We start from the raw sequence: 129,887 nt of genomic DNA, 5'->3' as shown, positions 1-129,887 counted from the left end.
CTGCTGACAGCCCCCCCCCCCCCGCCCCAGAATAAATTATAAAAGTTTTGGCTAAAGACTCCTTTCAACTAACTCCGGGCTTACTCTGAGATTCCCCACGCCATTGTTAAGCTACAAGTGATTTCACAGCGAAGCCCCACCCACTTCTGGGTTCCATCTGCAAACTTGGCCTTTTCACTTTTTTCCTACTGCTGGAATTAAAAATGAATTTGGAGATGGGCGTGGTGATTTGTGCCTGTAGTCCCAGCTATGCAGCAAACGCAGGCAGGAGGATCGCCTGGGTCTATTAAAAAAAAAAGGAATCTAGAAGCCGGGTGCAGTGGCTCACGCCTGTAATCCCAACACTTTGGGAGGCCGAGGCGGGTGGATCACTTGAGGTCAGGAGTTCGAGAATAGCCTGGCCAACATGGTGAAACCCCATCTCTACTAAAAATACAAAAATTAGCCAGGCATAGTGGCACGCACCTGTAATTCTAGCTACTAGGGAGGCTGAGGCAGAAGAATCGCTTGAACCCGGGAGGCGAAGGTTGCAGTGAGCCAAGATCGTGCCATTGCACTCCAGCCTGTGCGGTGGAGCGAGACTCCGTCTCAAAAAAAAAAAAAAAAAAATCTGGAAGTCAGAAAACATGACATGTGGATCTGTATAATTTGAATTAGTAATATAAGGTTAAAAGTACGTCTATATGAAAAGATAATAGGGAAAGTTGAGGCTATCTGTTTTCTTACAAAGCCTTTCCCATGGTCTGTCCATTATTCTTTATTGCTTATCTGTCTCATCAGATAGATGTGAGCTCCAGGAAGGGGGTGGCCAAACCTTAAAGCAAACAGCTTCCTAGAGTAAGCCCCCAGTGGGGGTTTGTTGGACAAATAATGTCTAAGTGGTTGACAGTATTATTTAATAATCAACAATTTTACTGTTTTGTATGAAATGGTTCTCTTTAGGCCATTGTTTTGCTACATGCACACATGAGCACTATGGAATTTCATGTTAAAAAACCCCATCATTTGGGGAAAAATGCACCATACCACAACTCTAATGAGTTACAACAAAACTTTAAACAAGCTTTGTGGCTCAGTTCCACTTGTCCATTGGAAAACTCAGCTTGGTTTACTGAGCCTTCACATTAATCTGAGAAACAAAAGACAGAATTAACTTGGCAGTTGCTTACATGACAAATAAATCTGTCAATACGGTGAGTACTTCGATATTCCTTTGAGTCAGCTCATGTCAACTGGATATCTTCTATCATAAAAAGAGTTCAACTTGCCTGACAGCAACCCACTGCAGTTCTGTGCACATTAGATGCTTTCTTTTCTTTGAAGGTAATCTTTCATATAGCAGAAGATATTCTAAAATATTTCTAATACTACAGAAAACAAAGTATATATTAAAATGTCTTTATTCTTTCACCAGATAATACCTTTTGACTCCAAACCTTGATATATTTCCTTTTTCAGTAGCCAATTTCATTGTCATTTTCATCATTCCCACAATCAAAATTTGAGTCCATCTTTTTCTGCAATTTAAAGCAGGCTTGATGCCAAAAGGAAATCTGGGACATGATTTGTATCTGTTTCCAGTTTCTGGGACTGAGTGAGTCACTGCACTTCTATTACAACACAGTCTACTCCAGTATTTTCCAGAGTTAGTCATCTACATATTTTTGAACTTTTTGAAAGACCCCTAGAAGATGACAAGAGGGAGAGCAAGAAACAAAGATATTGTATTTTATTTTTTTGAGACAGGGTCTTACTTTGACACCCAGGCTGGAGTGCCATGGCAAGATAGATCATGGCTCACTGCAGCCTTGACCTCCTGGGCTGAAGCCATCTTCCTACCTCAGACTCCTGAGTAGCTGGGACTGTAGGCACGTGCCCCCATGCCCTGCTAATTTTTTTTTTTTTAAGTGGAGATGAGGGCTTGCTAGGTTGCCCAGGTTGGTCTTAAATTCCTGAGCTGAAGCAATCCTCCTGCCTTGGCCTTCCAAAATGTTGGGATTACAGGCATGAGCCACTGTGCCTGGCCTAAAATATTTTAAAACTGCTTTTGCTGTAACTTTCTTGTCCATATATTTATGAATGAATTTCATTAGCTCATAATGATGGGTGGTGCCTCTCATATGAAGAACAACTCATAGAAATATTATCATTGTAGCAGCCAGCATTTATTATGCTAATTGTGTTAAGTGCTTTATGTATATTATTTAAACCTCATAGCAGCCTAATGACATGATTACAATTTATTATCCCATTTTTATATACAAAACAGAAATTTATAGAAATTAAGTGTTTTTGTCTGAGTTACAGAACAGTAAATGATGAAGCTGTGGTTTTAAACTCTGGCATTCTAAGCCAACACAGTATAATGAAACAAAAGGCATTTAGTTAATTTATATACATTTATAGAGATGATTATAAATTATTCCACTCATTAGCTTTCTAAAAATGTGAGCTGGGTTGCACTTTGGGAGGCAGAGGCAGGCGGATCACCTGAGGTCGGGAGTTCGAGGCTAGCCGGGAGTTCAAGAAACCCCATCTCCATTAACAACACAAAAATTAGCTAGGCATGGTGGCGCATGCTTGTAATCCCAGGTACTTGGGAAGCTGGGGCGGGAGAATCGCTTGAACCCGGGAGGCAGAGGTTGCGATGAGCCGAGATCATGCCATTGCATTTCAGCCTGGGCAACAACAGTGAAACTCCGTCTTAAAAAAAAAACTATATATATATATATATGAGCTGGGTTGGGAGAAATGGAGAAACAGTAAAGTGTAAGAGGGCTATGCCTTCTCCACCATCACAGAAGCTAGAGGGGCTCCAGGGCCAAGATGCAGCCCCTGCTCTCTGCTCCCCCAGCTAACTAGTTTCAACAACCTGAAAATCTGCAGAGACGTTTGTACTCACGGATGCTAAAAGTCATACTATAATTTGATATTTGGTACCCTAATAAAAATCCTGAAGATAAAAGATTAAAGGGCTGGGCGCGGTGGTTCACCCTGTAATCCCAGAACTTTGGGAGGCTGAGGCAGACGGATCACGAGGTCAGGAGATCGAGATCATCCTGGCTAACACGGTGAAACCCCGTCTTTACTAAAAATACAAAAAATTAGCCAGGCGTGGTGGCAGTCACCGGTAGTCCCAGCTACTCGGGAGGCTGAGGCAGGAGAATGGAGTGAACCCGGGAGGCAGAGCTTGCAGTGAGCCGAGATCTAGCCACTGTACTCCAGCCTGGGCGACAGAGCGAGACTCTGCCTCAAAAAAAAAAAAAAAAAAAGATTAAAATAAGTATCCTAAGGCATAAGAGATCTTATCAGGTTTCAGGTTTTAAAAAATAGAACATCTGTAACAGATACTGCAAGAAGAGTTTGTTTAGAGATCATTTCATATTTAGTAACCCAGATAAGTAGGTTATATTTGTGGTAAGATGCCATTTTCATTTGTCTTTTTTTTTTTTGAGACGGAGTCTCGCTCTGTCGCCCAGGCTGGAGTGCAGTGGCGCAATCTCGGCTCACTGCAAGCTCCGCCTCCCGGGTTCACGCCATTCTCCTGCCTCAGCCTCCCGAGTAGCTGGGACTACAGGCACCCGCCACCACGCCCGGCTAATTTTTTGTATTTTTAGTAGAGATGGGGTTTCACCGTGTTAGCCAGGATGGTCTCGATCTCCTGACCTCGTGATCCACCCGCCTCGGCCTCCCAAAGTGCTGGGATTACAAGCGTGAGCCACCACACCCAGCCTAATTTTTGTATTTTTAATAGAGATGGAGTTTTGCCATGTTGGTCAGGCTGGTTTCCAACTTCTGACCTCAGATGATCTGCCTGCCTCAGCCTCCCAAAGTGCTGGGATTACAGGCATGAACCACAGCGCCCGGCCACTACCACATTTTCTTTTTTTTTTTTTTTTGAGACGGAGTCTCGCTCTTTCACCCAGGCTGGAGTGCAGTGGTGCGATCTCGGCTCACTGCAAGCTCCGCCTCCCGGGTTCTCCTGCCTCAGCCTCTCCGAGTAGCTGGGACTACAGGCGCCCGCCACCACGCCCGGCTAATTTTTTGTATTTTTAGTAGAGACGGGGTTTCACTGTGGTCTCGATCTCCTGACCTCATGATCCGCCCGCCTCAGCCTCCCAAAGTGCTGGGATTACAAGCATGAGCCATCGCGCCCGGCCATTACCACATTTTCTTTATCCACTCGTTGACTGATGGACATTTGGGCTGGTTCCATATTTTTACAATTGTGAATTGTGCTGCTATAAACGTGTGTGCAAGTGTCTTTTTCATGTAATGACTTCTTTTCGTCTGGGTGGAAACCCAAAAGTGGAACTGCTGCATCACAATGGTAGATCTACTTTTAGTTCTTTAAGGAATCTCCATAATGTTTTCCATAGTGGTTGTGCGAGTTAACATTCCCACCAGCAGTATAGAAGTGTTCCCTTTTCACCATATCCATGCCAATATCTATTTTTTTTAAAATTATGGCCATTCTTACAGGGGTAAAGTGGTATCCCATTGTGGTTTTGATTTGCATTTCCCTGATAATTAGTGATGTTGAGCATTTTTTCATGTTTGTTGACCATTCGTATATCTTCTCTTGAGAATTGTCTATTCATGTCCTTAGCCTAATTTTCAATGAGACTATTTTTCTTTTCTTGCTGATTTGTTTGAGTTCCTTGCAGATTCTGGATATTAGTCCTTTGTTGGATGCACAGTTTGTGAAAATTTTTGTCCACTCTGTGGGTTGTCTGTTTACTCTGCTGATTATTTCTTTTACTGTGCAGAAACTTTTTAGTTTAATTAAGTCCCATATATTTACCTTTTTTTGTTGTTGCATTTGCTTTTGGGTTCTTGATCACGAAGTCTTTGCCTAAGCCAATGTCTAGAAGAGTTTTTCTAATGTTATCTTTTAAAATTTTGATGGTTTCAGGTCTTAGATTGAAGCCTTTGATCCATCTTCAGTTGATTTTTAGATAAGGTAAGACATGAGGATTCAGTTTCACTCTTCTACATGTGGCTTGCCAATTATCCCTGGACTGTTTATACGGTATTCTTTCCCCAGTTTATGTTTTTGTTTGCTTTAAGATCAGTTGGCTCTTAGCTTTATTTCTGGGTTCTCTATTCTGTTCCATTGATCTATTTGCCTGTTTTTATACCAGTACCATGCTGTTTTGGTGACTATAGCCTTATAGTAGAGTTTGAAGTCAGGTAAAGAACAAAAAAGTCCAGGTACAGCCTCATGCCTTTAATCCCAGCACTTTGGAAGGCCGAGGCAGGAGGATCACCGTAGGTCGGGAGTTCAAGACCAGCCTGACCAACATGGAGAAACTGCATCTCTACTAAAAATCCAAAAAATTAGCCGGGCCTAGTGGCACATGCCTATAATCTCAGCTACTCAGGAGGCTGAGGCAGAATTGCTTGAACCTGGGAGGCAGAGATTGCGGTGAGCCGAGATTGAGCCATTGCACTCCAGCCTGGGCAACAAGAGTAATTCTGTCTAAAAAAAAAAAAAGAAAAAAAATTATTCTTTTTGCTTAGTCTTGCTTTGGCTATATGGGCTCTTTTTTGGTTCTATATGAATTTTAGGATTTTTTCTAGTTCTGTGAAGATGATGATGGTATTTTGATGAGAATTGCTTTGAATTTGTAGATTGCTTTTGGCAGTATAGTAATTTTCACAATACTGATTCTACCCATTCATGAGCATGGGATGTGTTTCCATTTGTTCGTGTCATCTGTGATTTCTTTCAGCAGTGTTTAGTAGTTTTCCTTGTAGAGGTCTTTCACCTCCTTGGTTAGGTATATTCCTAAGTATGTTATTATTTTTTTGCAAGCTGTTGTAAAAGTGATTGAGTTCTTGGTTTGATTCTCAGCTTGATTGCTGTTGGTGTATAACAGTGTTACTGATTTGTGTACATTGATTTTGTATCCTGAAACTTTACTGAATTCATGTATCAGATGTAGTAACTTTTTGGACGAGCCTTTAGGGTTTTCTAGGTATACGATCACATCATCAGCAAACAGCAACAATTTGACTTCTTCCTTACCGATTTGGATTCCCTTTATTCCTCTTGTCTGATTGCTCTGGCTAGGACTTCTAATACTATGTTGAATAGAAATGGTGAAAGTGGTCATCCTTGTCTTATTCCAGTTCTTAGGGGGAATGCTTTAAACTTTTCCCTGTTCAGTATAATGTTGGCTATGGGTTTATCATAGATGGTTGTTTTTTTCTGAGAGAGTTTATCATAGATTTGTTTTGTTTTGTTTTTTGAGATGGAGTCTCACTCTGCTGCCCAGACTGGAGCACAGTGGCAAGATGTGGGCTCACTGCAACCTCTGCCTCCTGGGTTCAAGCAATTCTCCTGCCTCAGCCTCCCAAGTAGCTGAGATTACAGGCATCCACTACCACATCTGGCAAATTTTTATATTTTTAGTACAGTGGGGGACTTCAGTACTCACCGAGGTTGAAGCAGCAGTGAGCCCTGATCATCCCACTGCACTCCAGCCTGAATAGGAGTAAGATCCTGTCTCAAAAAAAATTTTTTAAAGAAAGAAAAAGAAAACTGAAACATTAGTTCAACCTAATTGCCTGATACTGTGTATATAACTCACATAATCTTTCCCTAGTAGAATCCTAAATTACAAGACTAGAGATAGTATTAAAGAGTAGTGTTTGATAACATTCTGTGTATCCTTAAGAGAAATATTACAAATCCAAGGAAAAAAAGAGAGGGTTTGGAAAAATCAAGCAGTTTTTTTTTTTTTTTTTTTTTTAAGACAGAGTCTCACTCCATTACCCAGGCTAGAGTACAGTGGCATGATCTCGGCTCACTGCAACCTCCACCTCCCGGGTTCAAGCAATTCTTGTGCCTCAGCCTTCCAAGTAGCTGGAATTACAGGCATGCACCACCATGCCCAGCTAATTTTTGTATTTTTAGTAGAAACGGGGTTCTACCATGTTGGCCAGGCTGGTCTCAAACTCCCGAGCTCAAGTGATCTGCCTGCCTTGGCCTCCCAAAGTGTTGGGATTACAGGCGTGAGCCACTAATCAAGTAATTTTTAAAGAAGAATTTGGACTATTCAAAGAGAATTAGAAAGTGACATAATAAATATGAGAAATGATTTCACATCTGGAGTTATTCACTAATGACCATATAGGGTATTGCCAGATTGTTTTGAAGAATCAGACTCCGGTATGGGCATTTTTTTTTTAATTTTTAATTTTTCAATCATCTTCCAACTGTGATAATTAAGGTATGGACATCTTAAACTCTAGATAGAATACCTTCTTATTATTATTCAGTGTGTAATTTACACCATCTTTAAATTATGCTGTACTTAATTATATCCCTAAATATAAAATATTCTACCATCACAAGGAAAGTACCATTTCATTATATAGTTTATGCTTGTCATTATCTTATTGTCTCTAATGCTACAAATATTTAAATATGTTGAAGTGGTTTGTATAGTAGTTACATAGGTGAAAAGAAAGAGCTATATTATTTCCAATTCTACCAAATGTAAATAATAAAGTAGATTAAGTCTGGAGGAAAGATTAGTACATTTTTGTTGCTTTCCAAACATTAACATCAAGGAGAGTGTTCAAGATGCCTGACTAGATGCAGCTAGTATGCACCTCCTCTATGGAGAGGGACAAATATAGCAAGTAGATATTCACACTTCAAAGAGATTGTCTAAGAAAGAACACTGGGATTCAACAGAAAAGTGACAGGAAGCACTGAAAGCAGGGAAAGAGGCAGCTTGCTCAGCCAGGATTGGATGAGAAGTGGGAGAAGCTTCCCAATACAGGGAAAGGGTTAGAGAGAAACCCTTAGAGCTTCATATTTCTGCCATCGTCTTTTATAATGTAGCTGCAGAACCACTCAACCCATGCAGGCCTCAAGCCTAACAGGAAGGTGCTTAGAGATCGCAGAGAGACACAGTTTCAAAGAGGGAACTCATACAAAGTCCCAGAGGCATCCAAGGCCAGAGTAGCTTCAGCTTAGTGACATTTTCAGAGCCTAGCCTCTGGGGATTCGTATCTTGCCCCGGGGCCAGGCTGATGCTGACATTGCTGCCACTGGGCTGAGAAGTGAGAGGGGAGGCCGGGCACTCCCATGCAACCCTAGGACAAATCTCACCACTGCAGCTGCAGGCTGCTGTGGGACCAAGGCCCTGGCAAACTGCACTCCCTACAGCTGCCTGCCTGCACTACTCCAGCTGAGACAGGTCTCACCCTCCCTGAGGGCAGGCCCACAGCACAGCCGCCACTGCCCACACCTGAGCATTCTGCCTGTGGCCTGTGGACCATTCTGCCTCTACCTATCACAAAAAGCACATAAATGCACTACCAGAGGGCCAGAGGACAAGTTGGCCAGCCCAGTACCATTCGTCCAGTACTCAAGCATGCTATCCAGGGACCTGAAAATCACCCATCCCAATCTATGACCACTGACACCTGAATGGCCACTCCTGCTGGGGTCTAAGGTTGGGCTGACCCATCCTGCTGATACTATCACACCTGGCAGTGCTACCAGTGCAACTCAACCTGTCACAGCCCTCGCCAATACCAGCATAGACTGCTTGGGCCCCAGTGGGTTGCTCCACCACAGCTACTGCCATCAGTCACTTCCCAGCAGCTACCCAGGAGCCCAAAACCTACCCAAACACCTGGATTATCACTAGCACTACCAGCATTTGAGCTTGGGCCACCTGGAGGCCCAAGAATTTGACCCACTTAACACTGGTGCCAGTACAAACAGCAATGGGGCTGGCCTTGCTAGAAACCTAGACATCCAAATACAAGAAGCTCAAAGAACACCCGGGAAATTCATCACAAAAAGATCACGACCTAGGCACATAGTCATTAGGTTGTCTAAAGTCGAGAAGAGGGAAAGAATCTTAAGAGCTGTGAGGCAAAAGCATCAGGTAACCTATAAAGGAAAACCTATCAGATTAACAACAGTTTCTCAGCAGAGACCCTATAAGCTAGACAGGATTGGGGTCTTATCTTTAGCCTCCTTAAACAAAACAATTATCAGCCAAGAATTTTGTATCCAGTGAAACTAAGCTTCACAAACAAAGATACAGTCTATTTCAGACAAACAAATGCTGAGAGAATATGCCACTGCCAAGCCAGCAGAAACTCTACAAGCTAGAAGGGACTGGTGGCTCTGCTGGTCCCAGAAGCCTCCAAACTAACCCTGGGGAATGATTTAACTGTTTACACCCCGCACAATGTGGCAGGACTACTGTACTCTAGAGTAAGGCTTTGGCTAACAGAGAGCTGACTCCTTAAATATCAGGCTCTGCTGTTAGAGGGTTCCCACATCCAATTAAAGACTTGTTCTAACCTAAATCCAGCTACCTTCCTCCCTGAGGAAACTGGGGAACCTGAACATAACTGTGAACAAGTCATAGTACAAACCTATGCAGCCAGGGGGGAACTCAGGGAAACTCCCCTAGACAATCCAGACTGGACCCTCTTCACAGATGGGAGCTCTTTTATAGAACAAGGGATCCGCAAGGCAGGATGCACAGCAGTCATTGACTACTTGCTCCAAGGAAGGAGGCAGCCATAATCCCCCTGGGAACGTAAGTCCATTGGCTTAAATATCAGGCCCTGTTGTTAGAGGGTTCCCACATCCAATTAAAGACTTGGTCTAGCCTCAATCCAGCCACTATTTGATTCTATTGAATTTGATTCTATTGAAAGTGCGTCTCTTCCTCCAGGCACGAGCGCTCAATTAGCTGAGCTAATAGCTCTTACAAGAGCAATTGAATTAAGCAAAGTTAAGGTAGCTAATATTTACACTGACTCCAAGTGTGCTTTCCTAGTTTTCCATGCTCATGCGACCATTTGGAAGGAAAGGCATTTTCTTTTCTTTTTTTTGAGATGGACTTTTGCTCTTGTTGCCCAGGCTGGAGTGCAATGGCGCGATCTCAGCTCACTGCAACCTCTGCCTCCCAGGTTCAAGCAATTCTCCTGCTTCAGCCTCCCAAGTAGCTGGGATTACAGGTACCCGCCACCATGTCTAGCTAATTTTTGTATTTTTAGTAGAGACGGAATTTCACCATGTTGGCCAGGCTGGTCTCGAACTCCTGACCTCGTGGTCTGCCCGTCTCGGTCTCCCAAAGTGCTGGGATTATAGGCGTGAACCACCATGCTCGGCCTGGAAAGGCATTTTCTTACCACCAATGGATCTCCTATAAAATATCACCAGGAAATTAATACATTACTATCCTCAGCTTTCCTTCCATGAGAAATCGCAGTAATGCATTGTAGGGGACATCAAAAGGGAACAGATGAGGTAGCTGAAGGAAATAGATCAGCTGATCAGGCAGCTAAGTCAGCGGCAAGAAAGCCTCAAGACATCAACACTTCAAACCCCTCTAGTTTGGGAAGGCTCCATCAGAGGAATTAAACCTCAGTACTCCCCTACAGAAGCAGAATGGGCCACTTCTTGAGGGTATACATTTCGGCCCTCAGGATGGTGACAGTCGGAGGATGGCAAGCTCCACTTGCCATCCTCTAGCCAATGGAAAGTCCTTGAAGTCCTTCACCAAGCTTTTCACCTGGGAAAGGATAAGACATATCAATGAGCCCAGAGATTGTTTTCAGGAGATAACTTGCTAAAACAGTTAAGGAGGTTGTTAATGCTTGTGAAGTCTGTCTTAAAAATAATCCTTAACAGGCGACTCCTTCCTCCTCAACCCCAAAGAATAGGAGGTTATCCAGGAGAAGACTGACAAACAGACTTCACCCACATGCCGAAGACAAAGGGCATCCAATACCTGCTGGTATGGGCAGACACCTTCACTAACTAGGTAGAGGCATTCCCATGCCGTACAGAAAAAGCCTCTGAAGTAATAAAAGTGTTAGTTAATGAAATAACTCCCCGCTTTGGTCTACCTAGGTATCTTCAAAGTGACAATGGACCCTCATTTAAGGCAGCTGTCACACAAGGGGTCTCAAAAGCACTAGGCATAGAATACCATCTCCACTGTGCTTGGAGACCCCCATCCTCAGGAAAGGTAGAGAAAACTAATGATATGATCAAGAGACATATCAGAAAATTATCCCAAGAAACTCACCTTCCTTGGGTCACTCTTCTTATGGTCTTACTATGAATAAAAAATGCCCCTTCAAAACTTGGTCTTAGTCCTTTTAAGATGCTGTATGGATGACCTTTCTTTATCAATGATTTTCTATTAAATCAAGAAACCTCGGCCGGGCGCGGTGGCTCACGCCTGTAATCCCAGCACTTTGGGAGGCCGAGGCGGGCGGATCACAAGGTCAGGAGATTGAGACCATCCTGGCTAACACAGTGAAACCCCGTCTCTACTAAAAATACAAAAAATTAGTCGGGTGAGATGGCGGGCACCTGTAGTCCCAGCTACTTGGGAGGCTGAGGCAGGAGAATGGCGTGAACCCCGGGGGGCGGAGCCTGCAGTGAGCCGAGATCGCGCCACTGCACTCCAGCCTGGGCGACAGCGAGACTCTGCCTCAAAAAAAAAAAAAAAAAAAAAAAAGAAACCTCTGAGCTAGTCAAGCATGTAACTTCTCTGGCTCACTTGCAACACGAATTAGCACATGTAGCAAAGGCCCAACCCCAGGAAATTGGACCACCTCTATTTAACCCAGGAGATTTGGTACTGGTGAAGGCTCTCCCTTCTCTCTCTTCCTAAGCCCAAGCTGGGAAGGGCCTTACACCGTTCTTTCAACTCCCTCAGCAATAAAAGTTACAGGAATCGACTTTTGGATACATCACACTCGAATCAAAGCCTGGAAAGCTGAGGGAGTAACCCCTGACAGCCCAGAGAAATGACCTGAATATCAATGCGAAGAAGTAGGAGGCCGTAAGCTGAAAATCACAAAAGATAAGTAACGGAGTAAGAACTACTCACCTTAGTCTCGCCTCTACCTCACCAAATACTTTTTGCCGTTTCTACCTCTCCTTTTAAGCCAAGTGTTACTATATACTATAGCACCCTCAGGGTGTAATATCGAACAGAATCTCAATTGCTGTAGCATTTTGCTTAATTACTATCCTCACAGCAGGAATAACAGTTATTAACTGACAGTAAACATGAGCGTTTTACTATCACTAGGTCTGTTAGGATTTTTTATGGGACTTAGTAATACGTCACACCCTTTAGCTCCTACAGTATCCGCCATGGCCCATTTCTACAACAAGACTAATTGTTGGGTCTGTCCTAAATGGTTTGCTCAGTTCAACAGCACTGAGGAACCTTACAATGACCCAGAACTCAGTCTTAGGATTCCCTTTGTTGGCTTTACCTTTAACCCTTAAAGACATATCAGGCATAAATGGAACATGGTATGGGAGCACTTTCTTTCTTTTTTTTTTCCTTGAGACAGAGTCTTGCTCTGTCACCCAGGTTGGAGTGCAGTGGCGCGATCCTGGCTCATTGCAACCTCCACCTTCCCTGTTCAAGCAGTTCTCCTGCCTCAGCCTCCTGAGTAGCTGGGATTACAGGCATGCGCTACCACACCCAGCTAGTTTTTTTTTGTTTTTGTATTTTTTATTAGAGATGGGGTTTCACCATGATAGGCCCGGCTGGTCTCAAACTCCTGACCTCAGGTGATCTGCTCACCTTGGCCTCCCAAAGTGCTGGGATTACAGGCATGAGCCACCACGCCCAGCCTTGAATATTGTGGTGGCAGGCATGGTGGCGGGCACCTGTACCCCCAGCTACTGGGGAGGCTGAGGCAGGAGAATCGCTTGAACCCAGGAAGCGGAGGTTGTAGTGACCTGAAATCGCACCACTGCACTCAAGCCTGGGCAGCAGTGCGAGACTCCGTCTCAAAAAAAAAAAAAAAAACAAAAAAAAAAACCCCCAAAACCAAAAAACAATATTTATTCATTCAACAAACATTTATTTGCACATTGTGTACCAGGCTGTCATAGGCATTAGGGATATAGCTTTAAACAAAACAGACAAGATGGAATATCCTGGAACACACATTCTAGTAACAATAAACAAACATAAACAAATTTGTAAATAGCATGTTAGATTGTAAAATGTACTCTGGAGAAAAAGCTGTATGGAGAAAAAGAAAAGTGTATGTGGGGTTAATTTTATTTATTTATTTATTTTTTTTGAGACGGAGTCTCGCTCTGTCGCCCAGGCTGGAGTGCAGTGGCGCAATCTCGGCTCACTGCAAGCTCCGCCTCCCGGGTTCACGCCATTCTCCTGCCTCAGCCTCCCGAGTAGCTGGGACTACAGGCACCCGCCACCACGCCCGGCTAATTTTTTGTATTTTTAGTAGAGATGGGGTTTCACCGTGTTAGCCAGGATGGTCTCGATCTCCTGACCTCGTGATCCACCCACCTCGGCCTCCCAAAGTGCTGGGATTACAGGCGTGAGCCACCGCGCCCGGCCTTGGGGGGTTAATTTTAATTATGGCAGCCATGGAAGGCCTCACTGATAGGGTGACGCCAAAGCGCCTGAAGGAGGTGAAGGGGAGCCATACAAATAATTGGAGGAAGAGGTCCCTCAACCAAGGCAAGTGAAAAGGCCCTGGGGCAGGAGTATGTCAGCAGTGTTCAGGGCACAGCAAACTGTCTAGTATGGCTTCAGAGGAATAAAAAGATGGCGTAGGAAAATGGGGTAAAAGAGGATCTTGCAAGCCATTATAAAAGCTTTGGCTTTTCGGCCGGGTGCGGTGAATCCCAGCACTTTGGGAGGCCGAGGCGGGCGGATCCACGAGGTCAGGAGGTTGAGACCATCCTGGCTAACACGGTGAAACCCCGTCTGTACTAAAAACACGAAAAATTAGCCGGGAGTGATAGCGGACACCTGTAGCCCCAGCTACTGGGGAGGCGGAGGCAGGAGAATAGGGTGAACCCGGGAGGCGGAGCTTGCAGTAAGCCGAGATCGCGCCACTGCACTCCAGCCTGGGCGACAGAGCGAGACTCCGTCTCAAAAAAAAAAAAAGCTTTGGCTTTTCATCAGATGTTAAGTTATTGGAGATTATGTGTAAAATGTCATAAGAGAGACTGACAGGCTTGCCCAGAAGAGTGTCTGGGGAATAAACTTGCATGGCAGAATGTTAGTTTTGGCCAGGCGCAGTGGCTCACGCCAGTAATCCCAGCACTTCGGGAGGCCAAGGCGGGAAGAGTTCGAACTCCTTGAGCTCAGGAGTTCGAGACCAGCCTGAGCAACACAATGAGACCACCTCCCCCCACCGCCATCTCTACAAAAAATAAAAGAACAAAATTAGCCGGGCGTGGTGGCGCGCGCCTCTGGTCACTTGGGAGGCTGAGACAGGAAAATCGCTGGAGCCCGGGAGGTGGGGGTTGCAGTGAGCCGAGATCGCGCCACTGCACTCCAGCCTGGGCGACAGAACGAGACCCTGTCTCAAAACAGAAAACAAAACAAAATGTTAGTTCTTAGAATCGGAAACCCCTAGTAGAGGCCCAAAGTTTTGCGAAAAGGAGACTGACGAGGAAATCCGGAGGAGTCCGCCCAAATAGGTGGAGAAGATCCGGCCGCGGGCGCCCCCGGTGGATAAAAGGGCCGCTCTGCTCTTGAGACGGACACAAACGGGGCACAAAACACTATACTGACACCGTTCTGAGGGACAGGCTTCTGCCAAAATCGCCAAGGGCGGACCAGGATTTTCAAAACGGCCGCGCCGGGGGCGGGACCAACCCGAACTGTAAGTCAATTGGGCAGCCAGGCGCCCGCCCGCCGGCCGGAAGGAACTGTCCGGAAGCGGGGGCGGCGCCGGCGAGATGACGCAAGAGGGGTCGCGCCGAGGGTGACGCGTGGCGTAGACAACGCCGACGGTCTGCGCCTGTCACCCCCACTGGGGTTTGTAGCGGAGGAGGAGCGGGCGCCATGGCGGTTCTACTGGAGACCACTTTGGGCGACGTCGTCATCGACTTGTACACCGAGGAGCGGCCGCGTGGTGAGGCTTGAGCCCCACTCACCTGTCGCCGGGGTCCCCGAGCTTGTCTCCCTACTTTCCCTTCTCTGCGCATTCCAGGGCAGAGATTGGCTAGAGCTCGAGCTTCTGGGCTGCTGGTGCCCGCGACTGGGCTATTTTATTAACCGGCCTTGGCTAGAAAAGTTTTTGTGACGGGAATTCGTTTGAGCCTTGGCAGCCCTTCTCCCGTATTTTGTGTTGGCCAGTCCGGTGGAGGGTGCTTGCGGTCATTAATTGCCTTCGTGTGTGTGGGGCGTGTGTGCGTGTGTGATTCGAGCTGCACATACAATAACCCATAGCTTTTGTGCCTTTATTGTGTTTACTCGTGAGAGGAACACAGGAACGATTGCTTGGTATGTAATCGGTTAAATCTTGATGAAGGCAGTTAGGGTGTGCTTGGCGCAGCGAGTGTGGGCATACTCCTTAGGTGGAGGAGGAAGAGGTCTGGAGTGTGGACTGAGCCTTCGAGGCACTGGGCTAAGTCCTGGGCTTGGCTTCTTGCCCCTGAGGGTCTGATTTTCCATTGGGGGACGTAAACACAGGAACCCATTTTAGTTTTCTATGTGTTATGGTAGAAGAATGTGTAAGTTGCCATGGAAACCAGAGGAGGACGGCTTCTTTGGTGAGGATGGGAAGAAGCAAAGCTAGCAAAGACTATATAGAACACTTGAACTAGTTCTTTCAAAGATGAATGGGAATGAGGGTTTTCGTAGCTTGGACTTTGTTTGGAATTTTCTGGAAACGGCAAGTAGTTTGGTGTGGCTGGAAGGATTGGTGTGAGTCGTGGAATGGTAGACTCGAGTCTGGTGAGATACGCCTAGGTCAGTCGTGAATAGTCTTGTGTGCCCTACTGATGATCAGAGTCCTTGAAGACTTTAAAAGCAGGATTGAGGCATGGCATACTTGTTTTGAGAACGTAATAGGCAGCGGTGTGGAGAATGTATCAGAGTCAGGAAGAAACTGAGACCAGGAGAGATTACTTATAAACAGGGTCCTACCCACATGGAATGCAGAGCCTATCAAAGAAGGTGAAATAAGTTGCAATACTGTACAATAACTACCTCCTGCCGTGCTCCACTTTCCCCCGCACGCAGCTATTCCTCCGTCTTCTCCACCTGGCGAAAACACTACAAACTCTCCCATACCATTTTTACCATTCTTTTGCTGTTTCTTTTAACCAATATTCCTCTCCACTATTGTCCTTCTGGCAAACTTACTACTTATTATCTAAATCTCAGATCAAGCATTATCTCTTCTTTGATGCTCTCCCTCCTTTCTAAGCAGAGTTACCTGAGGTTTCCTCTGCTCTGTCTTAGGTATTTTATAAACCACATGACACATTTTATTTTAACATTTACCTATTATCCTGGTGTTGTTTACAAGTCGTGTCCTCGCTCAAGAATGTAAACTCCAAAAAAAAAAAAAAAAAAAAAAAAAAAAAAAAAGAATGTAAACTCCAATGAGAGCAGGAACTATACCATAATTATCATCTCTATATCCTGAGTACCTAGTACAATGTCTGCTACTTTTAGGGCACACACTAGAGGTTCAGTATAATAACTAATGGATATAAATGTGTTGTATTAGTTAGGACCCTTTGTGCAAGTGATAGAAACCCAACTCAAACTGGCATAAACAAAGAAAATAATTGGTTGCCTCATAATCCTGGGATAAGCTTGGTTTTAAGGGTAGCTGGATCCATTGTTTCAAAGAATATTATAGGGAATTTTGTTTTTTATCTCTTGATTTTGCTTTTCTTTGAGTTCCTTTGACACTCTGTCCATGCAGAGTAGCACCTGGCAAAATAAATGGGCCTCTTTCCCCAGAGTTGTGAGGAAATAAAGGGGGGGTAGAACTACCCCACCCAATTAACAAGCAGTGGTTCTGCAAAGATAAGCCCATAACACCAAAACATAAGTCCACCCCCTGTACATATTTGTAAGCATATGACTGGAGATGTGCTTACTTGTTTACCTGCTATATTTATACCCACTTATCAATCTATGATCAACATATCCAGACTTACCTTCCATTCTTTCTTCCTTTTTTAACTTTTTATTATAGAAAATTTAAAACACAGATGTAGAGAGAATCATGTAAATGAACTCTCATGTCCACATGACCAGCTTTGTTTGACAGCTGTGAACACATAGCCAATCTTGCTTCATTTATAATACCCCCACCTCCAGTGCATCTATTTAATCTGTAATTACTTCAGTATGTATTTCTAAAATATAAGATCTCTTTAAAAAAACAAGAAAAAATGGAACTGTGAGCTTAAGTACACATAAGTGACAGGTTAAAAAAAAGAAAAAAAACTTGACAGGGAAAAGGGAAAAATACTAAAGAAAAGAGAACAAGTTGTAAAAAAGAATAAAAAACAGAACCACAAATCTTATCACACTTTGAAAAAACTAGCAATAATTTTTTAGTATCATTTAAACTTTCTTATTATCTCATAAACTTTTAAAAAATATGGTGATTTAAATTAGGACCCAAAGTCCATATATTGGTTAAAATGTCTCATATATGTTTTAATATATTGGTTCTCCCCCTTTTTCTCTTGAAAAAAATTTGAGAAAGAACCTGGGTGCTTTGTCTGGTAGAATTTCTCTTGTTTTGGATTTGATTGATTATTTACTGGGTGCGTTAACATATTGTTGTGTCCCCTGTTTCCTATAAATTGTTCTTTAGCTTCAGAGCCTTGATTAGGTTCCAGTTTAATGTTTTTGGCAAGAATATTTCATATAAGATAGTGTGTACTTTCAGCTGCATCACATTCAGGAGGCACTTGATGTCTGGTTGGCTGTTTCTGTGATGTTAAAATTGGTCAGTGGGTTAAGGCCTTATTGCGCTTATAAATTGTTCCCATCGGATTTTGATGAAAGACCTAAAGATTTTGGCAGCCGTTGATGATCATTGCCTAAATTCATTATTTTTGTTTACTAGTAAAAGGACCACTCCTATCTGTTAAACATGAAGCCCAGAAATATATTCAAGAAAAACAACTGCAAGACTGATATTCAGCACTCTTCAACAGCTCAGCCCCATCTCTCTCGTCTTTTCATCCTCTATTACTATGTAATACCAGACTATTACAGAACTTTGGTGTTTTGGACCTCCCCTAAAACATTTAAATTTCCACTTCCAGGCCTTTTCGTAGTCTTCCAGACCTAAAATGCTCACCCTTCACTCTAACCTTCCCTGAGGTTTTCTGATTTCCCTAGCCAGAAACAATCTTTTGAACTCTTGTGGAATTTTTAAAACCACTTTTTTACCATTTTAAATAAGTGGCACACGTGTTATTAATTAGATATGCCCAGTATGTAACTACTTGTGTTCAGATGTAAGGACCCTAATTTAATGTAAGCTTTTTGAGGGCAGGGATTGCCTCATATATCTTACTGTCTGTCTGGTTTCTAACTTAGTGCCTTAAGAACTTGTTAATGTGTCTTTCCACGACTAGACTGTGAACTTTTTGAGAGCAGGGACCACAGTTTAATAGCATTTGTCATGGCGGTGTCAGGCATCTAGAAGGTACTCAGTAAATGTTTATTGGATAAGCAGATTAATTTATATGAGAAAGGTTGTTCATAAGTGTATGGATTTTTATAAGGGGCTGTTTAACTATTATTAAAAAAATGACCCTGGATGTTTGACTTTTTCCTAATTGATATAATGTATCCATTTTTATATATTCTGCCAGATCCTTTTCTATTACAATATGCTCTTTAAGTGTTCTTTTTTCTCGTAATAAAATCAATCCATCAGTAAATGATTGCTTATAAGTGTCAGTTTTCTGTATTAGCCCAGATGCCCCAAAAGTCCTATGAAAGAAAAAAAAAGGTAATTAAAAATTTTTTTTTTCTAGACTTATTGCCCTTTTATTTTATTTTATTTTATTTTATTTTATTTTATTTTATTTTGAGATGGAGTCTCGCTCTGTTGCCCAGACTGGAATGCAGTGGTGCGATCTTGGTTCACTGCAACCTCCACCTCCTGGGTTCAAGTGATTCTCCTGCCTCAGCCTCCCTAGTAGCTGGGATTACAGGTGCCCGCCACCATGCCTAGCTAATTTTTTTGGTATTTTTAGTTGAGACAGGGTTTCACCATATTGGCCAGGCTGGTCTCAAACTCCTGACCTCAAGTGATCCGCTCACCTCGGCCTCCCAAAATGCTGGGATTACAGGTGTGAGCCACAGCGCCCGGCCTATTGCCCTTTTTTATAGCTTTGGACATTTGACTTTTTATTTCTTTTAATAGTAATTTAGAAATTACATTTCACTGTGGCTTGTTTAAAAATGTGTTTGTGGATTACTGTGATAAATTTGGTATTTACTTTCTTGCAGCCTGCTTGAATTTCTTGAAATTGTGCAAAATAAAATATTACAATTATTGCCTTATTCACAATGTACAGGTGAGTTGGTAGATATTAGTCATTTCCTTTGTTATTGGAACTATCTAACAAACTCTGTGAATTAACAAAGAATCCTACATATTACAGAGGGATTTTATCATACAAACTGGCGATCCTACAGGGACTGGCCGTGGAGGAGAGTCTATTTTTGGGTAAGTTGTTTTATTTATTTATTTTTAACGTCTGGAAGGGCAGAACTAATTCTTTTATTCTTAAATGAGGAAAAATATAATTGCTCATGTTTCAATCTGCATTTTAAAATACAGTTTAAATTTAGATTTTTCCCCCAAGTTCCCTAAATATCTAGAAAAAAAAAGTAATGTTTGGAATTCTGTTGGCATTTCTGTAAAGAAATAATTGATAACCCTGTATGTTACTAGTACTTCTGTATTTCATTTTGAAGTACTTACATTTATAACCTTATGTGTTTTTTTAGCCAACTGTATGGTGATCAAGCAAGCTTTTTTGAGGCAGAAAAAGTCCCAAGAATTAAGCACAAGAAGAAAGGCACAGTGTCCATGGTGAATAATGGCAGTGATCAACATGGATCTCAGGTTAGGAAATGAGTAAGAATATGAGATTTGCTTAGAAATGAAGGACTGGAAGGAGCCCACAGAGTTATTTTTTAAACTGTCCATTAAGGCTTAGAGGGTTTCAATCAGAAATATGTGTTGGGGAAAAAATGCACTTTTTCTGTATTAAAAAAAATTATTTTCTTCTTTTAAATGTAAAGCATTCCCATTGTGAAGAATTGAGAAAATACAGAAAAGTACAAAGAAAAACATTACCTGCCACTCCACCATCCATGATTATCACTGTTCACATTTGTGGCTCGTTTTTCAGTATTTGTTTTTATTTAATTAATTTATTTATTTTTATGAGATGTAGTCTCACTCTGTCGCCCAAATTGGAGTGCAATGGCACAATCTTGGCTCACTGCAAACTCTGCCTCCCGGGTTCAAGCAATTCTCCTGCCTCGGCCTTCCGAATAGCTAGGATTACATGTGCCCGCCACAACACCTGGCTAATTTTTATATTTTTAGTAGAGATGGGGTTTCACCATGTTGGTTGGCCACGATGGTCTCAATCACTTGACCTCATGATCCGCCTGCCTCAGCCTCCCAAAGTGCTGAGATTACAGGCGTGAGCCACCGCGCCTGGCCGTTTTTCAGTATTTCTTACTTTTTTAAAAACATTACGCAGAGTACCTTCTATTCATTGTCTTGTTTAATTCTCCCAATGACCCTGTTAATTCTCCCAATGACCTACCTGTTAGAGTAGGTACTTCTGTTTTCTACTATATACACATGAAGTTGAGTCATGGCTTGTCCAAGTATTTTGTTTTATTTTATTTTATTTTATTTACTTAGAGAAAGAGTCTTGCTCTGTCGGCCAGGCTGGAGTGCAGTGATGTGGTCTCAGCTCACTGCAACCTCCACCTCTCAGGTTCAAGCAATTCTCCTGCCTCAGCCTCCCGAGTAGCGGGATTACAGATGCCCGCCACCATGCCTGCCTACTTTTTGTATTTTTAGTAGAGACGGGGTTTTGCCATGTTGGCCAGGTTGGTCACAAACTCTTGACCCCAGGTGATCCACCTGCTTTGGCTTCCCAGAGTGCTGGGATTACAGGTGTGAGCCACCATGGCTGACCAAAAAATACTTTATTACTAAAAAATGCTTCTGATCATCTGAGCCTTCAGTAAATCATAATCTTTTTGCTGGTGAAGGGTCTTGCCTTGATGTTGTTGGCCGTTGACGAATCAGGGTGGTGATTGCTGAAGGTTGGGGTGACTGTGGCAGCTTCTTAAAATAAGACAACTGACTGGCGCGGTGGCATACATCTGTAATCCCAGTACTTTGTGGGGGCAAGGCAGGCAGATCGGTTGAGCTCAGGATTTCGAGACCAGCCCAGGAAACATGGTGAAAACCCCATCTCCACAAAAAAATACAAAAATTAGCTGAGCATGGTGGTACAGGGCTGTAGTTCCTGCTTCTTGGGAAGCTGAGGTGGGAGGATCACTTGAGCCTAGGAGGTCAAGGGTGCAGTGAGTGTGATTGCACCACTGCACTCTAGCTTGGGTGACAGTGAGACCTTGTCTTGCAAATAAATAAATAAATAAATAAGACAACAGAAGTTTGCCATGTTGATGGACTCTTCTTTCATGAAAGATTTCTGTGTATCATACGATGCTGTTGGATAGCATTTAGTAGAATTCAAGATTGAAGTCAATCCTCTCAAACCCTGCTACTACTGTATCAGCCAAGTTTATGTAATGTCCTGAATCTTTTGTTGTCATTTCAACAATTATCATACACCAGGAGTAGATTCCATCTCAGTAAATCACTTGGCTGGGTGCAGTGGCTCATGCCTGTAATCCCACCACTTTGGGAGGCTGAGGTGGGCGGATCACCTGAGGTCAGGAGTTTGTGACCAGCCTGACCAATATGGTGAAACCCCGTCTCTACTAAAAATAACAAAAATCAGCTCGGCGTGGTGGCGGGTGCCAGTAGTCCCAGCTACTTTGGAGGCTGAGACAGGAGAATTGCTTGAACGTGGGAGGCGGAGGTTGCAGTGAGCCGACATCGCACCACTGCACTCCAGCCTGGGTGATGCAGCAAGACTGTCTCAAACAAAAGAAAAAAAAAAGGAAGAAAACCACTTTGTTTGCTCATCCTTAAGAAGCAGCTCCGTATCTGGTCGAGTTTGATCATGAGATTGCAGCATTCAGTCCCATCTTCAGGCTCTACTTCTAATTCTCATTCTCTAGCAATTTCCACCACATTTGCAGTTACTGCCTTCACTGAAGTCTTGAGCCACTCAAAGTCATCCATGAGGGTTGGAATCTACTTCTTCCTAACTTCTGTTAATATTGATATTTTGACCTCCTCCCACAAATCACGAATGTTCTTAATGACATCTAGAATGGTGAATCTTTTTCAGAAGGTTTTCAATGTACTTGCCCATATCCATCAGAGGAATCACCATCTATGGCAGCTATAGCCTCACAAAATGTATTTTTTTTTTTTAATTTTTATTTTTAGAGATGGGGCCTCACTACATTGCTCAAGTGATCCTTCTACCTCAGCCTCCTGAGTAGCTGGGACTACAGGTGCATGCCACATGTCAGGCTGTATTTCTTAAATAATAATACTTGAAAGTTGAAATTACTCTTTGATCCATGGCTGCAGAATGGCTGTTACGTTAGCAGGCATGAAAACAGTATTTTTTTTTTTTTTTTTTGAGACAGAGTCTTACTCTGTCACCCAGGCTGGAGTACAGTGGTGCAGTCTCACCTCACTGCAACCTCTGCCTCCTGGGTTCAAACAGTTCTCTTGCCTCAGCCTTCTGAGTAGCTGGGATTATAGGTGTGCACCACTACGCCCGGCTGATTTTTTGTATTTATAGTAGAGATGGGTTTTCACCATGTTGACTATGTTGGCCAGGCTGGTCTTGAACTGGCCTCAAGTGATCCACCTGCCTCAGCCTCCCAAAGTGCTGGGTTTACAGGTGTGAGCCACATGCACAGCTGAAAACAATATTAATTTCCTTGTCAGAACTCCTAGGTGACCTGGAGTATTGTCAATGAGCAGTAACATTTTAAAAGGATTTCTTATTAAAAGAGCAGTAATATTTAAAAGGATTTTTGTTCTGAGCAGCAGGTCTCAACAGTGATCTTAAAGTATTTGATAAACCCTGCTGTAAACAGATGTGCTGTCATCCAGGCTTTGTTGTTCCATTTCTAGAGCACAGGCAGAATAGGTTTAGCATCATTCTTAAGGGCCCTGGGATTTTTGGTATAGTCAGTGAGCATTGGTTTCAACTTAAAAGTCAGCAGCTGGATTAGCCTGTAACAGAAGAGTCAGCTTGTCTTTGAAGCTTTGAAGCTAGGCATTGACTTTTCCTCTCTAGATATGAAAGTCCTAAGTGGCATCTTCCAATATAAGTCTGTTTCATCTACATGGAAAATTTGTTATTTCATGTAGTCATCTTCATCAGTGATCTTAGCTAGATCTTCCAGATAACTTGATGCATGCTGCAGTTTCTTTCTTTCTTTTTTTTTTTTTTTTTGAGACAGAGTCTCACTCTGTTGCCCAGGCTGGAGTGCAGTGGCGTGATCTCAGCTCACTGCAACCTTCGCCTCCCGGGTTCAAGCAATTCTCCTGCCTCAGCCTCCTGAGTAGCTGGGATTACAGGCACACGCCACCATGCCTGGCTAACTTTTGTGTTTTTAGTGGAGACAGGGTTTCACCATGTTGGTCAGGCTGGTCTTGAACTCCTGACCTTGTGATCTGCCTGCCTCGGCCTCCCAAAGTGCTGGGATTACATAGGCGTGAGCCACTGCACCTGGCCACTTGCTGTAGCTTCTATGTCAGCACTTGCTGCTTCACCTTGCACTTTTATTTATTTATTTATTTTTTTATTATTTTATTATTTTTTATTTTTTATTTTTTTTTTGAGACGGAGTCTCGCTCTGTCGCCCAGGCTGGAGTGCAGTGGCGCAATCTCGGCTCACTGCAAGCTCTGCCTCCCAGGTTCGAGTGATTCTCCTGCCTCAGCCTCCCGAGTAGCTGGGACTACAGGTGCCCACCACCACGCCCAGCTAATTTTTTGTATTTTTAGTAGAGACGGGGTTTCACCATGTTAGCCAGGATGGTCTCGATCTCCTGACCTCGTGATCCACCCGCCTCAGCCTCCCAAAGTGCTGGGATTACAGGTGTGAGCCACCGTGCCCGGCCCACCTTGCACTTTTAAATTATGGAGACAGCTTCTTTCCTTAAACTTTTATTTTATTTTATTTTTTTTTGAGATGGAGTAATCCACTGCACCTGGCCTCTTTGCTTAAACTTAATGAATTAACCTCTGCTAGCTTCAGACTTTCTTTTGCAGCTACCTCCCCTCTCTCAGCCTTTATAGAATTGAAGAAAGTTAGGGCTTGTTTGGAATTAGGCTTTGGCTTAAGGGATCGTTGTGGCTCGTGTGACTTGTGTAGATTACTAAAACCTTCTTCATATCAGCAGTAAGCCTGTTTCATTTTCTTATCATTCATGTGTTCACTGGAATAGCACTTCTAATTTTCTTCAAGAACTTTTCCTTTGCGTTTACAACTCAGCTATTGTTTGGTACAAGAGGCCTAGCTTTCGGCTTATCTTGGCTTTCAACATGCCTTTCTCACTATGCTTAATCATTTTTAGCTTTTGATTTAAAGTAAGAGATGTGTCATTCTTCCTTTTACTTGAACACTTAAGAGTCTCTTGTAGGGTTAATTGGCCTCATTTCAGTATTGTTGTGTCTCGGGGAATAGGGAGCACTGAGAGGGAGGAAGATGGGAATGGCTGGTTGGTGGAGTAGTCAGAACACATACAGCATTTATGGATTAAGTTCACCATCTTATATGGGCACAGTTTGTGGTGCCCCAAAACAATTGCAGTAGTAAGATCAAAGATTATAGATGGTAATAACAGATACAATAGTAATGAAAAAGTTTGAAATCTTGTGAGAATTACCAAAATGTGAGCCAGAAACATGAAGTGAGCATATGCTGTTGGGAAAATGGCACCAATAGACTTACTCAATACATGGTTGCCAGAAATCCTTAATTGTAAAAAATGCAGTATCTGCAAAGTGCAATAAAATGAGGTATGCCAATATAAGCTTTGTACTTTTTACTTAGTTTTGGTAACAAGTGTCTAAGAATTGGTGCAGTAAATGTGGACTCTTAACTTTCATGTATTTTTTTGTCAGTCTGTAACTGATTTCAGTTTGAGTTATGTATTATTTTTATGGTATTTATTATGTGTCCTTCTGTATAGTTTCTTATCACTACAGGAGAAAATCTGGATTACCTTGATGGTGTCCATACAGTGTTTGGTGAGGTGACAGAAGGCATGGACATAATTAAGAAAATTAATGAGACCTTTGTTGACAAGGACTTTGTACCATATCAGGATATCAGGTGTGGTTACAATTTACTATCTGAGTGTACTAGAATGTTTTAATATTGAGATGTTTAACATGTAGTGGTATGGATAGGAACGGTATGCGTAGGACTGGTTTCTGGATAATTCTAATCCCAAAAGGTGAATTAATATAAGACTGTAAGAATATTTATAATAAAAAGGACCTTTTGTATTTTTGTACTTGTACTAATTATTTATAATTACATTTGGAGGAATTATTTATTTATTTATTTATTTATTTATTTATTTATTTATTTTTTGAGACAGAGTCTCATGCTGTTGCCCAGGCTGGAGTGCAGTGGCACGATCTTGGCTCACTGCAAGCTCTGTCTCCCGGGTTCACACCATTCTCCTGCCTTAGCCTCCCGAGTAACTAGGACTACAGGCGCCCGCCACCACGCCTGGCTAATTTTTTGTATTTTTAGTAGAGACGGGGTTTCACCATGTTAGCCAGGATGGTCTCGATCTCCTGACCTCGTGATCCACCCACCTCGGCCTCCCGAAGTGCTGGGATTACAGGCGTGAGCCATTGCGCCCAGCTGGAGGAATTGTTAATGCTTTAATTTAGTTTTTTAATTGAGAAATAAGGCAAAAGTACTAAGATTTAGACAGTTATATTAGTTTACATTGTAAAGTAATGCAGGGTAATAAATACGGTATCACTCAATGCAAAACAGTAACACTCATTGTGAAAGTATATCTAGGTTAGTAATATCCATGTGCAGTACGGGTTTTTTTTTGGCCTTAGAGATAATCAAGTAATTTTTTGTAATCTATTAAAATAAAATAGGATTCTGAAATAACTTAAATGTATAACATTTGATTTGGATTTATTTTGTAAGGATAAATCATACAGTGATTTTAGATGATCCATTTGATGACCCTCCTGATTTATTAATCCCTGATCGATCACCAGAACCTACAAGGGAACAATTAGATGTAAGTAAAGCCCTCTTATGATTAAATGTACATTCATATTAATGATTTGTATGGATTTATCTTTTTCATCTATTAAAGTTAATTTTTTCCAAATTATTATCTTGCTTAATTATATTAGAACAAGTTTAGAGTTCTTTTTCTTTTCCACAGAGATGCTCATTTTTCTAGCTGTCTTCTCATTTCTCTAATTTCCTTTTTTCAGTTTCTTTTCTACTGAGATAACCTTAGCTCTAGAAGCTTACATGAACACCTTGGGAAAGTGTTTTTCTTATCATCAAATTAAACTATTATCTTGTGAGGTAACTTTTCAACTGGGGACACTCTGGAGCCAGGCTAGAACCCAGAAGTTTCTGTGAAACAGTGCAGACTGTTCCCCCACATATTTAAGGTTTATGTGGCTTCCTTAAAGCTGAATTTGTCTTTATGGTTGGGATTGGTGCTTAATTGTCAGATCATTTCTCTTCATTCAGCAGTTAGAATTGGATAATAAATAGTGTCCATATAAATACTTATTTTTATTTATGTATTTTTTTGAGATGGAGTCTCACTTTGTTGCCCAGGCTGGAGTGCATGGTGGGATCTCGGCCCATTGTGGCCTCTGCCTTCCTCGTTCAATCAATTCTCGTGCCTCAGCCTCTTGAGTTGCTGGGATTGTAGGCGCATGCCACCATGCCCAGCTAATTTTTGTATTTTTAGTAGAGACGGGGTTTCACTGTGTTGGCCAGGCTGGTCTTGAACTCCTGACCTCAAGTGATCCACCCGCCTGGCCTCCCAAAGTGCTGGGATTACAGGCATGAGCCACCACGCCTGGCCTATTTTGATTTTAACAGAAGCCCACTTTTGCTAATATTTTAGAATTAATATAAATCAGTTCTTGGAGGTTTATAAGTTTGTCTCAGTTGCTGTCCAATTAATTATTAAAAATTTTTTTTAGAGACAAGATCTCACTGTGTCACCCAGCTGGAGTGCAGTGGTGTGATTGTAGCTCACTGCAACCTTGATCAGTTACTGTTTTAGCATGTTTAACTAAGAATAAAGTATGTCTTCTATGTTTCTCAGATTTTTTTTATTCTTTAAATATATACATCAGTAACTTCTGTCTTACAGAGTGGTCGAATAGGAGCAGATGAAGAAATTGATGATTTCAAAGGAAGATCAGCTGAGGAAGTAGAAGAAATAAAGGCAGAAAAAGAGGCTAAAACTCAGGCTATACTTTTGGAGATGGTAAGATAATTACCTTTGTTCAAATTGTTCTGTAATATATCTAATGATACTTATTGAGTGTTTATTTCTGGCTCTTCGGTAGTCTTAAAATATTAAAAATTGAGTTATGATTTTTTTCTGGTTTAAATTTGGTATGGCATAATAATAAATTGGCTCTACTGTGAAAATAAATTTGGCTCTACTGTCAATATAGTGCTAAGTGCCTTTTTAAACAGTGGGAAGTGGATCTCTAACTTATTAATTGAATTTCAGTTGTTTAATATTCATCTCATTTTTAAAGAGTGTTAAGCAGGCTGAATTTTATGTATATTAAAGAATAGTTCTTCATTGTACCACTCGAGTGTTAAGATTAAACAGAATGGTAGTTGTAGGGTAAAATAATGGGTAGAAACTGAGCACTCTAAAATATACTGCTTCTCTGTATTACTAACAACCTGAAGTCATTTGGGGAATAATAATTCAGTAGATGATTAATTGACCTACTTGGTATTATTTTCCATTTCTTATTTTTGTAGAATAGGCATACCTGTCATATCATAGATAATAAATATTGGAATGAATGGATAATAAAGTTACTATTTTATATAATAGAACTTTCAGATTTGTAGTCTGTTTTAAAGTTTATTTATTATTTTATAGAGACAGGGTCTCACTCTGTTGCTCAGGCTGGAGTACAGTGGTGTATGATCATAGCTTGCTGCAGCTTCCAACTCCTCAGCTCAAGCAATGCCCCTGCCTCAGCCTCCTGAGTTGCTGAGACCACAGTCGCACACCACAATGCCCTGCTAATTTTAAAATTTTTTTGTAGAGACAGGATCTCCCTATGTTGGCCAGGCTTAAGTTTATACTACCATCAACTGTCTGAATGAACAAATAGTAAAGGCTGTATAGTTCAAGAAAGCTTTACTGAAATTAAAAAAATTAATTGAAAATACACATTTTAATGAGCACACTGTGTATCTCAGAGTATTGACCCTGAACACCCAACAGCAAGACAAATTCTAAGAGAATTACTACACTTGAAAGGTATGTTGAACAACTGGGCAGAAAGAATAAGTTACTTATAAGGGAATGAATTTAGATTGTTATCAGACTTTTCAACAGCAACACTTTGGAAGTTTATGCCAGAAGAAAATAGATTAACATACTTTTTAAAACTTTTTGTTTTCAGATAATTTCAAATTTATGGAAAAAAGTACATAGAACTTCTATATACCTTCTACCCACATTCACCAATTTTTAACATTTTGCTACATCTGTTTTATGATTCTCTCTTTTTCTCTCTCTCTGATTATACAAGCACATAAACATACATTTTTTTTCTGGACTATTTGGCAGTAAGTTGCCTGTTATTTCCCTTTACCTCTTAATCAGTGTGTATTTCCTAAAAGCAACAGTATTCAGTGTGTATAACAATATGTATGTATTCACAGTGTAGTTATCAAAATCAGAAAATTTAGAAGTGACAGAAATTACAGTTTATAGGGCTGGGCACAGTGGCTCACGCCTGTAATCCCAGCACTTTGGGAGGCCGAGGCGGGTGGATCATGATGTCAGGAGTTCGAGACCAGCCTGGCCAACATGGTGAAACTCTGTCTCTACTAAAAATACAAAAATTAGCTGGGTGTGGAGGCACGCGGCTGTAATCCCAGATACTTGGGAGGCTGAGGCAGGAGAATCGCTTGAACCCAGGAGGCGAAGGTTGCTGGGAGCCGAGATCGCGCCATTGCACTCCAGCCTGGGCAACAGGGCGAGACTCCATCTCAAAAAAAAGAAAAAAGAAACTACAGTTTCTATTCCAGTTTTGCCAGTTGTTTTAATAATATCTTTTATAATTGTTTCCTCCTCCAGACTAGAATCCAGCTCATGACTTATCATCTGTTGCATTTATTTTGTAGAATATTTTCCTTTTTTTTTTGTTTTTTGAGACGGAGTTTCTGTTGCCCAGGCTGGAGTGCAATGGCATGATCTTGGCTCACTGCAACCTCCACCTCCCGGGTTCAAGCGATTCACCTGCGTCAGCTTCCCAAGTAGCTGGGATTATAGGTGCCTGCCACCCACGCCTCGCTAATTTTTTTTTTTTTTTTTTTTTGAGACAGAATCTCGCTCTGTTATCCAGGCTGGAGTGCAGTGGCACGATCTCGGCTCACTGCAACCTCTGCCTCCCGTGTTCAAGCAATTCTCCTGCCTCAGGCTCCCGAGTAGCTGGGATTACAGGCGCCCGCCACCACATCCAGCTAATTTTTTGTAATTTTAGTAGAAACAGGGTTTCACTATGTTGCCCAGGCTGGTTTCGAACTCCTGAGCTCAGGCAATCCGCCTGCCTTGGCCTCCCAAAGTGCTGGGATTACAGGTGTGAGCCACTGTGCCCGCCCGAGCCCTCCCTTCTTATCTGCTTATCTATCCGTTCATTATCAGTGTCTCATGGATTCTTTTTTTGGCTTTGTTTTTAATAAATAGACAATTTGTAGAGCAATTTTAGAATTATAGAAAAACTGAACAGAAAGTACAGAGAGTTTCTAAGTACTCCCTCCCTCTTTCCCCCAGTCTTGCATTATTGTGACACATTTGTTAACAATTGATGAGCCAATATTGATACATTATTAACTAAAATCCATGATTTACATTAGAATTCAAGCTTTGTGTTGTACATTCTGTGGAACTGACAAATGTATGATAGCATGTATCTACCCTTACAGGATCATTCAAGGTAGTTTCACTGTCGAAAAAATCCCCTGGGCTCCACCTGTTCATCCCTACCCCCAACACCCAGTTCTTGGCAACTACTGATGTTTTTATTGTCTATATAGTTTTGGCATTTTCAAAATGTCATATAGTTGGAATTACAGTGTATGTAGCATTTTCAGACTGTCTTCTTTCACTTAGCAATATGCATTTAAGGTTCCACTGTGCCTTTTTTCTTTCTTCCCTTTCTTTTTTCTTTTCCTTTCTTTTCTTTCCCTCCTTTTTTTTTTTTTTTTTTTTTTTTTTTTTTTTTTTTTTTTGAGACAAGGTCTCGCTCTTGTTGCCAGGCTGGAGTGCAGTGGCGCGATCTCGGCTCACTGCAACCTCCGCCTCCCAGGTTCAAGAGATTGTCCTGCCTCAGCCTCCTGAGTAGCTGGGACTACAGGCACGGGCCACCACACCTGGCTAATTATTTTGTATTTTTAGTAGAGACGAGGTTTCACCACGTTAGCCAGGATGGTCTTGATCTCTTGACCTCGTGATCTGCCCGCCTTGGCCTCCCAAAGTGCTGGGATTACAGGTATGAGTCACCATGCCCGGCCCTTTTTTTTTTTTTTAATTTTTTTATTTGAGACAGGTTCTCACTCTGTTGCATGGACAGTGGCACAATAACAGCTTACTGCACCCTGACCTCCAGGGCTCAAGTGATCCTCCTACCTCAGCCTCACAAGTAGCTGGGACCACAGGCGTGTGCCACCACGCCCAGCTAATTTTATTTTTTGTAGAGACAGAGTCTCACTATGTTGCCCAGCCTGGGATTTCATTTCTTTTTTTTTTTTTTTTTGAGAGAAAGTCTCACTCTGTCACCCAGGCTGGAGTGCAGTGGTGCTGTCATAGCTCACTATAACCTTGAACTTCTGAGATTGAGCAGTCTTCCTGCCTCAGCCTCTTGAGTAGCTGGGACTATAGGCACATGCCACCACACCTCGGTAATTTTTAAATTTTTTTGTAGAGATGGAGTCTTACGCATGTTGCTCAGGCTGATCCCAAACTCCTAGGTTCAAGTGATCCTCCTGCCTTGGCCTCCCAAAGTGTTGGGATTACAGGCGTGAGCCACCATGCATGGCTGATAGCTCATTTCTTTTAATTGCTAAGTAATGTTTCATTGTATGGATGTATCACAGCTTGTTTATTTTTTACCTGTTGAAAGATACCTTGGTTGCTTCCAAGTTTTGGCAGTTGTGATTAAAGCTGCTGTAAACATTTGCATGCGGATTTTTGTGTAGGCATAAAGTTTCTATGCATTTGGGTAAATAGGAGTTCAGATGCTGGACTGAATGGTTTAGCTTTGTAAGAAACTGCCAGACTGTCTTCTAAAGTGGCTTTACATTTTACATTCCTACCAGCAATGAATGAGGGTTTCTTTTGCCTCACATCCTTGCCAGCATTTGCTGATGGTATTGTTTTGGATTTTAGTCACTCTAAAAGGTGATCCTGTGTCCTTTTGATTTTATTAACATGTTTCATCTTCTGTTTTCTAAGAATATCTGTTTCTCTTACCTTATTTGCATTTGTTTGTAATATAGTGATAATTCAGCTAGTGTTTTGTAAAATTAGTTTTGAATCTCATAGCTTTTATGAATGTTTTAAATTTCCTAATAGTATTTTAAAGTTAGCTTTGACCAAATACTATAGCAAGTTCTTTTTTGACTCATTAACTTTTTTTCTTATTTGTGCTTCCTTTCTGCCATTATAGGTGCTTTGGAGGATTTTTACTAATTTGCTCTTCTCCTTCTGTGTTTTGACACTCTTTTTTCTTTTTTAGAGGCAGGGTCTTACTCTGTTTTCTAGGCTGGAGTGCAGTGATGTGATCATAGCTCAGTGCTGCCTCAAAAACTCTGGAACCCAAGCAGTCCATCCAACCTTCTGAATAGCTAGGACTACTCACACTGCCATGCCTGGCTAATTGTTAAATTTACTATAGAGACAAGGTCTTACTATGTTGCATGGGCTGGTCTCAAACTCCTGGCTTCAAGAGATCCTCCTTCCTCAGCCTCCCAAAGTGATGGGATTACAGGTGTGAGCTATCATGCCTGGCTGTGATACTTCTTATTGGACATAATGTTGTCTTTTAATAGACTTCAGAAACATTGAGGAGATCTTACTGGCTGTGTTGCTTCTTACTGTTTTTTATTTTCAAGATTTTGGGGGGAAGGGCATGTTTATCCAAGAGGAGACACTTTACAGGTGATCTTATCAGAAATAATCTCTGAGAGAGTGTTTGAATATATGTATAAAGGGATGTTGTTGCCCCATCTAAATGTGACAGAGTTGCATACATATATGGTAAAACTCTGATGATATGCAAGGAAATGACTAAAAAGGAAAACCAAAAAGCAGAGTATTTGTTGTCTCTGATGAGGAGGCAGAGGGAGAATGGGATAGGTGACATTTTAGTTCTTAAGGTAGGTGGTAGCATCATAGTGGTTTTTATTTTTAAGCTTACTGACTTACATGTACTTTACATAAATTCTTATCCTTTAAAAAATATATCAAATACTTGAAAAAAGACAAAGTAGGGGTAAAATTAGGCTTTGAAGCCAGATAAATGTAGGTTCAGATCCCAGCTCTGTTGTTTACCACTGTGTGGCCTTGGGCAAGTTACTTGTTTAACCTTTTAAATTTCACTTTACTTGTCTTTATTTTATTTGTTTATTTATGAGATGGAACCTTGCTCTGTCGCCCAGGCTGGGGTGAAGTGGCGTTAGCTCACTGCAACCTCCGCCTCCTGGGTTCAAGCGATTCTACTGCCTCAGTGTCCTGAGTAGTTAGGACTACAGGTGCACACCACCACGCCCGTTTAATTTTTGTATTTTTAGTGGAGATGGGGTTTCACCATGTTGGCCAGGCTGGTCTTGAACTCCTGACCTCAAGTATCTGCCCCCCTTGGCCTCCCAAAGTGCTGGGATTACAGGCGTGAGCTACCATGCCCGGCCACTTTACTTGTCTTTAAAATGGAAATTGCAGGATTGTTTCAAGAATTAGCGTAATAGATCTGAAGCCCCAAGCACTGTTCACACAAAGTATGAGTTATTTAAATATTAGCTATTAACACTGTTAAGAATAGGAACAGTGTAGTTCAAATTTTGAAATCTTATTTGGATTTCTTTTCCAGAGCCTGCAGTTTGTAATATAAATTTAGATGTTTTAAGGAAATCAGCATTGTGGGATTGGGTAGGATTTAGAATGGAAACTAAATAGGAATTGATTTATGTTTTTGTTTGTTTGTAATTTAGGTGGGAGACCTACCTGATGCAGATATTAAACCTCCAGAAAATGTACTGTTTGTGTGTAAATTGAACCCAGTGACCACAGATGAGGATCTGGAAATCATATTCTCTAGATTTGGGCCAATAAGAAGGTAATCCTTAGAATTAGTGAAAGAGATATTTAGAAAAACTAGGTATCAGTTGGTGGTTTTCTAATGACATATTTTGATGATTCTGTGAATTCTAGGCGAATTTTGTACTGGTGAATTTTTACAAGTGAGTCTTTGGACAGTAGGGAAGAAAAGTATATATGTATGTGTATACATACATACGTACATACATACACACACACACACAGATAAATAATTGAATCTCCCACTCTCAACACGTTTTCACTCTAAAACAGGAAATGAATGGAACAATTTAAATCTAGTTGTGTAATACTCTCAACAGCCTTCTTTAATATTTAAAATATTTATCTCATTCAACTCCTGGAATTACCAGCAATTTATGTCAAAATTAATTTAAAACTAAATTTTCTAAAATTTTTCTTTTGGTTAGTTTTCTCTGCATTAATGAAAAAGTCTATGAAGCTCGTATTTCTGTGAGGAAGGGGACTATTTTGTAATTGATTAAAAAGTATTATATTTAGGGTTTCCTTTTGTTTCAGGGATTTTATTTTATTTTATTTATTTTTATTTATTTTTTTGAGAGAGAGTCTCGCTCTGTTGCCCAGGCTGGAGTGCAGTGACGTGATCTCGGCTCACTGCAACCTCTGCCTCCCGGGTTCAAGTGATTCTTCTGCCTCAGCCTCCTGAGTAGCTGGGACTACAGGCATGCGCCAACATGCCCAGCTAATTTTTGTATTTTCAGTAGAGATGGGGTTTCACCATATTAGCCAAGCTGGTCTCAAACTCCTGACCTTGTGATCCATCCGTCTTGGCCTCCCAAAGGGCTGGGGTTATAGGTGTGAGCCACTGCGCCCGGCCTCATTTCAGGTTTTTAAAATGAGACTTATGACACTTGGGGAAAGGGACAAGCCAGGTGCTTTCAACTTCAGCTTATTGGCCTTTTCACTTGGTTATTATGGTATGTTAGTTCTGTAATTAACATTGTGCTTACAGTGTTAAATTTGAGCTTGATTTATATTAAAATTCAAAAATTTCAAAGCTTAAACTTACTAAACATTTATGTATGTATGAGTATGCATACATTATTCTACAGTAATGTTAGATATTCTATAATTCGTCTATATTTGGACCAGAAAAGTGTTGTGATTTTAAAAGTCTTTAGCAGTAGTTTACTTTTGCCAAAGGAAAATTAAATATTCTTACTTCAGTGCTTAAGGGAATTTAGGACTGTAGGCCTACATAAGGCGCTTAGAGTAGAATTTAGATAATTTAGTTACTGCTCTGGTGAACTATTTTTAAAAAAGAATTGTTACTAAATGAATTTGGAAAAATAATCTATGAATTTAACTTTGCCTTGTAATAACTGACTTACTTCTTCTGCAGTTTTGAAGAGTGAGAGTGAATGCTTTCTTCCTTTTTATTTTTTAAAGTCACTTTGAAATACTTTCTTTCAGTTGTGAAGTTATCCGAGACTGGAAGACAGGAGAGTCCCTCTGTTATGCTTTTATTGAATTTGAAAAGGTATGTCATAATACAGACATAAGTTTGGTATTTATTTGCTTTTATATGATATTAAAATGTGAAAAATTATAGAACTTTTTCTAGTTTCTAGAATTGCCCTTTCGTTTGGCACTCCCCAAAATTAAGTTTATTTTATCTATATAGGGGATTAGTTCAACATCTGTTGATGTTAACCTACGTACTTTTACTTTAGGTTCAGGTGCAATCTGCATGAAAGTATCTTTAGAACTTTTTTGTTTTTTGAGACAGGGTCTCACTCTGTTGCCCAGGCTGGAGTGCAATGGCACAATCTCAGCTCACTGCAGCCTCCGCCTCCTGGTTCAAGCGATTCTCTTGCCTCAGCCTCCCGAGTAGCTGGGATTACAGGTGCCCACCACCACGCCCTGCTAATTTTTTTGTATTTTTAGTAGAGACGGGGTTTCACCATATTGGCCAGGCTGGTCTTGAACTCCTGACCTCAAGCAATCCACCTGCCTCGGCCTCCCAAAGTGCTGGGATTACAGGCATAAGCCACCACACCCAGCCAATCTTAGAACTTTTTAAGTTCTAAGTAAAGCCCTTCAGAGACTCAATAATTTTTCTCTGTTACTTAAGTAGAGATAAAATTGAGTAATAGAGAACTGAACTGGATGCTAAGATTTAGATATTAATATATCTTTTGTCACTAGCCAGCTATTGTATGATACTTGGCAGTTTAGTTAACCATTCTTTCTAGGTCTTACCTTCTTATAAATAAAACTTGGGTATTAGATTAGATGGTCCCTTCTAGAGCTGTAATAATGATAGCTTATGTTGCTTAAATATTTACTTTAAGCTAGGCATTATGTTACTTTTGCTGCATTTAATCCTCACAGTTCTGTAAGATAGGGACCATCCCCTTTTCCAAATAAGTTAACCGAGACACATAATGCTAATGTGACTTGTTCAAAAATCACACACCTAGTGAATGAATGTCATAGCTGGGATTTGAACTCAGATATGTCTGACTCTGTTCCCATTGAGTTTACACTATGCTATGGTATGCTCTTTTTTAATGCAACTTTGGACTCATATGTATCCAGTAGTAGCTCATTCTAAGTTCTAATTATTACAAAGCATTTATGGAATACCTTTTATGTTTTCAGACACAGCAATAAGGCCTAGGGATACAAGATGAATCATGGAGGGTTGAGGAAGATAGACACATAAAGTTATATGTAGGCACTGTGTCAGATGTACCAGAAATGATACTTACAAGGTACATTGGGGCCAGCAGAAAGACCTTTACCTTTGGTTTGCTGTGAAAACTTGTAGACCTGCACTAGCATTCTATCATTGACACTATAGAATCTGTTATTTATTTTCTCACAAATAAAATTTCATTTGTAGCACATAGACTAATGACTGCCCATGTTTTGAGTTTTTTGCCGCTATGCCATTTTCTTTTTTTTTTTATTTTTTATTTTTTTGAAACAGAGTTTTGCTTTGTCATCCAGGCTGGAGTGTAGTTGCATGATCTCAGCTCACTGCAACCTCTGCCTCCCAGTTTCAAGCGATTCTCATGCCTCAGCATCCCAAGTAGCTGGGATTACAGGTGCTTGCCACCACACCTGGCTCATTTTTGTATTTTTAGTAGATACAGGGTTTTATGATGTTGGCCAGGCTGGTCTTGAGCTCTTGACCTCAACTGATCCACCTGCCTTGACCTCCCAAAGTGCTGGAATTATAGGCTTGAGCCACTGCACCTGCTGTTTTGCTTTTTTATTGATCTCTAAGGATTCTTTATATTTTCTGGATGCAAGCTCTTTTTTGATTATGTGTGATACAGATATCTTTTCTGTGGATTTCCTTTTACTTTTTTTTGTTTTTTAAGGGACAGGATCACTCTGTGTTGCCCAGGCTGGACTTGAGCTCATGGGCTCAAGTGATTCTCCAATTTTAGCTCCTCCATAACTGGGACCACAGGCATGCCTTTTTCCTTTCTTAATGGTGTCTTTTTATAAACAAATTTCTAATTTTAATGGTTCAGTTTGTCACTATTTTTCTTCCTTTTTAGTGGCCTATTTAAAAAATATTTGCCCACTTCAAAGACATGAGGATGTTCTCCTGTATTATTTTTAGAAGCTTTGTTGTGAAATTGTTTCCCATTCAATTCTGTGATTTGTTTTTGGTGTATGTGTATTACATTGTTTCGTTTTTCATACATTGGATTGCCAAGTGACACTCAGCACCATTTATTTAAAAGGTTGTCCTGGCCGGGCGTGGTAGCTCACGCCTGTAATCCCAGCACTTTGGGAGGCCGAGGTGGGTGGATCACGAGGTCAAGAGATCGAGACCATCCTGGCCAACATGGTGAAACCCCATCTCTACTACAAATACAAAAATTAGCTGGGCGTGGTGGTACGCGCCTGCAGTCCCAGCTACTCGGGAGACTGAGGCAGGAGAATTGCTTGAACTCGGGAGGCAGAGGTTGCAGTGAGCCAAGATTGCACCACTGCACTCCAACCTGGCAACAGAGCAAGACTCCGTCTCAAAAAAATAATAAATAAATAAAAGGTTGTCCTTTTTCTCTGAGGTCTCCACTGATGAAAAAAATAAAATAATAAAAAAAGTTGTCCTGCCCCACAGCTCTGTAGTACCACTTTTGTTATAAATCAGGTATCCTTATATGTATAGAGTCTGTTTCTAGACGCTATACTGTTGCACTGATCTATTTGTCTATTCATATACCACTGTTACATTGTGTTAATCACTATAGGTTTATAATGTCTTGATAACTGTGAGTCTTCCAACTTTGTTGTTTTTGAAGATTGTCATAGCTGTTTTTGACTTTTGAATATTTATATATATTTTTGAATCAGTTTCTCAATTTTGAAGAGATTTCTTAACTATTATTTAGGTGTAAGTAAATTGAGTATTTGCAAATACTATCCTCCTGAAAAGGTGATCTTCAGAGCTTTCTCTTTGGGGATATAGCATGGTGATAGAATTATGCCTGCCTGAAAATAATCAGTCAGATTCATGAAACATACACTGATTGCCTACATTTTAGATACCATGCCATATGATGTTCTAAATGATGTAGTTACAAAGACGAATCAAGCTTTATCTATATCTTCATGGATTTTATAATCATTTGATTATTGACACATGTAATAAATATGATTATAACTATTTTATCTGCTTCTCTTTGGATTATCTCTAGTAAGAATAAGTTTCCAGGAATGTAAAAAAAAATTGATCAGTACTGAGTTGAAATATGTCACTGTCAGTGTCAGAAACAGGGATTTAGAATTCTGAAGTTACCTACAGGAAGGATTCTTGTGTAGCACAGACCTTGGTATTGCAGGCTCACAGTTCATTATCTAAAACCCTTGAGAATAACTAGGCTTCCTAATACAGAATTTTTCAGAATTCAGAAAGGTAATACTGTATATATGCATACACACACATACACATTACATCTGTGATTATGTAATACCTTTCTGGGTCAGCATTCCATAATTCTGTCACAGAAGTATTTCTGCAGTGAAACAAATGAATATTCATACTAAGTGGATAAAAAATGGTCATAACCTACCATTAGGTCCGGTGTTACTGCCAAATTAATTTTAACACCAAACTTATGAAAACAACTTTCACTTTTCAGGATGTTTTTGAATTTTGAGTAAAAAGGATTGTGAACTTGTATAATACAGTCAGTAAGTGTATATTTATCTGTTCACTACAGTTGGACTGCCTCTTTAAAATCCTAGCTCTGACCCTTGCCAACAACTTCTATACTTCTCTAAACTTCTGTTTTCTCATTAAGAAAATGGATAGTACCTCATGGGGTTGTTACCAGAGGTATTTGAGGTAATAGATACAAAGCATTTAACAGCATTGGGTGTGTAATAAGTATTCAAACATTAATTTTTGTAACAACAAACTTTTTGTATTTTCAGTATTCTAGCTACAGAAATCTTTTCCATAAAGGTTTATGCTTGAGTTTTTATAATTATTATCAGGAAGAAGATTGTGAGAAAGCATTCTTCAAAATGGACAATGTGCTTATAGATGACAGAAGAATACATGTGGATTTTAGCCAGTCTGTTGCAAAGGTTAAATGGAAAGGAAAAGGTATGGTGGTTTATCTTTTGTTTTTGTTCTGCCTTTTTTTTTTTTTTTGAGATGGAGTCTCACTCTGTTGCCCAGGGTGGAGTGCGGTGGCACGATCTTGGTTCACTGCAACCTGTGTCTCCCACGTTCAAGCCGTTCTCATGCCTCAGCCTCCCAAGTAGCTGGGATTACAAGCATGTGCCACCAAGCCCAGCTAATTTTTGTATTTTTAGTAGAGGCGGGGTTTCACCACGTTGGCCAGGCTGGTCTCGAACTCCTGACCTCAGGTAATCCACCACCTTGGCCTCCCAAAGTGCTGGGATTACAGGCGTGAGCCACTGCGCCCGGCCTTGTTTTTGTTCTGCTTTTCATGCTTGTATGAGCCTTTTATTGAGTGCTGTTAATTAGGAGAAATATTAATTGATGTAACTCCTGCCATTTATAATTTTACAAACCTGCTATCTGGAATCTGAGGTAGAGTGTGTGTGTGTGTGTGTGTGTGTGTGTGTGTGCGCACACGCATGTGTGCACCTGTGCGTGTATTTTAAACTGATGAAAAATTATATTTTCTATGTTTGACTATATTATAAATTACTAATAATTACCCACTGCAGACATGATATGTTTCCAAAGTAATTATTTTGACTTTATGGTGTTTTGAGTCTTTTAGGTGCACAACTTAAATTTTTTTTAAGTTTGTTTTAGTTGTCATATGATGCAAAATAGAAAAGGTCCATGGAAAGGTAGATAAAAGTCTCATTCATTCCTGCTCGTCATCTATCTAATTTCTCTTCCAGAGTAACCATTATTACCTATTGGTACTAACTTTCCCCTACATTTTTTGAATACATATGTGCATATATATGTGTGTGTGTGTGTGTGTGTGTGTGTGTGTGTGTGTGTGTGTGTATGATTTTCTCCTTTTAAAAAGGAAAATACAAAACAAAGGATGCAGGCTATACATACTGTTTTTGTACCTTGCATTTTTCAATTAACAGTGTATCTAAGAGATCAGTTCATATCAGTATATAAAATGAACCAGCCCTGTTAATGGGTTTTCTAAATGTTTACTCTTCCATGTCCATAGCCATATGTTCCACCTTTGTACATATTGCATTTCCCACATACACATACATGTATGTCAAATACATTCCTGGTAGCGTGTCAGTCTTAAAAGTTGGGTCTCTCATTTGTTGAAATAATACAAGTTTTTGGTTTTTGATGCAGTGTTTTTAAAAGGTTTCACTTTGGTAGTTACTCACATGTAATGCTAAGTTTTACTGGGAATTTCAGGGTTACTTTCTTTTTCTATAACACTTATTTCCCATGATTTTAATGAACTTTTTTTTGGTCTATTTTTAGTAAGAAAGAAAAACACTATTTAGTTGTGAATTGCTGAATTGTTTGGTGGATTCTGTTACCTTATGGGAGTTCAGAGAAGGAAGAAATTATTAATGTGAATAAAGTAGGCAAGGAATGCTGAGTGGAAGCTGTGATCTCTGTGATAAGGGAGAGGGTGACTTGGATTGACTTGACTTGATTGGAGTGACTTGACTATTAGTTTCTCCTGTGAAACCTTACCTCCTCCTAGAACACATGGCTAGTTTTTGACAGTGCTGTTTGAGTGATTTGTGAAAACTAAATTGAAGTACTAAGATTTTTTTCCACATATGAAAATTACAACTTTGTGAACAAAAGATTCCAGTGAGTGTATTCAGAAGTGTTGGTGAGCTGCTGGCCTGATGCAGTGTAGTTCTGGCCAGTAGTAATGCCAGGTGGCTCTTATGTAGAGCTTTGCTTCCAAAGAGCTAGTTTAATTGTATCATTTGGGAAGTGTGTGAAGTATTATAATTCCTCATTATAGATATGGAATTTGAGGCATAATCTTGAGACATGATTTACCTAGAGTCACATACACAGATGATTTAGACAGACCCTAAATTTGGTTTGTTTTTTTACCCTCTCAATCCTGTCTTCTTCTCAACCCATCCACCCATTGAATAAATAATACTACTTTCTTGTGACTTTTAAATAAATGTCTTCATGTTTTTTCCTAAGATAAAATGTCACATAGGAGGGAGAAGCTTTAGTTTTGTATATGCCATCATAAACATACAGTTTATTATTATTCTCAGTTAATTTTGAAATAATTATATGTTATTGATTCACATTTATAAACTTAATGTGTATAATGTGCCATTCACAGCACTAAGTACTTTCCTTTATAGTCTGATGATTCCAGCAACTCTGTGAAATGTTGGTATTATTTTTAGTTTATAAATGAAGGTAATGTAAATAAAGGTAATGAATTGCAGAGAAGTGGTGTCTTACCTAGGACCTCCCACTACAGTCAAGAACCTCTTAGGTTAATCTGGTGCCCTTTCTGTTATATGGTAACTGCTTCATCCATAGTGAGACTTTTAATGGCAGGCAGATGGCAAATAATTTTTCAATGATAAATGATGGCTGTTTGTTACTGTTACCAGTTATTTTATCTCTTGGAGTAGACTGTTTCACATTTATGGGAAACATTGCTGGCCATTTTTGTTTCTGGAGTCTCTGGAATTGACAAATAGATTGATCTTGTCTTTTTTGCTTACGCTATAGGTCCCCCTTTAAAACCCTGATGATCAAGGTATACATAGGATTCCCAGTCAAAACCTCTGTCTATACCTCCAGTTTGTTTTACTTCTACATTTAATCTAGGACCCTTCTGTAGGAAGTCTTTCTACAAACAGCATTTCCTAGTGGTGTAGCTGAGGGATAGGAAAGGCAGGGCAGTCAACAGGTCTGGGACATGGATACGAATTGAATTCTCATCTGGTAGGAGACTTGAAAATTGAATTCTCATCTGATAGGAGACTAGACTTGAGAGTAGAGAGGCTGCATTGAATGCTCTTCCTTTCTAGCCCTACCAAGCTAGTTAGGATAAGCAGTAGGTCCTATTTTCCTGAAGGGATTTTTGGCACTTGGGAGGAATCAAGTTGCCCCTAAGTTAGAATTTCAAAGTAGAGACAGTTTGTCTTTGGTGCTATTACCCACCCTCTCCTCTCACAGTTTTTTGGTGATCTTCTGCACATCCTGCCCTCTTCTATTTGCCTGATGCTCTGTTGCCATTTGGCAGCAGAGTATCTCTTGTTAAATCTTTTTTTTTTTTTTGAAACGGAGTTTCGCCCTGTCGCTCAGGCTGGAGTGCAGTGGCACAATCTCGGCTCACTGCAACCTCTGCCTCCCAGGTTCATGCGATTCTCCTGCCTCAGCCTCCCGAGTAGATGGGATTACAGGCACACACTATCTTGTTAGATCTTTAAAAGGTCTCTTAATGTTTCACTTCTCTCAAACTTAAGTCTTTCAGATCTTAAACTCAGGTCCCAAATCCTCAGTTTTCCGTTGGACTTAATGTTCTCATGGGCTCAATGGCTCTACGTGAACACGGCATTTGTGTGTAATTTATTTTCAAGTTTGATGTTGTAATATTCACATATATCGTTAGGTGGCAGCATGTGGCTACCTAGCAAAAATGGATGTCTGATTTCAGTTAAATTAGTAATGGAGATGGAATTACTATGATTCTTTTGTTCCCTTTTTCTGTCTCTCGATGTATGCCATTTATAAAATAGCTCTTATACTTTTTATAAAATATTGTTCTTGATTAGGTGGTTTTTTTACTAAGCTCTTTTTTTCTTTTCTTAATAAATAGGTGGGAAATACACCAAGAGTGATTTCAAGGAGTATGAAAAAGAACAGGATAAACCATCTAATTTGGTTCTGAAAGATAAAGTAAAGCCCAAACAGGAGTATCCTTACCAAGAATCAGTTAGTTAATATGTATTGACCATCTGCTATGTGTAGAGTACTGTGTGATGTGTTATGAAAAGTCACAAAAGCTATAGAAGACAAAGTTCCTGAATCCAGATTGTTTGTGAGGAAGTAACTTAGTTTATCATTATCTCCTTTCAAGATCTTACATATACTTTGCTTTTTCACTATACTGTAGTGTATGGAGAAAGTTAAGGTTGAAAGAAATCTGTAGCCTAATTCTTTTATTAATACTTTCCTACTCTAGGTTAAGTACTTTCCTACTTACCATATTCTCAGAAGATCTTCAGGTAAGATTTGTATTTTCTTTTTGGGGGGCTTTCCTGCAAAAACCGGAAAGCCTGCTAGACAAATTCTAGAAGAGCTGTAACACTAGCTTTGTATTTTCTATATGTAATTGTAATGTTTTCTATTCCTCATAATCAGAAATTTATTATTGCCAAGCTGATTCCTTTGTGCTAACTGCTGTTATGTTTAACTTCCTTATCTAGATTACAAAATCCTATTGTTCTCTGTTACAATGTTAGGTTACTTCTTTTGGTATAGTATATTGTAATTTCAACAACAAATATTTATTGGGCTACTACTGAGTGCAAGAGTTCACTTTTGTAGGATTAAAAAGAAATCCATTGACTTGACCGTTTACTTCAGGTTCTTCCAAGTTTTAGGTTGAGTCATGTAAAAAGTAATGAAACATACTGTTTATATTATGACATTTAAATTTGTTCACTAATTTTTCCCATTATAAATATATCACTCCACACATTGCAAGAGTTATTTCTTTTGTGATTCTTTCTGGTAAATGGTGTCTTTGTTTCCTAGTTTCTATTGGTATTTCAGGGATTTTTTTTCCACATATGTAGACATTTCTTTTCCAAGTACTCATCAAGAAAGATGAATATCAGGTTGACCTGGTCTGCATTCATGTTTTAAGATGTGTTGATTGTCTGCAATGTATAAAGCATTGTGAGGTGTTAGAACTGGATAAAGTCTGAAGAAAGCTGATAAAATCAGCATAAGAAGAGGCTTTCACATGCAGACAGACCAAATAAGAAGCTGAGATTTGGTCAGAAAAGATCAACATTCAAGGGCATATGATTGAAAGCTCAAAATCATAAAAGGTATGAATGGAATACATTTGATATTTATTTACCAAATCTTTGAAATTAAATTTAGGCTTATTACTAATAACTATAGCTGGAAGAAGGGGAATTTTAAGTTTTCTTTAATTTTAATTAATTGAAACAACCACACATAAACCTATATGGAATAGTGTAGCTTCTAGCCTTTTGAAGTTGATGCAAAAGAGAGAAATGCCATTAGGGGATAGTCTGATGTGCAGATAAGTTGTCTTAAGTTAGTTAAGAAGGCATGGTGGCATCTACTTTATGGGCCTTAAGAGAAAGAGAAATTACTGAAAGTATAGATTATTAATAAGAAGAATCAAAAATAGAAGTAGGAGAAGGAAATAACTTGGCCCAACTAGACCTCAGGGAAGAAATTGGAGATAAGAGGGCAGTGAGCTCACAAATTTGTGTTTTATTCAAAGGGAGAGGGATTTGATGTCTTCTAAAAGTGTTGATTTTAGTGGTAAGTACAAGATAGTGGGTGAGGAAGCAGGAGATGTAAGTGTCTTGAGGGTATGACAAGTAATCAACAGATACTTAGTAGCATCTATCGCATACCCAGTTTAGCAATGAAAGATATTCAGTTCCTGCCCACATAGAACTTACGTTTTACTGTTGGGGTGGGAAAAAAAAAAAACCAGACATTAAATAATTACCATTCTAAATATGTCTAAGTTATTGCAAATAAATATTGCAAAGGGATATGGGACTCATAATAGGGGGCGAGAGGTTAGAGAATACCCTCAACCCTGAAAAAAGTGACATTAAAGCTGTGACACTAATATGGAGATAGGAGGGCTGAGGTGGAGTGCTGTCTTCTTTCGTATGATCCATCATTTAAGAAATAGGCTGGGTGCAGTGGCTCATGCCTGTAATCCCAGCACTGTGGGAGGCCAAGGTGGGAGGATTGCTTGAGCCCAGAAGTTTGACACCAGCCTGGGCAATATAGTGAGACCCGGTCTTCATAGGCTGGGTGCAGTGGCTCACACCTATAATCCCAGCACTTTGGGAGGCCGAGGCGGGCAGATCACCTGAGGTCGGGAGTTCAAGACCAGCCTGGCCAACATGCAGAAACTCCGTCTGTACTAAAAATACAAAAAATTAGCCCGGCGTGGTGGCAGATGCCTGTAATCCCAGCTACTCGGGAGGCTGAGGCAGGAGAATTGCGTGAACCCAGGAGGTAGAGGTTGTGGTGAGCCAAGATCGCGCCATTGTACTCCAGCCTGGGCAACGAGAGTGAAACTCCATCTCAAAAAAAAAAAAATTAAAAAAAAATACAGTTTTTATCTTAACCCAATACAGTCACAGTACAATCATACACACACACACACACACACACACACACACACACACACACACACTTGAACCAAAAGATTAATAAAATAAAATTTTTTTTAGGTGGCATATACTGTATTTCTGTAATTTTTTTTAAATGCTGTTGTGGCCCACTAAATAGATTTTGTACCCCATTGATGGATTATAGTCATCAGTTTGAAAAACACTGTTCTGAGCCAGGCACAGTGGCTCATGCCTGTAATCCCAGCACTTTGGGAGACCGAGGCAGGTGGATCACTTGAGGTCAGGAGTTTGAGACCAGCGTGGCCAACATGGCGAAACCCTGTCTCGACTAAAAATACAAAAATTAGCTGGGTGTGGTGGTGTGCACTTGTAATCACAGCTATTTGGGAGGCTGAGGCAGGAGAATTGCTTGAACCCTGGATGGGGAGGTTGCAGGGAGCCAAGATCGGGCCACTGCACTCCAGCCTGGGCAACAGAGCAAGACTGAGTCTCAGAAAAAAAAAAAAAGAAAAACACTGCTCTGAAGAATTTGGACAGAGGGAGCAGCATGTGCAGAGCACACATTAGGATGAAATCATAGGCAGGAGCTATGGAATGTGTATCTGGAAAAGGCAAGATCTAGAAGATGCCCCGGAAACAGCGTAGCATAGTAAAAAGAGGGAAGTTGGAGATAATGGAGTCATAACCGAATGATACGAGCTGACTAACCCTCTTTAGCCATCTCACGGGAAGCTAGGAGGGACAGTGTCTTTCATTTGATCTTATGTAGAAGTGAGACATTCCTGCGGAAAGTTTTGAGTTGTGGCTTTGTGAAGCAGACACGAGCCTCTAGTCCTGAGGGAAGTGTGTCTGCGTTTACTGTGGTCCCACATGTAATTAGCATAGCTCTGCCTGTTGGGCTTCCTCATAAGCTTTCTTTGGAAAACCACCATTCCAGCCCATGTCAGTCTTCCTCAAAATCCACCTTTGAGGTTGAGATTATTTTCTGCAGAAATTGTAACTCTTTTATATTTTCTCTTATTCTATTATAGTATATTTAAGAAAATACTTATCTCTGAATTAAAACATTAAAACATTTTTAACACATTTAGATGAAATTTAAAAAGATTCACTCATAGCTTCATCACCTAGACACATGATACTTTTTATTTCTCCTTGTTTCTTTCAAGCCTTTGTCTTATGTAAAGTTATAATCGTTGTATGGTAATAGTTTTTGCTTTAAGCTTTTTTCATGTTAATTTTCATAAACACCTTTCTAGGGTTTTTTCTGTAGCATTTATCATTGTTGATAACTTCGTTTATAATATATCATGTTGAAGTACTATAATGCATTTAAGTATGTCTTCATTACTAGATTTTTTTTTGTTCCCACTTTGCTACTAAAAGTAATACTATTATGCATATATATATATATATATATTTTTTTTTTTTTTTTTTTTTTTTTATTTGAGACTGAGTCCCGCTCTGTCACCCAGGCTGGAGTGCAGTAGTGCAACCTCGGCTCACGAAAGTCTCTACCTCCTGGGTTCAAATGATTTTCCTGCTTCAGCCTCCCGAGTAGCTGGGGTTATAGGTTGCGCCACCATGCCTGGCTAATTTTTGTATTTTTAGTAGAGAAGGGGTTTCACCATGTTGGCCAGGCTGGTCTCGAACTCCTGGCCTCGAGTGAGTCACCCGCCTTGGCTTCCCAAAGTGCTGGGATTACAGGTGTGAGCCACCACGCCTGACTTTTATGTATATTTTTGTTCATTTAACTGTATTCATAAATTCTTATTAGAATTTAAACATGAGGGGCAGGTGTGGTGGCTCATGCCTGTAATCCCAGCACTTTGGGAGGCCGAGGCGGGTGGATCACGAGGTCAGGTGTTTGAGACCAGCCTGGCCAATGAGGGGAAGCCCCGTTTCTACTAAAGACACAAAAAATTAGCCGGGCGTGGTGGCGCGTGCCTGTAGTCCCAGCTACTCAGGAAGCTGAGGCAGGAGAATTGCTTGAACCTGAGAGGCGGAGGTTGCAGTGAGCCGAGTTCACACCATTGCACTCCAGCTCAGGCAACAGGGGAATTTTTTTTTTTCCATCTCAAAAAAAATAATAATAGAAAAGAGTATAAACATGATAACTCGATATGCATTGCTGAATTTCCTCTTGTGGGATTGAACTAAAAGAAGAGACATACAAATGTACCTGTTATCTTATATAGCTTTTCTGGGCATTGGAATTTATAATAATTTTTTCTAGTTAAAGATGTCCCTCATTTTCTAAATTTAAATTTTTTAAATTATTGACAAATACGTTTATTTTTTTCCTCCTAATTTTTTTGCCTACTAGTCTTTATTTTAAGATTGTTTAGGATTAGGATTCTTTCCATTTCTCCTGACTATATAATGAAAGAAAATGTTAGTTGTTTTAGAAATGTACTCTATTCTTTTGAGATGCTTTTTGCTTTTGTTACTTTTAGCCTTATGACCTCCTTTGTTTACCAGATCTTAAGTTTTGATGTCTTACCAGTATTATTTATCACATTTATCCTTAACTAACTACTGCAGTACAAAATACGATCTTATATTAGATGAGCAGGCCGAAGACTCGAAGTCAAGTCACTCACACACAAGTAAAAAACACAAGAAGAAAACCCGCCACTGCTCTGAAGAGAAAGAAGATGAGGACTACATGCCAATCAAAAATACTAATCAGGTACCTCTCATATCCAGACTTAGATGTGGAGAAATAAATATTTTATCCCTCTGTAAATAATGTCTTAGTGATATAATTTAGGAGGTAAGGGATAGTTCTAAGCAGAGATGGGTTTGTTCCTAAGAAGCAGAATGGTTGCACTGGGGTATTGGATTTCAATTTTCAAAAATATTTATCACAAATGGTAAAAGATCATTTTTGACATAATGTATCAAATACTTCCACAATGTGAAGCAAGAGTGATTTCCATACCTGTGGATACTCCTTTATTCCCATCGAAACAAGTGTGGTTGTGCTGAAAAAGATTTTGTCATTTATCTGCTTAATTTATCACCAGTGTTATGTATAGCACTTAAGGGCTCTTGAGATTTTACGTCCTATAAAACATTTATATCCTGCCGTATAGTATATAAGAAAAACAGCACTGATAATTAACTTTAGCATGCTAAAAGCTCTCCTGAACAGCACATTTAAAAAAAAAACAAAAATTCCCCAAAGAAAATTTATTGTGAAGAAAAGTGATTATTTCCAGCCTGTGCTTTGGTTCTTAGTTAAATAAAAAACAATTTACAGGCTGGGTATGGTGGCTCACGCCTGTAATCCTAGCACTTTGGGAGCCTGAAGCAGGTAGATCACTTGAGCTTAAGAGTTCGAGACCAGCCTGGGCAACATGATGAAACCCCCATCTCGACAAAAAATACACACACACACACACACACACACACACACACACACACACACACACACAAAATTGGCCAGGCGTGGTAGTGTGCACCTATGGTCTCATCTACTTGGGAGGATCGCTTGAGCCCAGGAGGTAGAGGCTGCAGTGAGCCCAGATCGTGCCACTGCGCTCCGAGCCAGACCACGTCTCCAAAAAAATTTTTTTTTTTTTTTTTACATCAGAGCTCCTTGCTTTTGTTTTACCACATGGAGACATTTATGCTGGGCCCTGGTGGATGAGAAGGATTTCAGTGGGCTGAGGTGAGAAGGGAGAGAACTTAAGATGGTGAGAATGTCAAGTAAAGATGCAGAAATAGAGAAATGTAGTATGATAGGCAGAGTCAAGGATTTGCTGTCAGGAGAGCTAGGTTTACATTTCTATACTGCTGGCCATCAAAGTGACCTTGACAAGTTCTTTAACTTTCTGAGCCACAGTTTCATCCTCTGTGAAAAGTGAGAAATACTTCACAGGCATTTTGTTAAGATTCAGTGAAAAAAATGCGTGTGCAAACATTTTCTACACTGGCTATTATTGTTACTACTTTTTTTTTTTTAACTTAAAGCAAATTACTAGTTTTAGAGTTACTTGGAATAGTTTCTCTCTGTGGTTATGACATTAACTAGATTCATATTTCAGTTAAAGTGTTTCTTTTTTTTTTTTTTTTGAGACAGTTTTGCTCCTGTTGCCCGGGCTGGAGTGCAATGCCGCAATCTCGGTTCACTGCAACCTCTGGCTCCCGGGTTCCAGCGATTCTCCTGCCTCAGCCTCCTGAGTGGCTGGGATTACAGGCACCTGCCACCATGCCTGGCTAATTTTTGTATTTTTAGTAGAGATGGAGTTTCACCAAGTTGGCCAGGCTGGTCTCGAACTCCTGACCTCGTGATCTGCCTGCCTCAGCCTCCCAAAGTGCTGGGATTACAGGCGTGAGCCACCGCGCCTGGCCCTGTTTCTTTTTCTTTTTTTTTTTTTTTTTTAATGTTTAAGGGTTGCTTTAACAATTTTTTGTTTTGTAGTTTTAAAAACTGTTTCCAAAGTGAAATCTACAAAATGGTACATTTAGAGAACCTAGTTTCCATTCTTGTTCCCTCCCCTTTTCCTTCTTCCCTCTGTGGGTAACTATTTTATGTGTTTTATGGGTTATTGATTTAAAAAAATTTAGCAAGTAAATATTTGATATATGTGCTTAGCTCTTTGCTATAATCCAGCAGAGATAGAATTTCTTCTTTCTATAGCCCTTTAGCTGTTTAAAGATTGCCATCATTCATGCCTCATCCCGTTTTTAGGCCATACCTTTGTTGGTTCCTGCAAATATTTCTCACATGAATCAGTGGTGGTAATAAAAGTAGTAGTAGGCCAGGTGCAGTGGCTCATGCTTGTAATCCCAGCATGTTGGGAAGCTGAGGCAGGAGAATCGCTTGATCCCAGAGTTCAAGACCAGCCTGGGCAACATAGGAGGCCCTGTCTCTATAAAAATTTTAAATAAAAGAAAAAAGTAGTAGTAGTTAACATTTTTTTGGTCCTTACAATGTGAGGTGGGTTCTTTTGTCCCCCTTTCACACAACAGTGAGAACAAAAAATTGTTACTTGCCCATAATTTTACACAGCTAGTAAGTAGTGGAACCACAGTTTAATTTCATAGTTGGACTCCTAACTACTCTTGCTCGTCTTCTTACCTGGGGTATATTCTCATCAGTTTTCTTTCCTAAACTCTAATGTTATTTTAATAAAATGTGTCCCATAATATAATATTCCAATGTGATTTAATAGGAACACATCTCCTCCTTCTTAAATGTCTGTACTCTATTACTTTAGTCTAAGATCACATCAGTCTCCTTTACTGGTGGCTGTATCACATTCCTATGAATGTTTAGCATGTTTTCCACTAAAAACTCTGAATTCTTTCCCCCTCCGTGTGCTGCTTTTAGCTCCAGCTTTTCATCCTGCACTCGTACATGGAACCGTCAATGAATTTAAGCCTGAAATAAATAAACATTGGTGTGTTTGAGATAATCAGAGGTCTAAAAAAATTCAGACTGGTTGTGTTTTTTTGTGTGAGTCCTTCTGATTCTGCTGTTTTGATTACTTGAAACCTTACAGTAGCAAATATCCTTCTCATTTTGCATGGAGTAAAAGCATCAAGATTTTGGGGGAATGCTATTAGTATTTTTTAAAAGATTTTAAGGCAATTTTAAGTTTAAATTTTAAGGCAATATGAATTATAAAATTACTAAATTCTGAATAATGATCTCCTAACTTCTCCCCTTAAAGTATATTAAATTTTAAAAAAGTCTTGTACTTTGATTTAATGATATAGCTGCATTAATTTTCTCTTCTTTCTAATAAAACTCAGCGTCAGTATTTAAGATTTTAATTGCTCCCTGATTTTTTATTATTTTGATTGTTTTTTATTTTTTAAAATTCATTAAAGAGAATTTTCAGTACTAGACAGATTTCAGCTATAGTTCATATTTTCGTATTTGTCGGTGTTTTGCTTGCTGAGTCTGGTTTCCCAAGAGTATTTTAACTTATTTCTTCAAATTCTTTGTTTTTTATTGAGTAGCTAGCCTTACTAATCAATTCGAAAACGTTTGTTTAATTTTCCACCTCATGTCTTAATTCCAGAGATGGTTTTTGTGTTGTTGAGGTTTGGGTTTTACTGGGGTTACAGGAAATGACTATTCAGCTGTGGGTTGCCTTGCTGAGAAGTATTCATGCTGGTTGTCAGTTTTCCACTGGGGTTTTCATAATGCTTGTATTCTTGACTGTACTTTTGCTGTCATTTTAGTGATTTAATGTTATCTTGGTGACTAAGATTTAACCAGATCTTTGAGTTAGTCCCAGAGACCTGAGCAAGGATAGCTTTTAATTAGATTAGACTTTTTTTGATTGCTTATTTCAAGTCATTTGCCAGGTTAATTGCTTTAAATTGGCCATTTTGTGTTCTTCGTTTTTTCCTTTCTTTTTTTGCCACATGGTAGTTTAATCATCTTGTCTTATGTTTTAAATGTATAAATAATATAACTTTTAAAAATTCATACTGGAAAGGACCTAGAGCTTATCTAATTCATTTATCTCACTTTAGATATGAAGATACTGATCCCACAGGCCCTTAGGGCTTTATAGTGGGAGAGCTAGAATTTTAACATTTATTTGGTTCAGTCAGGTATTGGATTTTTTCCCCATTATTCTATACCTCTCCCCCCTTTTTAATTTTGGATGTCAAGTTAAATTATCTCCAACCTGTGCAGATCTCTTGAGTCTCAGTTTCCCTATTTCTAGAATGAGGATATTGCATTCCTAAAGCTCTTAGCACTGTGTTAGCATGTACTTAGAGGATCTGCTCTTACATGGCTTCATTCAGCCACTTTAACTTTTCCCCTTCATACATACAGGGCTCATTTTTCCTTGCTTTTCAGTTTGCACTTACACTACTTTCATTAGCCTTCTTGCAGCCAATTCAGACCCAAGCTCACTTACCCTTTGAGGCTCATCTGAAATCCTAACTTCTCCATGAAACCTTCTCTAATTATTCTAACCTTAAGAGTACTTGTTTGACACATCTCCTAAATGTCAAAGACTGTTTGAACCCAGATCTACCTGACTTCAAAGCTTGTGTAGCTTTGAAAACTACTCCCAAGTAGGAGTGATTTTAAAGTTTCAGTCCAATTCAAATATTCAGCTTCCTCAAATTTTTAAAAGAATGAAGTGCTACATAATCTTTTATCTCTTCTATTTTAAATACTCAAAGCACTTAAGTGCCCATTTGTATAATAACGTACTGAGGATTTTATAAAGTTATACATCAGCCAGCAGTCTCGGCATTTTAAAAGTTCGTCTCAACCAATACAGAAATGAGTACAAGGTGTACAGATATAATAGTATATGAATATTTCTATTTTGTATATGTTATAGGAAGCACAAAAATTCTTTTATCTAGGAATGTCATACTTTACTGGAAAATAGATGGTAAAGGGCTAAACCAAAATACCTACTCATTTTTTCTGCCGCAGGGACTCTTATAATATGACAAGAACTATTGGGATTGTGTGGAAAATCACAAATCAGTTTATAATATTTTATTCCACACTGTGATTATTACTATAACAATCATGTTACATCTGTTTTCACACACTGTCAAACTCAAGGTATACAGTATCTAGACAGCATATGGAATAACTAATAATTTGCTTAAAACCCAGTCCTTAACCATGGGATTCATCACTCTGAATTTTAAGCCTTGACATTTATGTCTGCTACAGTAGTATCTGGTGATAGAGTTAGGACCCTTGGGAGTTTAGTCCTTAAAATTTTCCTTTCCTTTGGGCAGTCTTAAGAAAGTTAAATTTTACAAAGTATCTCTTGAAAGAGCATTGGCTATGGTCTAAGAGTAGAATTAAATGTAGCAATTTTATTATCCTTGGGGCAAAGGATTCTACCAGTGTTTAAAAACTCATTTTAAAGAAACATAATAATTTTAACATAAGCCTAGTCAGCTGAGTGAGGTGGCTCATGCCTGTAATCCCAGTACTTTGGGAGGCCGAGGTGGGAGGGGATCACTTGAACCCAGGAGTTTGAGACCACCCTGGGCAACATGGCGAAACCCCGTCTCTACAAAAAAATACAAAAATTAGCCAGGTGTGATGGCACATGCCTGTGGTCTCAGCTACTTGGGAGGCTGAGGTGGGAAGGATCGGTTGAGCCTGGGAGGTTGAAGCTACAGTGAGCCATGATCGTGCCACTGCATTCCTGCCTGGGAGACAGCAAGACCTTGTCTCAAAAAAAATTCTCCTCTCTAGCTTCTGTGTTTCTAAACATGGAAGCTGTATTTGAACATCTAGAGAGGAGCTGTTATAAAATAAAACACTTTAAAAATTAATTGCTCAGACCCAAGTATACATTATCCATTTTCTTTTTTTGAGACGGAGTTTCGCTCTTGTTGCCCAGGCTGGAGTGCAGTGGGGCAATCTTGGCTCACCGCAACCTCTGCCTCCCAGGTTCAAGCAATTCTCCTGCCTCAGCCTCCCGGGCAGCTGGGATTACAGGCGTGCTCCCACACCTCGCTAATTTTGTATTTTTAGTAAGAGTTTTTCCATGTTGGTCAGGCTGGTCTTGAACTCCTGACCTCAGGTGATCCATCCACCTCGACCTCCCAAAGTGCTGGGATTACAGACGTGAGCCACCGCACCCGGCCTCCATTTTCTTATTTAAGACTTACTGACTTGTCTAAGATCTCTTCCTGCTAAGTTATTTCAATGATATCTTCTTATAGGATTCTTGTGGGAATTGTAGTAGAGTTTCATTGCAGATCAATAATGGGACCACGTTTTGGGGAATGAAGGGTGGGGAGGTGGGAATAAGACTATACATAATCAGAATTTTTGATATTGCAGATTGCTCTAAAGACATGTTCTGATTTCAGTTGAGCTATTTCAGTTCCATATTTTTGAATCTGATCCTTCATTTCAGCCAAAATAGTAGATACAAATCAATAACATTGTTAAACCTTTTTCTGAATTATTTTATTGCTTTGTAATTTACAAGATTCTTGACATTAGTGGTAGTGTTCACATTTAAGCTGTTATAACAGCCTTCTAATGGTAGACTTTTCTAAGTTTTATTAATTGAAAATGCCTACAGAATGATTATTTTATTGATTCACTTGTAATTCTCCCTTCCTTTGACAGGATATCTATAGAGAAATGGGGTTTGGTCACTATGAAGAAGAAGAAAGCTGTTGGGAGAAACAAAAGAGTGAAAAGAGAGACCGAACTCAGAACCGAAGTCGTAGTCGATCTCGAGAGAGGGATGGCCATTATAGTAATAGTCACAAATCAAAATACCAAACAGATCTTTATGAAAGAGAAAGGAGTAAAAAGAGAGACCGAAGCAGAAGTCCAAAGAAATCCAAAGATAAAGAAAAATCTAAATACAGATGAAAGATGAAGAGGCAGAATTGAGAGGCTAACATATTTACTCTTGTCTAACTTAAGAGTGCCAGGAAAGCAGATGCTTAGATTTTGTGTCAAAGCTTGTTATTTTTTTCATACTAGGATTACGGTCCTTTAGATTAATACTGATTATATAGAGCACGAAAGAATTGAACATTTTCTTTGTATACTTTTTTACACTAATTTTATTGTTATACATAAATGGTAGTCTTCATTTTTGAAGTCTTTTACATTTTCACTCTTTTTTTAATGAAGTATTTCATACTACAAAAATACATAGATGTATATAAAGGGATAATAAAATGTAAATATCTGTGTACTCATCAGCCACCTTAAGATACAGGATATTGCCTACATTTTAGAAGTTTCCTAAGGCCCTCTCCCTCTCAAATAATTATTTGGAATTTTGTGTTTGTCATTTGCCTATTATAGTTTTACAACATACGTACGTATCTGTAAGTGAAATGTTAATTTTGTATGTTTCTGAATTTTATATAAATGGCAAAATGTTTATTTCTGTGACTTTCTTTCATTTTTATTGCTATATAGTATTATATAAATATACCACAACTTATTCATTCTTCTCTTGATGGACATTTGAGTTTTGTGTATTTATTTTTGTTTTTGCTGTTGAAACAATGCTGCTGTGAACATTGTATCTAGGAGTTATATTGCTTGATATATTGATAAAATAATGCCAAATTTGTGTTCTGAAGTGGCTGTACTAGTTTATACCTCTCTTGGCACTGTGAGTTACCTTTGTTTCATAGCATCTCCAACACTTGTTAAGTTCAGACTTAAAAATTTGCCAACCTAGTGGATATTAAGTGGTATCTACCTGTGATTTCCAGCAAGATTACTGTTATCTCTGTTCTTCCATGGGTAAGATGTCATTTTTTTCCTGGCTGCTTTTAAGGTTTTCTCTCTATCACTGGTTGTAAGAAGTTTGATTATGATGTGCTTGCTGTAGTTTTTTTTTTTTTTTTCACGTTTCTGCTGCCGCAGCGATTTTAACTGTGGGTTTATGGTTTTCATAGAATTTGGAAATTGGGGGGCATTTTTTCTTCTATTATGTCTTTTGTCTCTCTGCTCCTCTCATGCTTCTGGGGCTCTGATGACTTGGATTGTACGTTAGGCCCCTCAAAATTGTCTCCCAGTGTGCTGATTCTCTTCAGCTTTTTTAAAAGCCTTTTTCTCTCTGTGTTTCATGTTGGGTAGTTTCCAGTGCTGTGTCCTCATTGTTTATTAATCTTCCCGTCTAAAGTATCTAATTTCCTTTTAATCGTATCCAGGTATTTTTCACCTCCGACATATTTTTAGTCTTTAGAAGTTCTATCTGGGTCTTTATCTCCCATGTATCTCCTTCACATGCTCATGCCTTCCTCTATTTTTTTTTTTTTTTTTAACATCTGGAGTGTATTGATAATAGCTGTTTCAATGTACTTGCCCATTCTGTCATCTGCATCATTTCTGGTCTGTTTCTATTGATTGATTCCCACCCTACCCCAACCCCCACCCTGCCCATATTGGATTGTAACTTCCTTCATTACATGCCTGGTAATTTCTGTTTTTAACATTGGGTGCTGGAGTTCTTTTAAGTATCTTGAACTCTGTTTGGGGACATAAAGTTACTTGGAAACAATCCAATCATTTTATAGCTTGCTTTTAAGCGTAATAAGACAGGACTGGGACAGCCTTTAGTTTAGGGCTAATTTGACCCACTACGAAGGTAATACCGTTCTGAATAATCTTCTGGTTACACGGTTTCTGCATTCCGCCTGTTGGGAACATGAACTATTCTGAGCCCTATTGAGCTCCCAGTTGTATCTCCTGTTCCTTACCTCACATGTGTACACTGCTTGGTGTTTAGCTGAAGAGTTGAGGGAAACCCAATATTCTGCCCTGCAAATCTTACCTTGGCTCCCCTAAATTCTCTACCCAGGGAGGTTCCCTTCCCTAGCCTTAGTGCCACAGCCTAGAAACCCCGTGTAGAAGCTTGCACAATTATAGGGCTTTCTTTGTTTTCCATCTCTCAGGAGTCACTCTCCTGCACTGGCTTTTGTCTAACATCTGGAAAACTTCCTTGTATACATTTTATATAGGTTTTAGTTTAAGGTGGAGAAGGTAAATCGTGTCTCTGCTACTCCATTTTGACTTGAGTGGAAGTTAACTTTGTATTTCCTAAATGTTAATGAGGCTGAGTATCTTTTCCCATGTTTTATTAATCATTCCTGATTGCGCTCTGTGAAAAGCTTGTTTCATGTCTTTTGCGCATTTATATAGTAGATTGTTGTCTTTTTATACTTAATAGATTGTGGATACTAAGAATAAGTTAAGGAGTGCTGTCTCCTTCCCTCTGTCTGTTCTCTTGGAAGAAAAGAAAAAGATTTAAATTAATCTGTTTCTTAAAAGCTGGATAGAGCTTGCCTATAATATTGTCTGAACTTTGCATTTTTTTTGTGAGAAAATTTCTTAACTGTTGATTAGGTTTCAAAAATTATAGAATTATTAGCCTTTCTATTTCTTTAATGTTAGTCATTTTACATTTTTCTGGGAATTTGTTTTCATTGAAGTTTTTATTTTTTGATAGATAGCATTGTGCATAGTTTAGCTGGTAGATTTTTACTGTCCTTTTGCTTTGTTGATGAATGTCCTTATGTTTTAATGTGTCTCATAAACAGCATATAGCTAGATGATGATGATGATGATTATTATTATTTTGAGACGGAGTCTCACTCTGTTGCCCAGGCTGGAGTGCAGTGGCGCGATCTCAGCTTACTGCAATCTCCACCTCCCGGGTTCAAGCGATTCTCCTGCCTCAGCCTCCTGAGTAGCTGGGACTACAGGTGCTTGCCACCAGGCCTGGCTAATTTTTTTTTTTAGTAACAGGGTTTTTACCATATTGGCCAGGCTGGTCTGGAACTCCTGACCTTCTGATCCGCCCACCTCAGCCTCCCAAAGTGCTGGGATTACAGGCATGAGCCACTGCACCTGGCCAATTATTTTTAAATCTAATCTGAACTTTAACTGGTTAGTTTAGTGCATTTTTATGTGTACTGATATATTTGCATTTATTCCTTACCACCTTATTTTGTGCTTTTTATGTTTTCTTCTTCCACTCTTTTTTTCTTTTGGAATCAAAAATGTTTTTTAATTCCACCCTCACCCCTCTGCCCCCTCTTCTTTGTTTTGGGGGAATTGCCTTGGAATATTACATTCATACTTAAAAAGTATAATGTTATATCTTTATCTTCCTCTCTAATTGAGAGTCTTGGAACTCTCTAAGTCACCCCTCTTGCAACTTTCATGTTACAATCACTCAGTATTTTAGTTATAGCTTGTGATTTTTAACTTTAAAATTAGACCTTGAGCTGGACTCAGTGGTGCACACCTGTAGTTCTGGCTGCTGAATGGCTGAGGCCGGAGGATCCCTTGAGGCCGGCAGTTAGAGGCTGCAGTGCACTGCGATTGTGCCTGTGACTAGCCTCTGTACTCCAGCCTGGGCAACATAGTGAGACACCATCTGTTAGAAAGAAAATTAGACCTTGTGATTATTACTGTTTTTATACAGATAATTGTTGGCTTAGATTTATTTTATATGTTAGAAGTGTTTGTTTATTCATTATTATTCTCACATCTCAAACCTTTCACCTAGGATAATTTTCCTTCTTTCTGAAGCACATCCTTTGATGTTCCTCCAGTGACATCTGTTGATGGCAAACTCTTAGTTTACATTTATCAAAAATATTTTCAATTCATTCTATAAAGTTGATTTTATATGTACATAATTCTAAGTTGAGGTTTTTTGTTTTTTTTTTTCCCCAGTACTTTGAATAATTAGTCTACTGTCTTTTTACTTTTGTTACTACTGGGGAGAAATCTTTTATCATTCCAAATATCATTCTTTTGGATATAATGTGACTTTTCTTTCTGATTGCTTTTTTGCTGCGGTTAATTAAACTTTAAATTTTGAAATCAGTTGTAGATTGGCATGCAATCATAAGAAATAATACAGAGAGAACCTGTGTACCCTTTGCCTAGTTTCTCCCAGTGATACCATCTTGTAAGATTCTAGTATAGTATCACAACCTAGATGCTGACATGGACACAGTGGAGATACAGAAAATTTCCATCACTACAAGGACCCCTCTTGCTGTCCTTTTGTAGCCACGTCTACTTCCCTGCCACTTCTGTTTTCTCCTTCACCTCTGTCAACCACTGATATGTTCTCCATTCCTATAATTATGTCATTTCAAGGATTTTATATAAGTGGAATTCTGTATTATGTAGCCTTTTGGGGAGCCACTCATAATCCAGAAATACATAATCCCAAATGCCATGATCATGAAGGTTGAAACCCTGATAATCATAATCCCAAATATGTAATTCTGGAAAGAATAATTTTAAAAACCTTTAAAAGATATTTGTTTACATTTTGTTTGTTTGTTTGTTTTGAGACGGAGTCTTACTCTGTTGCCCAGGCTGTAGTGCAGTGGCATGGTCTCAGCTCACTGCAACCTCTACCTCCCAGGTTCGAGTGATTCTCCTGCCTCAGCCTCCCAAGTAGCTGGGAGTACAGGTGTGTGCCACCATGCCCGGCTAATTTTTGTATTTTTAGTAGAGATGGGGTTTCACCATGTTGGCTAGGCTGGTCTTGAACCCCTGACTTCAGGTTATTAATTTTTTTTTTTTTTCGAGACGGAGTCGTGCTCTGTCACCCAGGGTGGAGTGCAGTGGCACGATCTTGGCTCACTGCAAGCTCTACTTCCCGGGTTCACGCCATTCTCCTGCCTCAGCCTCCCGAGTAGCTGGGACTACAGGCACCTGCCACCACGCCCAGCTAATTTTTGTTGTATTTTTAGTAGAGACGGGGTTTCACTGTGTTAGCCAGGATGGTCTTGATCTCCTGACCTCGTGATCTGCCTGCCTCGGCCTCCCAAAATGCTGGGATTACAGGCGTGAGCCACCGCACCTGGCTGATTATTTACATTTTTAAAAGAGGATTTGAGAAATACAAACAAAGGCCACTTTACACAATAAAATAGGCAACAACATACATATTTTTGCAAGCATAAACAATTCTCAGCTGTACTAATGACAATCACATGGGTATGACAGTTATGAACAGATGAGTGGTATTTATAAAGAAATAGGTCAAAAAGGGCAATGTATCAATGCATATCCCTATGGTTGGTAATTGTGTATGCTCGGCTTTATAACTACAGTCATTTGAAATACTTTAAGAACAACCAATGTCTTCCACCGGCTTCACTCAGATGCTAATCTCTGGAAACACTTGCACAGACACACTCAGAACCTAAGTTTCTAGGTGTTCCTTAATCCAATCAACTTGACACCTAAAATTAAGTCCCAAAGACCACCTCTTACCAACTCAGCACCCATACATACCTCCTTAAACCGTACTTAATTTCCAAATAAAGACAATGAGAAAGTTGTAGTTCTACCTATCATGATGCCAGTATCCTCTGATTGTGATTTTTGGGATTTTAGACATTATGGATTTTAGATTAGGCATTTTGATCTTTTGGGATTTCACCATTCAGGATTAAGGTGTTTGAGATTGTGTCTTACAGGATTATAAACCAAACCCCTTTTTGGGATTGGGTTTGTTTCGCCCCAGTCAGCCTTATTCTTCAGAGATTCTTCCAGGTTGTTGCTGTATCAATAGTTCACTTTTATTTTATTTTGTTTTATTTATTTATTTGGCATGGAGTCTCGTTGCCCAGGCTGGAGTGCAGTGGCGCCATCTCAGCTCACTGCAACCTCTGCCTCCTGGGTTCAAGCAATTCTTCTGCCTCAGCCTCCCTACTAGCTGGGATTACAGGCGCGCACCACTATGCCTGGCTAATTTTTGTATTTTTAGTAGAGACGGGGTTTCGCCATGTTGGCCAGGCTGGTCTCGAACTCCTGACCTCAGGTGATCCACCCGCCTCAGCCTCCCAAAGTGCTAGGATTACAGGTGTCAGCCACTGTGCCTAGCCAATAGTTCACTTTTATTGTTGAGTAGTATTTCATGGTATGAATATACTGTAGTTTGTTTAACCATTCACCCATTGAAGGACATCTGGGTTGTTTACAGTTTGGGACCATAATGAATAAAGCTGCTGTTAGTTTCTTTGTGAACACAGTCTTCATTTCTTCTGGATAACTGCCCAGTAGTGCAGTTGTTAGGTCATATGATAATTGCATATTTAAAGAAACTGCTGAACTGTTTTCCAGGGTGAGTCAGACTGCTTTACATTCCCACCAAGAACATATGGGCGATCCACTTCATTCACATTCTCAACAACATTTAGTTGTGTCTCTGTGTTTTATTTTAGGCATTCTGGTAGGTATATAGTGATAGATATATAACTTATTCTGGTTTTAATTTTTATTTCTTTAATTGGTAATGTTGTTGAGTATCTTTTCATGTACTCATTTTGCCATCTGCATATCCTGTTAGGTGAAATGTTACTTTAAATCTAATTGGATTTTTAGTTTTTTTTTTATTTTTGAGTTTTGAGAGTTCTTTATGTATTCTACATGCTAGTTCTTTGTCGGATATGTTGCTTGCAGCTGTTTCCTCCCAATGTATAGCTTGTCTTTCTCTTTTTTCTTTTTTAAGACAGTCTCGCTCTGTCACTCAGGCTGGAGTACAGTGGTGAGATCGCAGTTCACTGCAGCCTCAACCTCCAGGGCTCAAGCAATCCTCCCACCTCAGCCTCTTAGTAGCTGGGACTACAGGTGCCTGTCACCACACCCAGCTAATTTTTTTTTTATTATTATTAGTGGAAACGAGGTCCCTGTGTTGCCCAGGCTGGTCTCAAACTCCTGGTCTCAAGCAGTTCTCCCGCTTTGGCCTCCCAAAATGCTGGGATTACAGGTATGAGCCGCCATGCCTAGCCTCCAATGTATGGCCTGTCTTTTAATCTTCTTAATAGAGTTTTGTAGAGTACAAGATTTTAATTTTTCTGCAGTTTACCAGTTTTTCCTTTTATGGATTGTGCTTTTGGTGTCAAAAGTAAGAACCCTGCCGAGCACTAGCTTCCGAAATTTTTCTCATACTTTTAATTAAAAAAAAAAAAATTCTCTAGTTTTATTTAAGTCTGTGATCCATTTTGAGATTTTTTTTTTTTTTTTGACTTATGAACATCCACTTGTACTGGGACTATTTGTTGAAAAAGGTCTCTGGCTGCTTTTAAAGTTTTCCTTTGTCTTCGGTATTCTAGAATTCCACTATAATGTGTCCAGATAGGGATTTCATTTATCTTTCTTGTTATATCTTGTGTCTGATGGCTTCGTGTTTTTTATTATTCTGGAAACTTCTCTGCCATTTTCTCTTCAAATAGTCTGTCTCCACATTCTATCTATTATTTCCTTTTGTAATCTCAGTCAGTTTTATGTAAGGCTGTCTCATTTTGTTCTTTGTATCTTAACTCATGTTTTCCAGATAGTGCATTCTGAATAATTGTTTCAGGTCTATATTCCAGGTCACCCATTCTTTTTCACATAAGTCCAGTCTCCTATTTAACCCATCCACTGAATTTTTAATTTCAGTAATTTTTTTTTGGAGTTCTGTTTGATTCTTTCTTGAATTTGCCAGGTTATTTTTGATTTTCTGTTGTTCTTTGCTCATTTATTTCCACTCTGTTTTATTTACATAATTATATTGTGTTTTTGATAATGCCAGAATCTTAATTTCTTAAGAATTAAAAAAGTTTTCCTGCTGACCCTTGTGCATACTGGCTTATTTCCTTATGTGTTTCAGATTTTTTTTTTCCCGTTAAATTGGGAGGACATACTTTGGGACGCCTAAGGTACCTAAAATGAAGATACTTTTCTCCAGAGAGGATGCATATTTACCTTCCAGACTCTAGGTGATGCAATCGCTTGGGGCCACTTTCATTTCTGGCTTGGAATTTCCATGTGCAAGCATAATGTATTTTTGAACCCTAGACCTTGATGAAAGTTGACAAAATATCAGGGAAAACGTATCTAGCGTTAAGATCTCCCATCTATACCCCCATCATTGCAGAACTGGGTAAAACGCAGGTGTTGCTTTTTTTGTTTTTTGTTTTTTTGAGATGGAGTCTCGCTCTGTCACCCAGGCTGGAGTGCAGTGGTGTGATCTCGGCTCATTGCAACCTCCGCCTCCACCTCCCTGGTTCAAGCGATTCTCCTGCCTCAGCCTCCCGAGTAGCTGGGACTACAGGTGGCTGCCACCACGCCTGGCTAATTTTTGTATTTTTAGTAGAGGCAGAGTTTCACCATATTGGCCAGGCTGGTCTCGAACTCCTGACCTTGTGATCTGCCCGCCTCAGCCTCCCAAAGTGCTGGAATTACAGGTGTGAGCCACCGTGCCCAGCCTTAGTGGTTTTTTCCCTAGCCCAGTCTTTCTCTGACGAACTTGCTTTAGGTGAGCTCTTCTATTATAGTCTCCTGGCTTCATGTGAAGATCTTAGGCTCAGCTTCCCAGTTCTCTTTTAGGTCCAAAGCCTTGTCTTTATGAATATCCCTCATCACTGTGACCTGAAGTCCTTAGTCCCCAGCTGTGCAGGCAGGGGCATCCTGGGTAGTGGCCTGCTTACCATTTTGTTAATATATTTGTGAGTCATGAGGAATTTCCCTGTCTTGCAGTCTCATCAATACATGTAAAAGTATGATTGCTGGCTGGGTGCGGTGGCTCACGCCTGTAATCCCAGCACTTTGGGAGGCCGAGGCAGGCAGGTCACCTGAGATCAGGAGTTCAAGACCAGCCTGGCCAATATGGCGAAACCCTGTCTCTACTAAAAATACAAAAAATTAGCTGGGCATGGTGGTGCATGCCTGCAATCCCAGCTACTCGGGAGGCTGAGGCAGAAGAATTCCTTGAACCCAGGAGGCGGAGGTTGCAGTGAGCCGTGATCACACCATTGCACTTCAGCCTGGGCAACAAGAGTGAAACTCCATCTCTAAATAAATAAATAAAGTATGATTGCTGTAATTTATCCAGCATGTGGATGTTGTATGGAGGAGGTGGGAGGGGGCGGTTACAATTCAGAATATCTAGTTCACCATACAGCTAAGAGCAGTTGTCTTCCTGCTATTGTACATAATTCTTAGCCATCAATAGAAAACATTTTAAATACATAAGAAACTATCACTCTGAATATAGAAAAATACATACTGTTCATACAGAAGATTCTAAAATGTAGTCTGAAAGAATGAATACGCAAGGGAGAAATGTTGGTTGCAGGTGATGGAGCAGTGAGAGGAAATAACCTCCTCACACCTGAAGCTTGATTCAGTAGATCCAGTGGGAAAAACCAAAGTAGTAAAAATGTTTGAACCTATCATTGCAAGGCAAAACTCTCCTTAATTGCAAATGCTGCAATTAGATATGAGAAACTGGTTTTAGCAAAGATATGTGTACAGAAACGTAGTGTTCATCACGTATCCTTGATTAGATACAGCGCAGTCTGGCTTCATGATACTACTACTAATCTACGGTAAAGTGGCCATGTTTCCTATTTCTTCTGTTTTGCTTCTCTAGGTTTTAGGTGAACTCTTAAAACCAGTCTCCATTTATATATTCTACTGGCTTTTGATAACTTGTCCCCGCAACCCCTCCCCCGGAAAAAAGACTGAGTGAGCTGTTGGTAGTCAGATATTTTTTAAGTTAAAAAGCTGTTTGGGGCTGGGTGTGGTGGCTCACCTGTGATCCCAGCACTTTGGGAGGCTGAGGCAGGTGGATCACCTGAGGTCAGGAATTTGAAACCAACCTGGCCAACATGGTGAACCCCTGTCCCTACTAAAAACACAAAAATTAGCCAGGTGTGGTAGCAGGTGCCTGTAATCCCAGCTACTCGGGTGGCTGAGGCAGGAGAATTGCTTGAATCTGGGAGGCGGAGGTTGCAGTGAGCCGAGATCGTGCCATTGCACTCCAGCCTGGGTGACGAGTGGAACTGCATCTCAAAAACAAAAAACAAAACAAAAAAACCACCAAAACTATTTGGAGCCTAAAATTTCTCAGTTATTATAACTTCACTGTAAGGTTTCAGCTTAATCTTTCTTACCAGCTGAATTTTAAAAGATTTTGATCAGAACTATTAAAGGCTAAATAAAAGAAACTTTAAATACACTCAGCAATCATACTTTTACAAGTGTCTTTTAATAAATTGGTTGCTTTTTAGTTACTGAAAAATATATTTCATCTTGGTTTTCCACTCATCATAAAAACATTTAATCTTAAGTTTGACATTTCTTACCCATCTAGACTGAGTCACAAAGAATGCATAATAGCTAGTAAAATCGAAATCACAGGAACCTTACCTTTCAGTGGCTGTTGCTATGAAACCATGTTTTGATGGGAAATTTGAGAGAACCCTGGGCTTCCTGTTATTAAATGACAGATTGTGGAGATCCCCTTCATTTTCAAAACTCTTTTTTTTTTGTTTTGTTTTCAAGATGGAGTCTTGCTCTTATCACCCAGGCTGGAGTGCAATGGTACGATCTTGGCTCACCACAACCTCCGCCTCCCAGGTTCAAGTGATTCTCCTGCCTCAGCCTCCCAAGTAGCTTGGATTACAGGCACCTGCCATCATGCCCTGCTAATTTTTGTTATTTTTAGTAGAGACGGGGTTTCACCATGTTAGCCAGGCTGGTCTTGAACTCCTGACCTCAAGTGATCTAAGAGCCTCAGCCTCCCAAAGTGCTGGGATTATAGGCATGAGCCACCATGCCCAGCCCAGAACTCTTTTTTTTTTTTTTAATTAATTTTTTTTGCACACAAAAACAATAAACATTTTCTAAAAATACATACAAACAAAAAGATGCGTATCAAACATATTAGGAAGGTTACATATGGGAAGTCGGGGAATAGAAATGGGGGGTGGGAGTTAAAATAAATGAGAGAGGGACTTTATATGGATCAGTGATAATAACTCAATCCTCTATTTGACAAAGAAGAGGGAGAAGGAAGAGGAAGAAAAAGAAAGTGGGATAAAGGATCAGAAAGGGAGGAAAATAGAAAAAATTAGAGTATGACTCCAGGGTAGACCTGTTTTGTTGTCACTGAGTTGGTTGGTTGGTTTGTCTGTTGTATTTTTCATGTTTCGCCACGTTGGCCAGACTGGTCTCGAACTCCTAGCCCGAAGTGATCAACCCGCCTCGCCCCCCAGAGTGCCGGGACCACAGGCGTGAGCCACCACGTCCAGCCCCCACATTGCTTCTGGCCTCCGTGGTAGACCTCCCAGACGGAGCGGCCGGGCAGAGGCGCTCCTCACTTCTTCCCAGACACGGGGCGGCCAGGCAGAGGCGCTCCTCACTTCTTCCCAGACGATAGGTGGCCGGGCAGAGGCGCTCCTCACTTCCCAGACGATGGGTGGCCGGGCAGAGGCGCTCCTCACTTCCCAGACGATGGGTGGCCGGGCAGAGGCGCTCCTCACTTCCCAGACGGGGCGGCCGGGCAGAGGCGCTCCTCACTTCCCAGACGGGGCGGCCGGGCCGAGGCGCTACTCACTTCCCAGATGGGGGGGCCGGGCAGAGGCGCTCCTCACTTCCCAGACGATAGGTGGCCGGGCAGAGGCGCTCCTCACTTCCCAGACGATGGGCAGAACTCTTTTTAAAGCAAGTCATTTTAATTACTCTTCTGCTAATGGGAAAATCTATATTCTTACCCTATTTTATCCACACTCGACTACTAGTTAGGCTTAATTTTGCTAGGGGCACTGTCAAGAGTTAACAATTTTATGTTTTCACCTCCTCTGCTATTCCTTGTTCATTGAATGGGCAGATGAGCAGGGTTTTTGACTAATGTTTTCATGGGCAATTAAAAAGTTGTATTGACTGGGCATGGTGGCTCATGCTTGTAATCTCAGCACTCTGGGAGGCTGAGGCACTGATCCACCTCAAGTGGATCACTTGAGGTCAGGGGTTTGAGATAAGCCTGGCCAACATGATGAAACCCCATCTCTGCTACAAAAATTTGCCAGGTGTGGTGGTGCACGCCTGTAATCTCAGCTATTTGGGAGGCTGAGGCAGGAGAATCATTTGAACCCAGGAGGCGGAGGCTGCAGTGAGCTGAGATCGTGTCATTGCACTCCAGCCTGGGCAACAGAGCGAGACTCAGTCTCAAAAATTAAAAAAAAAAAAAAGTTGTATTGCTGTTATTAAATGAGTAGAGTACTAGAAAGCTGGACACACATAAAGGTTGCAAATACAGTGTCATTCTAGCAAGAGAGTTTGTATAAAAAGAGAAGTTAGGCAATGCTTCTTTGTTGCTATGAATCTAGAACAAGACCAGGGACCTCTGGCTCCTGAAAAAGAGAAAAGTTTTGTTTGCTTGGTTTGGTGGAGAGAGCTGGGGAAACCTGAGTCAGGAACAAAGGCATATGAAGGTGGTAACAAGCCAGGTGCAGAGGGAGAGCAGGGTGGTGTCTGACTACAGCCGAGGCTGGGAAGGCAATGAGTGTCAGGAGGGAAGAGGAAATTGGGAAAGGGAGAGTCCCAAATGTAAAACTGAGAAGCTTGGATTTGCTTTGCCAGGTCCCAGAAAATAAGGAAGAAAGTAGCACTGGGATAATTGAGAAAAGTTACTCTGGGCGTTGTATGTAGGACCTTTACCATGGGTTGGCACCACATTCCTCACATGGCATGAACACGATTTCATTCAATATTGATTCCACACATCACCCCAAATGCAGACGTACATCAAGCAGGCTTCCCAGAGGAGATGATGCAGACGCTGAGGCCTTTGATATCTCTTCTGCATTTGATACCCAAGTTGGTGCAGTGCTAGAACGTAGAATAGGTGCAACAACAACAACGTTAAAGTCATACAGTCTTTGTTACATAATCACTCATTTGGCATCACAGAAATAATACCAGTATCTTCAGCATGACCAGGGTTGGATGTGGTTTTAGTAAACCTGATACGGTGTAAGCAGGATCAGAATGGAGCCCACATGGTCGACCGTGGCCCGTGCTGCGTTCATGGGATGTGTAGCTGAGGGCTGACCTGGAAACATCTTGGGCACAGGCTCTTTGTTGGATTCATGGCATGTCTGGCATGCAGGAGAGAGTGCCTCACATAGAGCAAGAAAGTAGCCTCGAAAACACTGCAATCTTAGCAGGCGGCAGTGCACACTTTTAACTTCATGATAAGTGATATTTCATTGTTGTATTGATCATTTTCTACTACTCACTTTCTAAGAACACACAAAAAACACACACTCATGGTCTTTTCCCCTGGCATATGCTTACAGGAAATAACATGACAGGCATGACCATGATACATGCTCAATTTTTAGGTCTGTCCTAGATGTCCCTCTCACTGCACAACCCCAGCACGGGCAGGCACAGGCAACACTGCATCACATGCAGACAGCTGCCCCATGGCCTGCCAACCCATCCTCCAGGCTCAAGGCTTCACTCCATAGCTCTTTCACTGTCTTCTCATTAGACAGTGAGAATGTGCTTAGCTGTAAGTAAATGGTTATCACAACTAAGAACTCTGAGAGAAAGTGTTTGTGGGCTTGAAGGGTGTATCAGTTTCCTAGGACCGTCACAACAAACAACCACAAGCAGGGTGACTTAAAACAAGGTTGGGCATCGTGGCTCACACCTATAATCCCAGCACTCTGGGAGACCAAGGTGGGAGGATTGCTTGAGGCCAGGAGTTCAAGACCAGCCTGAGTAACATAAGAAGACCCCATGTTGATGACGCAGTTAGTCGGCTGCAATGGCGCCAGTGAGGCGGGCAGCGAAGTGGCGGCCTGGTGGTTTTGAGGTGCGTGGTGAAGGGGTTTCCATGGTCGGGTACAGGAATAAGAATGTGAAACAGAAGACATGGCGGCCTAACCATCCGCAAGCCTTCGTGGGGAGCGTTCGCGAGGGACAAGGCTTTGCTTTTCGAAGAAAACTGAGAATACAGCAAAGTTACAAGAAATTTCTATGGAAGGAAAAGAAGGCTCAAATGTCACTGGAATCTCATTTCACAGATCGAAACCCAGATAATCTGAAACATCTCTATTTTCAGATAGAGGAAAGACTTAGGAAGCAACCAAAAAAAGTTGACCATCCTTTGTCAGAACAAGTTCACCAGCCTTTGCTTGAAAAACAGTGTAGCATTGACCAGGCTTTATTTGAAGATCAGTGTAGCTTTGACCAGCCTCAGCCAGAAGAACAATGTAGTAAAACAGTAAACTCCTTTACAATTCCAAAGAAAAATAAAAAGAAAACATCAAATCAAAAAGCACAAGAAGAATATGAACAGGTACAAGCTAAACGTGCTGCTAAGAAACAAGAATTCGAGAGGAGAAAACAGGAGAGAGAAGCCCAAAGGCAGTACAAAAAGAAGAAAATGAAAGTGTTTAAAATATGGCACAAAAAGACTAAAAAGGGCCAACCAAACGTGAATGTACAAATAGAGTACCTTCTTCAAAAAATACAAGAAAAAAGTTAAATTAAACATTTTGTTCCTACAGGTTAAAATACCTGCTGCCTATTAGGTTCTTCTGTGACAAGTGCCTCCCAGCAGTGAACTGAATTTGTTGACATAAACTGGATTGCTAAACTATGCTAAAATAAGATGTTCATATATTTTCATTATGGTAAAAAATTTTCTAAATATGTTCTACATATGTTTCTTATTTATTTGCCTCTGAAGGAAGGTTGGCCTGAAGAACTGAAAGAACCTCCTATTTGCAAGACAGGCCCAAGCATGTAATACTTTTGTGCTGTATGAGATTTATATGAAATAAAATTTTTTAAAAATAAAAAAAAGAAGACCCCCATGTCTACAAAAATTAAGAAATTAGCCACGTGTGGTAGTGCATGCATGTAGTCCTAGCTACTCAGGAGGCTGAGGCAGGAGGATTGCTTGAGCTCAGGAGTTTGAGGTTACAGTGAGCTGATTGTGCCACTGTACTTCAGCATGGGTGGCAGAATGAGATTCTGTTTCAAACAAAACAAAACAAAACAAAATCTATTATCTCACAGTTCTGCAGGCTGGAAGTCTGAATCAAGCTGTCATCAGAGACGTGCTCGCTCTGAAGGGTCTAGGGAAGAATCCTTCCTTGCCTCTTCCTAGCTTCTCATGGCATTCGCTGGCTTATAGCTGCATCATCCTCATCTCTGCCTCTATCTTCACATTGCCTTCTTCCCTGTGTCTCCTCTATGTCTCTCTCCAAATTTCTCGGTCCTTTCTTTTAAAAAGACACCCCAGCTGGGCACAGTGGCTTATGCCTGTAATCCCAGCACTTTGGGAGGCCGAGGCAGGTGGATCACCTGAGGTCAGGAGATCGAGACCAGCCTGGCCAACATGGAGAAACCCCGTCTCTACTAAAAATACAAAAAATTAGCTGGGCTTGGTGGCAGGTGCCTGTAATCCCAGCTACTCAGGAGGCTGAGGCAGGAGAATCGCTTGAACCCGGGAGGCGGAGGTTGCAGTGAGCCGAGATTGCACCATCACATTCCAGCCTGGGGGACAACAGCAAGGCTTTGTCTTAAAAAACAACAAAAAAAAGACACCTGTCATTGGGTCATTGGATTTAGGGCTCACTCTCATCCAGTATGAACACTTCTTAACTTGATTATATCTGCAAAGACTCTATTTCCGAATAAAGTCACATTCACAGATATTGGAGGTTAGGACTTGAACATATCTTTTTGGGGGCACAATTTGACGCACTATAGGCTGTAAGGTGTTTGCAGAGCTCAAGAAACTTTGCAGAGCTCCAGCACTTTGGCTAGAGGTTAGCAAAGATGTTGAACAGATACTGAGCTGAGCCTTAGAGGCCAAATTTCTAAACATAGAATGTTGCAGGCATTCAAATGTGACCACTTATAATCCCACATCATTAGCCCAGGAGTAGGTGCTTCATTTTAACATGCGATCGTCACTCATTCTTTGCCTTCAACCCAAGGTTCCTCTACCTGTTTCCCATAGCGCTCATGTCTTTTCATTCAGTCTCTCTTCCTAGCAATGGGTAGCTGGTTAGTACAGGCCATCTCGTAGTTCCCTGGGGGCTTTTTGTAAGAGAACTATAGCTTCCAGAAAAATGGGTCTCTACACGCCAGGCACTCTTCTAAGTAGTTTATAGACACTAATTCCTGTAATTCTCACAGTATCCTTATGAAGTAGATCAGATTATTTATTCCCACTTTACATATTAGGAAACTGAAGTACAGAGGTTAGATAATTTGCTCAAAGTTACACAGTTAATAAGTAGCAGGGCACTCTGGCTTCAAGTTCATGATACCAAACTGCCTGCCATTATAAACTTAGATTCTTTCCCTACCAAGATATGCAAGAAAAGAAAAAAGAAACAATAAAAAGGAGCTTAGATTATTTCTTATACCACTTATCAAAATAAATTCCAGGTCATGATTAAAGACCTGAATGTAAAAAATAAAACTTGGGCTGGGCATTGTGGCTCATGCCTGTAATCCCAGCACTTTTGGGAGGCTGAGGCAGGGGGATCACTTGAGCCCAGGAGTTTGAGACCAGCCTGGGCAAGACGATGCTTCTGCAAAAATTTAAAACATTAGCTGGGTGTGGTGGTGTGCCCTTGTAGTCCCAGCTACTTGGGTGGGAGGACGGCTTGAGTCCAGGAGTTCAAGGCTGCAGTGAGCTATGATTATCCCAGTACACTTCAGCCTGAGCAACAAAGACCCTATCTCAAGACAAACAAACAAAATAAATATATAAACATTAATACGAACAAAAAAAGAAAAAAAAGTCTACAGAATAGGAAAATGGGCAATGGAAGGGTGAAAAAGAAAACTGCAATGCCTAGAAACATATAAAAAGATCCTTAAGTTCACTAGTAACCAAGGAAATTAGAGTTAACCATGATATACCATTTCTCACACATCAGATTAGCAGAAAGCACTGAGACTGTCTCAGTCTCAGATGTTGGCAGGATATGGAGAAATGGGGACCCCTCCAATGCTGCTGGTGAACGAGTCACTGGAGAGCAGCTGAGCAGTTTCTAGTGGGGCCCAACCCATGCGTGTCCATGTCACCACTGCAAATAGCTATATATACTCTCTTTTAGCTCACTGGAAAAAAAGTTACACAACCAATCATATTCATGGTATTCACTGATGCTGTAGATAGAAGTGGGCAGACAATCCAGGGGGTCCCCACCTGGACCCATGGATGCTTCCAGTCTCCAGGACAAATGTTATCTCTCTGGGCATCTGTGTCTTCCTCTGTGGTGATGGTCTGTACCCACACGTCTGCCATCCACCATCTCAGCATCTCTGGACTGCTTCCTGAAAGCACAGATCTCAGTCTCACCGCAAGGGCCAGAATGGGCAGAAATAGCTTTGGGACAGATCCAATGCCAATTTTAAACAGGGCAGAAGAAGAAAGTGTGTGAGGCTCACTGCCCTACTCTCTTCTCAGTGCTCTAATAGTGTCCGGAGATGTGTGGACATTGGCCCCACTGACACAGCAAGAGGAAAGCCGTGGCCTTCTCTCTCTCTCTCTCTTTTTTTTTTTTTTTTGAGATGGAGTCTCGCTCTGTTGCCCAGGCTGGAGTGCAGTGGCACAATCTTGGCTCACTACAACCTCTGCCTCTCGGGTTCAAGTGATCCTCCTGCCTCAGCCTCCTGAGTAGCTGGGACTACAGGCACACACCACCATGCCTGGCTAATTGTTGTATTTGCATTTGGTCAGGCTGGTCTTGAACTCCTGACCTCGTGATCCACCTGCCTCAGCCTCCCAAAGTGCTGGGATTACAGGTGTGAGCCACTGCACCCGGCCGCCATCGCCTTCTTTTACATCTCTTACATCTCTCAGAGGCAGATCCTAGTTTTGGGTCAGTGATGCTGTAGCTAAACTTGTTGTTACCCCTGGAAGGCCTTACTTTTTGCTCAAGTGTGCAATAAATAGCCTCAACACCGATTTCATTCTTCCAGCTTCTCAGAGTCATGGCAGCAAAATCATTTTAGCTGTGGAGGATTCAAGATGAGGTTTCTCTAAATCAGATACTGTAAGAAGACTGTAGCATGGCTCTTTTCTTAAATCGAATAACCGTTTTTCTGGCCTAAATAATGTCTCCAGAATTTAAGGCAGAATTTTGGGGGCCTCCACCAAATGCTTGCTTGTCTGCCTTGAGCCGATTCCGGAATCTCTTTTGAGAAGGAGTTAGTGCTGCCCACTGTGGCCCTTATCCTTTGCAGGCATGCTGCTCACCTGGGGCTGAGTACACATTGGAATTCCTACATTTCATTGCCCAGGCTCATCTTTTCTTAAATACACAGCTGGGTTGCACTTGGCAATATCCTCAGTTTCTTCTTTGATTGGTTGCTATCTCACACCTGCAAAAAATGTGGCTCAGTTATCTAGTGTTTGAAAGAGATCATCCAGGGAAGCCATTGCACTATGTGTCTCTGAGTTCTGTTGCTTTATTTGGTTAGATGATCAGAGAACAAGGCTCTTGGACAGTGGTAGCTCATTTCCCCATAGAAATGCCTTCCCTTGAGTTGAGGTATGAGGTTGTACCCTCAGCTTTTACTGGGGCATGTGGTGAAGAATGGGCACTTGAAGACCAACATGACATCTTCTACAGGACTTGAGCTAAAGATATTGACTGATTTCTTACTCAATGTAAGGATTTAGATCTCTCCTAATTTTTTCTATTTTAGACGGAGTTTCGCTGTTGTTGCCCAGGCTGGAGTGCAACGGTTCAATCTTGGCTCACTGCAACTGCCACCTCCCAGGTTCAAATGATTCTCTTGCCTCAACCTCCCAAGTAGCTAGGATTACAGGCACCCATCACCATGCCCGGCTAATTTTTGTATTTTTAGTACAGACGGGGTTTCTCCATGTTGACCATGTTGGCCAGGCTGGTCTCGAACTCCTGACCTCAGATGATTCACCTGCTTTGGCCTCTCAAAATGCTGGGGTTACAGACGTGAGCCACCGCACCTGGCCAATCTCTCCTAAAATTTAACATCAGGAATGTATTTATTTCTCTTGGAAACTCTGCATCTTTTTTTGTGGTTTTGGGAGCTTGGAGGCAACGTGTGGTTGTGTAAAGCTTGTTTTTGAGCCTGATGGCCCTAGGCTTCCATCTTCACTCAGCCACTTAATGAGTGAACGTGGGCAGGTTGGCTACCCTTTCTCAACCCCAATGACCTCATCTGGAAACGGGAATAATTATTCCAATGCCATCAAGCTGTTTTGGGGATTAGGACACTTTGGTGTAAACTACCATATATATCATTGGTGCTAAACAAATAGGAGTTGTCGGCCGGGTGCGGTGGCTCACGCCTGTAATCCCAGCACTTTGGGAAGCCAAGGTGGGCAGATCACAAGGTCAGGAGTTCGAGACCAGCCTGGCCAACGTGTTCAAACCCCATCTCTACTAAAAATACAAAAATTAGACGTGTGTGGTGGTGTGCACCTGTAATCCCAGCTACGTGGGAGGCTGAGACAAGAGAATCGCTTGAACCCAGGAGGTGGAGGTTGCAGTGAGCTGAGATCACACCACTGCACTCCAGCCTGGGCGACAGAGCGAGACTCCATCTCAAACAAACAACAACAACAAAAGAAACAAATGGGAGCTATTACTTGAAAATCCTTTGTACCAGAAAATTTCAAAGCTAGAATTAGTATTCTAATGCAGTGACTACTCTAATCTAGCTTTCTAGTATGATATTCTTTTTTTCTTGTAAGGATTTCTGATTGAACTTTCAAAAAAATTTATTTATTTGTTTTTGAGACAGGATCGTGCAGTGGTGCAATCACAGCTCACTGCAGCCTCAACCTCCCGGGCTCAAGCAATCCACCTCAGCCTCCAAAGTGGCTGGGACCACAGGTGTGTGCCACTATGCCTGGCTAATTTTTATATTTGTTGTAGAGCTGGGATTTGGCCATGTTGCCCAGGCTGGTCTTGAAATCCTGGGCTCAAGCAATCCTCTCACCTTGGCCTCCCAGAGTGCTGGGATTACAGGCGTCAGACACTGCACCTGGCCTTAGTTTTTATTTTAATTATTCCATTCTCTGTGTTTTAATCACCTACACTGCTTCACATTTTCTTTGGGAGACAGGTGGTGAATAAATAAAAAGAGCTACACATTCCAGTTACATTGTGCCATTCTTACCTCCCTAGCACCAACACCTGGGTTCTAAACCCACCTTGGCCAGCTGGTTGACTGTGTGTCCTTGAGCAAGTTGCTGCCTGAGACACGGAGGTTTGTTGGGAGGTGGGCTACTGTGTGGTTTGATTGTGTTCTTTCCTCTTCTTCTGACCCCTGATGAGCATCACCAAATTTAGGAAATAATTTCAGAGTTCTGGGTCTGTTGCCTGTACCTGGTGAGGCTGGAGACCAGGAAGCCTGCAGAATGCTGTGGTCATTTGGGGTCAGACTTCCCCTGCCACAGTGGGAGAGAAGCCACCACCCACGCTACGCAGGGCAGCAGTAGGGAGCAACAGGGCCATGTTATCTCTGACACAGGCTAGTGCCTTGGTCCCTAGTCAGAAGGACTTCGTGACTTGCTTGGAATTCCCCTTCGTGAAGGCAGGGACAGAGTCCTCCCTGTGCCATGTCTCCATATGCACCCATATCTCCGTAACCATCTCTGCTCTCTCTCTAGCCCTGACACTCTTCCTCCTGCAAGCTATGTTTGTGTCCAGCTGTGAGTACCGACTTTCCCCAGGAGCAGCTAGAATCCGATCATCTTCTCAGCTGGAGGCAGGAGAACTTCTATTCCAAGTTCCCTCTTGGAACAGGGGTTCTCCCCCTTGGACTCTGAATGCTATTCTTCTCATGGAGCCTCTCCTGGCTTTGCTGCGCAGCCAACCCCAGCAGCCCTCACGGAGACTTGCTGCCCTCACGGAGGGTTTGTTTTGCATGTGGTTGCTGAACTTTGATTCGGTGACTCATGCTGAGGTGCAAACTTTAAGTGCCCCCCCCCACCATTTAATTGCTTTCTTCCTTTCCTTTTTTTTTTTCTTAAAAAAAAAAAAAACCCAAGGCATAGCTACTTTTGCAGCTGAACGTGACTGTGGCATGCAGGAAGTGGAGCATTGGCATGAAGTGGCTCCTAGTGGCTGCTTGGCACACGCCAGCTGCCCTCCTCTGACTCCAGTGGCACCTGGGGGCCTGGCCTCGCTGACGGGAGAACATTGGTGTGAAGGCTGCTGGCGACTGGGCCAGCATTCATTGTGAAGACCGGAGGGACACACCCTGCTGGTGAGTGCATGTCTCCTGGCCGTCAGTCAGTGTGGCCAACACCACGCAGACTTGAGTCCGGGGGTGGAGGAGAGAGACTGGAACCCCGGGGCAGGGGCAGGAGGAGGGCTGTTAGAGAGCAGTCCTTGGGGGAGTGTGACCCTGAACAATCTGATTTCTTACACTCTAAATTATTTTAATTGCCAAATAAAAAAATAAGATAACCCTTTTTACTTTCATTTAGGTGAAGTCCTTGCTCATTTTAGCAAAATCGTGCTTAATTTCCAGATGACTTTTTTGGGGGAAGATTAAACAGAGGAAGCTCTTCAGTTTCAGTAAAACCTCCTGCTGTGGCCTTTGAAGATATTTACATGTTAGGAAATCAGAAAGAGTAGAACTCCCAGGCACATTTGAGCCCTGTCACCTTGCTCATGAGAGCATCTTCTAGACTCGTTATCATCTATGGGAAGCCTAGTTTCCAGGCTGAATGCAGTCAGGAACTTTTGGTAGCATCTCTTATAGAGGATGCCTCTGTGGGCCTCACAAAGGCTAATGAGGAAACTGAACTAAATCTTAATCTGACTGCAATGAAGACAAATTCCCTGCAGCCATAAGAAACCCCAGCTGTGGCCCCCAAGATTATGAGCTTTTCTCTAAGGCCAGACGATGCCAACCATGGGGTGCCCATCCCTGACCCATGAACAGGCTGGGGTGTGGACTACAGTAGGGTTGCTCCGGGATGTGGATCAGGGCTTAAATGCTTGTGTGTCCGCCTTAGAGAAACCATCACAATGCAGAAGAGCAGGGGACAAGTCTGAGAAAGCAAAAGGCCAGGCCAGCACACTTACGTTCACAGCAACATCATTCACACAGGCCCAGAGGCAGAGGCAACCCAAGTGTCCACTGAAGGGTGAATAGATAAACATGATGTGGTGTATACATACAAAGGAATGTTATTTAGCCTCAAAAATAAGAGAAATTGGCTGGGAGTGGTGGCTAACACCTGTAATCCCAGCACTTTGTGGGGCCAGGGAGGGAGGATCCCTTGAGGCCAGGAGTTTGAGACCAGCCTGGGCAACTTAGTGAGACCCCCATCTCTACAAAAAAAAAAACCTGCCAGCCATGGGAGTGTGTGCCTGTAGTTCCAGCTGCTCAGGAGGCTCAGGTGGGAGGATTGCTTGAACCCGGGAGTTTGTAATGAAGATATAATGCTGAGCAAAATAAGCCGGTGACAAAAGGACAAATACTGTACAGTTCCACTCCTAAGAGCTGCCTAGAATCATCACATTTATTTAAAAAGAACGTACAATGGTGGGTGCCGGGGGCTGGGGACGGGAAATGGGAAGTTATGTTTCATGAGCTGAGAGTTTCAGTTTTGCAGGCTGAAAAGAGATCTGGAGCTGGATGGCGGTGATGGTTGCACAGCAGTCTGAATGTGCTCCGTGCTACTGACCTGTACCCTTAAGATAGTTACAATGGTATATTTTATGTTACATATAATTTACCACAATTTAAAGACAATTTAAAAATTACAAATTCCCTTAAAAAAAAAATAAAGGCCAGGCGAGAAACACTAGTCCCATTAACTACCGTCTTTGCCTCTCTGTGACTTCCTCAAAATCTAACTGACAGCTCCACTGAGGGCCTCTAGCTCTGAGCTGAACCAGAAACTTTCTGTTTGGCCTCTGTGGAGAAGCTCAGGACAAGACAACTTCTCCTCACCCTGGTGGCCGAGTTCTGGAGGCCGTAATTTCGTGGATTTCTGTGGAGCTGGCAGAGGTGACTGGGGAACAGACTTGGGGGGCAGGGGCGAGGTGTTGAGTGTGCTGGTCTTGGGGCTGGGCTGGCTGTGGTCTGCTCCATGGCACCTCATGGTGGCCGCTGGCCTTTGGGTGGCACCTGAGCAGCCCTGGGCAGTGCCTTCTGGCCTTGGCGAATCGCCACCTTTGGGAGTCTGGTCTCCCTTATTTACAGTAGGGGTCTGGGTATGTCACCAAAGCTGCTCTTTGCCTCAGTGTCCCCCCCTGCACTGGGAGTACTGAGGTGGCTCCCAGGACACTGAGGTTCCCACAGATGTGATAATATACAAGGAAGCGCCTGTGGGAGCTGCCACTTCTCCCCCAACTCCTTCTCTCCTCTTTGTTTCTCTTTTCCTCAGGGCCCTTCTAGTCAGAGGCTGCAAACTAGAACCCGGGACCCCTCCTCTGGACTGGCTGATTCTAGAATGGACAGATCTGGTCTGTTCCAGCCGTGGGGGCCCCTCCCTTCCTCCCTGCTCTTCCAGGCCGCCCTGAACCCACCCCCAGGGGCCTGCCCTGACAACAGGAAGCTGCTCCTGTGACCTCCCAGGGCATTGCGGGGCCACTTGGAGGATTTTCTAAGTGTTGTCGCTAATCTTCTGGACAGAGTGTGACTTCCAGTCAGGACGGAGGAAGGAAACTGAAATGAAGTCGTTCAGACTTTCAGGTCTTCAAAATAGGAAGGAAGAAACGAGACGCGGCTGGCAGAGCTGCAGCTCAGAGACCATCATGTCCCGGGGGAAGGCTGCGGCCCCAGGGCCCAGTGGGCTCCTAAGAGCAGCACCCCACTCCTGTCCCCGCTTCTTCCGTATTTAGAAGTTTTAAAAAGGAACCAAGTTGATTTTAAAGTCTCAAGGGAGAAAAAGCCTCTGAAGTAGATGCATTCTTTCAGTTTAGTGTGAAAACAGCTCTCCTGGCCATGCCTGCCCCTTCAGTCTCCTCAGAAAACGGGCTGCGGGCTGTGCCCCGAGGGCCCCCGGGGGAGCTGCCCCCTACTTGGGCCCCGGGCGGCTGTCCTTGCGCCCCCCCAGGCGAAAGCCCCCAGTGTTTTCATTTTGGAAAAGCTCATGTTTCTGTCACATGGAGCTCAAGTTGCAAAAGAAACTTGGACTTTCCTCAGAGCCGTTCGTTGGTGACGGAAGAGAAGTCACCTGACCCAGCTAACAAGATGCTGCCTGTGTCCTGAACACATCTCAAAACGACAGATCATTTTCGTCACTGCCGATCATCTCTGCCATTTTACTAGCCATGCAGCCTTTACTTTCCGAGCGTCAGTTTCCTCACCCGCAGGAAGGGAACACTTGTATCTACCCCATCTTCCCACCAGGGGTATTGGGAAGGCCTTGGATACAAAGGCTGAGCCACGGCCGGGAGCATGGCTCACGTCTGTAATCCCAGCACTTTGGGAGGCTGAGGCGGCCAGATCATTTGAGGTCAGGAGTTCGAGACCAGCTTGACCTACATAGCGAAACCCCATCTCTACTAAAATACAAAAATTAGCTGGGCGTGGTGGCATGTGCCTGTAGTCCCAGCTACTCAGGAGGCTGAGGCAGGAGAATCGGTTGATAATCAGGAGGTGGAGGTTGCAGTGAGCCGAGGTCGCACCATTTCACTCCAGCCTGGGCGACAGAGCAAGACTCTCTCTCTGTAAAAAAAAAAAAAAAAGAAGGCTGAGCCACAGGAAGGTAAACTTTTCTGTTCCTGTCTCCTGTTCCTTTATTCTGTTCCTTTCTCTCTCTTAGTTCTTACCCTCTTTTCTTTCTCCCACATCTCCTCCCTCTTCCTTTCTTTTTCTTCCAAATTAAAACAAATGTCACAGTGCCTGTGTGGGGAGGGATGGAGGTGGCTGGGCTGTCAGGGGTGGGAAGGCTTCTGAGGGGTGTGGCAGTGGGGTTTGCCTGTGAGGCAGATGTTCTGGGTGAGGGCAGAGCCTGACTGGAAGCCTTTCGGGCTCAGTGCGTGGCCCTGGTGTGAGGCTGGCCTGTCCGGCTGGGTGAGTGTCCTCTTCCTTAATGGAGTCTGGGCTGCAGGTGGACCTCAGCTGAGGGGACAACCGTCCTGAGAGAGAAGAACTGGTCACCAGTCAGGGAGGAGGTGAGGCTGGGCTGGAGGCAGGTGGCCAAGAGCCTGGAGGGTGTGTTGGGCCCGACTGTGATGATGGCGTGGAGTGTGACACGGCACTTCTTCCCACTTCGAAGAGCCAGTCTGCCTTCACTGTGCAGTTCAGTTCTCTCCAACAGTTCCTTGGCCTTCCCTGCCCCTCAAAGGAAGATAAGACCTTCCTCACCTGTTTTTTTTTTTTTTTTTGAGACAGAGTTTCACTCTTGTTGCTCAGGCTGGAGTGCAATGGCACGATCTTGGCTCACCGCAACCTCCGCCTACTGGTTTCAAGCGATTCTCCTGCCTCAGTCTTCTGAGTAGCTGGGATTAAAGGCATGCGCCACCACGCCCGGCTAATTTTGTATTTTTAGTAGAGACGGGGTTTCTCCATGTTGGTCAGGCTGGTCTGCCTCAGCTTCCCAAAGTGCTGGGATTACAGGCATGAGCCACTGCGTCTAGTCAGTTCTGGTATCTATTGTTCTCTTCTTTGTGTCCACATATACTCCGTGTTTCACTCCCACTTATAAGTGAGAACATGTGCTATTTGGTTTTCTGTTTCTGCATTAATTCACTTAGGATAATGGCCTCCAGCTTCATCCATGTTGCTGCAAAGGACATGATTTTGTTTTTTATGTCTGCATAGTATTCCGTGCTGTATGTGTACCACATTTGAAAGCACATTTTTCTAATTGAAAGTACGTGCTTATCTTCATGTATCTTCATGGTTTACAGCTCATTGTTAATGTTTTTTGTCTATTTTCTTGAATTGATTGTGAATGAGTTGACATTGGATTGTCTTATTTTGTTTTCATAGAGCTGGGATGCAGCACAGTGCTGGTGTTGTCAGTGAGCGGCAAATGTTTATTACACTAAGGAGTGAATGAGCTAGGGTGGTGGTGGTGTGAGTGTGAAGGGGAGGGTGGTTATGGAAAATGTCCGGGAAGTAGAATTGTTGGCCAGTGGGTTGTAGAGGTAAGGATAAGAGAGGAGTGAAAGGGGACTTCGAGATTTCTTCTTTAGGCCTCCGGGGGATGCCATTCAATAAGATTGGGGGCCCAAGGAAAAAGATATTTCAGGAGGAAAGATAACTTTAGCTTTGGACATTTAGTTTTAAAAATCTATTAGGGCATGGTGGCATACACCTGTGGTCCTGGCTACTTAGAAGGCTAAGGTGGGAGGATCACTTGAGCCCAGGAGTTCAAGTCCAGCTTGGGCAACATAGTGAGACCCCAAAATTTCTAAAAATTAAAAAAAACAAATCCATTAAACTCCTCAGATATACTAGGCATCATCTGGTGCTGGTGATTCTGAGGCAATAGGTCAGGATACCTGAGTAATTCAGTGTCTTGAGAAATGGAAGAATGATAATTCACTGTGTTAGAAGACAGGTGTGAGCAAAGTGCTGTGGTAGATGAGATGGCCAAGCTGCTCATTCTGTCTGTAGGCTCAGGGATGACTGCTCTGAATAACATCTGAGCTGAATCTTGATGTCTTCCAAGACAAAAAGAGACTTCCAGGTAGAGAGGAAAGCATACACAGAAACACAGTGCTGAGAACATTCTGTTTTTTTGTTTGTTTGTTAAGTTTAGTTTTATTTTTTAAGAGATAGGCTCTTGCTCTGTCACCTAGGCTTGGGTCGGTGGTGTGATCACAGCTCACTGCAGCCTCAACCTCCTGGGGTCAAGTAATCCTTCTGTCTCAGCCTTCTGAGTGGCTGGGATTTCAGGCACATGCCACCATGCCCAGATAATTTTTAACATTTTTTGAAGAGATAGGATCTCACTGTGAACTCCTGGCCTCAGGCAATCTTCCCACTTTGGCTTCCCAAAGTGCTGGGATTACAGGCACAAGCCATTATGCTTGTTGTGAGAACATTCTGGAATGTCTAGGGAGCAGGGAAACGTTCAGCATGGCTCTAGAGAAAGGGTCAGGTGGGCCAGGGGTGGGCAGTGAGGTGGTCAGTTTCAGGGCTGGTTTGTGACAAGCTCGGCAGCCTGTCTAGGAATTTGGTGTATTTCTTGTAGCCAATGAGGAGATTTCGAAGCAGGTGGCGAACATGATCCGACTCGTTTTAGAAATACAATGCCGGCTACAAGCCAGATGGAGGCTGTTATAGTTATCAGGTATGGGGTGAAGATGGCAGGAATGAGGGGTGGGTGGGGCAAAGGACAGTAGGAGATAGATTTGAGAGGGCCAGATTGAGGGAGTAAAGACACTGGATGTTCTGTACTGGGGCCCTGGGAGAAGGAGGGCGTGTCTATAGGTCACCGACATGGAGTCAGCTATGTGGAAATACCTGTTGGAACAGCTCTAGATTTAAGAATAAACTTTTTAGTTTCAGAGCCCCTTTATACTCTTAAAAATTATTAAGGTTCTTAAAGAGACTTTGTTTATGTGGGTTCTATCTATCGCTGGATATGTACTTTATTAGAAATGAAAACTAAGAACTTAAAAAATTCATTTATTTCTACATAATAATAAACCAATTATACTGACATAAATGACATATCTCATGAAAAATAACTTTATTTTCCAAAACAAAAAAAAATTAGTAAGAAGCCTGGCACTAATTCACATTTCTGCAAATCTATTTAATGTCTGGGTTAATAGAAGACAGCTAGATTCTCATACCTGCTTCTGCATTCAAGCTGTTGTGGTATCACACAACACGTAGACTCTAGAATATTCTGTTGTACACTCAGGAGAGGATAAGAGTAAAGTACAGAAATTACATCTTAGCATTATTATAAAAATAGTTTTTTTTTTTTTGAGGTGGAGTCTTGCTCTGTTGCCCAGGCTGGAGTGCAGTGGCACGATCACCGCTTACCACAACCTCTCCCTCCAGGATTCAAGCGATTCTACTGCCTCAGCCTCCTGAGTAACTGAGACTACAGGTGCACACCACCATGCCCAGCTAATTTTTGTATTTTTAGTAGAGAGGGGGTTTCACGATATTGGCCAGGCTGGTCTTGAACTCCTGACCTCGTGATCCGCCCACCTCGGCCTCCCGAAGTACTGGGATTACAGGCATGAGTCCCGTGCGCGGCCTAAAAATAGCTTTTACCTTGAAGATGCCCTGAAAAAATCTTGGAGTCCCCCAAGCTTCCCTAGACCACACCTTGGGAACCACTGAAGTAGTCACTTAGCACATGTCTCTGTGTGACTGCATTCTGAGTTCCCATAGCACTTAAATAGCAAGCACAGTGTTTATCTCACAGACTTATAACTGTGCCTAGTGCTCAGTGGGAGGTGTGAGCAAGACATGCAGCTGTGGGGCCCATCAGAATATAGGTGCTGGTGGAGGGTCTGGGTGGCACCCCAACACTGAAGGAGGGGGGAAAGAGCTGGACCAATTGGGGAGAAGAATCAGGCCAAGTTATACAGCCTAAGGGAACAGAGAGTTTCAAGAAAGGGCAGTCCACAATTTTTTAATTTAAAATAACAAGTCAAGGAGTGGTTCCCAGTTTCAAAAGCGGCAGAGAAGTGGCATAAGGCAAGGACTGTGAAGATGTTGTTGGATTTGGCAGTTAGAAGGGGCTGGTCCCCCTGGGGTCAGTTTCGTTGTTTCACGTGGTGCCTGCCATCAGTGGGCTGAGGTGGAGTGGGAGGTGAGCAGGTGGCCGCTGCGGCAGAGGCCTCTCTGTCCAGGGGGCTGGCTGCGAAATGCCCTTCATCTGCCAGACTCTGCCATTGTTAGATCTTTTCTGGCTCCTGAACTCCTGGGACAGGCCTGCAGAGAATGCCAGGCCAAAGTGGGAACCTGGCTGAGAGAAGTGATTGATGCAAAGAAGTCAAATAGGAGAAGAGGGACTGAAGGTCAGGAGCCTGTGATACTGAGATGAGGATGAGGTAGAAAGGTTGATGTGCCGGAATGTTCACTGAGCCTGATTTGTAACAGCGAAAAATGGAAAACAAACTTTCATCCTATGACATATGGTTAAACACTGAAGCACATATTCACTCATTCATTCATTCACCAATCAACACATGTACATTGAGATTCAACTGTGTGAGTCACTGTCCTAAGTGCTGGGGATACAGTGAGCAGTAGAACAGGTAAACTAGCATGGAAAGATTTCCAACTGCTATTCTATTCTATTCTATTCTATTCTATTCTATTCTATTCTATTCTAAATTTTTTTAGGCAGGGTCTCGCTCTGCACCTGGGCTGAAGTGCAGTGGTATGATCTCGGCTCAGTGCAGCCTCAAACTCCTGGGCTAAAGTGATTTTCCCGTCTCAGCCTCCTAAGTAGCTGGGACTACAGGCCAACGCCATCATGCCTAGCTAATTTTTGTATTTTTTGTAGAGCCAGGGTTTTGCCATGTTGCTGTGGTTGGTCTCAAATTCCTAGGCTAAAGCGATTCACCTGCCTCGGCCCCCCAGAGTATTGGGATTACAGACATGAGCCAGCGCGCCCAGCCAAAAATGCATTTTTTTTTTTTTGAGAGATGGAATCTCACTCTGTTGCCCAGGCTGGAGTGCAGTAGCACGATCTTGGCTCACTGCAGCCTTTGCTTCCCAGGTTCCAGCGATTCTCCTTCCTCAGCCTCCCAAGTAGCTGAGATTAGAGGTGCGTGCCACATGCCCGGCTAATTTTTGTATTTTTAGGAGAGACAGGGTTTCGCCATGTTGGCCAGGCCGGTCTCGAATTACTGACCTTGTGATCCACCCGCCTCGGCCTCCCAAAGTGCTGGAATTACGGGCATGAGCCACTGCGCCCGGCCCCCAAAATGCATTTTTAATAAGAAAAGCAAGTTGCTGAGCAATAAGTATAATATGACACCATTTGTGTAAAACTAAAACAAAACAACTCAAACAATATTTGTGTTTATCTATTAGACATGCAAGTAAACGTACAGAGAAAGCACTAGAGGGGTGCAGAAAAACAGTAGGGGAAGCGAGTGGGTTTGGGGTGCGCAGAAGAGACATCATGTCTTTTTATTCTTTATGCTTCTACGTTGCTTGGAGTTTTCGCTTGCAATAAATATGTTTTCATGATTATTTCTGTATTAAAAAAATTTTTTTTGAAATATATCGGTCTTTGCGGGTAGAAAAGAGAGAGGCACCCAGGCTGTCTAGTGTGTTTCTGTTGGTTTTGTCATCTTCCTTTAGAAACCATCTATCAGGCTGCAGCCCCCTTCCCAGGCCACCCCCCAGTCCCCGGTGTAGGCCAGGCCATAATGCCTGGCTGGGATAGATGAAATTTGGGGCAGGCCCTTTTTTTTTTTTTTTTTGAGACGGAGTTTTGCTCTTGTTGCCCAGGCTGGAGTGCAATGGTGCAATGTCGGCTCACCGCAACCTCTGCTTCCCAGGTTCAAGCGATTCTCCTGCCTCAGCCTCCAGAGTAGCTGGGATTACAGGCATGCGCCACCATGCCTGGCTAATTTTTGTATTTTTAGTAGAGACGGGGTTTCACCATGTTGCCCAGGCTCGTCTCTATCTCCTGACCTCTTGATCTGCCCACCTCAGCCTCCCAGAGTGCTGGGATTACAGGCGTGAGCTACCACGCCCAGCCGGGGCAGGCCCTTCTATTGCAGAGGTTCAGTGTGGTCTGAGTTAATCATTAGGGAAAGCTGTGCAGGGCACCAAGCAGAATTTGGGTGGGAGCACTGCCTTTCTGGGAGTAGAATTCACCCGGGGGCATTTGGCCCTGGGTAAGCCAGGGGCCTGTGTTAGTCTGCTTCAAACCTGTGTTTGGCCTGTCCCGAGTGCTGGGTGCCCCAGAGCAAAGTACCACAGACTGGGGCCTTAAGGGAAATTTGTCATCTCACAGTTCTGGAGGCTGGAAGTTCAAGGTCAAGGTGCCTGCAGGGTTGCTTTCTCCCTTCTCCCTGAGTCTTCACATGGTGGTCCCTCTGTGTGTTCTGTGTTCAAATTTCCTCTTCTTATAAGGACACCAGTCATATTGGATTAGTGACCTCCTTTTAGAGGTCATAGCTCTAAATATAGTCACACTCTGAGGTACTGGGGTGAGGAATTTACCATGGGAATTTGGGAGGTCACTATTCAGCCCCCCACAGGGCCTGAGAAACAAGAAACCTGTGTTTGGCCTGTCCCGAGTGCTAGGTGCATGCTCAGCCCCTGCAGCCCTGGTGTGTGGTTGGGTGTGTGCCCTGCCCAGCAGTGTGGGGTGAAGGCCTCAGTGAGCTCACTGTGAAAGCAGCGTGATTGCTCCTGCAGCTCTGCAGCCACACTGAGCAACTGAAAGTCCCAAGTGGGACTGGGCTCCACCTGATTTCCTGACAGCTAGGCCGGGAGGGAGCCAGCGCAGGCACATCTTGCCCTTGCCCCAGTCTGCCCAGGAAACACCTGATGGATGTGTTTTTTTTTCTCTTTAGCTCATGCCTGCAGGGCTCTGAGAGGAGGAAGCCTGGGGCAGGACCTGGGCCAGTGGCCGCTGGGCACAGCATGGAGCACCCTAGCAAGATGGAATTCTTCCAGAAGCTGGGCTACGACCGGGAGGACGTGCTCCGGGTGCTGGGCAAGCTGGGCGAGGGCGCCCTGGTCAACGACGTGCTGCAGGAGCTTATCCGCACAGGCAGCCGCCCGGGGGCCCTGGAGCACCCGGCTGCACCCAGGCTAGTGCCTCGGGGCTCCTGTGGGGTCCCAGACTCTGCCCAGCGTGGCCCAGAGACAGCCCTGGAAGAGGACTTCGGAGCCCTGGCCAGTTCTCTGCGACCCATAGTGATTGATGGCAGCAACGTGGCGATGAGGTAGCTTCCCTTCATCCTGTAGCTGGGGCTGGGGAGGCCCCTGTTCCCAGGAGCCTGAGAACTGTCCCTCTTCTTTGTGGTTTGGTCCAAAGAGCTTTGGGGCCAATGGATTAGGCTTTGAATCCCTGTGCCATCTCTTAGTAGCTGTGTGGTGTTAAGCAAGTCACTTAACCCCTCTGAGCCTCATTTTCTCCATCTGTACGGTTGGGATAAAATCTCCATAGAGGGTTTTTGTGCACAAAATGCCTAGGATAGTGCCTGACACAGAGCAAGTGTTCAACAAGCGTAGCTGTTATTATCATAACCTAGAGGAAGAGCCTTCTTTTGGGGAAGGTGTGGTAATGAGGGGGGCGCCCTGGGTCAAGTGTTGGCAGATGTGGCTTCTTGTTGGGAGTCTGTCCCTAACCAGCTGCGAGACTCTGGGAAAGCTGCAGGATTCATTTCCTCTTCTGTGAAAGAGGCCCACAAATATCTCTTCTACTCTCTCAAGGTTATGAGCATCAGAGGGGAAGGTGTGCTTTGAAGTGCACTGGAAGCCCTCTGCTGGGGTTGCTGGGGAGGCGGTGTTGCGGCTCCCTTAAGTTTGAGAGATTTGTTTGTGGCCCCCCGAGCTGCAGAGGCGGCTGTGTGAACATTCGTGTGTTGGCATCTTTGTGGGTTTTGGGAATGCCAGCCTCATGCCCGAATTGTTATCTGTCTGTCTTGGCTGAGCTCCTCTGTGACGGAATCTCTGCAGCCTCCCCCAACACCCTGCTGGACGAAGTGGGGCGTTGCCCAAACAAGTGGATTATTCTACCACTTGGCTTTGTTACAGCCGTGCAAAGGGCAGAGCCATAGGAAACGGTTCACTCCCAGCTGTAAATATATGTGCTTCCCTTTTCAAAAGCTAAGTTACTCCCACCATAGGTGGGAATCCAGAAAAGCAATTCTCAACAGCGCCAAATGTGTCAACAGAGCCTCCGAGAGTTTCCCCTGGGGATTTGGGCTCACTTCGGATTTGGTGTTGCAGGACCTAGGTTTGCAATGGTTCAACCCAGATGGTCCAGCCTCAGGGGCTGTCCCTGCACTTTTTGTGGTGTGTACTGAGAGTTGTTTTTTTTTTTTTTTTTCTTCAACTTTTAATCAGCTAAGTCTCCCTGGCATTGATGATATCAGCAGGCGATGCAGCCCTCTCTTTCTCCTGGGACTTAGGGGCTGGACCATGGGGTCTCTGTCACATTGTCACCCATGTCATATATAGGCACCAGATAGGTAAATCTATGAAATTCTGCTCAATTTAAGATCTCTGGGAAGCTAAAAGGATTTTTAAGAATCCAGTAGGTTCTGAGGGTCCTAGAAAGACTAGAAGGGGTTGTGAGAGGGGCCTGGCCTCTATATGATCTGAGCAAGGAACCTCTCTCCCTGGGCTTCCATAGAAGGAAGGCTTTGAATGCTTAAATCAAAGACCTTCCCAGCCCTAAGGTTGTATATGTTCTGTGATTCCAAATCAAAACAGCAGAGTGGCTGTAGGGTAAAAAGACTATTTCAGGGGCAACAAGAAATATGCCCAGTCCCCAGAGAATCTCTTTGGGGACAGGGCATGTTTTAGAAATTGTTATAATAGGATAGTGGTGGAGGGTTTTGTTTTTATGGGAGTCTCTGTTGCTGCTTGGAGTCAAACTTAAGCCACATCCTGTGTTTGTACATGACCATAATGTGTCCTGGGTACATCCATTGATCCCCCATCTCTGCCCCCCACCTCCCACGATTGCAATCAGATTAATTTTCTCATGCTCAGTCTGTGCGGGTTACACATCGAAACCCTTACTCAGACTTACTACGAAGAATGTGTCAGAGCATAAATGTTCTCACACACTGACTACCTCCAAAACACTTGAGTTAACCAGAACACATGTACCTATGCTCTGTGTGTGTCATATACGGACACACACACGCGATGTGTCTACACACACACATATCCCCTCTCTCTGCCCCTGGATCCCAGTAGTTAGGGAAAAGAGACAAATGGCACAACCGCCACCTGATCACAGGACTTAATTTGTTCCTTTTAAAGGCAAGTTCTGGGGAGAGTAGGGTGTGAGGTTCCACCCCATCCTCTGCTCCTTCTGCAGTGACATCTGTTGTGTCCTCCAATGGGACTTTCAGTAGGACTCATGTCCCTCCGGGTCTGCCATATCCTTAGTCATGAAAGGTTCAAGTGGGTGCTGACCCTTCACAGGCAATGGGTGATTGAAACCCAAAGTGGTGTCTCATTGTTATCTGTTGACCTCAAAATTCAATTAACCTCAGAAACATGGTTTCTGAAAATTCCCTTTCACTGAGGTTTTGTAGTATTGCAGACATTGCCACTTTCTGTTTTTGAAGGCAGTACTGCTTCATGCACTGTCTGGCCTTGCAGTGGTGGGGAGGGGCTTAAAGACCGAGTGGGACACCTGTTCTTTCCACCTTGAGCGGATGAGAAGTGTGGCTCCTGTTGGCGGGAGTGTTCTTCAGTGTGCCTGTTCCTGGCTGTGGCTCTGTCCCCCGGAAGCGTCCTTCTGGAAGTTCTAGAGGAGAGTCTTTTTTATTTTTTCCAGCTTCTGGAGACTGTGTTCCTCAGCTCATGGCCGCTTCTATCTTCAAAGCCAGCAATGGCCTGAAATGATATACACAATGTGGCATGTCTGTGTACGTATATGTGGTTCTCTGGGGGAAGGATTCATAGCTTTCAATAGATACTTAAAGGGTCTGTCATCCCCAAAAATATGATAACCCACTGACATAGAATGTGAAATTACAGATAATACTATGCTTTATGGCCAGGGATTTATTTTTCCTCTGCCTTTCGGGAGGCACTAGGCCATGTGTCCCCTGTTAGCACAGAAAATGTTAGAGTGGGCCATCAGTTCTTGTTCTGACCCTCTCAGTTACACAGGAAGGGACTTGACAGGCTTGACTATGGTCAACACTGGCTTGAATCAGACCCTGACCCCCACCTGTGCTTCCTAGCCATGACACAATAGTTGGAAGTTTCTGTGGCCTTCTTTCCCCAGTGCTTCAGAATGTTTAGCCCAACGCCATTGGTCGTGCTTGGCTGAACCCAGAAGGCCTGGCGGCTGCTCTCTGGAGGTTGACAAAGTGGGCCACTGGCCCAGTGCTTTTTAGAGAAATGGGCTCTCCTAAGCAGGACTGCTGGCATCATTCATCATTTTGTAAGAGGTGGGTCAACGTAATGAGAACTCCAAGTGATGATGTGGGGAGAGTGGAAGATGGGGACCTGGTAAACAGACCTATGGCTGCCCCCAGTTTTGCTGGACCTCTTGCTATACCCCATAAAGGAAACCAGGGAAGTCAGAAGTACGGGACCGCTAGGCCAGGGCTGCCCAACGCTACTCCCCGCAGTGAGGGCAAGGCCCGCCCCTGCCCTGTCCCCACAGAGCCACTTGCCACATGTGGCGTTTGAGCACTTGAAATGTGGCCAGTGCAACCAAGGAACTGGCTTCTACATTTTATTTTTTAAGTTTATTTTAACTTAAATGTGAATAGCCAGGTGTGGCAAGTGGCTATAGATTGGACTGTACAGCTGTCCCTTTTCAGCCATCCAGCTGTGTGACCTCAGGTAGGTCACCTGGCTTGAGCCCTATTTACACAATTAGGAGGTTGGGCTAAACCTTAAAAGGCCTTTTCATCTCTAACGGGTGAGGATTCAAGGTGGTTATTTTACATATGCTTGAAATAAATAAATATATTTTATTTTTATTTTTTTTTCTTCAGACGGAATCTTGCTCTTTTGCCAGGCTGGAGGGCAGTGGTCCAATCTCGGCTCTCTGCAACCTCCACTTCCTGGGTTCAATCGATTCTCCTGCCTCAGCCTCCTGAGTAGCTGGGATTACAGGTGCCTGCCACTACACCTGGCTAATTTTTGTAGTTTTTTGTTTGTTTGTTTTGAGACAGTCTCGCTGTGTTGCCCAGGCTGGAGTGAAGTGGTGAGATCTTGGCTCGCTGCAACCTCTACCTCCTGGGTTCAAGCAATTCTCCTGACTCAGCCTCCTGAGTAGCTGGGACTACAGGTGTGTGCCACCATGCCTGGCTAATTTTTTGTATTTTTAGTAGAGACTGGGTTTCACCATGTTGGCCAGGCTGGTCTCAAACTCCTGACCTTGTGATCTGCCTGCCTCAGCCTCCCAAAGTGCTGGGATTACAGATGTGAGCCACCGCGCCCAGCCAAATTTTTGTATTTTTTTAGTAGAGCTGGGGTTTCGCCATGTTGGCCAGGCTGGTCTCGAACTTCTGACCTCAAGTGATCCATCCACCTCAGCCTCCAAAGTGCTGGGATTATAGGTGTGAGCCACTGCGCCTGGTCAATACATTTTTCTCATAAAGGAATTTCTCTTCTTTAGAGGTTCAGAGAGAGTAACTCACCTGAGGTCACAGAGCAAGAAGAGCCAGCTCTGGATTCAGTGCTCTCTCCGATGCCTCGCGTTCCCCCCAGACATTACCATTCCTTCTGCTCTCCCCCCTGGCCTAGGAAAGGGCCACAGGGTAGGAGACCCTGACCCACAGGCTCTTGTCCTGCAGCCAGAGCCTGGCAGAACAGAGGCGGGCTCTGGCTGCAGTTGACAAGCCCTGGACTTGTCAGCTGCAGGCAGGAGGTGTGAGGCCCCACTCCCTTCACAGGGACCCTCTGCAGGGCTGGTACCCAGGATGCCCTCAGGGTGCCACATGTGCCTCGAATAGTAGCTCTCATGGACTAGCAGCCCAAAGACTGATTTCTGAGTGCAGTCTCCATACCTTAAAGGTAGTGCTGTATGTGTGTTTCTGTGAGAAAGAGAGGGACATCATCTCAGGTCGTTCAGCTGAATACCCGAGTCCATAGATACCTGGCCTTAAGAATAATGTCCAGCAACTTTTTAGAAAGAAGGCAGCTTTCATTGAAAGCATGTTCAAAATGGCATCATGGTGTGTGGGAAGAGCATGAATTCTCATGAGCCAACAGTTGCAGCATTTTCTTGCCTAGGGTGGGAAGACTCACAAGTGCCTGGCCTGTTTTACATTCTGTAGGCAAATCTAGAAAAGGCGGGATTCAAAGTACAACCTTGGGGGGAAACCACCTGATAATTTCACATCCTCTTACTGCCCCAGAGTAGGGTTTCATGTAAATGTGTCCTCATTTTGGAGTGCACAGGGCTTTTTGCTTTGGCTGTTGTTTACATTTTTATACTCTCAGGACACTCTGCAGGCTCTGGTTTGTGCTGGAGTAAGGGATCCCCAAGGAAGGCAGAGATCAGGCTTGAAATCATACCTCTCAGTTTTCATCATGCCCCTCTCATGGATTCCCAGCAGGCAAGAAAGAGAATGGTGGGGGTTTATGACCGGGCTGGGGGTCAGACTTGCTTCTGAGACCCTGAATCTGTTCTGTCCGACGTTAGCCTTGGGCTCCTGCCTGTCTGCACCCATTTCCTGTAAGGTGAAAGCTCCCAGAGCAGCCCCTGCTCACGGTCTGTTTCCCCTGCCTTGAGCTGGGGAGAGATCTCCTGGTGAGAAGGATCAGAGTGTTTGCAATTGAACCTCCAATAAGAAACAGAGTGGCAACAGCAGCTTCGCTTCACATCTCAGATCCCTGAGGAATCATTGCTCCTCTCTTTCCTCTCGCCCACAGCCACCTTCCTCCACATGTGACTGTTCTGGGAACCCCTAGCCGCTGCAGGAACTACTTGGCGATAGTCAAAGATCCAGTGGTGCACAATTGGATTGTCTAGTTACTGAAACTGGCTGGCACTCTGATTGCAGCTACCCCAGGCACAGTTGTCAGGCAGGCAAAATTTGCCTTGGGTGCCAACCCACTTCCTCTTTGTACCTTCGGTCATTCAAAACTCCCAGCTCTGGTGGGGTGCAGTGGCTCATGCCTGTAATCCCAGCACTTTGGGAGGCCAAGGCAGGCGAATCACCTGAGGTCAGGAGTTTGAGACCAGCCTGACCAACATGGAGAAACCCCGTCTCTACTAAAAATACAAAATTAGCCGGGTGTGGTGGTGCATGCCTGTAATCCCAGCTACTTGGGAGGCTGAGGCAGGAGAATCACATGAACCTGGGAGGTGGAGGTTGCAGTGAGCCGAGATTGCGCCATTGCACTCCAGTCTGGGCAACAAGAACAAAACTCCGTCTCAAAAACAAACAAAAAACAAAAACAAAACTCCCAGCTCCTTTCTCCTTTTCCCAGGGCCTGGCTCTTGGCTTGCTGCCTGATGAGCTGGTTCACAGTGTTGGTTAATAAGGGCATGAGTTGCCTTTTCTAAGCATGAGCATTTAAACTGTGGGTTACTATTGCTCCAAAGGAGCTGCCATCTGGATTCTGGGGTATAGATGGAGTTGAGGGGAATCAATGGTCTTCGGGAGACGAGGGAGGAAGAGTTTGCAGCCTAAGGGGTCAGGCTTTGAGGGCTGCCCCTAGATCAGAGCATTGGACACACTTGCTTCAGTTTCCTCAAGGGTAAAATGGGGACAGGGTCACTTCCTCAAGGGCTTGTTGTAATGATTAAATGAGGCAAAACGTGCCAAGTGCTCTGGCAGACAGAACCCTCTACAGATCTTAAAAATGAGCTCCAAGGCCAGGCACAGTGGCTCATGCCTATAGTCTCAGCACTTTGGGAGGCCAACATGGGAGGATCACCTGGGGCCAGGAGTTCAAGACCAGCCTGGGCAACATAGCCAGACCTCATCTCTACAACAAATTTTTAAAATTAGCCAGGTGTGGCAGTGCGCACCTGTAGTCCCAGCAACTTGGGAGGCTGAGGTGGGAGGATTGCTTGAGGCTGAGAGGTCGAGGCTACAGTGAGCCATGATTGTACCACTGCACTCCAGCCTGGGTAACAGAGCGAGACTCCATTTCTTAAAAAAAAAAAAAGAGCTCCAAGAAGCAGGGGTGATGTCTCTTCTTAGCATGCAGTGCAGAGCCTTGTAGTAGATATTCAGGAATTGCGCTGAGTCTATGAAGGAACGTGCAGATGAGTGGATGCCTTTGGTGTGTGCATTCCTGTCTGTGTGCTGAGGAGTGGGCTCCCAGGGCGACTGAGAGCTCTGCCAGGGTCCAGGTTCCCTTCCTCTCTCTCACCACTGAACACTGCCTCCTACACCCACCAAAGGTGTCAGAGATGGCTTGTGAAAGGTTAAACGCAAATATGGAAGGAGACCCTGAAAAGAGAGCAGCAATTAAGAAACAGTATTTTTTTTTTTTTTTGAGATGGAATCTCACTCTGTCACCCAAGCTAGAGTGTAGTGTCTTCATCTCGGCTCACTGAAACCCCTGCCTCCTGGGTTCAAGAGATTTTCCTGCCTCAGCCTCCTGAGTAACTGGGATTACAGGCACACGCCACCACGCCTGGCTAATTTTTGTATTTTTAGTAAACACGGGGTTTCACCATGTTGGTTAGGCTGGTCTCGAACTCCTGACTTCGTGATCCGCCTGCCTCGGCCTCCCAAAGTGCTGGGATTACAGGCTTGAGCCACAGCACCCGGCCAAGAAACAATTTTTAAAATAATTGTGGTGGTGCTATTTTCCCTTGAGAATTAATTGAGGCTGGACTTGACTACATTGAAAAGATGCATGTGTCTTGGGGGTGACGTGAGGGAGGGTGTCATCAATTGTTCACTTTACTCCTTCAGGGACACAGAAAACGGACCTCATTTTCTATGACAGGCACGATCTCTTCCCCTCTTTTTTAGGTAGGGAAGGGTACACCTTACATTTGCCAGTGTACATCAGGTGGGGCCTCCGTTTCTTCTGTCTCCTGGGCGACTCAGGCTCTGTGGTTCCTCTCTGCCCCCTCCCGTCTCAGATGGCCTCTGGGGCCTTTGAGACCTGGTATTGGCCGGAAAAGGGGTCTGGGGCCCTCAATGGGTTCTGCTGCACAGTGGCTGGGCTGGCCTGGCCTCTAAACAGGAAACATGGAAGTGGCCTTCTGGGAGCCATGCTGGCTTAAAATGCTCTCTGCTCACTGGCGCCAGCTTGTCCATCCCCAGACAGTCCACCAGGCCTGGGGTCACGTGAGGGATGGGGTGTGGCTTCAGACTCACCTCTCCTCCAAGGCATGTTCCTCCAAGGCAGCCTTGCAGAAACCCGGTTTCTCTGAGGGGCTTGCAATCTGCCCAGGCTGTGCTGAAAAACAAAGGTTCAGCCTTTGGTTCAGCCTCTTGTTCACACAGTCTCGATGTTTCTCCATCTCCCCCTCCCCTATGGTTGGGCTGGGTGGAGCCAGAATAGGGGGGCGGGGTGAGGACCTCCTCCTCCTTCCATCTCCCCTATTTTTCAGCTTCTGCTGGGCTGGAAAGGACCAGCGATCTGCTTCCTCTTCCCCCGCTTTTTTTTTTTGAGATGGAGTCTTGCTCTGTCGCCCAGGCTGGAGTGCAGTGGTGCGATCTCAGCTCACTGCGACCTCCGCCTCCCAGGTTCAAGCGATTCTCCTGCCTCAGCCTCCCGAGTAGCTGGGACTACATGTGCATGCCATCACACCCAGCTAATTTTTTTGTATTTTTAGTAGAAACAGGGTTTCACTGTGTTAGCCAGGATGGTCTCTATCTCCTGACCTTGTGATCCTGCCTCCTTGGCCTCCGAAAGTGCTGGGATTACAGGCGTGAGTCACTGTACCTGGCCTCCCTCTTCCTTTTGACCACAGACATCCCTGTTGATATTTTCTCCTCACTGTACAAGCCTCAAGAGTTCAGCCTCAATAGCGAAAGGGATATTTATCTTCTTCATTTTTTTTTTTTTTTTTTTGAGATGGAGTCTTGCACTGTCACCCAGGCTGGAGTGCAGTGGCTCGATCTCGGCTCACTGCAAGCTCCGCCTCCCAGGCTCATGCGATTCTACAGCCTCAGCCTCTCCAGTAGCTGGGATTACAGGCACACGCCACCACACTCAGCTAATTTTTGTATTTTTAGTAAAGATGGGGTTTCACCATGTTGGTCAGGCTTGTCTTGAACTCCTGACCTCAGGTGATCCGCCCGCCTCAGCCTCCCAAAGTGCTGGAATTACAGGCATGAGCCACCGCATCCTTTTTGTTTTATAAACTTGTGACTACCCTAATCTCCTCTGAGAAAATAGCAGGAAAGGTCACATACGAGAGAGAGCACAGCAATGCGAATTCAAAATGTCATCCTTGTCTGCATATGGGTTGGCTGCCAGGCTTCTCGGGAGAAGGCATGAGTGGCCTGGTGGCCCTTGGCTCTCTAAGAACTTATCCTTGACCCTCCCTTTACACCTGTTGCCCGGGCTCATTCCTCATGCTCCAGCCCCACTCCTGTCTTTCTGGTCCCTAGACCATGTCAGTCACGCCTGTGTTTGGATCTTTCCGGTCAGCTCTTCCCTTGGCTTCGGCTTCTCCTCCAGCTGCTTCTCAGCTGAGTTTCTTCTCAGCCAGTCGTTTATTCAACAGCTTTTAAATTGAGTCCTTATAATTATTAGGCACAATGCTGGGCACTGAGAGTTCTGTGGTGAGCAAGAGTAACTCATAGTTTAAAGAAGGGAAACCCAGACGATCCCCTGGATGGGTGCCAACGTTCCCCAGTGCCAGGAAGGAGCGGGAGGGTGCAGTGAGAGCTCGTGAGAGGGATCTGCTGGAGTCTAGGGAGTAGGGGATGCTTTCCTGAGGAAGTGAGGATGAAGCTGGGATCTGAAGGTGGAAGAGGAGGTGGAGTGATCTAATTTGAGGCCAGGCTCTGTCTCCCCCATGGCTAAGCCCAGTTGATTTTGCCTTCTCAATATCTCAAATCTATCCACTTGTCTCCCTCCAGCGAAACCCCACTGACCCCACTGACTGAGTCTGAGGGACGTCTCAGGTTTCACCAGTCACTTGGAGCAGCGTTTGGCGACCCCTTTCCCCTCGGCTTTCCTGATGCGCATCCTCTGGTTTTCTTCCTCCTTCTCAGATCAGTCCCTCCTGAGTCCCATATGATATTGCCCCCCTCTACCTATAACCAGCTGCGAAGTCGCAGAGTTCCTCCAGCCCAGGCCGCTCACTTTCTCTCCAGGCGAGCAGGAAATTCTGTCCATGCTGTGGCCTCAGCTATTGCTTACACAGAGATGGCCTACAGCTTTAGTCACTCAGACATCTCCACTGAACCCTAGCTGTTTACTTAACATTTCCTCTAAGTGGAAATGTTAACAGCTCAATATGGGTCTAAAATAAAACTTGTGATCTTTCCCTCTAACCCTGTTCCCTTCCAGAATTCCTGGTGTCAGTGAATAGCCCGCCATCCTGTTACACAAGCCAGAGATCTTGAGTCATCTTTGATGCCTTCTTCTCTATCACTCCCATATCCAATCAGTCATTGAGTTCTGGAGATTTGACCTTCTAAATAAATATCTCCAAGTTCACCTACTCTTCTCCCTCATCCACCACTATCAGCTTAGTCCGAGTCACCGTCAATTTTTGCTCTGTCGCCCAGGCTGGAGTGCAGTGGCACGATCTCGGCTCACTACAACCTCCGCCTCCCGGGTTCAAGCAATTCTCCTGCCTCAGCCCCCTGAGTAGCTGGGATTATAGGCACGCGCCACCACGCCTGGCTAATTTTTGTAGTTTTAGTAGAGACAAGGTTTCACCATGTTGGCCAGGATGGTCTCGATCTCCTGACCTCATGATCCACCTGCCTCGGCCTCACAAAGTGCTGGGATTACAGGTGTGAGCCACCGCGCCCGGCCTCAGATTGAGCTTTTTGAATCATCACATCACATCACCTCACATCACATCACATCACATCACATCACATCACATCACAATCTACTTCCAATCTTAAAATCCTTCCATGGCTTTTTAATTCCTCTTAGGAGGAAGAAAGGAATCTTCCATAATGTCTGCAAGGCCCTGCCTGATCTCACACCACTCTCTCCTTATTGCCTCCATTGAAGTCTTCTGTGGAATTTGAGGGGCATTGGCCTCCTTGCTTGGACTTGGGAAACCCAATAACACATTTACAACCATCTCTCAGGGTGAGAATGATTCTGTAGATGGCTACTCCTATCTGTCTTATGTTGATCTTTCTTAGCTTCAGTTAAAGAGAGGGTCTTGTCTGTTAGTCCTCAGAATGTATTCTTGGAGCCGTATTAGTCAGGATTCTCTGGAGGGAAGAACTAATAGGCTAGATGTATATATGAAGGGGAGTTTATTAAGGAGTAGTGACTCACACAGTCACAAGGCGAAGTCCCATAATAGGCCATCTGCAAACTGAGGAGCAAGGAAGCCAGTCCAAGGCCCAAAACCTCAAAAGTAGGGAAGCCGACAGTGCAGCCTTCAGTCTGTGGGCAAAGGCCTGAGAGCCCCTGGCAAACTCCCGGTGTAAATCCAACAGTCCAAAAGCTGAAGAACTTGGAGTCTGATGTTCGAGGGCAGGAAGCATCTAGCATGGGCGGAAAATGAAGGCCAGAAGACTCGGCAAGTCCGCTCATTCTGCTTTCTTCTGCCTGCTTTGTTCTAGCCATGCTGGCAGCTGATTAGGTGGTGCCCACCCAGACTGAGGGAGGGTTGGCCTCTCCCAGTTCACTGACTCAAATATTAATCTCTTTTTGCAACACCCTCACAGACACACCCAGGAACAATACTTTGCATTCTTTAATCCAATCAAGTTGACACTCAATATTAGCTATAACAGAGCCCAAGACCCTCTACATACCTATCACAAGCTATGTGGTTCTTGTTAATGGTTATTATTTGTGAATGAAAGAATGAACTATCTTTAAAGTGTAGATATTTTCTTGTGTGTGTGTTTGTTGTTGTTGTTGTTGTTGTTGTTGTTGAGACAGTCTCCCTCTGTTGCCCAGGCTGGAGTGCAGTGGTGGAATTGCAGCTCACTGAATCCTCCATCTTTCAGGTTCAAGTGATTTTCCTGCCCCAGCCTCCAGTGTAGCTGGGATTGCAGGTGTGCACCACTACACCTGGGTAATTTTTGTATTTTTCATAGAGATGGAGTTTCACCATGTTGGCCAAGCTTGTCTCAAACTCCTGACCTCAAGTGATCTGCCCACCTCGGCCTCCCAAAGTGTTGGGATTACGGGCGTGAGCCACCACTCCTGGCCTAAAATGTAGATTTTCCTGGTTCCCTCTTGATTATAAGACTGTGATCCAGGATAGTCACAGGGGAATCACTCTTAGGAACACTTGCTGTGTCTCTACAGATTTCTTTGTTTTCCCATTGTAGCCATGGGAATAAAGAAACCTTCTCTTGCCGGGGAATCAAGCTGGCTGTGGACTGGTTCAGGGACAGAGGACACACCTACATCAAAGTTTTTGTTCCATCCTGGAGGAAGGACCCACCAAGAGCTGACACCCCTATCAGAGGTATGCTGGAGCAGATGTATGCTCAAGAGGTACTGGACACGTTTCCTTGGTGCACTTCTAACATCGATAGTCAAATATCTACTTAGTTGTTTGTTTAATGATGTTTGTCTTCGTCACTGCGCTATATAAGCTCCATGAAGGCACCGATTATGACTGTTCAATGCCATAGCCCTAGCACCTAGCACCTAGCACCTAGCACCTAGCCTAACACCTGGTATTCAATAAATAGTTCAAAATTAGGTGTTCAATAAACAGTTGTTGAGTAGATGAATGAATAAATTACTCTTTTGGTGTGTTAAGTTATCAAAATAATTGTGTCTGACAGCTTTTAACACCTGAAGAGACACTGGATCTGTATTCCACTTCTAATAGTTTATAGGATTTGAAAGAGACATTTATTTGGTCAGGTAGTATTTATTTACCGAATACTTCATCTAATCTCTTTATTTAAAAAGAAGAAGAAAACTGAGATCCAGGGAATTCTTCTTCTTTTTTTTTTTTTTTTTTTTGAGACGGAATCTTGCTCTTTCACCAAGCTGGAGTGCAGTGGCACGATCTCGGCTCACTGCAACCTCCTCCTCCTGGGTTCAAGTGATTCTCCTGCCTCAGCATCCCGAGTAGCTGGGATTACACACATGTGCCACCACACCCAACTAATTTTTATATTTTTAGTAGAGATGGAGTTTCACCATGTTGGCCAGGATGGTTCCAATCTCTTGACTTCATGATCCACCCGCCTCGAACTCCCAAAGTGCTGGGATTACAGGCGAGAGCCACCTCACCCGGCCTCTTCATTTTTAATTCTTCAATCAGCCAGGAATATTTTAAGCTACAAATATTAGAATACTGTGGTTTTATTATTTATTTATTTAGTTTTGAGATGGAGTCTCACTATGGTTCATTGCAGACTTGCTCTCCCCTGGTTCAGGAGATCCTCCTACCTTAGCCTCTTCAGTAGCTGGGACTATAGGTGCACATCACCACACCCAGCTAGTTTCTTTCTTTCTTTCTTCTTTTTTTTTTTGACATGGAATTTCACTCTTGTCGCCCAGGCCATAGTACAATGGCACAATCTCGGCTCACTGCAACCTCTGCCTCTCAGGTTCAAGAGATTCTCCTGCTTCAGCCTCCTGAGTAGCTGGGACTACAGGCGCATGCCCCCACAGCCAGCTAATTTTTGTATTTTTATTAGAGATGGGGTTTCATCATGTTGGCTGGTCTTGAACACCTGACCTCAGGTGATCCACCCGCCTCTGCCTCCCAGAGTGCTGGGATTACATGTGTGAGCCACCGCACCCGGCCCTAGCTAGTTTTTGTTTTTTGTAGAGACGGGGTTTCGCCATGTTGCTCAGGCTGGTCTTTAACTTCTGGACCCAAGCCATCCCTCTGCCTCGGCCTCCCAAAGTGCTAGGATTACTGGCATGAGCCACCAGGCACGGTCAGAACACTGTGGTTTAAATAAACAGGGTCTTGTTTGTTGTTTGGCTTCTTATACAGGTTGAGTATCCCTTATCTGAAATACTTGGGACCAGAAGTGTTTTGAATTTCTGAATATTTTCATTATGCTTACTGGCTGAGCATTCCTAATCCAAAAATCCCAAATCCGAAATGCTCCAGTGAGTATTTGCTTTGAACATCATGTTGGTCGGATTTTTGGATTAGGGATGCTCACCTGTGAGAAGAGATCAGCTGCAAAGCTCTTTATTATTATGATCAAGTGTTATGTGCTGTACATAATTGTACATGCTAGACTTTTACACAACTGGAAGCACAGAAGAGTGTTTCCACCAGCATCACCTCAGACACGTGAGTCATGTGTCACACTACAAGGTCAGGATGGCTATGGTGATAGGAATTTTTCAACTCTGTTATAGTCTTATGGGACCACTGTCACACACGTGGTCTGAAACATTGTTAGGCAGTGCGTGACTGTATATCTGTGCAGTTGCCATGGGTTTTCTCTCCTAGTATGAGAACTTCTCCCTGAATGGCAGTGCGGACCATTTGTGTTGACTGGCAGTTTTCACTTTAGTATACCTGGCATGGAGCAGGCAGGCAGCCTGGCGCCTCTGCCCACCACTTATTCCAATGGCAGAATGATGATGGTTTTATTCTAGGAGGTCAACAGCCTCAATGGGAGGCTTCCTCCTTCCTAGTTGTAGCTTCACTTTCTTTATAGGGATAGGGATGGGAAATGAGTGGAGGTCCATGCTCCTGGGAGCAGCTGCCAGGGAGTAGCTCAGCTCACCTGTTAGTTAGTCATCCTGATTTTGCCCGACTTCCACTCCATCTCCACCACCCGGAGTGCTCCAAGACTACAGGGCAATGGCTCCCACCTCCACTCCAGCCTTCTGTGCACATTCTGGGCTGTGATTCCCTCCATGCTGCACAATCAATACGATCCTTTCTGCTTTCTGTCTTCCTAAAGTGTGTCAAAATCCTGGATTTGCTGCTGTCCGCAAACCTACTTTTAACATGATTATAGATCTCCCCCCACCTTTCATTACGTTGGAACTATGAGAAGGAGGGAATGTAAATACTTGTGTTCAGTTCCCTGTCATGAACTTGTTGTCCTGAATTATTCTTTATGGTCTGAATGTGAAGAATGGTGAATTTCAACAGTAGTATAATACTTAAATATAATGTGGGAAAAAGTAGAGAAATTACTTTGGGATAGGGAAGGAATTTTTAAATAAGCCACGACAAGTGCAAACTTATGAAGAAAGATGAATACATTTGACTATACTAAAAGCTTTTATTCATTAACAGATACCACAAAAACAAAAAAGTGGAAAGACAAGCCTCAAACTGGGGTGAGGGTGTGGGGGCGGGTTATATATCACACATTACTGATGAAGGATTACTGCCTAGATCCTGAGAGAACTTCTCCAAATCAATGAGACAAAGACAATGAATCAACAGAAAGATGGGCTAAAGCATGAATAAGCTGTTTACAGAAAAGAAAACATATACGGCCATATAAATATACAAACATATGAAAAGATGCTCAATCTCATTAGCAACCAGAGAAATGCAAAATAAAACCACAGTAGGAGGCCATTTTGTGCCCACCAGATTGGCAAACATTCAAAAGCCTGAAAATGCCAGTTTCGGCAAGGTTGTCTTGTGTGCTGTGTTGGGTATGTAACTTGGCATCACCACTCTGGAAAGCAATTTGGCATTACCTTGTAAAGTTCCTTCCATACAGCTCAGCCATATTCACTCTTGGAGATATACCCTGAAGAGGCCTGTGTCTCTTCTGTGCCAGGGACTTAAATGCAAGACTAATAGTGATGAACATATGACACAACCAAACCTCACAAACACAATGATGAACGAAAAAGACAAGCTGCTTAAGTATATGTATAGTATATGATTCCATTTGTGTCAAGTCTAACATGTAACCACACTGAAAATTATCCTCAATGGGGCATGGTGACTCATGCCTGTAATCCCAGCACTTTGGGAAGCTGAGGTGGGTGATGCTTGAGTCTAGAAGCTTGAGACCAGCTTGGGCAACATGGCGAATCCCCATCTTTACAAAAAATACAGAAATTTGCTGAGCGTGGTGATGCATGCCTGTAGTCCTAGCTACACGGGAGGCTGAGGTAAGAGGATCACCTGAGCCTGCAGGGTAGAAGCAGCAGTGAGCCATGATTGTGCTACTGCACTCCAGCCTGGTGACACAGTGAGATCTTGTCTCAAAAAAAAAAAAAAAAAAAAAGAGAAAGAAAGAAAATGGTTCTCATAATCTGCATTTTTAAAACTAAAAGCAAGGAAATTATAAACATGGAGTTCTAAAACTAGGGTTGTCCTAAGGGCTTAAGGGGAATGGAGAGGATTGCAGACTGAGGGGGCAGAGGGGACTTCCAAACATGAGCCACCTCCTATTTCTCAAAGGAGGTGCTAGATATGTGGCGTCTTTATTTTTGTTCTTTGTACCATAGCTGCATTATGCACCTTTTAAAAATCAGCCAACAGTGTCATATGGGAAAGGACTTAAACTTGAGGGACCTGAATAATTATTACATGTCAAACGGATTTTTTTTTTCCTGCATGTCTCCAAAGGCAAAATTCAGATCAAACAGCTGATCTGCATCTCTCCTGAGATGCAGATTTTAGCCTCTGATAAGAAAGGCCTTGTAATGTTTGTACCATCTGGTACATGTTTACCTCTTGACTGGTTTTTGCAAGAACTCACACTCACTTGAGCTCTGTCTACTCAGACACTCTGAGACAGGAAGAGGAGGTGCTCCTATCTTCATTTTATAAATGTAAAACTGGATGGACATTCAACCGGGGTGAAGTACCCAGGAACTGGAGCCCAGCCCAGACTCCAGGCTGGATTCCTAGTCCCTGAGCTTTCTATGATGTTCTTGAGTCCCTGTATCTGTCAGTGATGGGGTGCTCCATCCCAAAGGTGTCCCAGGCAGGTTCCTGGATGGTGGGAGAAGATGGACCTCTGGCTCCCAGCTAGGGTCCTATGCAGGGCTTTCCGGGTGGATGCAAGGCTCCCCGTCATGCTGAAGGCATCACCAAGGTCTGGGTTAATACACGAATGTCTTTCTCCAGGAGGCCCCTGTGCCGGCTGCGGTAGGGGCATTGTGGCATGGAACTCCCAAAAGGACAAGGGCTGTGGCCAAACCCTTCCTTCTGAAGTGACTCTCCCTTGTAGAGTACCGCTTTCTGGACTCCTGTCAAGATGTGGGCAGGACGGAAGCCACGCGCCTGCCCCCTTGACCTGGGGCTTCAGGCAAATTCAGTGAAATTGAGTGAAAGGAGCGAAAGCTATGGCGGGAAAAACTAGTGTTTTTTCCCCGCTCCCCTCAAAACCTCCCTGGCCCTCATCTGACCGGCCCGGGAAGCGGGTGGCCTCGCGTTGGGGGTGGTTCTCAGGCGCAGTGCCCTTGGGCCCTCACCCGCGTCTCCGTCGCCCGCCCTCAGAGCAGCACGTGCTGGCGGAGCTGGAGCGGCAGGCAGTGCTGGTGTACACGCCGTCCCGCAAGGTGCACGGCAAGCGCCTGGTCTGCTACGACGACCGCTACATCGTGAAGGTGGCCTACGAGCAGGACGGCGTCATCGTCTCCAATGACAACTACCGGGACCTGCAGAGCGAGAACCCCGAGTGGAAGTGGTTCATTGAGCAGAGGCTGCTCATGTTCTCCTTCGTCAACGACCGGTATGTCCGGCTGGGGTCCTGACACCCTGTGGGGGGGCGGCGGTGGGGGGGGGAGGGAGGCGGGGGCGGGGCAGTGGCCACGCCTGCTTCCAGGTGGCGGGGCTTGGGGTCACCCGGTCACCCAGCCCCTCAGACCGAGCTCCCCCAGGTCCGCATTCTCGGCGGGCACGTCCCCAATAGGCGGGCTGCTTTGCTCTGACCTTGCTGTTCCTGGGGCCACATCTGACACGCCACAGGGAAGCCCAAGAGGTGGGCCAAGCATGCAAGCATGTGTTTAGGGCACCACTAACTTAAAAAAACAGAATTGCATACTTCAGAATATTGAAATAGTCATCATGGAAAAGATTGGTACTTTGTTGTATTGCCTTTCACTTATTTCAGGTTTTTGTATTTTATTTTATTTATTTTATTTTATATTCTATTTTATTTTATTATTTTATTTTTTGAGAAGGAGTCTTGCTCCGTCACCCAGGCTGGAGTGCAGTGGCTCAATCTTGGCTCACTGCAAACTCTGCCTCCTGGATTCAAGCGATTCTCCTGCCTCATCCTCCCGAGCAGCTGGGATTACAGGCACGCACCACCATGCCTGGCTAATTTTTTGTATTTTTAGTAGAGATACAGTTTCACCGTGTTAGCCAGATGGTCTCGATCTCCTGACCTTGTGATCTGTCCACCTCGGCTTCCCAAAGTGCTGGGATTACAGGCGTGAGCCACCGTGCCCGGCTGTCTTTTTTTTTTTTTTTTTTTTTTTTTTTTACAAAAGTTTTGCATTACATATGGAAGTGGGCAACAGATTTTTTTTTTTTTCTTAGACAGGGTCTTGCTCTATTGCCCAGGTTGGAGTGCAGTGGCATGATCACAGCTCACTGCAGCCTTGAACACCTGGGCTCAAGTGATCCTCCTGCCTCAGCCTCCCAAAGTGTTGAGATTTTAGGTGTGAGCCACTGAGCCTGGCCCAGAATCTTTTCTTTTGGGCTGTAAAGATCTCCCCCTGCCTGGCCCTGACTCTGGGTTGAAATGTTCAAGAGAACCTGGCTGGTTCATGTAGCCCTGAAATAGGCCCCTTGGGTCAGTTCATCCCAGACCAACTGGCTATGGCTGGGGGCAGAGAGGGACACCAGGGCCACAGGCACAAACCGCTCAGCAAGTGGTGAGGGCAGACACTGGCAAGGTGGATGAGGGTCAGAGCAGTGTGTGACAGAGCACAGCCAGCTGGGCTGTTGCTCCCATTTCCATTTCCGTTCCAGGCAGTGTTAGCTTGGCCCTCATTCTGGGCTCTCTGACTGACTTTTTGGAACGTGGTTTTAGGCAAACTCCTCAGCTCTGTGAAGGCAGGGGCTGTATCTGTCTTACGTGCGGTGTCTCCAGCATGCCTGGCCCACAGGTGTGCAGTAACTAGTTGTAAAGGAATGATTGAGTGAATGGCCATGGCCGGTGAAGGGTTGATGGGGAGAGAGGTCTGGGCTTAGGCTGCTTGCACAAGGCTGAGCGATTCCGGACCCAGGGACACAGTGTGGTGTTTGAGAAAGGACTAGGGCTTTGGAGAGGGCAGGTGAGGTTTCCATCTGAGGCCCTGCCACTTACTGGCTGGGAGTCAAGGGGGAACCACTCAACCTCTCTGAGCTGAATGTTCTTCACCTTGAAAAGGGATTAATAATGTCACCTCTGAGATCATTGTGAGGACTAGAGAGAATTGTGCCCCAGAAGTGGTAGCACCTATTCCCAGGACATGGTGCACCAGGGGGTACTGTGGTCCCCATGGCCAACTGCTCCTGCAGCCGTGGAGGTGGAGGGCCAGAGGCATGGCAGCAGTGCCCTGCAGGAGCCCCCATTGTCATTTCCAGCTACAAAAGGCCAGCGGCTCTCACTGTCCGTCTGTGGCCTGGAGGAATCTGGCTAGTCTGGTAACTATGGGCTCCAGAAATCCTCACTGAGCTCTCAGGGACATGGCTGTCTCTGGCCTGATGACAGCCTGGGGCCAGAGCCAAGTCCTTTTGATGCACTGGCCTCCGTTAAGGGCCTGCCAGGAGGCAGGGCCTGCCGCCTGCTTGTGAGCGAGGGCGCCTGCCCTGGTGCCCCAGGCACGTCCACAGGGCCCTCTTGGCACAGCTCCTGCTCCTAAGAGAGCAGGAGAGGAAGTCTTTGGGAACTTTTAATAACCACAGTGGGTGGTTCCCCAGATTCTTGGTCAAGACCCAACTCTGAGAAGCTGGCTGTGCAGCTGGGAGCTGAGCTGTGGAGGCCACACAGGGCCGGGGATCACCCAGCTCTCTGCAGAGTGGGACTTCAGCATGACTCTGGACTCTTAGGGGGACAGCAACCCATAAAACATCTCCTCCTTGATTTAGAATCCCAACCTCTCTACAGAATCTTTGTATGACCTGGATGGAAGTGGCCTTGGGAACAAAAGTATTTACACAAAAAGTGGACCTCACTTAGTGAGGGGCGTTTTCCTTCTGAGGAATTGGGTTTTCCCTGTTGAACTCTGAGCATGCATTCCCTTCCTCATTAGGGCTCCATGCCAGGGAGGAGAGAAGGGCAGGTCAGGGGCAGGGCAGCCATGGAAACTGAGACCAGACCCTGTGCCCCCAGGGTGCGCAGAGGAGGAGGTTAAGTCTTCGAGGTGGCTGTATGTGCAGGCAGCACCTGGGATCCACTTCCTCACTGATTCAAACTCCCTGTTCCTATTGAACCTCTTTGCCTGAAGGTTCACAGCCCAGAGCTGTGTTTGGCACGGGGTGAAACACAGGAGAAATGGGACCTAAGCCTCAAGGAGCTCATACAACTCTGAAACCTTCTGGAAATGTTTTTTTTTTGTTTGTTTGTTTGTTTAGATATAGAGTCTAGCTCTATTGCCCAGGCTGGACTCCTGGGCTCCAGGGATCCTCCCTCCTCAGCTTTTCTAGTAGCTGGAACTACAGGCGTATGACACCACTCCTGGCTTTTCTGGAGCTGTTAACCTCATAGAGGTTTCTAACCTTTTGTTGAGGACAGTGGGAAGCCAGAGGAGCCCTTAGGGCAATTATACTTTCATTTTCCTGGATAAAAATCACCTGGGAAGTTCTTTTTTTTTTTTTGGAGAAGGAGTCTCGCTCTGTTGTCCAGGCTGGAGTGCAGTAGCGCGATCTCGGCTCACTGCAAGCTCCGCCTCCTGGGTTCAAGCAATTCTCCTGCCTCAGCCTCCCCGGTAGCTGGGACTACAGGTGCCCGCCACCATGCCCAGCTAATTTTTGTGTATTTTTTAGTAGAGATGAGGTTTCACCATGTTGCTCAGGCTGGTTTTGAATTCCTGAGCTCAGGCAATCTGCCCACCTCAGCCTCCCAAGGGGAAGTTCTTAAAATACAGATGCCTGAACAACTTCAGATTCTGATGAAGCAGGTCTTGTGTGAAGCTCGGAGGCTGCAATTTTTTTTTTTTTTTTTTTGAAGCAGGATCTCTCACTCTGTCACTGGGGCTGGAGTGCAGTGGCACAATCATGACTCACTGCAGCCTCCATCTCCCAGGCTCAGCCATCCTCCCACCTCAGCCTCCCAAGTAGCTGGGGCTAAAGACATTCACCAGAACACCTGGCTAATTTTCTTTCTTTCTTTTTTTTTAAATTTTCTGTAGAGACAAGGTTTCACTATGTTGCCCAGGCTGGTCTTGAACTCCTGAGCTCAAGGGATCTTTCTGCCTCAGCTTCCCAAAGTGTTGGGATTACCCATGTGAACCACTGCACTCAGATGACTGCACTTTTAAGTTGCTAGGTGATTCTGACACTGCTGGCTTGAACCACAGCAGGAGAAACACCCAAAGAGGGCCAGAGCTGTGCTGTGTGCTCTGTGTGGGGTTCAGTGTGAAGGGAAGGTTTTGCTTTAAGATGCTGTGACATCCCGCTGGGTGATGGTGGGCCCGGGGCCGAATGCTTCCTGGTGCTTTCGGGGAACTTGGGCCTGCTCCCTTTGTACAGGTGCTGGTGGCAAATCCCAGGTGGTCTTGCTGTTGCCCCTGTGCTTATTTTCCAGGTTCATGCCTCCTGATGACCCCCTGGGCCGCCATGGACCCTCCCTGAGCAACTTCCTGAGCAGGAAGCCGAAGCCCCCAGAGCCATCCTGGCAGCATTGTCCCTATGGTGGGTAGTGCCCAGTGCTTTGCGGGCCATGTTCAGGGTCCTGTGTGGGGGCAGTACAGGAGCACAGTCAAAAAGCACTGGCCTGGTGCTCAGCAGCCTGGGCTCTTGCCCAAATTCTGCCCTCCAGCTGTGCCACCTGGAGAGTTAACTTTCCTGACAGGGTTATTGTAGAACTGACATCCTGGCTGGTGATTTCATGGGAGCCAGGGTCCCATGCCAGGGTCGGATGCAGGGGTCATGCACACAGCAAAGCTGTGTCTGAGAAGCCGGGAGGCTGGACACAAACCCAGCTGTGGGTCTCAGTCCCTTCACCTGGCCCCTGGCAGCTTCTGTCCTCACCCTACCCTGCTCTCCACCCCTCCACCTTATGGACTTTGGTCACTGCTATCCGTGAAGAGTTAAGAATTTTATCCCAGCACCCTGGGGGATGCCAGCCTTCTAGCCAGCTCCTTCACTGACTTGCTTCGCCAAGTTATTTGATGTTTCCAAGTTCAGTAAAGACTTGGGCGACAGTCAATCATTTCTTGTTAGAATTAGGTGACCATACATACATTCAGGCTGACTCCTCCTTCCCCCTTCTTTCACTCTCAGAAGCCCTGGGTTTGGATGGTAACACTTGACTATTTGTTCACGACTCTGTTAGAACAGCGTGCAGGGTGAGGGCAAGCGTTAGCACAGCGAACAGGGAGAACAGTGGGAACTGAGGCGGCACTGCAGGCGCAGTCCTATGTCCCGAGCACCCACTCCCTACCGCCCTCTCCCTAAGCCTGGCCCTATCCACAGGGTCCCTGGGGAATTGGAGGCTGAAAGGCTTTGAATCCAGAGATTTGGTCTTAGACCCTGGTCAAAGGGACCTGGGAACGACACTCCTCTGCATACCCTGGGATGAGTGTGCCGAGTGCCCCCTCACCCAGGCCGCCCGCGCCTCCCGGGCACTTCTCCCCACCTCGGCCCCGCGCCCAGATCCTGAGGCGTTTCCAGGGAGCTAAGTCTGCGGAGTCCGCGGCGGCCTGGGAGCCTACTTGGAGGAATCTCCACGGAGCGGCCGCGGGCCGGCACTCCCCGGATGCACCAGGCACCACCGCCCCTCCGGGCCACCGGCCTCACGCCGCGCCCTCTCTGCTCCCGCCCCTTTCAGGCAAGAAATGCACCTACGGCATCAAGTGCAAGTTCTACCACCCGGAGAGGCCGCACCACGCGCAGCTGGCAGTGGCCGACGAGCTCCGCGCCAAGACAGGGGCCCGGCCTGGCGCGGGCGCCGAGGAGCAGCGGCCACCGAGAGCCCCAGGCGGCTCCGCAGGAGCCCGGGCGGTCCCCCGGGAGCCAGTTGCGCACAGCCTCCCGCCGGCGCGGGGGTCCCCGGACCTGGCCGCCCTGCAAGGGAGCTTCTCTCGGCTGGCCTTCAGCGACGACACGGGGCCCCTCGGGCCGCCTCTCCCCGGCCCTGCCTGCAGCCTCACGCCCCGACTGGGCGGGCCCGACTGGGTGTCCGCGGGCGGCCGGGTGCCAGGCCCGCTCGGCCTCCCTAGCCTGGAGAGCCAGTTCTCCCCGGGCGACCTCCCGCCTCCGCCCGGCCTGCAACTCCAGCCGCGGGGCGAACACCGCCCTAGGGACCTGCTCGGCGCCTTGCTTTCCCCGCGCAGGCCGCCCGACGACCCGTGGGCCCGTCCACCCCGCTCCGACCGCTTCCCTGGGCGCTCCGCCTGGGCGGAGCCGGCCTGGGGCGACGGCGCCACTGGGGGACTTTCAGGGTACGCGGCCGAGGACGACGAGGGGGACGCGCGCGCCCGGGCTCGCATCGCGCTCTACAGCGTCTTCCCGCGCCACCAGGTGGACCCCGTGATGGCCGCGTTCCCGGAGCTCTCCGACCTCGCCAGGCTCATCCTCCTGGTGCAGAGATCCCAGAGCGCGGGGGCGCCCCTGGGCAAGCCCTAAGGGACCACCACGCCCTTACAGGGAATGGCCCAGCCTCGCCTTGCATCTTGGACGGGTGGACCTGTGGTTGCCAGCCTGGACCTGAGTGGGCCCATCGTGGCGCCCCCTTTTCTTTAAAGATGGTCAGGGAAGCCTGCTTGCTCCTCCTGAGCGGGGTTGTGGGGACCTGGTGGCACTTGGTGATCCTCACTGAGGCCGGGGCCTGCTGCGGGGAGGTCCACCCACTTCCGTGGAGGGAATGATTTTCCATGTGCACGGAGACTGCAGGTCCAAGCTGCAGTAGAATCCGCAAGTGGGTCACAAAATCAATTTAGTGGGTCACCACCACAAACACAGAGGACTGCGACAGGTCAGAGTGCACCCTGTACAATCAGGCTGAGTCTGAACTCTTGTTACCTATCCTGTGTCCCTACCCCCTTGGCAGCCACGTAACTAACCTCAATGTGGGTCGTTGTCAGAAGTTTAGAAAAGACTGTGAATGGTCTTGAATTTAATTGCATCAGGTAATGTTTGAAATACGTAGTCAGGTGGCCAGGGGAGGTTTGCTATCTGGAAGTTTTCATGTTAGCTATTGCTAACCGCACCCGCAAGGGGAGCCCAGCCTCCAGATGTGGGCTCAGCTGTGCTCTGAATTGTGTGGCTGTGCCATGCTGGGGACAAGTGGCAGGAGCGCTTTGTCCCAGGGCCGCCTTCTGGGGCCTTCACCCGCCTTCACACACATACCCCCACCACACAAATGTACACACACACACACGCAGTTTCTCTTACATGTATGTGCTCACACACACCACACAGACACATACCGTTTGGCTCAGGGTTAAGTATCTCCAATTTTTTTTTAGCCATCCATCATGGCAGTTTCCAGAATAGGCTTTCTACTGTACCAGCTGAGCTGCCTTCTTTTACTTCTTCTTCTTCTTTTCTTAAACAGAGTCTCAGCCCGGCACGGTGGCTTATGCCTGTAATCCCAGCACTTTGGGAGGCTGAGGCGGGCAGATCACTTGAGGTCAGAAGTTCGAGACCAGCCTGGCCAACATGGTGAAACCCTCTCTCTACTAAAAATACAAAAATTTAGCCAGGCATGGTGGCACACACCTGTAGTTCCAGCTACTCAGGAAGCTGAAGCAGGAGAATCGCTTGAACCCAGGAGGTGGAGGTTGCAGTGAGTTGAGATCATGCCACTGCACTCCAGCCTGGGCGGCAGAGCAAGACTACGTCTTAAAAAAAAAAAAAGACAGAGTCTCACTCTGTCACTCTGTCTGGAGTATAGTAGTGTGATCTTAGCTCACTGCAGCCTCAAACTCCTGGACTCAAGCGATCCTCCTGCCTCAGCCTCCTGAGTAATTGGGACTGTAAACATGATAACCACACTTCACAGTTAAACTGGGGCTGGGTGAGTCAGGACTTTTGCTCTGAAATCTACAGGTGGGTCAGCAGAAAGCTGACATGCGCTCAGTCAGAGTTTATTGCCATCTTCCTGGTGCCATTTCTTCCAGCCAGCTACAGCTCTGGGTTTGAGGAGAAAGGGTCTACTCATTTACAATGGCTAAGAAGTGAGATTGTGCTGCCAGAGTGCTGACCCCCGAATCCTCAGGGGGCCCTGGCCTCTCCTGGCAGCATCCACCCATTCTGGTTACCATGCCAGCCCTCCAGACTATGGCTTATTTGTTCACTAGAGGGCTCGGTAGCTTGGCAGTTTGGGGAAAGCAGGAGGCACTTCCCAGGGGAAGACCAGAGAAGACCAGCCCCCAGCTCCACAAACTTCCTGCAGCCTGCTGGTGCAGAGGGAACTCTTGCCAGTTTACTACCAGATTTCATGAGATGTTGGCAGGCCTGGGGGGCACCTCAGGGAGAGTGCGTTCCCAGCCCTTTCATTCATGGTAAATGACACCCCTGGGGCATACAGTGATGTTAGGTTTTTCTCCGAGACTTCTTTGATCTTTTAAAACCAGATTATTAGCATGGATTGAGCCAGAGCTGTCTCTCACCCCCTTTTTCCAAAGAGGATGGTGCACCCACAATTTTACCGTAACATATTGGGATCTCAGGCCTGAAGATGGCCCACTCTTTGTAAATAAGTTGGATTTTCCTCATGATATGTGTGGGGTTTTTTTTGTGGGGGGAGAGGGCAGGGTTCCGCTCTGTCATCTGTCACCCAGGCTGGAGTGCAGTAGTGCAATCAGGGCTCACTGCAGCTTTGACTTCCCAGGCTCAAGCAATCCTTGTGCCTCAGCCTCCTGAGTAGCTGGGACTACAGTTGCGCCACCACGTCCAGCTAAGTTTTTCTATTTTTTTGTAGAGACCCAAAGCGTTGGGATTACAGGCATGAGCCACCGCAAGGGGCCTTTATTTTTTTAATTATGATTTTTATTATTATTATTATTTTTGAAACGGAGTCTCGCTCTGTCACCCAGACTGGAGTGCAGTGGCGCAATCTTGGCTCACTACATGCTCTGCCGCCTCCCGGGTTCACGCCATTCTCCTGCCTCAGCCTCCCAGGTAGCTGGGACTACAGGTGCCTGCCACCATGTCCGGCTAACTTTTTGTATTTTTAGTAGAGACGGGGTTTCACCGTGTTGGCCAGGATGGTCTCGATTTCCTGACCTTGTGATCCGCCCGCCTCAGCCTCCCAAAGTGCTGGGATTACAGGTGTGAGCCACCGCGCCGGGCCCTGGGCCTTTATTTTTATTTTTAACCTTTTGACAAGACATGCTTTCTATTAGAGCTGCTTTTTGTCTCCCTGGTTCGGTTTCCTGGTGTAGAATCATTGTGTTGCTGATTTTTCAGTTGAAAATGTTTAAACTGCTTCCTTTGAGAACAAGTTTGAGTTTTAGTAAGCTGTAAAGCTATTTTATTTGATTCACTGTGAATAAGACACGTACAAAAAAGAAAGTAAAAACACAGCACATTTCAAGTGTAATCCCCTTTGGAATTTTTCCAAAGTCTTAGTATATGTCTTTGTGACACAAAAACATAGATGGGACAGGTAAATGAAATGTTCCTAGTTGCATAGCTGTTACCATGCTTCAAAAATAAATCATTTTTACCACACCTGGATTCTTTATTGTCAAATTGTCTATTAGTTTCTCCTACTGGCTTTCCCCCAGATTGGTCTGTTCTGTTAAAGATTGTGGGTGTGGAGTGGGCACGATGGCTCATGTCTGTAATCCCAGCACTTTGGCGGGCTTCATGAGTTCAGGAGTTCGAGACCAGCCTGGTCAACCTGGTGAGACCCCGTCTCTACTAAAAATACAAAAATTAGCTGGCCGTGGTGGCAGCTGCCTGTAATCGCAGTTGCTCGGGAGGCTGAGGCAGGAGAATCACTTGAACCCAGGAGGCAGGAGGTTGCAGCGAGCTGAGATTGTGCCACTGCACTCTGCACGCCAGCCTGGGCAACAGAGCGAGACTCTGTCTCAAAAAAAAAAAAAAAAAAAAAAAAAGTAGATGTGAAGAAGACTGATGTTGTGGCCAGTCTCAGCAGCTGCGGTTCCGTGTTGTTCCACCTGGGGGTATGTGAAGGGCTCAAATCCACCTTTTCCAGGAGAAGCAGTGAGGCCATGGCAAGGACCTCCCTTTGCTGGATGTGCAGCAGGCAGTTCCCAAGGACACAGGCTGCTTGCCCATTTCCTAGACTTCTAAAATCCTCATTACAGAACTATGAAGCCATCTCATAGAAGCCACTCTTCTTGTTTAAACCTGCAGCAGAGCTCTCGTAGACTGATCAAACCAGAGGCCGTTGCCGTCCTGGGTTTGCCCTGAGGCAGCCTTCCCAGAGGCCTCTGGAAGGGGGTTTGGGGCAGAACTGCAGAATGTCAGGGGTTGAGGAGTAGAAGCAAGACAAGCCACTGTAATTGGCATTCTTCCAAATAAAATGGATCCAGCTTTGGTTTGACATTGAGCTCAGCTGAGGAGCCATACCCCAGCTGCGGCTGGCATGGACACAGCTCAGATGAGGCCACAGAGGCTGTGGGCTTCCGGGGAAAAAGTCCACCTATGGGGTGGGGTGGGGAGAAGACCACAGAAGGCAGGGATGGGGGGAGGGAGGCATTAAGGTAAAGAAAACACAACATAGGAGTGATCGGGAGAGGGGTTCTGGGAACTGGAGCAATTCCTTGGAATCACAGATGGTACCAGGAGGGATTGCACAGAGCCGGGACCAGTGGCATAATCTGTGGGACTCTATGCAAAATCAAACTGCAAGGTTCCCTGTTCAAAACGTGTAACAATTTCAAGATGTCGGCAGAGCATGAAACCAAACATGGTTTCCTTCGAAGTGTAGGGCCCTGTGCGATGGCACAGGTCACATGCCCAGGAATCTAACCCTGCACGGAGTTACCTAAAAGATAAGCAAGAGAACATTCTCAGTGCCAAGAGTGTGTTCAGAACAAAACATTGACTGAAAGAAGTCAGAGGCCAAGATGCATGTGCTTCACAGCTAGAAAAGGCCATGGCATCGGAGCAGGTGCTGGTCCCCCAGCCTCTACCTGAGGGTTTGCTCGCTGCAGCCACCTAAGGACTAAGTGGGGGCTCCCTTGGCTTTCCCTGGAAGGGGCTAAAGGGGAGAAGTCAAGGGGCTTGGGCAAATCACACTCTGGATTGTCCACTTCCAAATGAGTGAGAGATGTCAGTCGAGGTAGCTCTAGAATTATACTAGTTTGTATTAGCCAAGGTTCTTGGCTACAAGTGTGATTCACAAAACCAAATGGCAGGAGGCCAGGGGTAGAAGGCAGCTGTGGAGTTGAGTGGAATTAGGGCCTCAAAACCCTGTCAGGACTCTTGTCTGTTTCCTTCTGCACCTGTTTCCTCCTGTTTATTCTCTCCTTCCAAGGTTTTTCCTGCACAATGAGAGCCATTCTCGTGGCCGGCTTAAGCACACATGTTTCCAACTAAAGGACTCAAGGAGACAGCCTCAGAAAGATCTTGGGGAAGGCTTCTGATTGGCCTGGCTTGGGTCACGTGCCCACCCTTGGACCAATCACTGTGGGATAAGGAAGTACTACAGTTGGTTCAGCCTGGATCTCAGGCCCACCTCTGGCTTGTCACCTCATAGCTGAACCCACAAGGTTGGTGGGGGCTGGGGAGAGGGTGATGAGCAGTGCCCTCAAAGAAGCAGACAACACACATGCCCACAGCAATGTGCAAACCTGGGCACTGCATCAAGGCTCGGGATGGCCCTGCCCTCCTCCACCCTCTACCCTGGTCCTATTTGAGAAAGCGGCGGCTGTGTTAGGAAAACCCTTGTGTCTGCCCATCCATAGACAACACGGTCTCCTGTGGGAGGAAGGTGGAAGGGCCGCTGCCACAGAGCCAGAGGTATCATCATGTTAATCTCGCCAATGCTGGGACTGTGGCCAGAGGAGCCCTGCTGTGGCACACCACCGAAAACCCCTGTCAGGGAGGAAGAGGCTCTGCAGAGTCAGAAGGTGACCTTGTTCCTTTAACTCACTTCTGAACAGATGCCCTCTAAGCTCAAGAAGCTCCTGGAATCACAGCAGCTCAGCCTAGCAGCTGGTGGCTGGGCTGAAAATGGGGGCTGGGGGCCTGACCCAGCTGGGTAATTAATTTGTCCTGAGTTCCTGGGGACAGCTCTCTGTCCTCACGGAGGGATGACACACCTATCCCAATGCCCAGAAACAGGAAAGGTACTGGGTAAATAAACAGAAAGGCAAACAGGCCCAGTGGTCAGAAGCCACCTGAGCACTGTGCTTATTAACTGGCTGGCTGACAGGGACTGACTGACAGTGATGGGCTGGCTGGCTGACACTGATTCATTGACACTGTCTGACTGATCAACTGACTGACAGTGACTGGCTGACTGACACTGATTGACAGACTGACACTGACAGACTAATGGATGAACACTGACCAACTAGCTGACAGACACAATGATTGGCCAACTCACACTGGCTGACTGACACTGGCTGATGGACACTGGCTGACTGAAACACTGGGTGGCTGACACTGGCTGACACTGGCTGACTGACATTGGCTGACTGACACTGACTGACACTGGCTGACTGACACTGGCTGACACTGGCTGACTGACACTGGCTGACACTGGCTGACTGATGCTGGTTGACACATGGGCTGACTGACACTGGCTGGCCGACACACCGGCTGACATTGGCTGACAGTGGCTGACACACTGGCTGACTGACACTGGGTGACTGACACTGGGTGACTGACACTGGCTGACACACTGGCTAACAGTGGCTGACACTGGCTGACTAACACTGGCTGAGTGGCACTAGCTGATGAGGCTGAAGTGTGGCCAGGACCTGTGGCTTGCTGTTGAGAGTGATTACTCAGATAGAATTAGCAAATCACAATGGTTTTGACTTTATCTGCAGTCAGTCTTACTCCTGAATATAACATATGTGTGACAACACCAAGCCAGATGAAGCCTCCAAAGTTAGGTTCACAGAGGGCGTTCCTGAATGAGGCAGTTACAGAAACTTTTCCCACAAAAAGAAGCCTGGGAAGCACAGGAGGGGGCTGAGGTTCCTCCCCTGACAGGGGTGATTTCCCTGTCTGGCTCCTTGCTCTCTCTCGGAGGCTGTCTCCAGCTCTCAGGTCTTCAGAGCTCTGACTTCACAGCAATCACCCCCCTGCAGTCCTCTGGGCTCTGTGTTTTGCTCCATAATGACCCCTTTGCTCTCCCACCCTTCTCCATCTGTCACCTCCATGACCCTCAAATCTCCCCATCCTTCAGAGCCCTCCCCTTGAACCTTCCTCCAGGGCATCTGCCCAGGCCATTCCAGCGCCAGGAGCCCCCGTTATTCTCAGACTGCTTCAAAGCTGTCCTGTCAGGGTAGAACCGGTCCACTCTGCTCTGAGGCACCCCGGCAACAGTTTTGCTTTGAACAGTTACTTGTTGTGCATTATTGAACTCTTCCCTTACATGTAGGCTGGACTTCCCCAACTGGGCCACACACACTTGGAGGGTTGGGATTCTGTCTCAACCTTGTTCCTGCATAAGCCCTGAGGCCAGTCATTCAGGACAAGCTCAGAAACAATGCAGGCCTGAATCCCAGTGGGTAAGACCATTGAGTTGGTTATTGGTTTGTGCTGGATGCCCATTGTAGGTTGGCTGGGGCCTGTATGCAGAGATCTGGGTGGAAGCAGTTTCTGTCTCCAGCCTCACAGTGAGTTACCTCCAGGAAAGAGAATGTTCAGAAATGTGCACTGGACCCTGAAGCTTCTGCCCAGATGTCATTGCTGCTTCCGGTTCATTGGCCCAAACAAGCCACATGGCAGCACCTAACTTCTAGGGACAAGAAAGCATGATCCCACTGTCTGCATGTGGTCGACGTATTTGGAGAATAGCACTCATGACAATTTGCCTGTGGAGGCCTAGAGAGAAATACTTGCTGATTGAAAATCCTGAAGGAAAGAATGAGTTAAATGAAGCATGGTACATCCACTTAACAGAATACCATAGGGCATTAAAATGATATTGCAGAAGGACGCTCACGAGCTAGGAAGTGTTGAGCATGTATTGTGAAGCAAAGAAGTAGGTTATAAAAAAGACTGTCCCGGCCGGGCACAGTGGCTCATGCCTGTAATCCCAGCACTTTGGGAGGCTGAGGCGGGCAGATCATCTGAGGTTGGGAGTTTGAGACCAGCCTGACCAACATGGAGAAACCCTGTGTCTACTAAAAATACAAACATTAGCTGGTGTGGTGGCACCTGCCTGTAATCCCAGCTACTCAGAAGGCTGAGGCAGAAGAGTCTCTTGAACATGGGAGGCAGAGGTTGCAGTGAGCTGAGATTGTGCCATTGCACTCCAGCCTGGGCAACAAAAGGGAAACTCCATTTCAAAAAGAAAAGAAAAGAATGTGCCATATAATCTTTTTTTTTTTTTTTTTATCAAAAATGCTTATTATAGGAAAATACCAAGGGAATTCACTAAAAGATCATCAGAATACATCTCCATAGTGGGATTATTGCTACAGGTGATCCTCTCCCCATTTTGGTTTCTGTTTTTCTAAATCTCTGTATTTAATAACTTTGGTAACATGAAAAAAAATTTTGCCAAACAATGCTGTATTTAAAAGTATAACATACACATTCATTATTCAGAAAATTCAGTCATCTTTGTAAAAAATTATTGTACAGAATGTAGCCGTTGTAAAATTCAGGGATCTTGAGGTGACATCTGATAATACCAATGTGGATTCTTTCAGGCCCTTTTCCACACAATATTTCATGGAAAGAAAATCCTCGTGGGCCAGGTCTCTGGCTAGCCCCGGGGCTATCAGACCTGAACCCATGTGCACAATCCAGGTGAGCCGCGCACCTGGTTGGGCTGCTGGAAAATCCTGTGCGGGCCCTGGCTCCTGGGGCAGGGAGTGAAGGATCTTGGGAGGCTCCTCTTGGAAGCTGTCCGCCTGCAGGCTGCAGTGGCTGTTGGGGGAAGACCTGTCAGTCTGCAGCACCCAAGGCCACGAACACTGTCCTGGGTCTGGCATTAGGGACTGTGCTCTCACCAGTGCAAGGAGGCAGCCCTCACTGTGGGTGCTTGGCTTTGGGGCCTCATGGTCTGGTCTCTTGGGAGAGAAGGAGGAAGATTTTCCTGTTCTCTGTTTGAGCTCTGTGAGTTGATTCGGCTCCAGGGAATTTTTTTGGCCCAGTCATTTTCAAAATAACTCTTCATAATCTGTTTGTGGCAAAGGCAGTAGATTTATGGCGTTGCTGACCTTTGATTTGTTGTCAAAGCTCTGCCTGGGGTCGTGGGGGAGGTTTCCCTTTGCTTATTTACCCAGAGTGATTTAGGAACCTCAGTGGCAAGAGGTTTCCCATTTCTTCCGCATAAGACCTGGCCGCATGGCCCCTGCCATCGGGGTTCACACCCTGGGAGGGGCTCAGCCTCATACTTCATGCAGAATGGCAGTTATCCTTTGGACGCCCTGGGCCATGTCCTTCATATTCCTTGGCCCACAATCTTCGTTGAGAATCCCCCGAGAGAGTCCCCAGAGCTGCGTGTCTCACTCTGCCCTGCCACCCGCCGCCTGGCCTCTTCCCACCTCCTTTTGGGCTCCTGGCCCTTCACAGCTGAGGGGCTGAGGAAGAGCAGATGAATTATTATTATTAATTCTGACGAGTCAGCCTCCTTCCAGAGTCTGTGAGTGCAGCTGGGGTCTGCAGCACCCGTGGACAGCTGGGCTGGTGTGCAAGGAAGGAGGGCTCGTGGGGCAGGTTAGCGACCTGAGCAATCCTGGGCCTCGTTCTTTGGGCCTGTAGGTGAGGGCTGTGAACTTTTGTGTGTGGCTTTGTCTGTTCATGGCGGGATAGAGTCTGGAGGAAACTCAGAGGTCCTGAGGGGACGCCTGTCCCGGAGGCTGAGTCATTTGCTCAAGGCACAGGGGGAGCTTGTGGCCCTGGGGCCTTTCTGTCAGTTTAGGGATTTCTGAAAAAATGTCCTGTTCATTCATTCATTTATCCAGCACGCTATTTGAGGCCCCTGCTATGTGCCCTCCATTCTAGGACCTGGGGAAAATCCTGCTGTCACAGAGCTCACCTTCTGGTTCAAAACAAAGCTTGGGTTCATTGTGCACATTCCTTCTAGCCTGTTTTTGAATCACCCCGGGATGCTCACAACAGCCTTTGGGACATGCACCATTAATTCCGTCTCATAGAAGAGAAAATTGAGGTGCCGGAAGCAACTTGCCAAAGGTCGGTTTTGTATTATTTTTATGGTTACTTAGGCTAAAAAGAGTTCAGTGTAAAGAGTAGTATGAACGCACTTATAAGTAACTCTAGGGGCCAGCTGTGGTGGCTCACGTCGGTAATCCCAACACTTCGGGAGGCAGAGGCAGACAGATCACCTGAGGTCGGAAGTTTGAGACCAGCCTGACCAACATGGAGAAACCCCGTCTCTACTAAAAAGGCAAAATTAGCCGGGTGTGGTGGCACATACCTGTAATCCCAGCTACCGCAGAGGCTGAGGCAGGAGAATCGCTTGAACCGGGGAGGCAGAGGTTGCAGTGAGCCAAGATCGTGCCATTGTACTCCAGCCTGGGCAACAAGAGCAAAACTATGTCTCAAAAAAAAAAAAAAAAAAAAAAAAAAAAAAAAAAAAAAAAAGCAAAAACAAAACCAAACCTAGGAATACACTTAACCAAGGAAATGAAAGGTCTCTACAAAGAGACCTGTGAAAGAAAGTAGATGAAAGAAATCATAGATGACATAACCAAATGGAAAAACATCCTATGCTCATGGATTAGAAGAATGAATATTGTGAAAATGATCATACTGCCCAAAGCAATCTCTAGATTCAGTGCAATTCCTATCAAAATACCAAGGTCATTTTTCACAGAATTAGAAAAGCCGTCACCCTAAAATTCACACGGAACCAAAAAGAGCCCATATAGCCAAAGCAATCCTAAGCAAAAAGAACAAATCATTACCCAAGTTCAAATTATATATTACAAGACTGTAGTAGCTAAAACAGCATGGTACTGATACAGAAATAGACACATAGACCAATGCAACAGAATAGAGAACCCAGAAATAAAGCCAAATACTTACATCCAACTAATCTTCAAAAAGCACACAAAAACACACACTGGGGAAAGGATACTCTATTCAATAAATGCTGCTGGGAAAATTGGATTGCTACCTGTAGAAGAATGAAACTGGATCCCCATCTCTCACTGTATACAGAAATCAACTACAGACAAAATACTTAAATCTAAGACCTGCAACCATAAAAATTCTGGAAGAAAACCTAGGAAAAACTCTTCTGGACAGGTCTAGGCAAAGAATTTATGACTAAGACTCCAAAAGCAAATGCAACAACAACAACAAAAATAAGTGGGATCTAATTAAACTAAAAAGCTGCACAACAAAAGAAATGATCAGCAGAGTAAACAGACAACCTACAGAATGGGAGAAAATATTTGCAAACTATGCCTCTGATAAAGCACTAATATCCAGAATCTACACGGAACTAAAATAAGTCAGCAAGAAAAAAACCCAAATAATCACATTACAAAAGTAGGCAAATGGCATGAACAGACATTTCTTAAAAAAGATCTGCAAATGACCAACAAATGTATGAAAAAATGTTCAATATCACTAATCATCAGGGAAATGCAAATTAAAACCACAATGTAATACCACTTTACCCCTGCCAGAATAGCATTACCAAAAAGTCAAAAAACGATAGATGTTGGCACTAATGTGGTAGAAAAACAATGCCCATATCCTGCTGGTGGGAATGTAAATTAACACAACCCTAAGGAAAGCAGTATAGAGATTTCTCAAAGAACTAAAAGTAGATCTACCATTCAATCCAGCAATTCCACTCCTGGGTATCTACCCAAAGGAAATTCAGTCATTAAATACTAATAAAAAGAAGACATCTGCACGCATATGTTTATTGCAGCACAATTTACAATTGCAGACATATGGAGTCAACCTAAGTGACCATCAACCAATGAGTGGATAAAAGAAAAAATGTGGTGTCTGGCCAGAAGTGGTAGCTCAGAGGTGGCTCACACCTGTAATCCCAGCACTTTGGGAGGCTGAGGCAGGTGGATCACTTGTAGAGGCCCTTGTAGAGGCCAGGAGTTCAAGACCAGCCTGGGCAACATGGTGAAACCCCGTCTCTACTAAAAATGCAAAAATTAGCTGGGCATGGTAGTGCTCGGCATGATGTGATAACAGCACTGTCCTCAGCTATGGGAGCTCCGCGACCCCGGGTCCCGGCACCTCAGGGCTGTCATTAAGCTCCTAGCAGAGTGAGTTGAGGGGGCACAGTTGTCCCACCTACAGAGGGCACTTCGCTGGCACTAATCTCAGTGTGGCTGTGAGTCCAGTCAGGCTTGTGCCTGTTTTCAGCCCATGCTGGGGGTTGTGGCCCATGACAGTGCTGTTATCACCTCAAAGGCTGTGACAGTGGCTGCCAAACACCCATCGCTCTTGCCCCATGGAGAAAATATCAGGGATCCAAAGTTGCAGCTGACCCAGCCACAAAGCCATTGGGCCATGAGGCCACTGAACACTTCTGTGGGTACAGGATGGACACGGTCTCCAAATGGAGGGAGACAAAGAGCACGGAGCCACTTGGAATCCTGGGGATCCTTGGTGACCCATCACCTCAGCTTGCCCAGGACCATCCCAGTGTTAGCACCGAAAGTCCTGCATCCTGGGGGACCCCTCAGTCCCAGGCAAACTGGATGAGGGTCACCTTGATTCCTCACAAGCCCATGATCCCTGAAGGCAAATGGCCGGGCAGCTCTGAGCACTGGCTCTCACCCTTCTCTGCCCCAGTGTCTGTAGAGACAGGAACATCTGGAGGAGCGGGGAGGACGGTCTTGCTGTGAGCCTCAGGATAGAAATCATAAGAAGCCAGATGGCAGAGCTTTGGGCCTGGGATGGGGCTGGCTGCACCAAGGTCCTGGGAAGAGTCCACAGCACAGGCCAGCCCCGGGCCCAGCCACTTCCGGCCTCCCCCAGCCCCTATTGTCACCCTCTGGGGGGTTGACTGTCACTGCTGAATCTATGGTCTCCCTGCTCTGGTCACATCAGGACCTTCAGAATCAAGTAAGTTGTCAAGGGCTAAGTCACCACCTGACGTGGGACAATCACTTAGGGCCCCTGGTTGACCCCATTCTCTCTCCACCGTCCTCTTTCATGTCCTTATCAAAGCCTACTCTCAATAAAGACAGTGTAGGAGGCATGATCTGGGGGGAAGAAGACCTTTCCTGGGCCCACGCCCGGGAGGGAGGAGGCAGCTCTGTCTTCTCTGTCTCCATTTCCTGGGGCTAAAGTTGGAATGCCTTGTGGGCTTCCCACCCTGTGGCACGGGACCTTCTCCCACATCCAGAGAACCCTCAGCAGCCCCAGTCATAGTGACAACAAGAGGCTAGGCGCAGTGGCTCACGCCTGTAATCCCTGCACTTTGGGAGGCTGAGGCAGGTGGATCACCTGAGGTCAGGAGTTCGAGACCAGCCTGGCCAACATAGTGAAACCCCATCTCTACCAAAAATACAAAAAAAAAAAAAAAGAAAAAAAAATTAGCCAGGCATGGTGGCAGCTATAGTCTCAGCTACTTGGGAGGCTGAGGCAGGAGAATCACTTGAACCTAGGCGGTGGAGGTTGCAGTGAGCCAAGATTGCACCACTGCCCTCCAGCCTTGGCAACAGAGTGAGACTCCATCTCAAAACAAACAAAAAACAAAAAACAAAACAAAAATCACACAAGAATACATGTCTTGCTTTTATTTTACACCATATCAGTTACAAAAATTATATCTATTATTTCATCTGCCAGATATTTCATCTGTCAGTTTCATCACACCTCACTTTCCATACTCACATCCTCTTAGTGGACCAATATCATCATTTTATTCATTAATAGATCTACTTAATTTTTTCTTAAAAGTTTACAAAAAAAGACTATTGAATGTTAATGGGAAAAATATGAAATAAACACCCAAATCTTTTCCGTTAATTCCCCCATCTTAATCTAGCTCCACATCATGGCACCCATTCAAAATGGCTCATAAAATTGAGAGTCAGGACACATCTTTTTTTTTTTTTTAACATTATATTTGGTAAAAATGAGTTAAGAATGACACTTTTTTTTTTTTTTTTTTTTGAGAGACAGTTTCACTCTTGGTGCCCAGGCTGGAGTACAATGGTGCAATCTCGGCTCACTACAACCTCTGCCTCCCGGGTTCAAGTGATTCTCCTGCCTCAGCCTCCCAAGTAGCTGGGATTACAGGCATGTGCCACCACACCCGGCTAATTTTGTATTTTTAGTAGAGATGGGGTTTCTCCACGTTGGTCAGGCTGGTCTCAAACGCCTGACCTCAGGCATTCCGCCCGCCTCAGCCTCCCAAAGTGCTAGGATTACAGGTGTGAACAGCATTTTTTATTTTTATTTTTTGTAGGAACAGGGTCTCACTATGTTGCCCAGGCTGGTCTCAAACTCCTGGCCTGAAGCCATCCTCCTACCTCAGCTTCCCAAAGTGCTGGGATTACAGGCGTGAGCTACCGCGCCCGGCCTACTGTGTACATCTTTACGTCTATGTATACCTATGGTTTCACTCCCACTTGTAAGTGGTTTTCTGTTTCCGTGATAATTCACTTAGGATAATGGTCTGCAGCTGCATCCATATTGCTGCAAAGGGAAGCCCCATTTTCTTTATCCAGTCCTCCACTGATGGGCACCTAGGTAGAGTCCATGGCTTTGCTGTTGTGGACAGTGCTGCAATAAACATACGAGTGCAGGTGTCTTTTTGGTAGAACAATGTATTTTCCTTTGGGTACATACCCAGGAATGGGATTGCTGGGGTGAATGGTAGTTGTATTTTTAGTTCTTTGAGAAATCTCCAAACTGCTTTCTACAGGGACTGAATAATTTACATTCCCACCAACAGTGTATGAGCGTTCTCTTTTCTCTGCAACATTGCCAACATCTTTTATTTTTTGACTTTTAAATAGTAGCCAAGAATGACTGACTTGTTAGATGATCACACAGTGTGCACACAAACATTTCATAAGATCATAAATAAGGAACATTTCAGAAGCTTTGCTGAGTAAGGATAGTCATTGCAAAAAACAAGCTTCCAAAAATGGTTAACTAAAAGTAGGAGGGAAATATATTGTAATACAGACAACTTACATTTGTGTGGCATGTTGGCATTCATCAGGCAAATTTCCATGTACTGTATTATGTACTTTTCATATTAATTCATGGTGCTGTGAGGTAGGTTATAAGTCCCATTTTATGGATAAACTGAGGCTCACGGGGTGACTTGTCTGAGGTCCTTCAGCTGATAAGTATTGAGTTCCAACTGTGAAGGACAGGGACCAATCCAGGGATCTCTCCATTACACCTGTGAGCAGTGATGGGACAGGGCTTCTTTGCTCCCTGCTGCTTTGTGGCTAAGTAAGCCCGCCTTGGCCTCAGGCAGCCTAGCTGCTGATCTCAGCTCTACCTCCTACCATCTGCTGTGTGTCCTTAGGAAAGTAGCTTAGCTTCTATGAACCTCAATTTTTTCATCAGTAAAACAGGTGCAAAGAGTATCTGACATATTGGATCATCAAGAAGACTAAACGAGCTATTGTAAATACAGCCCCAAGTGCAGTGCTTGACAGAATTACAGCACAAAATGCTGGCAATTATCATTACATTGTTATCCAAGTAAATCATAAAACTAATTGAAGGCGGTGACTAGGGGATGCTCTGCAGCCTCTGTGACACAACTGTTGCTCCATGAAGATACAGATTTTCAGTAATTTATTTTAATGTTTATTATTTTATTATTTATTTTATTTTATTTTGAGACAGAGTCTCACTCTGTTGCCCAGGCTGGAGTGCAGTGACGTCATCTTGGCTCACTGCAACCTCTGTCTTCCAGGTTCAAGTGATTCTCCTGCCTCAGCCTCCCGAGTATCTGGTATTACAAGCATGCACCACCACGCCTGGCTAATTTTTGTATTTTTAGTAGAGACGAGGTTTTGCCATGTTGCCCAGGCTGGTCTCGAACTCCTGACCTCAGGTGATCCTCCCACCTCGGCCTCCCAAAGTGCTGGGGTTACAGGTTGGAGCCACTGCGCCTGGCCTGATTTTCAGTAATTTTGAAGCACAAAGTACTCAGGCTGTTGATGATTTCACCGTCAATACAAGTAAGCAGTCAGCTTCGTTAGTGGTCTGTTGTGCAGATGTAGAGAATTGATAAACGGCGTGGAAGGAGAAAGGTACGCCTCATCGCATGGTGTGGGAACACGTGTGTGTAATGCTAGAAATACTAATATTTAGTATTTTAGTATATTTAGTAAAATTTAGTAATTTTAGTATATAGTATTATTGGGTCAACTTTGTTCTTAGTTTCACACGTACATTCTTGGACATTTCGACATTCAAATGCCTTGTGGGGAATTAGTAACATATCTCTAAGGTCTTGTCCAGCCCTAACATTCCATGATTTCTAAAAACCACCCCAACACATTTACATAGCGTCACTGACCAACTTGCTTTGAAATGGAAAAAGTATGTTCCCATTCCATGCGGTTTTTTCCTATCCGACTACAGAAATAGTTCTCTCCCTCAAATCTCACTTCAAATGTGGGTTTGAGGCATGATTTTTTAAGAGCTTCAAACATTGCGATAATGTTGGCAAGGATGCCGGGAGGGAGCCCTCCAGAACATAGGACTCCACTCCCTTAACTTCTGGAAGGCGGGCAGGGAGGGGGGAAGCACAATCGAAATTCGCTGGAGGGGAAGGCGTTGGTCTGCTTCAGCTGAGAAAGGAGCTGATGAACTGTAATCCGCACCAGTCCTGAATCCTTTATTCTCTTTACACAGAGTGGCTAGAAACAGGCTGCCTAACACAACTGGTGGTGTCCCTTCAGACCCAGGGACGCATGTCAGAACCAGCACCGACCATTAGGTGGCGCCATTGTAGCACAACAAGCATTGACCTGGGTTGGCGACAAATCTGACCCCGCTCCCGGTGGAACTGCCACTGGCTCTCTCCCCTGTCATGGGGTTCCCACAAGCCTAGCAGCTCGGAGCCCCAGGCCAGTAACCAGTGAACAGCTGAGGATGATGATGATAAAATACAGGAAAAAACACCTGCACTTGCACCCTGGCAGTTACAGCTCTTTGTGATGGAAGATGTAACAGCTAAGGCAAATTAAATATATTTTCATTTAAAATTCATAATAAACTATTTTGAACATACATAAAATTATGTGTATGTATGACTATTGTAACAAATGCTTGATTTTTTTTTTTTGAGACGGAGTCTTACTCTGTTGCCCAGGCTGGAGTGCTGTGGCACGATCTTGGCTCACTGCAGCCTCCGTTTTCCAGGTTCAGGTGATTCTTCTGCTCAGCCTCCCGAGTAGCTGGGACCACAGGTGTGCACCACCACACCTGGCTAATTATTTTTGTATTTTTGGCCATGTTGCCCAGGCCTGTCTCAAACTCCTGAGCTCAAGTGATCCTCCTGCCTCGGCCTCCCAACGTGGCTGCCTGACTTGAATTTTAACACCTTGCCATGTTTGCATTAATGTTTTATTTCTTTTAATAATGATTTGTAATTTTCTCTACAAACGTATGGGTGCATACTTTATTAAAATTATTTCTGAGTGCCATGTAGATTTCTACCACTATTGCTATTATGAATGGGTTCTTTTTTCTTCACAGTATGTTATTGGTGTATTCTTTTGTGTGTGAATAAACTTTGAATTCCCTGAATGCTTTATCTACATCTATTGAGATCATTACATTTTTCTCTTTCATCTTTGCATATAGGATAAACCAGTTAATCTTCTCTTTTAGCACTGACCAAAAAAATTCTGTTTTTAAAAATAATATTATGGCCGGGCGTGGTGGCTGACATCTGTAATCCAGCACTTTGGGAGGCCGAGGTGGGTGGATCACTTGAGGTCAGGAGTTCGAGACCAGCCTGGGCAACATGGCAAAACCCCCCTCTCTACTAAAAATACAAAAATTAGCCGGGCATGGTGGTGGGGGCCTATAATCCCAGGTACTTGGGAGGCTGAGGCAGGAGAATCACTTGAATGAACCCAGTGGGGGGTGGAGGTTGCAGTGAGCCGAGATCGCGCCACCTCACTCCAGCCTGGGCAACAGAGTGGAACTGTCTCTTTATAATAACATGAGCTTTCCTCATCTTATAAACTCTGTAAGGATGATCTGTGGGAACTACATTTTCCCCAATGGAGAGACTAAACTTATTGCACATTATGTCTCTTTTTTTTGCTATTATAAATAAAAATACCTTTGGCATAAATTGGCCCAATTAGATGCAAGCAAAGTATGTGATATTTTAAGGCCTCTGATGCCTGTTCCCAAGCTGCTTTCTTGAAAGCCGTGCAATTGTATACCATCACCATCACCAGCAATGCAAATCATCACTTCTTCACCAGCAAGACCATTAAAAACAATCCCCCAAACCACTGTCATCAGCACCACACCAGCAATATGATAGGTGAAAAGCTTCAAGTTCATTTCTTTAACTTTTTTCCCCATAGGATTGTTAACACGTTTAATTCCTCTTTGGTGAATCATCTATTCAAGTATTTTACCTACTTGGTGATCAGAATCTTGGTGTTTTTAATTTATTTATGGTAAGAACACTATACCTATTCAGAACAGCAGTCTTTTGTCTGTTTCATTTGTTGTGAACGTTTTCCTCTGTTTGCTTTTCAAAATTCGGCTGTTTGATGTAGCAATGCTTTCAGTTCTCCCATTTTCATCGCTTTCTCCTGCTCTGCCTGGCTGTGAGTGCCGGCGCGGCTCTCCTTGTCTCGCTCCCTCCCATTGGCCATTTTACTCTGTGCTTGAACCATCATTGACAGGTGGCTGCCTCTCCCTGGGAACACACTTCAGGGGCCCGCTGCCCCCCACGGCTGTATTGGATGTCCCCCTGGCATCGCGCTGCTCCCATGTACCCACTGCTCTCTGTGTTCTCTAAATCCATGAATGCCACAGCCATCCACCTGGTCACCCTCACCAATCGCGGGCAACACCCCCGATGCACCCCCGTCCACTTTCTCACCAAACCTCCTGGTCGTTCTGCCCTCACCTGCCCGTGGCTTTGTCCCCACCATGAGTTCTCCTGTGAAATTCCCTCTGGATTATGTAAATTGTCTTTTTGACCCCCAAACTTTCTTTAAAAAAGTTTTTAAGCGGCCGGGCGCGGTGGCTCACGCTTGTAATCCCAGCACTTTGGGAGGCCGAGGCGGGCGGATCACGAGGTCAGGAGATCGAGACCACGGTGAAACCCCGTCTCTACTAAAAATACAAAAAGTTAGCTGGGCGTGGTGGCGGGCGCCTGTAGTCCCGGCTACTCGGAGAGGCTGAGGCAGGAGAATTGCGTGAACCCGGGAGGCGGAGCTTGCAGTGAGCAGAGATTGCGCCACTGCACACTCCAGCCTGAGCGACAGAGCGGGACTCCATCTCAAAAAAAAAAAAAAGTTTTTTTGTAAGCATATAAAAGTGCAGAAAATGTCATAACATATACCTATGCTTCTACTACTCAGATTTTATAAATGCTACCATTAGCCATTACGTGCTTTGAATTTTTAAAAGAATGAGACTCCTATAGATGTCACCGAAGCCCTATTTACAGCTTTCTGGATGCCGACAAGAAGAGTGAGGATGATGGAAAATCAGGAAGAGGGTTTCTTAGCAAACACGTGATATGGTAATGAGCAGTGAGGCCGTGATATGGTAATGAGCAGTTTGCATTAGGGAGGATGGGGATGGAGAAGCCCAGAGCCAGCTCCCTCCCTGCTGCTGTTTGAGTGCTCCCCATCACAGTCACTGTGCCGGTGACTTCCATACGTTACCATTTCATCCTTGCAGCCAATCAGAGGGTGGGGTTTAAGATGAGAACACAAAGGCAGGCAGGGGTAAATGGCCTGCCCAAAACTCTCTTCTTTTCAGACATCACGGCTGCTTTTACAGCTTTCTCTGGATCCAGAACATTCCTAGGAATAGCCATCCAGCCAATGCTGTCCTGTGCCCTAATGAAGCCCTTTCTTCCTACTGCCAGGGAGAATACAGTTTAGGCCATGATCAGGCTATGGAGATATCTGAAAGACATGGGGGGCACAGCGGCTGCAGGGAGAGGGCAGTTGCTGTGACTGCTGAGCTGTATTGAGCCCCTGGGAGGGATAATAGAGCAACTGAGCAATTTGAGGCTGGGTGTGAGAGCCAGGGGGCCTCTCTGTAGCTTGCGAAGAGGCTTTTGTCTCCTGTAGCGGACTAGCTGACATAGCTGACCAGTGGATTGAGGATCTGATAGTCACA

At 44.3% G+C, this 129,887-nt stretch overlaps 2 protein-coding genes, 1 non-coding gene and 1 pseudogene across 5 annotated transcripts; 3 read left to right on the top strand and 1 right to left on the bottom strand.

Moving 5' to 3' along the window:
* The first annotated feature begins 14,769 nt into the window (after positions 1–14,769).
* On the top strand, positions 14,770–55,479 carry PPIL4 (peptidylprolyl isomerase like 4). Its single transcript, XM_030809822.1, has 13 exons — positions 14,770–14,925; positions 19,293–19,360; positions 19,448–19,512; positions 19,797–19,914; positions 25,171–25,313; positions 26,160–26,256; positions 27,364–27,480; positions 33,462–33,586; positions 35,020–35,086; positions 39,073–39,184; positions 42,864–42,960; positions 47,953–48,100; positions 54,509–55,479. Exons 1-13 carry the CDS (start codon positions 14,856–14,858, stop codon positions 54,758–54,760), a joined length of 1,479 nt encoding a protein of 492 aa, XP_030665682.1. The 5' UTR covers positions 14,770–14,855; the 3' UTR covers positions 54,761–55,479.
* LOC115834544 lies at positions 43,296–43,357 on the bottom strand. Its single transcript, XR_004029486.1, has one exon. It is a non-coding gene; the product is annotated as a U7 small nuclear RNA (small nuclear RNA).
* Positions 55,480–68,494: 13,015 nt separating the features above from the next.
* On the top strand, positions 68,495–69,522 carry LOC100594758 (annotated as a pseudogene). Its single transcript, XR_004027999.1, has one exon. The product of XR_004027999.1 is annotated as a thyroid transcription factor 1-associated protein 26 pseudogene (transcript).
* Positions 69,523–75,762: 6,240 nt separating this feature from the next.
* On the top strand, positions 75,763–113,138 carry ZC3H12D (zinc finger CCCH-type containing 12D). Of its 2 annotated transcripts, none has more exons than XM_030803768.1 (6): positions 75,763–75,964; positions 86,182–86,556; positions 98,725–98,864; positions 103,809–104,043; positions 108,049–108,155; positions 109,294–113,138. In XM_030803768.1, exons 2-6 carry the CDS (start codon positions 86,252–86,254, stop codon positions 110,088–110,090), a joined length of 1,584 nt encoding a protein of 527 aa, XP_030659628.1. In that variant the 5' UTR covers positions 75,763–75,964; positions 86,182–86,251; the 3' UTR covers positions 110,091–113,138. The 2 variants fall into 2 exon arrangements, with proteins under 2 accessions (XP_030659628.1, XP_030659637.1); XM_030803777.1 differs by lacking the exon at positions 75,763–75,964 and adding an exon at positions 77,644–77,722 and having other exon boundaries at positions 109,294–110,579.
* Positions 113,139–129,887: the final 16,749 nt, after the last annotated feature.

Source organism: Nomascus leucogenys, chromosome 3, assembly GCF_006542625.1.
Source record: "Nomascus leucogenys isolate Asia chromosome 3, Asia_NLE_v1, whole genome shotgun sequence".
NCBI classification, from domain to species: domain Eukaryota; kingdom Metazoa; phylum Chordata; class Mammalia; order Primates; family Hylobatidae; genus Nomascus; species Nomascus leucogenys.
The sequence above is the reverse complement of the archived record's forward strand: the minus strand, read 5'-3'. Positions and strand labels throughout refer to the sequence as shown.

Coding starts and splice junctions, on each gene's coding strand:
- ZC3H12D (XM_030803768.1), top strand. CDS start 86,252: ATGGAGCACCCTAGCAAGATGGAATTCTTCCAGAAGCTGGGCTACGAC. Junction 86,557..98,724: donor GGCAGCAACGTGGCGATGAG/GTAGCTTCCCTT, acceptor TTCCCATTGTAG/CCATGGGAATAAAGAAACCT. Junction 108,156..109,293: donor CTGGCAGCATTGTCCCTATG/GTGGGTAGTGCC, acceptor CGCCCCTTTCAG/GCAAGAAATGCACCTACGGC.
- PPIL4 (XM_030809822.1), top strand. CDS start 14,856: ATGGCGGTTCTACTGGAGACCACTTTGGGCGACGTCGTCATCGACTTG. Junction 19,361..19,447: donor GCCTTATTCACAATGTACAG/GTGAGTTGGTAG, acceptor TACATATTACAG/AGGGATTTTATCATACAAAC. Junction 19,915..25,170: donor GTGATCAACATGGATCTCAG/GTTAGGAAATGA, acceptor CCTTCTGTATAG/TTTCTTATCACTACAGGAGA.